The 142,065-nt window shown below is 49.2% G+C and overlaps 1 protein-coding gene and 1 long non-coding RNA gene across 5 annotated transcripts; one reads left to right on the top strand and one right to left on the bottom strand.

Annotated features, from left to right (window-relative positions):
• Positions 1-35,319: 35,319 nt before the first annotated feature.
• Positions 35,320-139,542, top strand: ZNF831 (zinc finger protein 831). 4 transcript variants are annotated; one of them, XM_059132541.1, is made up of 8 exons: positions 49,840-50,244; positions 66,861-67,060; positions 69,220-69,343; positions 73,280-77,005; positions 78,059-78,195; positions 94,621-94,772; positions 137,750-137,910; positions 138,630-139,542. In XM_059132541.1, the coding sequence occupies exons 4-8, from the start codon at positions 73,316-73,318 to the stop codon at positions 139,470-139,472; spliced, it is 4,983 nt and encodes a 1,660-aa protein (XP_058988524.1). In that variant the 5' UTR covers positions 49,840-50,244; positions 66,861-67,060; positions 69,220-69,343; positions 73,280-73,315; the 3' UTR covers positions 139,473-139,542. The 4 variants fall into 4 exon arrangements, with proteins under 4 accessions (XP_058988527.1, XP_058988524.1, XP_058988525.1 ...); XM_059132544.1 differs by lacking the exons at positions 49,840-50,244; positions 66,861-67,060; positions 69,220-69,343 and adding an exon at positions 35,320-35,458; XM_059132542.1 differs by lacking the exons at positions 66,861-67,060; positions 69,220-69,343.
• LOC131807318 (uncharacterized) lies at positions 102,957-107,856 on the bottom strand. Its single transcript, XR_009344392.1, has 3 exons — positions 107,518-107,856; positions 106,670-107,120; positions 102,957-103,920 (listed from the first exon to the last, which is right to left on the bottom strand). It is a non-coding gene; the product is annotated as an uncharacterized LOC131807318 (long non-coding RNA).
• Positions 139,543-142,065: the final 2,523 nt, after the last annotated feature.

Here is a 142,065-nt window from a genome sequence, read left to right as displayed (position 1 = left end):
GAAACTGTCCCCCTTGTAAAGAACTAATGGTGACAGTAGAGTGCACGGTGCATTTTCGGGGGGCCTATATTTGGCAAAATAAAAGTTGGGAACTCTATACCATGTCCCCTAAATAAAGTTGGGTTCATTGAGTCTGAGAACCCCTGGTCGGGAGCGTGAGATGGTCTCTGAACAAGCAGCCCAGACCACGGGGGCATCAGACAGAGCTCACCGAATCTCCACTATCTGTTCAGAGCCCAGCTAAATGGGCTGTCATTCAGGACAAGGTGGCCCCCAGGGATGGACAGGCTGCTCCTCTCTCTGTTCCTAGAGCTCTAGCCTGCATCATTTAACATCATGCTCTGAGTTTCTATCCGCAGTCTCTAGGTTTAGAAGGGGCCATTTTCCGAGAAACCATTCTCAAAAATACCATCAGTTGGGCTGTTCTTTGCCCCTTATTCAGAGCCTTTGAGATAAAAGTCTCCTTACAGTGAGGACTTAGACAAAATTTGCTTTTCTTGGCAAACATATCTATTTTTTCTTCTTTAGACAATGAGAGCCCCAGGACAATGAGAGTTGTTTCTCTTTTTGCCCTGGTTTCCAGGAAGCTTAGAGAAAGTTCTCTGCATTTAACTGGTCCGGTTTCCCAGAGCTCTGGTTGTCCTTGACCTGCCGCACGCCTCTGCTCATTACTCTTCCGGCTTCTCTCAGTCTTACGGGCGGGTGCTAGCTGCGTCCCCAAGCCTACGTCCATCAGGTCTTCCGGGGAGCGTCTGGGGGTAAATGGCAGGCGAGCTTCTTCTCCTGTAAGGACTGAGGAGGTTGTGTACATGAGAACGTTCCATAAACTGTGGCTGTGGGGCACCTGGGTGGCTCAGTGGGTTAAAGCCTCTACCTTCGGCTCAGGTCATGGTCTCAGGGTCCTGGGATCGAGCCCCACATTGGGCTCTCTGCTCAGTGGGGAGCCTGCTTCCCCCTCTCTCTTTGCCTGTTTCTCTGCCTACTTGTTATCTCTCTCTCTGTCAAATGAATAAATAAAATCTTTTAAAAAACCACAAAACAGTGCTGTGAACACACACACACACACACACACACACACACACACACCCTGATGTCCAGTGTGTATAGCGGCCAAATAGGGGCTTAAATGGAACAGGGCCTTGTGAATTTCCGAGGTGGGACTTACCAGGTTTTCATCAGTTTTAATCTGTGGTTCTCAGCAGGTCTTGTCATCCACATGGACACATCCTTCCTCTCTGAGTGGACATCAGATTATCCACGATCTCCGTGATGCTCTAGCTTCTTATCCAGGTTTGGGTTCCTCCACAAGTCAAGCCCAAGGTGAGGGTTCTGGTGTTAAGCAGCCTCATTGGGAGGTGATGGAGGGAGGGAAAAGGGGGTTGAATCATGTCCCCCAAAAGGACATATCCCCATCCCAATACCCAGTTCCTGTGAGTGTGACCTTATTTCCAAAATAATTAACTGCAGATGTAATTAAGTTAGGCATCTTGAGATGAGATCATCCTGGATTTAGAGTGGGCCCTAAATCCAATGGCAGGTGTCCCTAGGGGAGGGAAGGAGATTTGACACGGGGGACACATGGCAGAGGGCCATGTGACCCTAGAGGCAGAGACTAGAGATGTCGCTGTGAACCAAGGAGCCTGGAAGATCCCCGAACCTGGAAGGAGCCGGAGGGACCTCCCCGAGGCCTTCAGGGGGAGCGTAGCCCTGCCGACACCCAGACTCTGGGTTCTGGCCTCCAGGGCTGGGAGAAAGTGGATTTCTGTTGTTTGAAGTTACCCCTTTGCGGACCATTTTAGCGGCAGACGCAGGACATGCCCAAGGGCGTGTGGTGGCCTATTCCCACTGTGGGGTCGGGCCAGGGGACACGGTGCTTGGAGCTGTCCCCGCCTAGGGTTGAGGGCTCTGGGTGCTGGTACACCCCATCCCATCAGGCCTGGCCTGAGAGTGGCTCCTGAGGTCTGTGGGGGACTGGAATTTCGGGCCTGGGGCTGGGGGCTGAGTGCGCTTCCGCAGGCCAGACAAAGCCGGGGACAGAGGACTGTGCAGGGTGGAGCTGGGACGGGCTGGCGCACACCCAGTGCCCGGGGGGTGGTAGGAGGCTGGGGGGAGGGGCAGGGCATTGCGGGGAGGCTGGGGACGACTCCCCGCCTCCAGCCTCTAGCGTCCGACCCCGCTGGCCTCTCTGGCCTCTGCCGAGCCAGGTGCTCTGTGAACCTGGGGCTCACGGCCCCTTCCCCTGCTGTGCCATCCACCGACCCCGATGGCTTGGAGGTGCCAGTGAGGGTGGGAGCTGACCTCAGGTGACGGAACGTCCACCCAGGCACAGCCTGAACCCGGCAGGGGCCGACTCGCTTCTGCCGGGAGAACCCAGGGGTTTCTGGTGCCCTGGCTGCTCAAAGACGGGAGGCCCAAGGTCAGGGCAGAGCTCCTGACCTTTGCTCCGAGGGTGTCCGAGATGCCCCGGCAGCAGACCTCTCGCAGCCTCTACTTCCGGCAGTAAGTAGGGGAAAGCCAACCGAGCAAAAGCCCAGGGACCGGTTTCTTCCAGGGGGTGGTGGTGGGGGGGGTCCCTGGAAATCCAACAGCGGCCCCTGTTTGATCTGTGGGCCAGAACCTGCTCCTAGGACGGCCTCTTGCTTGTGTTTCCGACGGGCCCACGGTCTTCGTGCCTCGTCTCCCCCAGATGCTGACACTGTCGTGGGACAACGGAGGGGGCTGAGGGCGGCCATTGCAGATGCCACAGTTGTGGGGCTGACACAGCAGACCTTGACTCTCTCACCATTCTGGGGCCACAAGTCCCAAAGCAAGATGCCCAGGGGGCCCGCTCACCACCCCCCGCCCCCCAACCAGGGCCCTGGGCAGGGATGTGCTCTATCCTGTCTCCGACCCTCGGGGGCAGCGGCCGGCAACATTGGTGCTCCTTGGCTCCGGGCAGCTTCACCCCCATCTCCGCCCCCACTGTCGCGTGGCCTTCCTCCCCGCCCGCGGGTCTCCTTCTCTGCGTCTCTTCCCCTCCTCCTGGGAGGACACCAGTCACGGGGGGTTCCGGGCCCAGCCTGCTCCCGCGTGACCCCCGGCTCCCCTCTGTGCCTGCAGTGACCCTCCTGCCCAGTAAGGTCACGGTCTCCGGTTCAGGGAAGGACATGAAGTTTGGAAGGATGCGATCCAACCAAGCCCAGGGATCAAGGCTCAGCCTAGGGAATCGGCAGTGTCCTCACCAGGTCTTGGCTGAGCTCTGACCCCTCCTCCGGGAACCTCCTCTGACCTCCCCAAAGCCAAGGGAGCTGCCCCTCTCAGGAGCCCTCCGAGCACTCCGTCCTCCCCGGCACGGTGGCGGGTGGTAACGGTCCACCTGCCGGTCTAGACCCCCAGCGCCAGAGGGCAGAGGCTCCATTCGGCCCTCTCCCTGGCCCTACCCCTCGGGGCTAGGCCTCCGTGAGTGCTGCTTGCCTCTGACTTTAAGTGACAGAAAAGCCAGACTCTCCAGTGGGCGAACACAGCAGCAGACGGACTTTCTTGCCCGAGGGGAAGCCCAGGGCCGGGTCGCCTCCAGGCTCAGGAAGTCAGGGCTTGGCTCTGCCTGGGCCCTCCTCCCGGGTTCCCTGCAGTTTGAGACGAGGAGTGAGATGGCGGCCTCGGTTCCAGAGGGGCATGTCCCAGACTCTCCTGCTGTGCCAGGACGGGTCACACGTCCTCTGGTCGACCAGTCGCTGGCAAGGCCCGGCTTGGATCCTTCCGGGCTATGAAGAAAAGATTTGTTCCAGGCCCCTGTCCTGGGCTTGCTGACGGTCATTTTCATTTCACAGGACATTGTCCCCATCTACCTACCGGGGCTCAGATTTCTCTCCTTTATAAAGATACCAGTCGCGTGGATGAGGAGCCCACCGTACCCCAGCATACCTCATCGTAACTGATAGCAACTGCAGCGACCCTATCTCCAAACAAGGTCACATTCTAAGGTACTGAGGGTAGGATTTCAACACATGACTTTGTGGGACACAATTCAATCCGTGACCCCAACTTTGACACTTCAGGGAGGGGAATGGCTGCTCAGTGGGCTCTGACCACGTGCCAGGCAGTGGGCCGAACCCTCGACAACATCCATTGTCCCATGTCCCTTTACAGAGAAACAACTGAGGCCACGTCACTTCCCTAATTGTCATACGACACATGTGAACCCCAAGACCGTGAAATTCTGACTTCGGGGCATGAAAAGCTGGCTGAGGCTCCAGATAACGTGGGATACACCATGACAGGATAGAAAGGCCAAAATGTTCCTGGAGAGAGACGGGTTCAAGAGAAGGTAGCCAGGGGAGGCTTCACAGAGGAGGTGAGATCTGAGTCAGGCCTTAGAGAAAAGCAAAGCAAAGTGTTTGTGCCCCAGAACCAAACCAAGGAAATAGAAAAAAGAGCAGCCATTTTTTGAATTATAGAATAAAAGACTTTCTTTCCTTTTTTTAACTTTTATTATGGAAATGACAAAGCATATCTCCAAGTTGGGAGACTAATAAACCAAATCCCCATGCACCCACCATCCAGATTCTGTAATTTTCAATAGTTTGTCCATCTGTTTTATCTACTCCCTTTTTCTGGAAGCTCCAGTACCTTTTTTTAAGGGAAAAACAATCATGAGCTCACACTGATACTTCCAACTCTGGTTTTAAGGTGACAGAGTCTTACTTTGGGATGTATATCTCGTTACTTTTAAACGGAAAGTCTGAGTTCCTGAAGATACGAATATAAGCCTTTGCTTTAACCCACGTTATCGCTGGAAGAGTCTCCAAGTAGCCATACCAATATTGTGACTGAAAATAAGACTTTTGAAGACGACTGAAGATTTATTTGCAGTTCCTTTTATCCTTAGGACGTACTCCACTAGGGATAGAGAGTGCAAAGACTGTGTTTTAAAATCATCTGAAATCAGTCTTTCGGCGGGTGTGGTTGGGCCCCAATTCGATATTCCCTCAGATTCGTTTCTTTCAGTTTGCTGTCAATTTTTAAGGGTTTATTTCCATTTTTATTTTAATTCTGTAAAGCAGGTGTAAGGTCCAGAAATCAGTTCTGTGAGGTCAAGTAGGTCCCCACAAGCCTGGCGCCCACTCCTGACCCCCCAGCTCCTCCCTTCTCACCCGAACTCCCACATTAAGTAGTCGCTGACTTACCTTTCCATTTTTTCTTTTGTTCTTTTTGAAAAACATAAGCATATACACATCTGTTCTCCCCTTTTCTGCACAGAAAGCAGAATGCTATCAGTGCTCTTCTGCACCTTGAGGTTTTCCCCACTCGATACACACGAGAAGTCACTCCACACCAATACGTCAAATGTTCATTTTTTTTTTTTACAGCCGCATTGTCCTCTGCCATCTGGCCTTACCAGTGTGTTCTGCAAGTCCCCGATCGGCGTCCGTCACCACCTTTTTGCTCTCACGACTCGCACATCAAGAACTGTTGTGTCTCATGAGAAAAAACATACAATTTCATCACTACTTCGTGGTGCAACTAACTGAAGGATGCTAGCGGGGAGAACTCCTCCGATGTTCCCCATTCACATGCGACAGTTTGGACAAATTTGAGAGCAGCTCAGTGACAAGCTTCTTGGTTTCGAGAAACGGAACAGGGGCGGTCTAGCTCAGACGCTGCCCTCCCCACGACCCCGCCGAGGGGCTCTGGGCAAACGCCCTGCCTTGGTGAGCCTCGAGTCCCGCACCTGTAGCTGGGGGTGAGAGGGCTGTGCCCTCCTACGGGTGCGTCTCCTCTCGCGGTGACACGAGATGTCCCCCCACGGAGCCTGCGACACGGCCCTGTGAGCTCGGCAGATCTACATATTACTGCCGCCGCCATTTCTCCCTCCTTTCAAACATTTCATCACAAAACGAGGAGGCTGCAAGGGAAGGGGACGATCTCCCAAGCAGAGGAAGGGCAGGCACCCTGGGGTGCTGTCCGGCTCCGTGCTCCTGGAAGAGGACTCCTCTGCTCTCCCTTCGGAAGCAGAAACACTACCGACCCTGGACCCTGGTGGGAGCACATCTAAATAAAGATTGACTTCGCCCTGTGATTTCTTGGCCTTCAAAAGTCACCGGACACCTCCTCTCCCCTTTGCCTTCTTTTGATGACCGGTCAGAGCCCAAGTCCTGACTTAATGAGGGCAGCCGTCGGTCCCCGGACCAGCATCCAGGCCAAGCCACACTCATTCGGACTCTCGGTGAAGTTCACCCACAGCCCTGCCCTCAGCCCTGCCCTCAGAGCAGCCTGGAAGCTCTGGCCCAGGAACATGACACTTGCCAAGAAAAAAGCTGATTCCTGCCAAGAGACAACATCCAGTCATCACCTCGGCTGACCTCGATAAGAGCTGGCACGAAGGAGCCGTCATCAGGAGAGGCCGAGACAGAGGAGGCAGGTTTCAGCCGGCTCTCCAGATCCTGCAACATGCCTCTTGGGCTTTCAGCTGGGTCTTTGACGTTTTCAAAGGCAGCATGTAATCAAAAGGCCACTTCGAGCAGAACAGCGTCCCAGGCCCAAAGCAAAGATAGCAAAGCAACAAGAACAAGTGTGCTCGTTAAATACAGAGAAGTGGTCGGGTCTGTTGAATCCCCAGCATCTGCCCAGCCCTAACTGACGAGCCCAAGCCAGGCCTTGCCGGCGACTGGTCGACCAGAGGACGTGTGACCCGTCCTGGCACAGCAGGAGAGTCTGGGACATGCCCCTCTGGAACCGAGGCCGCCATCTCACTCCTCGTCTCAAACTGCAGGGAACCCGGGAGGAGGGCCCAGGCAGAGCCAAGCCCTGACTTCCTGAGCCTGGAGGCGACCCGGCCCTGGGCTTCCCCTCGGGCAAGAAAGTCCGTCTGCTGCTGTGTTCGCCCACTGGAGAGTCTGGCTTTTCTGTCACTTAAAGTCAGAGGCAAGCAGCACTCACGGAGGCCTAGCCCCGAGGGGTAGGGCCAGGGAGAGGGCCGAATGGAGCCTCTGCCCTCTGGCGCTGGGGGTCTAGACCGGCAGGTGGACCGTTACCACCCGCCACCGTGCCGGGGAGGACGGAGTGCTCGGAGGGCTCCTGAGAGGGGCAGCTCCCTTGGCTTTGGGGAGGTCAGAGGAGGTTCCCGGAGGAGGGGTCAGAGCTCAGCCGAGACCTGGTGAGGACACCGCCAATTCCCTAGGCTGAGCCTTGATCCCTGGGCTTGGTTGGATCGCATCCTTCCAAACTTCATGTCCTTCCCTGAACCGGAGACCGTGACCTTACTGGGCAGGAGGGTCACTGCAGGCACAGAGGGGAGCCGGGGGTCACGCGGGAGCAGGCTGGGCCCGGAACCCCCCGTGACTGGTGTCCTCCCAGGAGGAGGGGAAGAGACGCAGAGAAGGAGACCCGCGGGCGGGGAGGAAGGCCACGCGACAGTGGGGGCGGAGATGGGGGTGAAGCTGCCCGGAGCCAAGGAGCACCAATGTTGCCGGCCGCTGCCCCCGAGGGTCGGAGACAGGATAGAGCACATCCCTGCCCAGGGCCCTGGTTGGGGGGCGGGGGGTGGTGAGCGGGCCCCCTGGGCATCTTGCTTTGGGACTTGTGGCCCCAGAATGGTGAGAGAGTCAAGGTCTGCTGTGTCAGCCCCACAGCTGAGGCATCAGTGATGGCCATCATGGTAAACGAACACAGGGGTTCCCGTCTTTGTGTCCCCTATGTCACTCTGCCAGGTGGCTGCTTCAGAGGCAGGGGAGGAAGGCAACAAGCCATCCGTAAAGATGTTGATGGTGTTGACAAGGAAGAGTTTCATCGTCGGGCTCTTTTGCCCAGTGCAGGGTTCCTCTCTGGGTCTCTGAACTTGGCCACATCACGCTCTCTGACAGTGTGACTGATTCATTACATTTGGTCCCTCCCACTCCCTCCCACGCACACTCCCACATGCGCACACCCACTCCCACACGCCATTTTACTTCTCAGACTCTGATCAGCAGTTCCCAACTATTTGCCAGAATATTCCTGAGAGAATAAAACCTTGGGAAAGGCCAAAAATGCTGCAGAGTGATGTAAAGAGGTGATTTATCAATCCAGTGGCTTAGACAAAACACCGGGAACTCAGTCATAGAAACATCCGGAAGGTCAGGTCCAGGTGAGTTAATCCCCAAGAAACACTGAATCCTGGGTCCTGGGAGCTGGTGTTGCAGAGTCTGGGGCGAGGTGCTTCTCGGCTCCAGCCATTTCGGTTCCTCCAGTTTCCCTGTCCTCAGGCCACTGTTGTGTTCAGTCCTGAAGGGTAACCCGTCCTCTGCCGGTGGTGGGCTGTAACAAAGTCTCTCTGGTGCTTTGAGGGCGCTCCCTTTCCGGAGTCCACTCTGACTTTTAACTTCTCAGATTCCTGCCGTGACCCAAGAGGTCACAGAGGAACCTGCTCCTAGGTGCACGGGGCAGGAGAGCAGGGAAGAGTGCGGAGCCCCAGCCCCTGGGGCAGGGTGAGTGGGTGGACATAGGCGCTTCCAGTATCATGGCACGGTTTTGCCACTAGCCACGATCCCCACCCTGAAAGTTTTGGTGGGCCGGTTCGTGTTACCTTGAAGACCTAGGGGTTTCCTGTGGCTATGGAAACATATATCTAGGCATGAAGCAGCCAGGGGGAGAACTGCTAGTGTTGCCTTGACAACAGATAAAAACCCAAGTCTTTGTTGTTAGTAGAGATAATGCACCTGCAATCTTTTAAATTCATTTGCTTGCGGGAAAGAGAAGCTGGAGTGGGCTTGAGAACCTTCCGGAAGCAGATGACTGGTGAAAGCCTTGACGGGGGAGGGGGCATCTTTTCAAGGTTTCTCCTGCTGAGTGGCCGGGGGTCAAGTTCTTTGTAGGAATGGCTGATTTGTACAGACGGCTGGCGTCCTCCTGCGCTAATACCCTGACCCCACGGCCTTCCTTCACTCTGGGGGTTATCACAGTGGTGACCTCCGCTCCTGTCCGGTTGTCTGAATCCGTCCCAGCGGATTCGGAGGGGACGTGACTTCTTGCCAAGGAGCTGAGAGCCCATTGTTAGCAGGATACTCAAGGGCCCATTTCCCCTCCAAAATCTTGCCCCCCAGCACTTGTAAGAGAGGGTGTGGAAGGTCAAGATATGCCACTTCCGGTGACACGAGCCACTCCGAAGTCATCCCAGGGCTTCTGAAACCCCTGAAAGATCATCCTCAAGTCCTCTGCTAAGTGCCCGTAAAGCACAGCTCTGGGCCACGTGCCACTGAGAGGTCACTTGCCTTCCGTGATGTCCTGAGAGGATGCTGGATGTCCCGGTGGCAGGAGGCTTCCTGAGTTGGTACTCAGATGAAATCTGCGTGGAGAGGGTCCTCGAGCCGACTTTAGGGGACTGGTAAGAGGCTTCCTGTTCTACCCAGAAGAACAATGACGTTGGATGTTCTTGAAGCTGGAGTGCCTTCTCTCTGTGGGGGCAGACACACCAATGGATGAGAGAAGAGGAGCCCAGACTCGTGGAGAGTCCTTATGTTGCCAAGTGTGGGATTTGGACCCCAATTCAGTCTAGAGAACATTGAGTAAAACAAGAAAGAGGCACACACCAAAATATTTATGACCTGGGCGATGAGAAGGGCACCTGAGGTGGCTTCCCAGCTGGCCAGCCCTGACCCTAGCCCTGTCGCCAAAAGCGATGCCTTCCAATGATTATTTTAACCCAGTATGTTGACATATGGAGACCAATATGCTGAGAAATACAGAGAAGGTGACTGGGTGATTGATGGCAGCACTTTATTTATTTATTTATTTAATGTGCCAAGGGTCTGTCTTCTGGCTCAAGCTTTGTCCCTGTAGCCTGAGAAGCAGGCTGACCTCTTTTGGGATGCTTCACGAAAACTCAGCCTGGAGAATTTAGGATTACCCAGATTTATCAATTCAAGGACTACTTATTAGGATAGTGAAGGAGCATTTTTAAGTAGATTTCATTCATTCGGCAGCTATCGACAGCCTGCTCTGGGTCGCAGACACTTCCTTGGGGATGCAGTAGGGAACCAGGTAGGAACGTGGAGATACATCTCTGGGCTGTTCTAAGGTCACGATGTCATTCACAAATGTGGAGATTTTGCAACCCTGTTATAAAAGGTGAAGGATATCTATAGCAGGAAACAAATAGAAACAAACAGAAACAAAAGAACAAAGCCCCCAGGGAAGAAGAGCTTGGAGCTGGATTAAAAGTAACCATTTGCTGAAATAGCCAATAATACCCTCCCGGACCCAGGAGGCCCCCCAGCCTCAGGCTTTCTTTCATCAGCCCAATTTCCTCTTATTAAATTTAGACAAAAACGGAACATCGTCACCGAAAATCAGTGCATTCGTGAATTAGAAAATGATATGAAAGCATTAGGAACACAGGAGATAAATCAATTTTGAAACCCAGCTTTTTGGTTGACTTTATGGTTGTTGAACTTGCTGGGCTAAAGTACATTTCATAAGAAACTGCTTTATTAACAAAGATCAGACAGAATTCTCAGTGTGTCTGGGACAGGAATCGATGCCGGGGCCGGGGTTGTTTTGGGTGACGATTTCCAGCCACTGCTTTCCCCACACGAGCAAGATAATATAAATTCAACGTCACTGCCCCTAGATGCACCGTGCAAGTTCCCTCAAAAAATAATAAAAAGAACGCGTCCAGAAAGGCCCATCAATCATGTGTGTCTGACTTCTTCCCTCTGCAGATGGTCACGACTATACCCTGTGATATTCTTTCTCGCTTCTGTTGAAAGCAACCACCCTGTAAAGAAGAGGTTTTCAAACCGGAGATTAGGGAACACGCAGCTCCTGACATTTCATGGAGTGGGGGAAGGCGGGAATTTTGAAGTGGATGAATCACCGGGGGATTCAAGCTGGGACACATGGCTTATTTGGAAATGCGACCCTGCGCCTCTCCTTTTTTGAAGGATCAATGGTGGAGAAGAACTTATTTTGGTGACTCATCGAGAGCAGGGAGCAGGAGATGGGGAGATGGGTGACTGAGCAGCAGATCCAGGCTCTCAGAAGAGGGTTAACTCTCTCCCGGCCTCTGAAGAGCTCTAATCCCTCCCCAACAGGAGCCGTGGGTGGACAGGATGTCCTCAAGTTGCCCGTGGAAAAGAGCGCATTGCCCAAGAAGTTCTGAGGCACAAGAACTTTCTTTTTCCCGTCTTTTGGCCATGGGTTCCCTTTGTAAATATCTGCTTGGTCTCCGGGGCAGTGAGAGATGTTGGGGTTCTTACACTGGGGCCCAGATGTCTCAAGAATCAAGTGGTATTTGAAAGGATCTTGTCCCCGATCAGAGAGACAGACAGACAAGAGATGCGGCTGCTGATGTCCCTTGAACCCCCAGCCTGGTCACAACTGAGCTCACCTGCTTAAGCCTGACCTTACTCCCCGGCTTGATGAATTCCTTTGGAAGGAAGCCCGTCTGGGGGCCTTTGGTCACTTACTACCAAGAGAATCTTGAGGAACAGGAAGCTAATGTTCGTTAAGTGAGGGCAGCCCTGGGTACATAGTGAGCACTCATTAGAAGGGGATTTTCACCTCCCCTGTCGAGCTGTCGGTGAACCCCTCGTGCGCTGTGACCCTTCACATTGGACACTCTGGGGCACAGCCTCTGCGCTGCAGCAAAGATGTCTGTGAGCAGGGGGCATCTGAGGTGGCTTCTAGAGGGCCCAGCGGACTTGGGAATTCCAAGGGATGCATTCCCTCCATGCCAAGGCTACATCTTTTGTCTGAATCTCTCCACAGGAAATGTGGAGGGACATGTAGTAGATTGTTTGCAAAAATGGTCACCCACCCAATTCTTTGTGGCTTTTCAGTCCCTCCCATCAAAAGAAAAAGTCTGTTGCTTTACCCCTTGAGTCTGGCCTGGGCTAAGACTTGCTTTGACTGATGGAAGTGATCACGTATCAGCTCTAAGCTTAAGCCTCGAGAGTCCTCCCTACCTGGTTTTCTCCCTCCATACCGCCCTCTACCTCCAAAACCTGCTACCTCCATATGAAAACACCTAGGCTCACTGTAGAAGGGAGAACCCTGAAGAGGGGAGCCTGACTGTCCTATGCAAGGCTGTCCTGACCCAGTCTATGGCCAGAGGACCCCCAGATAAGTTCGAGAACTCAGCTAAGACAAGTAGGCTGTATACCCCCCCCCCCCCCCGCAGCTTCCTGCAGAAAGGAGATCGAGCCCACTGAGACAAAGATAGCCCCCAGCTGGCCTTCAGAGCAATGACAAATGCCTGTTGCTTTAAGTCAGCATGACGCAGGGGTGTTTGTTACACAGTGAAAGCTAACCGCTACAGACGTCACTGGTTAGGCGTGCTCGGCACTAAATTGGTTGCTGTGGTGAAAAGTGGTCTGCACATGATTTACCTCCACAAATCCCACGAAGCGTTGGGAGGTCACTGACTTTGAAAACACAAGGTATTCTTGTTGCTATGGATACCTCCATTGAGACATCAGAGTGCAAAGAGAGAAACCTAGTGTTGCCTTGACAACAGGTTTGAAAATCTGAGTCTGGAGAGGCAAAGACTAGGAGGGAAAAACGGGAAAAAAATAGGAAGAAGCAGGAGGTGACAGGGAAACGAGCCTGGCCAAGCTCTCCCCGCAGACAACAACCTGCCTCCGTGTAGTTGTCCGTCTCGTAGAGGCGAGGGCTGCCCGAGTCAGGGGCTACCAAGTGAGCAACATGAAGCTTTTCTCTTTTCATGGCCTGCCCTGCCACGGGAGGGAACTGCACAGCCAGGAGCAGTGTGGAGGACGGGCACCGGGTGCCGCCCTTCAGGAATCAGCAGTGGCTCTCTGCCAAGTTTTGTTCCAGGAACTAGATTTTCCCCGAGCTGGGAGGGGCCTTGGAGTGTCCACTCCCTTGCTCCTGCTGTCCTTCTTCAGAGAGAGAAACTGAGGCCCAGAGAGGGTGGGCCCGCTCAGAGTCTCCCAGGATGCTAGGATTTGGGTCCTGGCGCAGCGGGGGGACAGCTCCGGCCTGGAGTCAGTCAGCCCTGCCTCCAAGTCCTCCTGACACCGTTGACTAGCTCGTGATGGCGCACACACCAGCCGACCTCCTAGACCCTTTCTGTGAGAGGGGTTCCTCATGAGGTTGACCTCAAAAAGTGAGGACCACCGTGAGCTCATACACCCAAAGCCTGGCACCCAGCCTAGAGTGAGTTTGCAATAAACGGCTCCTTCTTATTTTCACGACAGTTGTGTTACTCTGTCTCTACCCTTCGGAGTCATGTGAGGAACGCTGGGGAGGGCCAACAGGACCCCGAATCTTTCCCAGGAGGCTTGCTGGTGCCTGTGATGATGCCCACTGTCATTTCCTATCTCCAGTCATTGGGTGTCACAGCTGGTACTCTTCAAAGCAGCTTTCGTGTCTTCTTCCCAGGCAGGCTCACGGTCTCACTCTGTCAGGAGGACGTCACCTGAAGTCCCCAGGCTGTGTGCCCAAGGGCTGAAGCCTGGCTCCCCTGGTGCATCTCCATCCCCCACATACACAGTTGCCCTGTAGAATGGCATAGCCACACAGATGGCCCAGACGTGGAGTTTAACACAGAACAAGAGGCAGGAAGTTTGGGGGCATCTGTTAATGAGAGAAAAATCACCAGCCATGTGTGGAAGTCTTATGAATGGCAAATAAATGATGCACAAATACCACTTGCCTATTCCGACCTGAACGCCCTGTCCCTCCTAAGCAGCCCCAGCTGAGTCAGAACTTTTGTTAAGGGAGGAGAAGGGTCTCTGTGCACGGCCCGGTGTGCTGACGGAGAGGAGGGGCCCACGGAGGTCCAAGGAGATCGTCGCCGGCCGGCGGGCAGGCTGAGCTGGTGTGGAAGGGAGGCTGCCTGGCGGGCGGGATCGGGGGCTTGCAGAGGGCATCAGCAGCCCTTGGGTCCGAGGGAGAGGTTAGAAAGCTGGGACGGAGATTCAGGGACGGGGCCAACGCAGGGGAGGGGTCGGCGAGCAGCAGAGGGATCTGGCTCTCCCGCCCGCGTCTCTGCTCGGGCGTGTGCTCCCCAGAACACTTCTGGGGGCTGATCGGGCTTGTCATTCACAGAACACAAACCAGGTCAAGGGTTTGAAGCGGGGGCCGGCTGAAAGGCTGTGGAAGTCGGACTTCTCAGCAGCTTAGCAAGGGCACGTAAGAGCAGGTGACACAGACCTCCCCTCTGCTGGGAAGGCACGCGTCTGCCCACGGGGGTCGGCGCCGGTGGTCCGGGTGTGGGGAGTGCGGAGGGAGGGCGTCTGCCACGAAATGATCTGTGCTGGTGGCAACGGTAGGTGATCACCCGACTGCTCAGGAATAAGAAACTTTCTTCCTCTGGCTGTTCCTTTTCCTCGGGCGCTGAGCGGGAGACGGACCCCGGGCCGGGCCCGTCAGTGTTCTGGAACGCCGTCCTCCGCGGTCACTGCTCGGGCCCCATCGGAAGAGAGAAGTCGCTGCTGTGTGGGTGGCCTTGTCTGCCCTCAAGTTCAAGCTCGTATAGATGGGCTGGAAGCACAGCTGGGGACAGATTCTGATTTTGAATATAAGCGTCACCGCTTTTGTCCCTCGGCCACATGCCCCAGTGCCAGGGAGGGTTCGTTGCTGTGTCCGTGACTCGCCGTCTGTCTCACAATCACTGGGCCTCTGCAGCCATGACAGGCGCTCGATCAGACTTCTCTTGACTCGAAACCCATGGCTGGGGGGTGGGTGCCGCTGGGCACGTGCTGCCGTGTGGCCGGTCAGAAGCCTCCTGGGGGACGGCATGTAGGGGAGCAGCCTCTTCCTCCATGGGCTCCCTCCCAACCTGCGAGGAGCTTCCACAAGGCGGCAATGAGCTTCCAGTTGGCCGACGGGGCGCAGGCCAAGGCACCTCCCTCGGAACGTCAGCTTCTCCTCAGAGGAAGGGGCGGCCCTTGTGGGAGGCTCGGTCGGGTCGTCCTGGCTGTGCCCACAGCTGGTGGTCTCCCTCCCACGCCTCACCCTTGCTGGCAGAAGCTCTGTCTGGTGGGGGCGCCCATCGTCCTCCAAGCTGGGCACGTGTTTCCCTCCTCAGGCAGGGGGTCAGCTCCGACCAGACTCAGTCAGCCTTGGCAATCCCCCTCCTCCGACCGGGGCTGGCTTTGGGCTGGGCGAGCATCTCAGGCCGGCCCGATGAGGCACTAGGTGACATCTGCCAGGGGCTTCCAGAAAAAGCTCCTCTTAAAAGCAGATACAGGCCGAGATGGTTCTGCTCTTTGGCTGGACATTCACCGTTGGGACTGGGCGGGATGCCCGCCTGGGACGGCACCAGCCGTCTTGGGACAGTGACGGCCCGAGGACAAGGCGTGGGCTCCCGGAACGCAAGATGGGAGGGACGGAAGGAACGCGGGTCCCGGCTGGGAGCTGTGGGGGCCCCCGGCCTCACCGTCCCTGGCCCTGCCCGGCTGTCGGGCCCACAGAACCCTGACTTATGGTTTCAGCCGGTGTAAGTGCTGACGGCTGTTCTTGCAGGTCAGTGCTCCCTAAATATCCTGCTTGTGTGGGAGCCACCGCAGGAGATCACGCTCACCACCCTGAAATCTGAGGAGCCCCTCCCTAACGGGTTTGCTTGTCGTTCGACAAGCCCGACTGAGGACGGCTTTGCACCCCCCACCCTGAGACAAAGGAAGACGGGTCCGTCTGTGTGGGCTGATGCGCCGGTCCCAGGTGCGCCACGGAGCGGGGGAGACGGCCGGGAAGATGGAGAGCTTCAGCTGGCGTCTCCCGGGAAAATGTGACTGAGTTGTTTATTAGTTTCTGCTTTCCCTAACTATTTTTCATCGACTTGCATTTGGGTATAGCATTGATTTTAATCTAAAGCCGTGAGTGCAGGAAAATCTCATTAATTCAGGCCTCACCGATTTTGAAGTGATAATTTAAATTGGGGCCGGGCTGAGGGCTGGCTGGAGTGGGAGCAAGATGGAAAGCAAACTGTTTTTAAGGACTTTGGCTCACTAGGTAGATGCAACGAGATGCTTCCAATTATAAATGAACCTTGTGTGTTCAAGTTCAGCGGGAACCGTGCTTGAAAATCAATCCATCAACAAATATTTATTGAGTGTCCCTTATGCACACGGCCCCAGCTGGCTAACACACTCTGTGAGAAGTTACTTCCAACCATTAGCTATGCTGGAAAGTAATGAATGTCTTCAGGAAATGCAGTTTCTTCAGGGGTCTGTGTTCCCAGGGAAGCCGACTGCCCCACGGATGCATGCGCACTCGACGGCTGCGGTGTCCCCTTTCCAGTGACATTGGCCCCCTTCCCCGACAAGCTGTGTGTAATCCGCTGCTACTTCTGCCGTCTTGACAAAAGGGCTATTCCTGACCTGCATCTCCCTTCACCGCCACCCCATCTCTCTGCTCCCTGTGCCCACGTCTCCCACGAGCGGACTCTCCCCCTTCCCGCCTGTCTGCCATCTTCCTTCAGGCCCGGCGAGGTTGGCCTTCACGCCACACCCTGAGGACACAGCTCCTCTCACGCTCACTAGGGGCCTCAGACAGCCCAGCTCCCCGGTCTGCCCTCGGCCAGCAGCAGGACACGGTCTAGCCCTCTCTTTTCCTGGAAATCTTTTCTTCTTTGTCCTCTAGGGCCAGCTCTTTCTTGGCAGTCTACCAATGGCATTGGTGGCCCTGTCTCCGTCTTCTTGGGTGGATTCTTCTTGTCTTCTGGTCTCCGGTGTTGGTGTCCCTCTCTCCTCGGTGAGGCACTGAACGTATATACAACCCACATCTGCCATGTGTCTGCGTGCCCCGAGTTCACAGCGCTGCTCGCACCCTTGCCTGTGGCCGCCAGCCCGACGGCCGCCTCCATGGCTGGCTGTTCCTCCCTTCCTGATTCCCCGCCTGAGGCTGCTGCCCCCCCCCCCCCCCGCCCCGTGGGCTGAGTTTCAGTTATTCTTAGGTAAATGTCAACTCTTCTTGTTGTCCCGGGCAGAGCTCTTGATACTGTGACTCCTCTCTCTAGCTTGTGCCCCCAGAATCTGTCCTGTGGTTGCTCCAGTTGAAGGACAGTTGGCGTCTTTTTTTTTTTTTTTTTTAAGATTTTATTTATTTATTTGACACAGAAAGAGAGAGATCACAAGTAGGCAGAGAAGGGGTAGTAGGCTCCCCGCCGAGCAGAGAGCCCTGGGGCTCCATCCCAGCACCCTGAGATCATGACCGAGCCGAAGGCGGAGACTTGAACCCACTGAGCCACCCAGGCGCCCTGACAGTTGGGGTCTTACCACCTTCACGCTGCCTACTAGGTCCCAGGTGCCCTCTCGCTTCCTCTGGGAGGTGACCCCCACTTTGCCTTCCCCCTACCCTACCCTTGTGTCCCTGTGGTCTTCCCTCTTCCGGGCTGTCCACAGGGCCCTCTTAGAACCGCAGTCCGATCAGAGCACTATTTGGTCGAACCTTCCCATGCTTTTCTCTTACTCATAGTACTACCCCAAGTCCTCATTACGGCCCCGAGGCCTGACATCTTTCTGTCCCCACAGAACAGGGACTCCTTGTTCTGCCTGGGTTGTCCCAATCGTGCCTCAGCTGAGACCACCAATACTTGTTTTCCTCTGTTTTTGGAACTTGCTTCCCTCAGGTGTGTGTCTGGGTCGTTTGTCCTTTTATGGGCTCGCTACCCGGATGCATTCCTTTTTATTTACCTGCTGGGCAGTTTCATCTCCTGGCTTGTGAGACGGCAAGGTGTCTGTCACCCTTCCGAACGGAAGACACTCAAGGGCTGGGCTCTGCCTGTTTGGGTCACTGCCATGCACACAGTGCTCCGTAAGCATTCGTCCAATGAGCCGGTCAGCCTGTCAGCTGAAGCTTCCTGAAATGGGACTGGTCTGGCCCAGACACAGGAACAGGATTTTGCGGAGGGTCTGAGGGAGACAGATCTGAGACCCTCGCTGGTGAGCTCTCTGTGCCGCGTGCCCGTAGGGTGGTGAGCCTGGCAGGCGTTTGCTCACTGACCCTCTGCTGCACCTCAGTGGAGGGTTGCTGACCCGTGTGGCTGTGCAGTGTGTGCAAGTGTGCATGTGTGTGTCAGGAAACAGGCAGCACACAAGGAAACACAGAAGAAAAGATGATGACAGACAATGACATGTGCCATGAGGAAGAGAGAGAGCAGGATCGAACAGTCGCAATAGGCAGGGGTCTTCGACACTGTGACCGCATTTTTTAAATCACGTGTAATCACATGAGGTACAGATCTGATCTACACGACTCCTCCACGATCCCTTGGGCGAGCTTTGGCAAGTGTGTGCACCCATACCACCAACACCCCCACCAGGACACACTTCCACCCCTCTAGAAAGTTCTGTGTCCCTCCCGTCAGGCCCGGAAGGGGTCCTGTAGACGAGGGCTCCCAACAGTCCTCTCTGAAGAGGTGGTCTCTGGGACCCGAAGGGGGAGAGGCAGTGGGTGCAGGAGATCCAGGCACGAGCGTGGCTTGATGCCGGGAGTGTACGGGGGCCACGCGGCTCCTGGGGAGCAGAGGAGGGGCAGTGAAGGCGAGGAGACCACACAAGGCCTGTGGCCATGGATGCACCCGGCCCTCGGCCCACCTGAGAGGCTGGTGGCCCCTGGGGAGAGCCACAGCGGGACCAGCTAAGCGATGGGGCAGCTCAGACCGGGAAGTGGGAAGAAGTGGTCAGGTTCTGGAAGTATTTTCGAAAACTTTTTATTGTGGAATAATTTTAGACTCCCAAGAAGTTATGGAGGTAGTACAGAGAGTCCCTGGGGACCCTTTGCCCAGCTTCCACCAACGAAGGCACCTTGTGGAGCCGCGGTGCGTGTGGAAACCAGGAAAGTGACCTTTGTGCCATGCCGTCTGCGCACCGAAGACCTCACTGAGGAATCGCCTGTGTGTGCAAGCACACGCATGCATGCGTGCGCGTGTGTGTGTAGTTCTACGTGCTTTCATCCTCCGCGGTTTCATGCGACTCCACCACCACCCGGGTACGGAGCGGCCCGCCTCCCTGCGCCCAGCATTTGCCGTGATGGAAGAGGGAGGCCGTTGGAATGCCAGGCCGTGTCGTGAGCTCCTTCCCGCCTTGTATTTTTTCCAACAGGACGTGAACCATTATAGCTGTTGGGCGATGTGTGGGTTTTGAAGGGTGAAAGGGCCCCTCAGTTTCCAGGATGCCCTGAACTGCTGAACTGTTCTGGTCCTGGCACGCCGGGCAGTCACCCGATGCGTCGCCTTCCAGCCTCCCCATCAGCAGGGGTGTGCCAGGAAATCGGTTTGGGGCCTCTGGCTCCTTTCCTCTGCTAACGTAGGAGACGGCCTTTATAAAGGTGCCCGTGCGTGTTTATGCCCTTGAGCCCCACCAAACGGACAAGAGCACCTTTGAAATGCAAGGTGCTTTCACGGGGAGCTTGTCTGTGGTGTTGGAAACTACTGGTAGCACAATTAACCCACAGATGATAAACGCCCCCAATTCCATGAGTGCAGAAATATGCACGACTGTGGCGTTTTAGAGTTACAGGTGGTTCCTAGCCGGAGGTCCAGGAATTTGGGGGTGGTTTTCCCAATCTCTACTTTCGAGACTTGGGACACAGTGTCCCATGTCTGACACTTATTTTCGGTGGGACAGAGGCCGTCACACGGGTCCAGATGCCATGACTTCCTCCTCCGGCATGAGGGCTGGTGATACTGTCATCAGGTGGTTGCCGGGCCCTAAGATGTGCGTGTGAAAGGGTGTGGTGCACAGTAGTGTCAGGACGTGTGAGCTGCTTCCGAGCGGGCCTCCCTTTAAAACACTCTTCTGCGTGGCGAGAGGGTCCAGAGACGCTCTCCTCCCAGTGCTAACCTGCCCGCAGCTCTGGGCGTTTCCCAGTCTGAGGTCACTGGTGGAGGCCTCCCTCCGCATGACCAGCGATCTGACCACTGAGGCCCAAGGTCACCAGGCACTTCAAGTGCACCTCTCGTCAGAGTCTTGGTTTCTTCGGAGGGCAGGAACCACACTTCCAATAACAAGGGGGATGCATACGGCTGGTTCTCTCTGTGAAGTCCAGGCGGTGTGGAGCCCGGGCTCGGCCCCCGCTTGCCTTAGCTCCGCATGAGGCACGGCCCATTGCATCTCCCTGCACGGAAGAGGAGGTGGGGTCCGCTGCTCCCTGACACACAGCCGGCCGGTTTACCTGGCTCCTGAAGCCTTGCCCCCCACGCCCCCTTCCCCGGGCTTCCTGCTGCCCGCCCTAGCCCTGCACCCTGGACAGGGTGCTGGCCGCCCACTCCCAGCCCTATGCATGTGCCCCTCTGGGCATCGGCGTCCTCACGGGGCCCTGAGGGGGGTGTGCTCCCTGGCACGGGCGGGAATTCGCCGGCAGGGTGTGGGGCAGCCGAGGTCCGAGGCCGCAAGGACCCCTGTGGCAGGGACGGCCTGGCAGACGCCCTGCTCTCTGGGGCGCGAGGCAGACTTACCTCCCACCCAGGCCTGGCAAGGGCCTTCGGAATCTTATCTTCTTCATGCCTCATTGAATTCGCTCGCTTCTTCAAATGGAAACCGTTTTTATTGTACTTTTTTCTGATTATAAAAATGATGCATGATCATTGTAAAGGACTCCAACCACACAGGAAAGCAGAAAGATGAAAATTAAAATCCCTCCGGTTCCCTCCGAGGAGGGGTAACGCTGGGGTCGGTCTTCGGCGGCGTCTCCCGGCACTCTGCACACAAACGCCCCATCCCATGAGCAATTCTGCCCACATGGGAAGACCACAGTGCGCTGCTCTGTAACCGGCTGTTCTCCCCCCAAGAAAGCGATAAAGACATCTTTCTAAGTAAAAATATGTAAAGTTATATCAGCATTTAAAATGACTGCACTGCATTTCATTGTGTGAATGTCCCTTAAGTTAGCTGGCCAAGGGTCTTTTTTGGGGGATTTAAGTATTTTGTTTTGTTACAGTTGGGAGCATTTTCTGGCTTGGACAAACCACCTCATACACACGTGCTGTGAATTTGTCTGATCATGCTGTTGGGCAGAAAATTCCTCGATGATTAATCACTGCGCCAATTGTGCCCAGCGGGACTCCCCTAAAAAGCTGACCTTTGGAGGAGGAGTCAGCAGGGTAGGAGATGACCTGTCTCCGTCACCCTTGGCAACCCACGTTCGCAGTATTTGACCTTGTTGTGAGCTCATTTTTACAAGCTTTTCTCTTGATGCTTTTCTCCAGGTGAAGCATCTTTTCATCTGCTCTGTGGACATTTGCATACTTTCTGGAACTATCTTTGCCAACTTTGGACTCTTGGTTCCTTTCATACTTATTGGTAAGCCACTGGACTGCTAAACTGGTGAATTCACTCAAATCCTCGGCAAATGCTCCACTTCACCTCAAGTGTGCCTCGACTGGAGGAAGGTGAGCCCCTTGGGGGGGCCAGGCTACTTCCCCCGCCTTGTGGGCCCCGGCGATCCAGGCGAAAACCCTGCTGGGTGGCGGTTCTACTCTGCTGAGGTTCCCCGGGCCTGACGGGGCCCCTTATGCTGCTGACCGCAGCTGGGAACTTCTCAACTGATGTGTTAGGGCCTATTCAACCTCTGCCTCCACATGACTTCTGTGGGGTCGCTTTGGGCTGTTGCTGTGTTTGTTTTTCCAGTAGGAAAACACACCTCGCTTGTCAAGCTCTTGCCCAAAGTCAATTTTTAAGATGATTTAAAGCAACGTATACTACCACAGATCTGCACAGGAGCCTCCGTGCGGAACCAGACAGCCCTGCCCATGGGCTGTCCAGGTGGCCCTATGTGTGGCTCCGTTTGACGGCTGCCAAGCAGGAAGAGGGAACTGAAAGCATCAATTTATAGCTATGAATGCAGGGCTGGGTGCACAGCAGGGGCAGACCAAGGCTGGGCGAGTGAGGGAGGGAGGCTGGCAGCTGGAGACTTGAGGGCTCATCTCGCTTTGCTCTTTCATCGAGAGCTTGGAAAATGAGGCTCAGAGAGGGGAGGCAGACCAGTGCCCAGGGCTGCCCCTGGGTGGAGACCTCATGCCTCCTCCTCCTCCTTTAGGCTCTGCTTGACTTCCACTGTGCTTGTTCTTGGTCTGAAGTTTAGAGAGTCAATTCCACGACGTGTGGCTCACTGGCAGTCAGCAAGGACGATCAGGGCCCTGATACGGGGACAGGTCGAAGCCCAGAATCTCCTCCTTGGTTCCCAGAGATGCCTTGGGCATGTCTCTGACTTAGCTCTATGCCAGCTTCTCGGTGGTACTGGGGACCACCCCAGACTCCTCCAACATGAACCGTGCCGCCCAGCATTTTACCATACAGTGGACAGAGGGTAGTGGTACCAGGAGCCAACAGACCCAAGCCTGAAGGGCTTCCCTCTGTTCCCACAACGCTCAGATTTGTTCATTTGGTTATTTACTTGTTTTTTGTCCTAACCGCCTTATAGGGACTGTGCCCAGTTTGCTCAGTGAGGTAGCCCAGTGCCAAGAACAGTGCCTGGCATCCAGAAGGAGCCCAGTGATTGTTGAATAATGGAGGAACACTCTTAGGCTTTTAGTCTACCTTTCTCTCTGTTGGCCTTTAAATGGATGAAAGTTGTGACCCTTTTCTTCAGGCAGCCTGCTCTTGGAAGCTGGACAGCAAGAACCTAGGCTTCCCTGTAATCCAGGAAGGATGAGCGAAAAACCACTAGCTCCACCGTGGGCCATGCCTGGAAGGCAGGTGGTCAGCTGTGTTTGAACCCGAGCCCTGCTGTTCTTGTGGATCCCGACTCCCTACAGACCGGCTCCCAGCTTGTCTTTGCTCACCCGTGCAGTGGGGCTGAGATGGGAGCACCTGGCTCCCTCGTCTCTGAGCTCTAGAACTCTGTGGCTTGGGTGGGGTCTCCGCTTTGTTTCTTACTGGCTGGGTCACCTTGACACTTTGTGCTTAGTTTCCTCTTCTGCAAATGGGACCAATCAAAGTCACCGCCTTATGGGTTAGTGGTAGGTATTGAGTAAGACTGTGTGTGTTAAGTGCCTGCCTCCCTCTGTGTCTCTGTGGCCTTGGGATCTCCGAGGTGAAAATAACAACCACCCCATGGTGTAGCAGGAGCGTGTCTTGAGTGTCTCTTCCATCAAAGGTCTGTACGGCCTTCTTCTAGCCTCCTATCGGCTCTCAGGAATGACTGCTATTCTTCTTGTGGACCCATGAGGAAAACAAGCTTTAGGGAAGGGACTTGCCCAAGGTCACTGGCTTTGTTTCCTATTGCTGCCATAGCGAATGACCACATGCTGCACTTAAAGCTTAAAGCTGCAAGCGGTTAACGTCTCACGGTCTGTTGGGCTCAGCTGGTCCTCTGCACCAAGTCCCAGGATGCTGAAATCCAGGGTTCGGCAGGGCTGTGTTCTTGTCTGGGGGGTCTGGGGAAGATCCCACTTTTGGGCTCATTTCAGGTGGTTGGCAGAATTTAGTTCCACATGGGTGTAGGACTGAGGTCCTGTTCTTACTCACTGGGGCTTGGGGGACATCCTCAGCTTCTGGAGGCCACCCACGCGCTCTGGCTCAAGGCCTCCTTGATGCCAGGTCCGGTGGTTGAGCCCCTCTCCTGTTTCAGACCGCTTTTTCCCTCCCTGCTGCTTTATCGCCCATCTTCTTCCCCTGAACCTCCGCCTGCCTTTTCTGCCTTGAAGGGCTTATGTGATTACATTGGTTTCACCTAGATAATCCAGAATACGATTATTATTTTATTAATTAAAAAAAATTTTACTTGAGAGTGTGTGCGCGCACAAGAGAGCTCAAGCACGAGCAGGGGAGAGGGCTGGGGGCAGGGGGCCAAGCAGACTCCTGGGTAGACTGGGGAGCCCGACACCAGGCTGGATCCCAAGACTCTGAGATCATGACCTGAGTCAAAAATCAAGAATTGGACGCTTAACCGACTGAGCCACCCAGGTGCCCCCAGAATCCTTTTAGAGTCTCAGCTGATTTAGCAATCTTCATGCCATCTGCCAACGTTGTCTGCAACTGTACCTAGCTCATGTTTGATTGAATAACGGAAGCTGGGACTCTTGGGAGAGAGCTTTAGAATTCTGCCTTCACCGTCACCAAGGAACTAAGTGGTGGGGCAGGCTCTATTGTGTGACCCCGGAACCCAGACCACCTTCTACCACCCTGCCTTGCTCCGCACTCCTGAGCTGATGCTAAGCCCGTTAACTATCATTTGCGGTAGATACTGTAGCTCCCTCTTGAGTTTGGTCCCCAAACCACCCTGTCCTGTGAGCTTCCATCTCAATAGGTGTTTGGCCCATTCTGGGATGAAATGTTGGAATCTGACCATATGCTTTTCTTCCTCCAGCAGCCTCCAAACTCCTGGAGGGCGACACGCCAGGGCTTACAAGCTGTCCCCTTTCATCTCTTTTCCTTTCTGTCTCATAGCTGAACACCTGGTCGCCCAGATAAAAATGAAACTTTCTATCATCTCTTGCAGCTAGAAATGACCTTATGACTAACTTCTGGCCAAAGAACCGCAAAGGGAAATGAGTTATACACTTTCCATGTCGAGCTCTTACAGGGGAGGGGTGTACCCACCTCCACCCCTTGGTCCATCAAGAAAAGAGGTGGTGAGCCATCTTGGATTGTGTGGGCAGGACATCTGCCAGGGAGGCGGACCATCCAGTTAGAAGAAGCCTGTGTCTTTGACTCTGTGCATCTGCCATTCATCCCTGGACTGCCTGTGTCAGGACTGTTACACAGCAGAAAAACAAACATCTATCTTGCTTATGCCACTGTAATTTTTGGATCTCTATTATCAAAGTGCAAACTTCTTTTTTTTTTTTTTTAAAGATTTTATTTATTTATTCGACAGAGATCACAAGTAGGCAGAGAGGCAGGCAGAGAGAGAGGAAGGGAAGCAGGCTCCCTCCTGAACAGAGAGCCAGATGCAGGGCTCGATCCCAGGACCCTGGGATCATGACCTGAGCTGAAGGCAGAGGCTTTAACCCACTGAGCCACCCAGGCGTCCCCAAAGTGCAAACTTTCATTCCAAGATGGTAATATCCAGATTGTTGACATGTCATACATGCTAATATGCCTTTCATATGCTCCCAATAAATCCTTTTTTGGAGTGAATCAATGAAGCATAGTATACAAGATAAAAATATCTTGTGTTTTCCACTACATTTTTCTATTAGATGGGATGATTCCCTCTTTATTTTTGTTCACTGGCAAAGCTGAAATGGAGAACTGGGAGTGAAGAGATGCTACCTAGTATTGCTGGGCTGTAAGGAGTGGTCAACCTCAAACTCAGCCTTTTTAGGTTCTCTTGGTTCCTCAGACTTTATGCAGATGCCAAAGCTGCTATTCCCATCAGCTACCCACCCCCTTGATGTTTCCTTTAGTTCCTAGTAGTCAGGCAGAGGCTGGGCAGGTATTCCTGTGTTGAGTTGGGTTGTGAGGATACAGTCCATCTGTGGTTTGCAACCTTTGGTTTTCAGTAGCATCGCCAACATGGCCACATCCTGGCGAAGTCTCCAGACAGATAGGAACAGTGCTCATGGAGCATCTGCAGTCACCCAATACTGGGTGGAGCGGCCTGCCCATAGGTGCCCCTGGTTGCGGCTGTGTTATTCTAAGATAGGCTCTGACACTGCACCAAGCCCCAGGCCACTTGTTTTTATGCTTGCTTCATCTCTGCACACACCCCCAGTTCTGAGAGCCAGGCCCCTCCATCCCCAGGCATCCCAAATAAAACTGTTGAGGCCCGTTGGACATTACGCCTTGGCTACCTGCTTTCACAAATGTGTTATTTTCAAAATTCCAAGTGCCAGGTGTTTAATATGTATCAATTACTCAACATATTTAATTGGAGGATTAATGCTGAGACTCAATAAAGTATTTAAGGACACACTACCTGTATTATTTTAAAACTGTGATTAACCGATTTTGGAGCATTTTGGAAGACTAATTAAATGACTGAAAACCACATTCTGGCGTTACAGTGTTTGCTCAACCAAAGCATTTGTGGAAATTAGGTGTAACTGAACCACCTCATTATACAATTAGTTGCTTAGTTCTGTCTACAGGCATTTGAGGCCATAGGATGAAGCTGCGATTTCCAGAGCATGGCTGGGCTCTAGGACAAGTCTCTCCACTCTTCATGGTGGGTGCTGTCTTCTTCTGCCCCTTGTCCCCCCTTCCACCCTTCTCCAGTCACACTGACCTTCTTCCTTTCTCGCCTCCATCCCCACCACCATGTTCTCTGCGCTTGCCCTTCTCTGCTCGTGTGCTCATCATCGTTGCTGTTCCCTAAATCTGACTGGCTCTTCTCACAGACACACGGTAGACTGTGCTCTACTCCCTGTCCCCTGGAAGCTAAAGAGTCCTAGTCATTTGATTTCACTAAAGCAACGTGGGCAGATGGACATGTGTCGGTTGTGGGTAGCAGATTTCACAACCTGTGTGGAATTTACCCCCTTCCTTTCTCTTTGCCATGGCAACTGGAGAATTCCAGACAGTGGCTTCTCCATCAACCTTGGGTCTTAAAATGAGAAAGATGACTTCAGTCTACCGCATACACACAAGAAGTATGGATTAGAAACAAACCGTTATTGTTTTTTGTAATGAGACCTGGGGGCTCTTTTGTTTTGCAGCATAATCTAACTTCTCATGTTGATACAGTCTGGGACACTTCCTCCTGATTTTCCTTTGGTCCATGGCTTCTTATTTTTCAAACTCTTTTCAGATATCCTGGCCTCAGAAAGGTTCTCTTTGGCCAGCTCCCTCACAGCCATTCTTGATATTTTCCTGCTTCATTTTCTTCATCACAGTTAAGGCCATTCGACATTATTTTATTTATCCACTTACTGCTTTTCATTATTTCTAAGATGAACATTTTTTACAGGAACGCTGTTTCTGAAATTAGAATGGATCTTACGGTCCAGAGTGTGCCATGAAGGTCATGACACTGTCAAGTTGTCTGTGCGTGGCACAAACCTGAAGAAGCCCAGCACCCAAGCCTGACACTCCCTTCTGCAGCAAACACATGTAACTGATACAGACCTGAGCAGTGTCAGTATATCAGAAGATCCTGATTTGGACCGTGAGCCCTCTTGTAACCTCTATGAATGTCGTAGTTATAGGGATGGAGTGAAGGATTTGAGCAAATCATTCCTGTTTAGTGACATTGCTGAAGTGGGAAGCGAGGCAGAAAAAATGTATAAAACTTTAGAGTCTGCTGAAGCCCCATGCTTATGACTTTTAATCCCCTTTTAAAACCTTTTATGCGACATCATCAGTGCTACGGATGAACGCACCGAGGAGGAAAGAGTGTGGAAAAAACCCAGACATTGATGAGTCTGAGTTGAAAAGTGATTCAGAAGAGTTGGACTCAGTATAAAGAAGTTTGAGGAATAACAACCAATTTATTTCCCTTGTATTTTCATTTTTATGTATGCACAATAGTAATATGTGATAAAAATCTGTCTAATTAAGTCTCAAAGAACTCTTTCAATAAGTAAAATTAAAAATTCTAAGCGATAAGAAAGCATTGTGTCATGGTTTAATTGGCAGCTTATTTTTCTTTCATAGCGGAACAAAAAATAATGGTGCTTCTTGCAATTGTGTGTCTTAGAGTTGATGAAATGTGGTATTTCTGTCTGAGGCTGCTCTTATCACAAAGACATCTGCTGTGTCATTCAATTCAATTTCAGTTGGGTTTAAAGAAGGCCTCTGGCCATTTAGAAAGTTGGCTCATTTGGACTTAGAGGCCACTGTCATTTTAAATTTGCCCAGCCCTGAATGGAGATGAGCTAGAGCCCTGCTTCTGACCTCCACTGGATGTCTGCCTGTGGGTGGGACCAGGGCCGCTGGCACCAGAGGAAGGTCCATCCCCGAACCTTGGGTGTGTCTGTGTTGATACCTCAATTTTCCTGCTGAATTCATGAATTACTTATACTAGAATGTAATTAGTAATTTTTTTCTTTTGAAACCTTTTTTTCAATAATTACAGACTCAAAAATAGTGGAGAGAGGTGCTGTTGACTTTTCATCATTTCAATGGCAAGATCTTAATAACTCTGGTACGATATCACAGTTAGGAAAGGGACATCGTACAATGCAATTAATTATGTTGTAGACCTCATTCAGACTTTACCAGTGTTCATGTGCACTCGTGTATGTGTGTGTGCGTGTGCGCCTGTGTGTAGGTTTGTGCAATTTTAACCTGTGTGGATGTTACTAAGATACAGCTGCCTGTGCTGCCCCTTCACGATCTCACTTCATTGTCTGTCCCTAAGCCCCCAGCAACCACTGATAAGTTCTCCATCTCCATGATTTTGTCATTTTGAGAGCATTTACATAAGTTAATCATATAGTGCATAAGACTGACTTTTTTCCACCTTGGCACAATGCCTTTGAGATTTATCCCAGTTGTGTGTATCAGTAGTTTTTTCTTTTTTCTTAATAGTATCCCATGGTGTAGATGCATGAGTTTATTAAAGGACATTTGGGTAGTTCCCAGTTGTTGGCTATTGCTAACAAAGCACCTATAAACATGCATAGGCAGATATGTGAAAATGAGTTTTCATTTCTCAGGGAGAAACACCCAAACATGCAATCGCCAAGCTGTCTAATAAGCGTATATTGAATTTCATTAGAAACAGCCAGGATATTTTTCAGAGTGTCCAATTTCTTACATGGGTGATCAGATGGGGGTGATCTAGTTTACTTAAATCTTTTCCAGTATTTGGTACTGTTGGTGTTTTTTATTTTAGCTATTGGGGTAGGTATGCAGTGATGGTTTTAGTCTGCATTCCCAGACGGTGTTGAGCATCTTCTCATGTGCTTTTTGACCATCTGCTTGTCCTCTTGGTGGAGTGTCTGTTCATGTTGGATGCCCATTTTTTACATTGATCTTTTTTTTACCATTCAGTTTTGAGAGTTATTTACATTTACATTTGAAAGTTCTTTACTACATCTAGATACTGGTCTTTTAACCAACATATGATTTGCAAATACTTTTTCCATGTTTTAAAAACAAAGACAATTTTTTAAGAGTGGTTTAAGGTTCAGATGAACCATCTTTGATACAGCATCATCACTTAAAGTATATAACTTACAATAAGGTCATTCTTGGTGTTGTGCATTTTACTGGCTTGGACAAATGTATAATAAAATGCATCCATCAGTATAGCATCAAGAGTATTTTCATGGGGTGCCTGGGTGGCTCAGTGGGTTAAAGCCTCTGCCTTCGGCTCAGGTCATGATCCCAGGGTCCTGGGATAGAGCCCCACGTTGGGCTCTCTGCTCAGTGGGGAGCCTGCTTCCTCCTCTCTCTCTCTGCCTGCCTCTCTGCCTACTTGTAATCTCTGTCAAATAAATAAATAAAATCTTTTTTAAAAAAGAAAAGGAGTATTTTCACTGTCCTAAAGTCCTCTGTGCTCCACCTACTCACCCCTGCCCTCTCATCTGTGGCAGCCTCTATAGTTTTTCATTGTCTTTATAGTTTTGCCATTTCCAGAGTATCATATCACTGGAATCAAACAGTGGATAGCCTTTTCATAGCTTGAAGCTCATTTCTTGTTAGCACGGAATATTCCATTGTTTGGATATAATCGTTGTCTGGATATACCATGGTTCATTTATTCATTCACTTACTGAAGGACATTTTGGTTGCTGCCAAATTTTAGCAATCATGAATAAAGCTGCTATAAACATCTGTGTGCAGATTTTTTTGCATGCATAAAGTTTTCAACTCCTTTGGATAAATACCAAGGAGTGTGATTACTGGATTATTTGTAAGAGTATGTTTAATTTCATAAGAAACTGCCAAACTGTCTTGCAGAGTGGCCGTACCATTTTGCATTCCCACCAGCAATGTACAAGAGTTCCTGTTGCTCCACACCCTCATCAGCATTTGGAGTTGTCAGTGTTCCAGGTTTCAGGCATTCTAAGGCTTACATGGTAGCATCTTGCTTTTAATTTTCAATTACCTATTGACATATGATGTTAGGCATCTCTTAATATGCATACTTGCTGCCTATGGATCTTCTTTGGTGAGGTGTGTATTAAGGTCTTTAGATCACTTTTTAACTGGGCTCTTTTCTTTTCTTCTTCTTCAAGGTAAGCTCTACATCTCGCAAGGAGCCCAACCCAGGGACTTGAACTTACGACCCTGAAATCAAGACCTGAGCTGAGATCAAGAGTTGGACACCTAACTGACTGAGCCACCCAGGCACTTGGGGTGTTTCCTTATTATTGAGTTTTAAGAACTCTTTATGTTTTGGATGTCTATTTTCTCCCCAGGTGTAGCTTGTTTTCTCATTCCCTTGACATTGTCTTTCGGAGAGCAAAAGTTTTTAATTAAAAATAAGTTTTAATTTTAATGAATTGTAGCTGATTGGTTTTTTCATTCATGGATGGTGACTTTGGTATTGTATCTACAAGATTATTGCTAAACTCAAGGTCACCTAGTTGTTCTCCGAGGTTATCTTCCTGGAGTTTTATAGTTTTGTATTTTGCATTTAGGTCAGTGATTTATTTTGAGTTAATTTTTGTGAAGAGTGTAAGGTCTGTGTCTAGATTCTTTTTTTTTTTTTTTAATTTATTTTTATTATTTGAGAGAGAGAGGGAGACACAAAGAGAGGGAACAGGGAGAAGGAGAAGGAGATGCAGACTCTTTGTTGAGCAGGGAGCCCAATGTGGGGCTCAATCCCAGGACCCCAGGATCATGATCTGAGCCAAAGGCAGATGCTTAGCTGACTGAGCCACCCCGGGTCCCCAGATTCTTTTTTTTGCATTTGGATGTCTAGTTATTTCAATACCGTTTGTTCAAAAAAACTTTTTTTTATCATTCAGAGTCTTCTGAAGAGCAGAAGATTTAATTTTTTCAGAAGATTTCATTTTAATTAAAAAAACATATTTTTTTCTTTGTGGGTTGCATTTTTGGTGTCAAATCTAAGAACTTTTTGCCTTAACCTGAGGTCCAAAGGCTTTTCTCCCATATATTCTTCTGGAAATTTCATGGCTCTACTTTTAGTATTTAAATCTACTATCCATTCCAAGTTACTTTTTGTATAAGATGTGAGATTTAGCATAGATTTTTTTCTTTTCTTTTTGCCTAAGACGTCCAATTGCCCCAGCATCATTTGTTGAAAAGATCATCCTTCCTTCATTAAATTGCTTTTGCACCTTTGCCAGAATCAGTCGAGCATATTTGTGTGGGTCTATTTCTGGGTTTTTAATTCTGTTCTATTGATCTATGTGTTTATCTCTGTCAATACCACAGTCTTGATTAGTGTAGCTATATAATAAGTCTTAAAATTAGATAGTGTGATTCCTCTGACTTTCTTCATCTTTTTCAAAATCAATTATCTACTCTAGTTCATCTAGATTTACATATAACTCTTTCAATAAAATTGATATTTTAAAAATTGGCTATTAAAATTTATTGAAAAAGGAAACACACGAGTTTGATCTTTTGTACTGTTACATTAGAATAAAAATATAACTATGACAATTTAAAATATTCATCTGTAAGTCTCGTGAAATGACCTCGTGGACCACCAGACTGGTCCAGACCCTCATCTCCTAACACCACTGTATTGGGAGGGAGGCCTCCATAGAACGCTGGCTTTGCCCTTTGGAGAAACTCAGTCCCTTGTCTAGGTCTGGCTCAGAGGTAGCTGGTTCACTCCATAGCAGTCATCTGTAAGGTGGCTTGTGACTCCTGGGTAAACCCAAAGGGCAAGCTCTGATCAGCTGTGTGGCCCTGTATAAACAAAGTGAACCAGGTCCCTTCTTGGCACATTTGAGTGTCAGGTGGAAAGAGTCAGGAATTGGCAGTGGGAATAGGACAGAAGCTATGAAAAAGTAGAGACATGAGGGAGCGAGGAATACAAAAAACAGTAGACACTGAAGTGTAGAGAAACTTTTTCCCATGGTGGGAAGCACTGGTGTGCCTCCTCTGGCCTGGCAGCACCTAGGGAAAGGTGGAGAACTGGACAGCCAGGCATTCCAGAGCTGTCCTAGGTTCTGAACCTCCCTTAGTTAAGACCTCAAGTCCATGATTGGGATGGTTTGGGTCCCCTTCTTCTTCAACAATGCCTCCACATTTAAGGGACATTTTGTTGATCCAAAGCTTACAGTTCACAGAAATTGTGGAGTGTGAGATGGCTTTGGATAGCACAGAATCTGGAGTTGTCTAATGATGCATCACCAAACAGGAAGTTACTCCTTTTCCAGCTAACCCAGCCTAGATCGGTAGGTCTTTAACACCTGGTCCCTCCCATCCCTTTTTGACAAAGAGAGGTGGCCTCAGCTTTAGAGCTCCTGATAAGCATCAGTCTTCACACAGAGTTTCATAAAATTGTTGTTTTCATTGTTAATAATAATTTGCTTGCACAATTTTTTCCTCCTTGAATTGTGCTTAGTATAAAGTAGAGGTTCCAATTCTCAGCCAATGACTAAGTGAATGAATTGGATGTGCCTTTTTCATAATTTTTTGATTTTTGTCTTTTTACTCCATCTGACTATGAACACTATGAAGGCAAGGGCTGTCCTTTGCTTTTTCTTCACCATTTTGTTCCTAGGGCCAAGTGAAATGTGGGCACAGGAAGTTCTCAGATGTGCAGCTATTGCTTGGCCTGGCTAGAGTGGATAGGTGAATGAGGAAGGCACAGGAAAGTCAAACCTAACAGCCAGGCCTTGCTGTTTTGGCTCCTAAAGGAAGCTGATGTAACTGGCTAGTGTGGGCCCCGTGCACTGTCCACGTCAGAAACTTGGCTTGTCATTCCTTCCTCGAAAGCCTCTTTGCAAGAGTGCTGGTCTCTGCACTGATTGCACACACAGCCTGTCTTCCTTTGCTTCCATCATAGCAGGCCTGGCCCTACCTGCCTCTCCTGAGTTCACACCCACGTGGGTCTTCACTACTGGCCACGAGAAAATCATTTCTAAGGCCTCAGGTTCCCACTGAATGGGGGTGCATAGTGAGGAACGGTCAGCTTTTCTTTCTGAGGCTGGGACGTGAGCTGGAACAGGAGCCTGAACTTTAATTTCACTTTCTCTTTTTGTTGATCTCTAATAATCTGCCATGTACTGTAAGCTTGGCGGAGGATTTCTTTAAAACAAAACTTCCAACCAGGCTGGACACATTAGTGCTGTCAGCAAGCCTGTTACCCTCCTTCAGAGGGAAGGTCAACAAATAATTTCAGCTTTGTTTAAAGCCTCTTTAATGGATTCTATAAAATGCTCTAATTGTCAATGATTATCCTTCGAAGTGCTTGCAAGCTTTTTAAAGCTTTTCTACACTCATTTCACTTTGTTCACACAGAGTTCAAGTTCTCTGATGTACTTAAGCAAGAGGAGGCATTTCTTATTTATTCATTTTTTTTTAAAAACGTGCAATTTGGAGTGTTTGCAAGGCAGGCAGCCCTTCTCTCATCTTGGCCTGAAGCAGAGAGCTTTTACTCGACTTTCCATCTGTTTCCATCTTGTTGCTCAATAAGAAATTAAATGCCGTCTAAAGGATATGGAAGTCTCCTTCTCACCGAACCTACTGTAATTGCCTTCTGGTTTAGTCAGAACCCCATGTGGTATCTCATTTGAGCCCCATCGAGGGGGCCTGGAGGGTCCACCTGGACTGGGTTCCCAGTTTCCGCTGCCCCGTTGACACCGGGGCTCGATCATTCTCCTTTGGGGACCTCGCCGTGCATCTCTGGATGTTCAGCCCTACCCTGGATGCTACCTACTGGATGCCGAGGGCACTCACCCCTCGTTCTGACAACCCAAAATGTCCCCAGACATTGCCAAATGTCCCCCAGTGGTCAAAATCCCCCTTGGTTAAGAACGGTTCTTAGATGAGGAGGCTGGGGCTCCAAGGCCTTGCCCAGATCCCCACGATGGGGGGCCACGGGGCTGGCAGCTCCTGGCACTGATGGGCCCCAGCAGCCCCCCCGTGCAGCGGAGCGCACCATCTTCTCTTCTCCTGTGCCGTCCTCCACGCCCCGGCCTGCCCCACCGGCCATTTCCAACAAGAAAGCCTCTGTCCGGCACCTGTACCTTCTGGAGACGACGCGTTTCCCGCTCCGTTCTTCCGCCAGCCAAGCATCGTGCAGCCGAGGAGAGCACCGCCCGGCCGCTTTCTGCACGGCGCGGCAGGGGCAGGGGCAGGGGCAGCGGGCAGGGGCAGGGGCAGGGGCAGCGGGCAGGGGCAGGGGCAGCGGGCAGGGGGCTCTCAGGCTGCTGCTGGCGGCGCCCCACGGCGCCCGTGATCTCCCAGGCGGGCGGCCGGGGGCTGTGCCTCTGGGAGGAAGGAGCCAGGAGCGGACCCCTCGGGCTGGGCGCCCGCAGCCCCAGGGAGTCGTCCGCGCCGCTGCGTTTCCCGTCCCGCCGGAACCGGAACCGCGGCCTCAGCCTCACCGCGTGGGGCAGCCCTGGGAGTGCCCGCGGAGGATCCTGGGAGGAAGTGAGCGGGCGCGAGGGCACGTGCGTGCGTGGCGTGCGCAGCCTGCGTGCGCCTGCGTGGTGGGAGCCACGGCGGCGCTGCTCAGGCCCTCGGCGATCTGTGGGCTGAGGTCTCGCACGCCGTGGAAACGCCGGGTTAAACGAGAGAAACGCAGGACTTCTCAGAGCCTTGCCTGGCTGATGCGCCGTGTGACTCTCTGAGAGCGATGCCGGATACAGCGGTTACCAAAGTCACTTGACCAGGGCAGCCGCTGTGTGTTCGCGGGCTCCGTCGCGCCGCGCGTTCTCGGGACCTTCCGCGAGGAGGGGTGACCCAGCTGGCAGCAGCGTCGCCGTCCCCGTCTGCGGCTCTCACGTGGCTTGGACACTGGCAGGGGCGGGAGGCGGCCGAAGCCCCGCGCCGCCTCGTTTGACGGCTCCGGGGCCGGGGTCCGGACGAGGCGGTGCGGAAGGGAGACTCTCCCGGGCACCCGGGCGCCCCCGGGGCGGTGGGGTGTCCGTGGTCCGACGCCCCCGCGCACGCCGGCGGCCGCGGGCGCGGGTGGGGTGGCGGCGGGGCCCGGGGCCGGGGGGGGGGGCGGGGGGCGCAGGGCCGTGCGCCCCCGGGGCGCCCTCCGACGCCCGACCCGTGCGCGCGGCGAGGGCCAGCGCGCAGGCAGGGGGGCGGACGGCAGTTTCCACGGGCGCCGGGTGGTTTGTTTTTTTATCTGTTTGCAAATGTTCAGTGTAATGGTTGGAAACCCAGCCGCGGAGCTGCCGCCGCCCACACGCGGAGCTGCAGTGGCACCGAGCCTCGGCAGGCGAGCCTATCCCCCGCGTCGGCCATTGCACCCGAACCCACGCCAGGGCAGGCTGCACACCTTCCCCGGCGCCCCTCCGCCCCGGCACCCCGGCACCCCGGCACCCCGGCACCCCGGCACCCACCACCCTCCACACACACCACCTTTTTTTTTTTTTTTTTTTTTTTTTTTTTTAATTTCCAGCACTCGGTTTTCTCTAGAGAAGGCACAAAGAGAAGCAAGGCAGAGATAGGACGAGCCGGGAGAATGCTCCTGCCTCATCGGAGCCACCGGCTTTCGGGAGAGCGCGGCGGCCCCCACCTGCCTGCGGACTGAGCGCGTGAAGGTGAGAGAGGTCTTTGTGATTTCCTTATGCACCTGGAGGTCTGGGATGCAAGGCCGGATGACGGGACCGTCATCATTGAGCCTTGTCGGTTGCCTCCCGAGTGATTCTCTCAGGCAAGCGTGATGGATGCTTCCTTCCAAGCACACGTCGTTCTCTCCGACACGAGCCCCCACGCAGGTCCCCGCGAGAGCTTCTGAGCCAGGGGCTTCGGATCCCCCTCCTCCACCTTCCAGCACAGCCTCCCAAGCCCGAGATGACCTGTTGATTTCCACCGGGGGCTGCTGACCCTTCCTCCCTGAAGGGAGCGCCGACCTGTTCTCTTGGGGCTGTATGGAACGGGGCTCCATCCGAGGGGCTTCGGGAAACCTGTTTCCCCGGTGGCCCCGTGCCCAGTCATCAGAAGCAATCAGACCCAGCTGTCCAGCTAATCTGTAGGAAATAGGCTTCCTTCCCAGTAGAAATCAACAAAGTTTAAAATAGAAGGGACCGTAATCGGAAACGCAGCTATAGAGTTGTGTGTGTGATGCAACAGGCAGAAACATCCGCATGGAAAATATTAAGTACAAATTACATAGCTCCCAACCATGTGAGCCAGGAAAAGAAATGACTTCCTTGCTTATTAAGCATGTTTGTGGGTCGGAGGGTAGCCAAGTGGGCACATCTCTTCTGGAAGGTTTAAACCTCTCAACAAGAAGGAGAGCCAAAAAAGAAGAACAACAAAGATGGAGGGAGAGAAAAGAGGCCATAATCTAACGTACATGCAGAAGAGAAACAGATACAGAAACCTCCGAATTCTGTGCAGTCAGGGGATGAATCAGTTGGAATAGGTCTATTTTTAGTTTCCAAGATCTGCTGTTACATTCTGCCTGGCATTAATTAGTGTCACAGGCATGTTTCATCCACTGGTTTGGAAGGGCCTTCGCATGTCATTCAAACTGGGAGGGGCTGGCCCTCGTGTAGGGGTGCTCTGCGGTCCTACAAGTCTGTCCCTGACACACACGTGTCCAAGATGTTCTGCTCTCTGACCTTGCCCTCTCTGGGTGTATCCGTTAATCTCCTGGCTCCAGCCCTTGGATAGCTGGCCACTGGCCAAGAGAGAATTGTGATTGCTATGCTTTGTTTTTCAAAAAGGAAAGGCTGTACAAGCTGAAATTGGAAAAAAAAAAAAAAGATGTTGGATCATGGCTTGGATAAACAAAAATGGCTTTGGGGGCAACTCTACCACCACGAAGAAGAAGAGTGAGGCCCTCAATCTCCAAACGAGGCTAATTTTGACAAAGTAGATTTCACAACTGAGGAACGTATTCCAATGTAATTTAGACAAAGTGTAATATTTTAGCAGGAACTAATTATGGGGCTAGGTTGATCACATGTTGGCTGAAATAGTGTGTGAGGCTAATTACCCTGAGAAAGCCTGTTCGTGTTTCAGAGCCGAGGATGTAAATCTGAAGAGTGGTTTAAATGTAGGAGTTACCATGAGCATGGCACCTTGCCTTCCGAGGTGGCAACAGGACAGCAGCCAGCTTGAGCACGAGCAAGAAGGAGAAGTGGAAGGCAAAGGTAGTCGAGCTGTTGGGACTACTGTTCTATACAGTTGCGACAATTATTAAGTTAGTTAAAAAAGCGTGAATACATTGTGGCCCCTAAAAAGACGTGCCTTTTACTCTCATACGTTATTCACAGTATTCTCTTGCTGTCCTAGAGTCCGATTGAGTCACTGCTAATTGTCAGTGCTGTTTCTCAAGAACTATGTATGGTCCTCCTTTAGTTTACAAATCGCTTCTGCTTGGCCCGTCCAAGTCGGGCGCGCGGACAGTCTTCATAGCAGGCTGGGAGAGTTCCCAGGGCCATGGCTGGCCTCTCTGTTGAGTGGAGAACCAGAATGTAGATGAGCACTGGCCAGACTGGTCTTCAGTCCTGAAGAAGCAATGCCACCCCTGAGTTTCTGAACTTCTTGAGAAGAAGGGTCAGAGGGTATGAATAAGCACTAACCTTGGGTCATGCCGTGAGGCCCCACCCATTCCATCCACCCAGACAGCTGATTCAAGGGTCCTGAGCCCACCTGTCTCAGTTATGTGCATCTGCCCTCCTCACTACACCATGCTCTTTGAACACTGCTGACCATGTCTTTCACCTGGGCGCCTCTGGCCTGGCACCTCAGCAGGCACAGTTGGATTATTATGGGCTGGGAACACCTGTGTTCAGCCATGGCAAGAGGTCACAGAAGAGGAGCCAGTGAATGGTCTCTCTATTGGTAATGAGGATCTCTGGCCCATTTTCGGCCGGCCACGTCTGTGGCCGCAGATGTAGAACATAAGTGCCTGTCTTAGGCGGTGGCCTTCAGACTTTTGCCCTGAGACCTGACCAGAGGCTGCCGTTAGAAAATCAAATGAAATCTTCCTCTGGTGCCCAAAGCCCAGAGAGTTCTTTGTTTTACTTCATGATTCCTTTATGCACAGGGAGGTCTCATATACACGATCAGATGAAGAGATCTTAATCCTTGTGTCCAGTCTCAGCAGTGATCAGAGTCCCAGGTAGAAAAGGGCCTACTTTTGCCTGGCTCTGTTCCGGGGAGAGGCTTTACCTGCATTTCTTTATTCAGTCCTTGCAGTGGCCCTGTGTCTCTGAGGATGGCCTGCTTTCCATCACTGCTTTAAGAAGGAGGAAGCTGAAAGTTTCAAATTTTATTTTTAGTGTTTTATTTAAAAATATGAAAAATTGTCATGGCACTCTATAGTATTTCTATTGATCTGACTGTAAATTAACACTTTCCTCTAAAAAAAATATCTCGAAAATTGCCACTCCCGTGTGCGGCACATGCTGATTGTAGTGTCACTAGGTGGTACTTCCGTGGCACTCTGCCCATTCTAAAAGAACAGGAAAAGCTCGAGCTCAGCACGTTAGAGGGTCAGACTGCGACATCCTGAGTACAGGGACCATGTTCTCCATGCACATTTCGTGCTCAGGCCTTCTGCATTTGATGGCAAATCCCGTGAAAGATGGGACTCCCTCAGCACTGTCCCTTCCTGCTAAGGTGAACTCCTGAGTGGAAGTTAGGTACTGGATCACCTCTGTGTCTGCAGAGGGTCCTCGTCCACTGGCGTGTGGTGGGGAAGTTGGGCAAAGGGCTAGGGGAAGGAGACTTTTATCCCATGGGGGGGCAGGTTCTCTCAAGGGAGCTCCCAGAGTAAGAGCCTCCCCCCCAAGCAGCCCCTGCCCACAGGCCCTCCCTCTTCCTCTGCGACCTGCCATGGGCCTCACATCCTGAGAGGAGCCCTAGAAACGGGCCCTGTTGATGCAAACACATGTACCCTTCACCACAGGAAATGTGGCCTCATGTTCACAGTGATAACCACCGGGCTCCTCACAGAGACCAAAGAGGAACAGATTGTAGATTTTTAACTAGATTAGGAAATACATGTCCCTCCCCTCTCTTTTCCCACCTCCCGTCAGCAGTTCTCAGTTCACCTCCCATGTAACCTCTGTTCTCCCTGCCTTCGGGAGCTGGACATTTAGGAAACAAAGTCCATGTTCTCTGGGTGTAGGTAAACGCAGTGAGTGGACAGATAATTAGTAACCTCGAGTCCCAGGTAGGGTTGTCAGATAAAATACAGGACCCCCAGTTAAAATGAAAATTCCAGGGGCCCCTGGGTTGCTCAGTGGATTAAGCCTCTGCCTTCGGCTCAGGTCATGATCCCAGGGTCCTGGGATCGAGCCCCACATCGGGCTTTCTGCTTCGCAAAAAGCCTGCTTCCCACCGCCCCCTGCCTGCCTCTCTGTCTACTTGTCATCTCTGTCTGTCAAATAAATCAAAAATCTTAAAGAAAATTCCAGGTGTGCAACAGATGCGTTTTTGGTATGTGTCCCAAATGTTACACAGGCCATGCTTATGCTAACATTTTGTTGAGATTTAACTAGGTGTTCTGCATTTTTACGTATTTGCTGCAACTGGTAGCCACAGCACAGGGAATCCACCATTTGAGGCTCAGAAAACATCTTGGCAGAGTGTTGGACCATCTACTCCACCCAGACTTGCTTTCTGGTTCCAAGAGCAGGAAAGTGGCCAGCTACGGGCACACGCCGACACTTCCTGTGCAGGAAGGCCTTCTTGGGTCGGCCCGGTGGAGGTGTAGGCTGTTATTTGTTGTTCAGGGGAGAAACTGAGGCCCGGGGTGGCTTGCCCAGTGCTCAGAGTCAGCTCTTGGCCCGTCTCACTGCATAGTACTTTCTGGCAGTGGGTGGTAAGCAGCACGAGTGCTGAGAAAAACCAGGCTTTGGAGGAGCGGTAATAACAGGTTAGCTTGGAAGTGCTCTGTGCAGAGATGGGAAGGCTGTGTCAGTGGATGCAAATTATATGCAAATACACCTTGCCCCCTCACAGGCTCACCTATCTGATGGGACCCCCGTGAGCACAGCTCCTGCCAGCCTGGCTTTCCGGTAGGGCAGGTGTACCTGGCTGAGCCCTGTTGGACCCCTGGCGAGGTCCACGTTCCCAGGGTGCACGTGGGCTGGGACAGGAGGTGTGTGTGTGTGCGCGTGAGCAAGTGCATACACACGTGCTCTCTCAGCATGGCTCAGGATGTGAGGGGGCTGGCGTGGAGGTGGACGTGTGAGGCTGGAGGAGCATGTTGACGTGTGTGTGACTTGCCACCTCGAGCTGTGCACACCTGGCAGGCCGCATGGCTCCTGTCTCCTGGCATGACCTCCCGAGACAGGAGAAAGCCCCTTTCCCTGGGCACCCCCCTGCTGAGGTGGCCGGCCCCAGAGATGACTGATGAGAAGGGTCCCGACGGTGATGCTGCTGTTGACGTTGGCTGAGGCTTGGAGGTCTACCTGTCCTCTGGTGAGCACCTTGTACCTCATTCTCCTGAAGGTGCCTGTGTGGTGATTGTCCCTGCCTGACCGACAGGTGGACACACAGAGGCTTTGGAAGGTAAAGTAGCTTGCCCACAGTGGCCGAGACACCCAGCCGAGCTCAGCCCCGGGTGCCACTGGCTCTCAGGCTCTGCTGCCCGGTCAGGTGAACCTCTGCTTGCTGAATACAAGGCAGTCTCTGGACCTGCGTCCTGCGCATGAACTCTCTGATGGGGGAGCACTGTCTTGAAAAACTCTTTATGGAGATCTGCACCGGTAGAACTGAGGTAGTTTGGGATCGGTGCTGGCAGTGTCGGTGTGGTTGGCCTCAGACGTTGGTGCCGTCTGAACACCTCATGCTGGGCAGTGTTCTCCAAGTTGGGCTCTGAGCGCAGGGGTCCTGATGGGGAGTGCATTGCCTCTTGCTGTCTCTTGTGGGCTGAGCGAGGGGAGCTTGGTTTCAGGGCTACACATGGGTGGTACCGGTAGTCTGGGTCTAAAGGGTGTCTTTGCTGATGCCTGGCTGAGTATTTGGTCAAGTTGCCTCACCTGTGTGAGCCTCCTTTTCCTCACCTGTGAAATGGTGTGCATGAGGGCTGCCTACCTCACACCATGGCTTGGAGGCATGGCTGGTCTCTCGCCCAAGAAGTTTCTGCTGTTATGAGTCATTGCTGGGGCCCCCCCCAGGTGCCACTGGGGTGCAGTAGTATGGAATGTGTCGCTCTCACCTTTGATGGTCCTAGAACTCAGGAAACCAAGCTAAATTCATTACAGTGTGGGGTGGTAAAGATACCCCCCAGAGTGCCACAGAGTATGGCACCGTTTCCAGCTGTGGACCCTGAGGCCATTGTCGGGGAGGCAGCATTTGGATCTACGTTGATGAGCAGTAAGTTGTGGGAGCGCCAGGCTGAGGGAGGTGTGTGAGCAGGAGTGCGGGGTGGGGGCTGGTCTGAGCTGTCCAGTTTGAGTGGGTGATTTGTCCGTTGACTCACTTGTGCAGGGCAACAGCCTTGCAACTGGTGACAAAGCAGAAGGGTCCCGGCCTGTGGGGTTTGCGTCATTTAGCATGTGATGTTTTGCTATAACTGTGCTGAACGCGGTGTTCTGGCTTGGTTAGGGAGCGGGCATCCCAGCAGCCCCTGCCCCCCACCCCCACCCCAAGGAGCCGGGAACTGGCTGAGAGCTGAAGGGTTAGCAGGGGCAGTGACATGGGCTGGACTGTGAGGGGCTGCGTGGCCAGCAGGGCTGGGACGCAGAGGTCAGATGAGAGGCTCGGGGAGGAGCTAGGGAGGTGGTGGAGGCCGGTGCCTGTGGATCATGAAGGCAGAGCCGATCGCTGAAGTTTCGAGAACAGTGGGCACTAAGGGCTTGTCACCAGTGTGAGGTGGTGGATGTAACTGTGTTTGGGAACCATCCCTCTGGCTGTGGCTTGTCGGGGTGTGGATCTGTCAGAAGCCAGGGTGAAGGTAGGGAATGGCTTTCACTGACTGAAGCCAGTCTGACCCAAATCCTGCTTGGCCACCATTGTCATCCCCAACCTGCTGAGCGGCTCACAGCTTGCCCCGGGAGCAGCGTGTCATGCAGACCCTGTTCCTGAGTCCCCCCTCCCCTGGCCTCCCCACCACCTTCCTGGGGAGAACACGTGTGTTGGCTGCTAGCCCACACACTCTCAGTTCTTCCCCTTGGAGCCAAATTCTGTGCAGTCGGACCCAAGGAGAACAGGAAGGAGCCCACAAGATATCAAGCATGCTCCAGACCCGCTGCCGACTCTGGAGGAGGTCAGGGCGGATTTCTGTGTGGCGCTCCTCGCCGGGCCGGTCACGTCTGCAAGGGCTGGACTTCCCAGGGAGCAGAAGGCTTGGCAGGAGGAGCGGATTGCTCCACTGAGAGAGGCCCCCAAGGTGAAGAGCTTAATTGTGCTGGATGCGACCCAGACAGCTTGGGTCTCCCAAGGGCCAAGACCTGATCGGGAGACTGGACGGACATGTTTGGTGGTCCCAAGGGCCCACCAGCATGCCCCGTGAAGGGCAAGTCAGAGGTGGGGTGTCCCTGCAGAGGGATGGGGACTCTGTGGGAAGATGCCTGGGCCAGCGCAGCCTCAGAGAGGGATGTCCTGCCCTGCTGCTTCGTGCTGCAGCGAGCTCCTTTGAAAAAGCCACGGGCCGCACCGGGTCTCCCCTCACAGCTGGGGGGGTCTTGCTCAACAGTTGCTTACCAAACACCTACTTGGGGGCTAGGCTGACAGAGTTAAACTCTTGTCCCTGTTGTCGAGGAATGCGTCATCTCATGAGAGAGAGTGATGTGTAAACTGATCATGATAGCACGCCATGCTGAGTGTGCAAGGAAGGACGTGCCCGCTGCCATGGGACCCTGGAGGGGTGGGGGTCCCCGCAGCCTGAGCCAGTTGGGTCATGTCTCATAGAGGAAGGAACATTTGAATAGCCTGGACCCATTCTTCCCACTCAGGGATAGGGAAACAGGTGTCCAGCGTGGAGACTTCTTTAAAGATGCACACACGCATAGTCACACCTCTTGCTTGATCCCACAGGATGCACGGCTGATGCCTTTAGAGTGGACACTTGTGTGGTCTCTTGTCAGAGCAATTCCATGAGCATCAGGTCCGGGGCAGAAAACAGTAAATGATTGGATAGTGCATGCTTCTTTGGATTTTTTCAGCCCCGGGAGGTCGAACCATGACCCACAGCAGCACTTGTAAAATGTCTTCTTTCTTTTCCCATTTACTTACTCTCATGTGGAGTCTATGGAAAATTCCTACCTTTGTTCTGACCCTGCTGTTTCTGTCAGTTGCTCTCTCAAGCTCCACACCTTGTCTGATGCTTCTTAAGAGTACAGTTTCTCCTGTGGTCTAAAAAGCTCTGCATCGTCAGTCGTCTGCCCGCCCTGTCGCCTGACTCCCAGTGCTCTCCTCTTTGCTGTTGCCCTGCATGCCCTTAGCTTTCTGCTGGTCTTAACCTGCTAAGGGGGTGCTTGCCCCGGGGCCTCCCTCTGTCTGGAACCCAGTGCCCTCATGTTTCCTCATGGCTGAATCCTCCTTCTGTTTCGGGCCCCTTCCCAGGCGTGTTCCTCCTTCCCTTTCCCTCACTCCTCGTCAAACCACTCCTCGTCAAAGTTTTCTGCTGTCATCACACTCATTTCTGTCTGAGCTTACTCCGCTCATTGATGTGTTTTCGTAGTTATGATGATGTCTCTCACTAGAATGACAGCCTCGTGAGGGCAAGGACTTTGTCTGTCTTATTCTTCCTGATGCTTTGACCTAGAGTTTGGAACCTGGTTGGTACTCAAGCAGCATTTGGTGAATGTGTACCTATTGAATGCAAGTTCCCAGACATCTGGGAGGGGTAATGTCTTCTTTTTTCATTGCTTTTTCCGGGGTTAGTGTCTGCCTATTTGGACATTGTCCTTAATTTCTTTCAATTATCTTGATTATGTATCACATGAAAGAGTAAAGAGTTGTTTAGTGAAGACAGAATCCTCTCAAGCCAGTGGGAAGTGAAGGGACAGCCTGGACCAAGCAGGTTAGGAAAACAGGCATACCTGGACGTGTGTCTGCAGCCACATGTATGTGCGGGTAACACGATGACAAAAAATAGTGGCAGCCGTCGTTTGGTGTTGCGGGGAATGGCGTGGGCTCTGGTGAGAGGTGGGTTCTGGTCCCCCTTCTGTGATCTTTACAATGCGGAGGTGGCTGATTGGTTTTAGCTCAAGTACAGAATCTCACTGGGGATGTTTCCTAGAGGTCCAGATAAAGAGGCTTCCGATGCCTAGCTCTGTGGGGAAGAGTGCTGTGACCAAGTAGCCGTGGGTGCCAGGAGGGGCGGGGACATGTGTACCTGCACTTGACATTGCTGGGTTACATGGTCCTTGGAGCAGCTTTCTCTCTAAATTCCAGGCAGTGCTCATCCACTGGGAATGCTAAGAGATGTGTTGGGGACCCTGAGTGAAGGGGCAAAGTCTCCCACATCAGGAGACTTCATCTGCGGAGGCTGATCTTGAGAGATGTGCTGAGAAAGCTCTCCTGGGGGTAGGGAGTGATGGGCAGTCTGAGGAAGGTATGGATGAGCTGTGTGTTTTCCCTGCTGCTCAGCCAAAGCCCCTGAAATTCCCAGCACCTAAGTGCAACTCCTGCTGGGGGCTGGAGGTCTCTGTGCTGCTGGAAGCATGCTTTTGAGGTCACGCCAGCTCTTTCCTCTGGTTGTGGATGGGACTCTGGATTTTGGCTTTGGAGGGAAATTGGGTGGCTTACAACTCGAGCCTTACTTCCTTCCAAAAATGCTTCGGGGGAACTTACAGTAAGAACACACCCAGAGGCTAGGACAGTGGGAAATAAAGCCAGAACATGAGATCAGAGGCCCCCAAAAGGAAGAGAAGACCGAATCTCCAGGAAGGTCCAGGGTCTCTCAGGCCAGGCCTTGGATTCGAGGAATAATCATCATTTGGTTTCATAAGGACAAAAGGATTCTTGGCTTGGAAAGGCAGCTGGCAGAGGCTAATATACAAATCTGTGTTTTAATCTGTTTATTGAAATGTTTAAACATATTGTTTTTGTGAATACATGCAAAAGACACTGATTGACCAGTCTCCCAAGTGGTGGGGTGTGGTGGGGTCTTAACCCTGCCATTTTGTTCCCCATCTGGACCTTTAAAAAAAGTAAAAATAAAAAATAAAGTCCTTACATAAGGAACTTTTTGAAGTGTTGGGGGGTAGAGAAACCAGTTTTTCTTGTTACAGCTGATATGTAAGGGTTTGATTTCTGCTCTAAAAAATTAATCTACAAAAACAGTGGGTGACGCCAGCAAGATCACTTCAGGTGCTGGAAATGATTTCATTTATACACTCTGTGATTAAAAGTCTGATAGCCGAGTGCTCAAGAGCCATATCACATCTTCCTAAACAGGGATACAGCTTGTAGGAACAAACGCCCTGCCTTTCCGTCGCTTTTCGTCTGTCACTCAGGCAGCCAGGGGCGATGGTCTGGGGAAATGAGTGGCAGCTGGCAATTACGGCAGGAGAACATCGGGTGTAATGGGCGCTGTGAGGCTTTGTACCTTTCCCCGCCGCCGCAGTCACAGCCGGTGTGAGGCGGGAGTCAGCCTGATGGAGCCCTCTGCATCAGCGTGATGGGAGCTGTTCCGGAACCGGTCAGGGAAGGGAGGCATTTATTCCCAAATAGCCTCCGCTGCATCAGGACAGTTTGGGGGAAGCTGGCATGTGAGTCACAAGGACATCATCTGAGAGATGTTCCGCCTGGTATCTTTCAAAAGACTCTTTTTAAAAAAGCATAATGCTTAGGGAGTTATTTTAATGGACATAACAAAAATAATTTGAGGCCCACGTCCATTAGTATTATTACAGTAATGATACTGTTTGGGACACATTAAGTGGTGGTAAAAGCAAGTCAGTTTGAAGAAATCTGTCGTAACTATGAATAAAGGTGCCACACAGCTTGGTGCTGAGGGACGCTGTGGTCCAGCCCCTTCCCGTCACAACCCCCCTGAAGGGAAGGGCGTTGGTCCACGTCCCCCAGAAAGCCAGTCACAAAGTCCTGGCCAGGGCTGGGATGCGGCCGCCAGCCCAGCGCCCCTTCCACAGTCCCACAGCGCCTCTCTCCTCTGCGGAAGGAAGGAAGGAGGTGGGGGAGAGGGAAACTCTCGGTGGGAATCAAGTTTCCATTTCAATTATTCAGCTGATCCTTGACCCCCATTACCATGGATAATCAAAAACTGGCTGGATGCATCATGTTTTAAATAAAAACATTGTTTAAGTGGCCCCAAGGACGTGCAGACAGATAATTGCATGGGGGCACTCGCGCAATTACCCTTCGGGGGGGGCCCTTTTCTATCTGCACAGAAATGAGAACAGCAGCCGCACGAGGTCGCACATCTGTGGAGTGCTCCTTTCTGAAGGGCTCGACAGGTACACCTCATTTCCCAGCCCACATGGATTGTGATTACAAACCGCTTCTGACAGTGAGGACAGCGTGTGGAGGATGTGGAGGGGAGAGACTACTGGGCTTGAATGCAAATCCGAGTATGCATGTCCCCAAGGCAACTCGTTGTAGAGCCCAGAGCTGGCTGTCCCACCGCCCCCTGCCCCCTGGAGAGGCCAGCCTCTGGTTTCCACGTCAAGCAGGTCCCGCCTGGTTTGTATGTTTTTGTAAGGAAGGCTCTTGGTGCAAGGTCTGGGTTTGTCCCAGGGAGCAAGGGTTTTGATAGGGCTCGTCCTTCAGCAGACGCTGCTTGAGGGCTGCCTCTGCCATGTGGGCTGTGCAGCTGGGCATGTGCAAGGGCCTGGCAGAGAGGAAGTGCTGGCGACACACGGGGCACGCGGCCCAAGAAGGGCAGCATGCGCAGAACAGGAGATGGGCTGTGTGTGTCCATCTTGGGAGAGTCTGCAGAGAAGAAGGGTTGGTATTTGTCTTGCTTGGCTTTGTGTGGCCTCGGTTCTTCATGTACTGGCTTCAGACAAACAAATGCTCATTTATTTGGTCCATACTTTTGGGACTGTGACACGGTGCTAGGTAGGCACTGTTCAGTGTCCATTCAGTGCTTGGCAGAGGGCCAGCGGAGGTGGGGCAGGGAAAGGCAGGTGGCACGTGTTGAGATAGAAGGGCAGCACTGGAGGACCAGTCTGGCAGCTGCTCTTGACTTGACCCAGGCAGCAGTGGGAATGACTTCTTTGTGCCCTGCTTGCCGGTGAGGCTGGGCGAGTCCCCAAGCAGTCTGAGGTGGCGGGGCAGGGGGGGGAAGGCGACTACAGCCAGTGCCTCTCCCTTCTTCTTTCAGCTGTGGGATGGCACACTCGGGGACTGGGGAAGGTCCTGAAACCAAACCCCAGAGGCAGGGGGGCATTCTGCTTCTAGCTGCGGGTTCTCAGTAGGAATGTGTGTGTGTGATTCTTCCTGCCTGGGCTCAATGGGACCCCCGGGGTGTCTGGTGTCTCTCCTGGTTCTGTTGCTGCTGCTGCTGCTTGTTAGCTGCCAAGCTAGCGTTGTCCCAAGAACAGTCCTGGAAGACTGTGGTGTTGCCAGATAAAACTTGCTCCTGGCAAAGGAGTGATCTTTTCTGTTTGTTTCCTTGGGGGTAAAACGCTGGGGAGAGCAAGTTCACCATTCTTTGGAAATTACGTTTCTTTTCTTTTTTTGGTGACTATTGTCAATGCCAAGCTCACCGGCTGTCTACACCCACTCTGGAGAGTTGGGTCATTCTGCTCAAGAACTCGACCCAGGAGTGATTATTGTTACATTGCGGTAGGAATTGCACACAATGAAACCCATCCCCTGAAAGTGTGCAGTTGAGTGGTTTTTAATATATTCACACAGTTGTGCAGTCACCACTATGATCTAGTTCCAGAACATTTTCAGCACCCCCAAATAAACCTTGAACCCATTAGCAGCCCTTCCCCCAACTCTCCCCGCCCATGGCGACCGCAAATCCACTTTCTGCCCTGTGGGGTTGTCTGTTCTGGACACTTACTAGAGATGGAAGGCCACAACATGAGTCCTTGTGTGTCTGACTTCTCTCACTTAGTGTGACGTTTTCAAGGGTTGTCTGTGTGATAGCAGGGGTCAGGACTTCATTTCCTTTCTGTTGCCTAATGATGGTCTGTCCATCGTATGGATGTTTGGATGTTTATCTGTTCATTGTTGACATACTTATTTTCGATCAACTCCAAAAGGTGGTTTTTTTTCCCATTACTGTTTTTAATCAATGTTTTAGCTCTTGTACAGGAAAATTTGTTAATTTATCTTAATGAGGAGTGTTCAGACTGTAACTTTGGAGAAAAAAGGCAAATCAAAGTCCTTTTAGGACATAGAGACGAATTTGTTCTTGAGGACCTTCTTGGCTAAGCCTAGGGATACATCTGAGTCAGGCCCCTCAGAGAATGGGGGGGCAGTGCCCCAGGGACCCTCACCCCTTTCTGCTTTGGTCCCTCCTTTCCAAAGCACTCAAGCTGCTAGGGCTCTACCTCATGGCTGGCAAGGCCCTTGTCTTCACCATGATGTCTTGTTGACTCGTGCTGGCTTGTGTTTCCAATAACCCCCATGCCCCTGTCGCCCAGTTGCCTGTGGCCCGCTCCCTGTTGGGGCAGTGGAACATGTGAAAGTCTTTGGCCTTCATGAACTTTCCGGCCTTCCCAGCTTGCCTCTTGCTGCCACTCCTGCCCATCAAACTCCTCCACATGTGGCAGTACCCAGCTCATCTGTCATTTCCTCCAGGAGCTTCCAGGCTCCTGAAACCTTCTTCCTCTGGGCTCTGGCAAAGTTTTGTTTGTATGTCTGTTGTGGCCAGGGTGTTTCTGACAATATTTAACGACAGAAGAGGTACAGGCCCCAATAAACCAGACCAGACTAGTCAGAGCCAGGCAGGTATTTACTCCTGGCTGCTGGGTTCGGGAGATATCGGGGCCCGAGTTGGGGGTTTGGGGGAGGGGAGGGGACACTGAGGTGTGGCTGTACCACACATGCCAACTGGGTTCCATCTCGCTCACACGGACTGGTCGAATCAGAGCTGGTTCTGCATCAGTCACTTTCCTGTCTTCAGCTGCGCGCTCCCTGTGGCCTCTGGAGCCAGTGAGGTGCCTGCTTCCTAATGCCAGGAGGCGGGGAGTGGAAGCCACATTGATCTGCACCATTTGGTTCTTCCAAAGCCCAGATCACTCAGCCAGATGAAATCCGCCCCCAAACCCAACCTAGCTGAACACGAGTCTTAGATACTTGACCAGCTGGGCATGACTGATGGCAAAGTGAGGCGAGGAAGCTTCAGTCTCCCAGTGAGAATTGCTGCATTCAGAGCAACGGGACGCCAGCCTACAGGAGGGCACATGCCCCAGTGCACCTGTCCAGAGCACTTCTGGCCAGCCTGGTCCCTCTCTTGAGTGCACTTCTTTCCAGCAGCGTGCCCATTTTGCTCTCGGCCTCCACCTCTTGGAACAGCTGTGTTTTTCATCCTCTATCGCTGTCATGTTTGCTCCTTTCAAAGTTGTGGGGAGAGAGGAGGACTCAGCATGGGTGCACAGCTTAAGGGATGCCCAAAATGCAGTCACTGGGATCATAGTTCACTGCACTGTGTCACAAGTAAAAATGAACGCAGACAGTTCCAGGTTGAACAAAATATCAAGTTGTAAGTGGAGACAGCACCGCAGAGATCCTTGTGAGGTCTCCCGCCATCGTCACCTGCAGTGGAAATGCTCATTCTCGGCCCTTGGGAAGCTCCAGGTGTGCATGTGGAGGCTGTGCAGTTGCTTTTTCCAACCCCACAGCCAGGAGGAGGACCACACTGGCTCTGCTTCTTACCAACCTGCCCGGAAAAATCTCCCCTGTGATGCACGGGACCACACACCCTCATTTCCAGGGGGCAGCCTCTGTTTATGGGTCGTTAGATCAATAATCACAATTACTAGATATGAGCTGTGGCTTTGTTTTTTTTTTTTTTCCCCCATCTGTGTCGGTCTCTTCCTGTTTTCTAAGGGCTGCTACTGTGACATTAAGTAATGTATAGAAAATCAGGTACTTCCTATTTCGGAGCCAGCCCGGGTTTCGTCTCTGGTTGAGTCTCCTCCATGCTGCTCAGAATGGTGCTTTTCTAGTTCAACATGGAGTTGACTCAAAGGCCAAGCAATGGGGAAGCCATCCTCTTTTGTTTTATTTTCTAAGATGCAGGGAACATCTCTCTATGCTTTGAGATTCTGCCTGCGGAGTTGGGATGGTGGAAGATGCCTCAGACACCTTCTCGGGGAGGAGTCGCAGACTCCCTACACAGAGGAGCAGAAGGGCGCATGAGCCCCCTCGTCCTGAGGGAGGGGGGCAGCCCACAGGTTTCTTCGGGAACTATGGCTGTCTTCTCAGTTTCTGGCCAGGTCATTTGTATTTGAGTTGGAGCATCATTGACTGAAAATCATCAAGCTTCATAAAGGTATGTAACATGTCCCCTGAGATAAGCATGTAGAAGATGTCAGTTTAAAAAAAAAAACAAGCTTTCTTTAAGCCTGTGTTCTTAATGATATATTTATCTTTAAGCATGCAGTTGAAAAGAAATATCGCATAAAACTGGGTCTGACCCAGTTCAGTAATTCTCTTGTGTGCTTAACAGCACTGTTGCTTTTGTCAAAATATTTACTGCACTTCATAATGGCTGTCAGAAACCAGGTCTACAATCCACGTTTGACTAAACATGAAAACAAGCTATAGGAAATCTGTGGCTTTGTAAGCAGTTTTTTCTAGTGATAGACCTAATTAAAATGAAGGTGTGAATTGTTTAGAAATACTAGTTATGTTAGCCTGAGAGTGTGCAAAACTAAATGTACAGTAGATTCTAAAAAGCTATTTGATACAGAGCCTATTTATAGTGCTTCTGCTGATCACCCAAGGGTAGCATTTTTCAATGAGATTTACAAGGGACCATGGACCCTGGTCCACGTATTTACACACATACTTGGCTTCCCAGTGTCCAAAATAGCTGAGAGCTGCAGGGTCTGTCAGATAAGCCATGGAGCCGTGCTCTGAGAGGTAACATGCCTCTCTGTTCCCGTAGCAAATCTTTCTGTGAGAATGAAACCAGAGATGTTATCTGCCAAAATGCAGCGAGGGACAGGATGCGAGCTAGAAAAAGGATAGCGTCGGCTGGCTGGGAAAAGCAGAATCAACGTCAGGGCCAGTTTAAAATAATGTGCCTAATTCTACTGCCCCAGATAAGAGCAGGCATTTTGGACCACAAGGCTAATGTCAGTTCGAGGGAGCGTGGAGGTTCTGCAGCCATCTTGGGGACTGTGGGAAGATCCTGAGGACACAAAGGATGAAGACGGGCTTCCTCAGTTGCACTTCAGCTGAGAAATTGAGGGAGGGTTGTGGTCACGGAGGAGGGGGCCCATGTGATCCGGGTCATCCAGAAGAACCTAAATGATCACTGCGGGGTGGCCTGTGGGAAATGAGGCCACGACAAAAGGCAAACGGATACCGGCCAGAGACTTCTTTCCTTGTAGAAATTGTGAACATGTATGCAGAGAACCGAGCTTGCAGAAGGGAGCTGGGGGAGTTCTGTTTGATTAAGAGGGAAGATCCCAACACGTGGGGCACCTGCTCTGCACACACCAATCACATCCACTCTGTTTCCAGTTCTTTGAAAAAGTGGACATGAGCCCCCCTCCTCATATCCGAAGTGCTCGGTGCGGAGTAGTTGGGTGGCTTAGTCAAAGTCACAGAGCTTGTCAGGGGCAGCAGACTCGAAGACAGCGGTTGTCTCTGGAGTCTGGGAATTCCAGCACCCACGCGGCCCTTCAGGGTGTGGTGCTGTGATGGTGGCTGAGTGGCCCTGGGATGACCGCACTGGGGGGGAGTTTCTGCAGGGCCCGATTGGGGCATTGGGAGGTAGCCTTTTTTCTGCTTTGGCTGGCAACCAAGTGAGCGTGGCCTTTGCAGACCTTCATTGCTTTAGCTGTGGTTTCATGATGACCACTCGGTAGTCATAGCCATGGCCGAGCTTTCCTTATATGGTGGTGATGTCCTGTGGGCTTCGAACATAGGAATACATAAGGAAAAGGGGTTGGTACAAAGAAGACCATGTCAAGGAAAATGATGCCCATTGAGGCCGTTTCTCTAAGGGGAGCCTTGTGGAACTCCAGGCTAGGGACATGGTTTTAGTTTAGGGAAACTATGGGCGCTGCATTAAATCCATTGATTCACACACTGGCAGGGTGGTTCCTATTTCAGTTATTTATTTATTTACTGTTTATTATTTTAATAAATCAGCCTTTTGTTTTACGATAATTGTAGATTTGCATGTGGTTGTAAGAAATATTCAGAAAGATCCCTTGTAGCTTTTATCCAGTCCCCCCTCCCCCACCCGTGGTAACGTTTTGCAGATCACAATTAGGATATTGACGTTGGGAAGGTCAAACTGCAGATCATTTCCATCATCAGAAGTGTCCCTCCCTCATGGTCTCGCTCACTTTTCTCCTGCCCTCCTCCTCCTAACTCCTAGTAACCACCAGTATATCCTCCAGTTCTAGAATTTGTCACTTCAGGAATGTTATATGGGTAGGACCACACAGCGTGTAGTCTTTAGGATTAACTTTCCTTGCGCAGCATAATTCTCTGGAAAGTCATCCCAGTTCTACGTATTAGTAATTTAGCCCTTCCTCCCCCCCCCCCCCCGAGTTTAGCCCTTCTTATTGCCAATTAGTGTTCTATGATGTGGATGTACCACAGTTGGTTTAAACATTGGTCTGTTGAAGGACATCTGGGCTGATTCTAGGTTTTGGTTCTTATAAAGCTGCTAAGAACATTTGTGTACAGGCTTTTGTGTGGACGGAACCTATCCTTTCTCTGGGGTAAATGCCCAGAAGTGCAGTCCCTGGATTGAGCGGTAGTTGTATCTTTAATTTTTTTTTTTTTTTGAAACTGCCCAGTTCTTTTCCAGAATGACTGTACTTTTCCAGACTCACACCACCAATGTGTCTGGTGAATGCACATCCGCCCCTGTGTCTGGTGGTGTCACTGTGCTTTGTTTTTGCCATTCTGATAGGTGTGCAGTGATATCTCACTATGGTTTTAGTTGGCATTTCCCTGATGGCTGACAGTGTTGAGCATCTCAGGAGCCCGTGAGTCTGCAGGACTCTATTCACTGTCTTCTGAATAGGGGCTTTCACACAGCAGCGATTTTTCATCTTTAGCTCAGGTCTGAAAACTTTTTTTTTCTTTTTTTTTTTTTTTTTTTAGACAGAAAGAACACAAACAGGAGGAGGGACAGAGAGAGAGGAAGAAGCAGACTCCCTGCTCTGCAGGGAGTCTGATGTGGGATGTGGGGTCTGATCCCAGGACTCTGGTATCATGACCCAAACCGAAGGCAGACACTTAACCAACGGAGCCACCCAGGGGCCCCTGAAAACTCTCTCCTGTGCCCTAGAGCCTGAAGATTTTCTCCAGTGTTTTTTCCTAGAGCTTTCTGGTTTTACATTTTATATTCAAGCCCGTTTCACATTTTGAGTTAATTTTTGTCTACAAAAGGGGTGAGGTTGAGGCTGAGTTTATTTTTTGTACCTATACATGTCCGTTGTTGAAAAAGTTACATACTCCCTCCGCTGAATTGCCTTTGAACATTTGTTCACAATCAGTTGGGTATGTTCATGTGGGTCTAATTCTGTTTTTTTAAGAAAATTCTGTTCTGTTGATCTGCGTGTCTGTTCCTTTGCGAATACAGCACAGTCTTGGTTCTGTGGCTGTGTAATACATTTTCTTTCTTTTTTTTTTTTTTAAGAAAAATTTTTTAAAGATTTTATTCATTTATCTGAGAGAGAATGAGTGAGAGGGAGCATGAGAGAGAAGAAGGTCAGAGGGAGAAGCCGACTCCCCAAGGAGCTGGGAGCCTGATGCGGGACTTGATCCTGGAAGTCTGGGATCACTACCTAAGCCCAAGGCTCAACCAATGGAGCCATGCAGGCGCCATGTGTAATCCATTTTCAAATCATGTAGACTGATTTGATCATTTCCGTTTTATTATCCATTTTCAAAACTGAGTTATTCCAGTTCTTTTACCTTTCTATATAAATTTTAGAATAGTCTTGTCTATGCCCATAAAAAGTCTTACTGGGATTTTGATAGGAACGGACTTGAGCCTGCATGTCAGTCTGGTGAGAACGAACATCTTCACTAAGGTCAGTTTTCCACTCTGTGGACACAGTGCCTCCTTCTGCATTTACACCTTCTTGCAGTTCTTCCATTAGTGCCGCGTACTTTTCAGCAGATAGGTCCTGCACAGGTTTCATTAGATGTATTCCTAAGTATTTCTATTTTTGAGTGATTTTAAGTGGCATTGTATTTTAAGCTTTGGCTTCCAGTTCGTTAGTTATGAAAGTAGAATTAACTTTTATATGTTGAACTTGTATCATGTGACTTTGATGAATTTATTAGTTCTAGGAATTTTTTTTTTGTAGATTTCTTGAAATTTTCTACATAGACAATCGCGTCATCTGCAAAAAGGGGCAGTTTTGTTTCTTCCTTTCCTATCCATAGGTCTTTGATTCCCTTTCTTGCTTTATCGTACTGGCTGGAACTTCCAGTACTGTGTTGAATGAGAGTGATTAGAGAGACGTCTTTGTTTTGTTCCTGATCTTAAGGAGAAAGTATTTCAGCTTTTTGCCATTAAGTGTAGTATCAGCTATAGATTTTTTTTTAAGATTTTATTTATTTGACAGACGGAGATCACTAGTAGGCAGAGAAGCAGGCAGAGAGAGAGGAGGAAGCAGGCTCCCTGCTGAGCAGAAAGCGCGATGCAGGTCTGGATCCCAGGACCCCGGGATCACTACCTGAGCTGAAGGCCCCCACTGAGCCACCTAGGCACCCCTCAGCTATAGATGTTTTGTAGATGCTCCTCATCACGTTGAGAAACTTTCCCTCTATTTTCTGTGTTCTGAGAGATTTTATCACGTGTAGGTTTTGACTTGCACTGAAAGCTTTTTCTACATCAGTTGGTGTGATCATATGATTTTCCTCCTTTACTGTGTTAATGTGGTGGATCCCATTAGTACATCCTTGGAACTCTTGGCCGTGAAGAACTATACTGTAGAGTCTGTTAATATTTTTGTGAAGGACTCTGCCTCGGTATCCATGCAGGATGTTGCTCTGTAGTTTTCTGTTTTGTGCTGTTGCTTTGGTGTCAGGATAACGTGTAGATTCATAAAATTAGTTAGGAAGTCTTCCCTCCTCTTCTGTTTTCTGCAAGAGGTTGGTGTTGATTCTTTTCTTTCTTTCTTTCTTTCTATAAAGATTTTATTTATTTGGCAGGGACAGACAGAGCAAGAGAGGGAACACAAGCAGGGGAAGTGGGAGAGGGAGAATCAGGTTTCCCAATGAGCAGGGAGCCGGATACGGGACTTGATCCAGGACCCTGGGATCATGACCTGAGCCGAAGGCAGATGCTTAACCCACTGAGCCACCCAGGCACCCCAATGTGTTGATTCTTTTTTAAACATTATGTAGAATTCTTCAGTGAAACCATCAGGGTCTGGAGATTTCTTTTTTGGGAGCTTTAAAATTACAAATTCTGTCTATTTAATAGAGTGGTATACAAATGATCTCTTTCATATTTGGCAACTTGTGGTAGTTTGTGCTTTTTTGAGGAATTTGTCCATTTTATCTAGGTTATCAGATTTATCTGAGTATCATGTTTATTCACAGAATTCCCTTTTTATCCATTTGGTATCCACAGGGTCTGTAGTGCTATCCCTGCTTCTTTCCTATCTGATACTACTAATGGGCGTCTTCCCTCATTTTTCCTGTCTCAGTATTCACAGAGATTTTGAAGATCAATTTTATTGATCTTCTGAAAGAACAAGCTTTTTCTTTCATTGACTTTATTATTTTTCTCTTCCAACTTTATTGATTGCTTTCCTTTTTTTATTATCTCTTTCTTTCTGCTTGCTGTGGGCTTATGATGCTTTTCTTTCACTAGGTACTTGAAGTAGGAGCTTAGATTTTTGCTTTGTGGTTCTCTTAATGAAAGCCTTTAGTGCTCTCCATTTCCCTCTGAGCACTGTGCTAGCTGCTCCCCACAAATTCTGAGAGGCACCACTCATTCGGTGGTGGTGCTATTGTTGCTACCCTTGATGCTTCGTCTTTAAACACCTGGGTTGCTTAGTGGTATGCTGATTCTTTCCAAGTGTTGGGAGATTTTCCTGTTACCTTTCTGTTATTGACGTCCAGTTTGATTTTATTCTGGGCAGAAAACACTCTCTGTATGATTTCAGTTCTTACTAAGGTTTGTGTTACAGTCTGGGAGATGGTCTCTCCGGGTATGGCATCTGGGTCCTGGCAGGAAGTAGAAATTACACAGGTTATACAAGAGAAAGTTAAAACAAGAAGTAATATCCTTTGTTGAGAGTGACTATAATATGTAAGGAAAATTTGTAGGGTACTTTAGGATTGAGAGGAAAGACAGACTTGGAAGAGGTTCCTACCTCATCGGAGAGGCTATGGCTTGGATCTCGAAGAGCAAAGAAGCTGGCTGATATAGCCAGACTGGAGCTTGCCTGGAGTTGCTGGGTGAACAATAGGCCACATTCCGGATTGTAGGCTGTCAGCAGGTGACGGACAATAGGAGACATGGGTGTACATTGGGCATCTGGACACCAGTGGGGACAGAGGCCTTTGGAGCTAATGGGCTGCATGGGTGGGAGGTGGAGTGGTTGTCTGTGGACACCGCAGCCACTGGAGGGCTGCGCACAGGATACAGAAGGAGCTGCACAACCGTGTGACTCTCCAGCCATAGGCAGGCTTTGATTTCTGCGCGTGGGGATGTGGACAGCTCAGTGTCAGGCTGAGGCTGCAGGATCGCAGGGGCGTGTGTGTGGGGACCGGCAGGGCGGGCTCTGGCAGATGTCCTTGCACCCCACCACTGAGCCTCTCCTTGGCCCCTGCTAAAAATTGTAGGAAGCCTCTTCTTCCTGGAATGTCCCTTAACATTGTGCCCTCTTTAAAATCTTAAAGGAATTGCACTGTTTATCGTATAGCATATGTCGAAGGGTGCATTTGGTACTGACAGGCAATAAATTCATAACTGACATGGCCTGCCCCTGGGGCCACTCAGCTTCCATGTACATATTGGGACTTCCTTAACACAATGAAACAACACTGTATTTCTGCCTAACGAGATACATCTTTCCTTCCTGCAATTGAAGAAGTTTTAACTCTTTCAAAATAAGAGTAAATAGTCATTATATCCATCACAGGATATATTAATTACTACCCGGAGTAAGTCAAGGGCTTCCTGAATATTCTCTTCCCTAAAGACCAAGTTTACAACTTTTACAAAGTTAACCTCCAATAATAACTCATGCATAAAATCTAAAAGTATGAAGGAGAAGAAAGAAGTAGAGGATGATTACTCTATGTAGACAGACCCTTCGGTACTGCATGCATAGAGACCCCACAGAAAGCTCCTCTTGCTGTCCTTTCTGCAGGTGGCCATGAGGTTGTGGTCCATTCCAGAGTTTTCTTGCCCTCAGGGCAGGACCTCAGCTGCTATGTGTTCTTTACCCTTGGATTAGGTAGTATTCCCTAAAAAGTTTGAGTATTTAGTTTTTCCTCTAGTTACTGTCACTCTAGTATGTGGCTAAAGGTCCCTCTGGGGAAGACTAGAAGGAAGATCGAGTGTGTCTTTGTGGCAAAAGCAGGGGCTCCTCTTTCAGGGACCTGGCACTCCTGTCCTTCAGGGACCTCTGACCTGTGAACTGACTTAGATCTGAAAACTGGATACAAGGTCATGATTGTCCATTTGGTGACTTGAGTCAGGTTGTTTACTACCACAGAGTGTTTCTTGCCATGTAGACCAAGCAATGTCCTAGCAGGCTGACTATCTTTTTCACTTTTTTTTTTAAAAAAAGATTTTATTTATTTATCTGACAGAGAGAGAGCAAGGGAGCACAAGCAGGGGGAGCGGCAGGCAAAGGAAGAAGGAGAAGCTGGCTCTCTGCTGAGCAGGGAGCCCAATACAGGGCTTGATCCCAGGACCCTGGGATCATGACCTGAGCCGAAGGCAGGTGCTTAACTGACTGAGCCACCCAGGCGCCTCCACCTTTTTCGCTCTTAAGGACACAGGATCAGGCAACCACTTCTAAAGATCTCTGAGGCCCAAAGAATTCTGACTACTGACATGTCCCCCTGCTGTGTGGTTGACATGCCTACTTTGCCTTTGACAATTAAGTTCTGCCACTTGGCCTTTGCTATACTGGGATTCAGACATCACATTGAAATCAAGGAGCCTATCCCAAGGGTGGCATCCCCTACAGTCATGCTTGGCTTATAAAAATAGCAACCACAAAGGTTTTCAGAGACCCAAGTGGCCCCTCACTAATGTATTTCTCAATGTCCTGAGAATCCATTCCCACATATATATTCCCCATGTTTCTGTGACTATGTATTGGCAAAGGCCTCCAGCTCTTTTGGTAGATAAGCTGTTTCCTCCAGGGTCACAGTGTATACCTGTCCACCCAGTCATGCTGAGACATGGTTCTTGTTAGGGGTCTTCTGGCAACAGGGGTTGGTAGGCTGGGTTCAGAGAAGAAGGGACATCCCTTTTCAAGGTGTCTGCCCCAAGTGAGGGTATCACAAGGCTTTTTAAACTGACGGAGACAGGTCTTGGACATCGGAGGGAAATCTATTGCTGCTGCTAAGAGGGACTCAGGATGACCCAGATGTCAACATTGTCAATTTCTTGAGGTCCAGTAAGATTTCCTTATTCCACGTTTCAAGAATCTTCTTTCTCCCCCATTAATGGCCTAATTTTCACATGAGAAACTTGGCAAGACTGTGAATTCAGCTGCCATTTTAATTCAGCAACTTACACCATTATGTTTTGTGTTTGATTTTCAGCAATGCCAGCCCTGTGGCTATGAGAAAGAAGGGATTTTTTTAGGGCTGTCATGGAGGCTGTCTGCTTTTCAGACCATGACTTGAGGTAGGAGTTAACAGACCTGAGCTTGTCGTTTTCTCTCCATAAGCACTTAGAAACGTTCATCCCACACCACAGCCTTTGTAGTCCTCATTACCACCATGTGGCAAGAGCAGAAGGCACTCGAGCTTCCGAGGAACGTGCTCCAGTTGGCACTTAATCACAGTCAACCACAGATGATAGCTTGATTAATTGTAACGCCACTGCATGTCAGGGGTTACCAGCAGCACATTTCTTATTGGCAAGGAACTTACCATCACACTCAAGTCCAGGGGCATGACCAGATCAGTCCCTAGATCCCATCTTTAGGGATCTGTGTCCTGGGACCACTCCTGGAATTCTGTAGTAATCTATGTCTAATCAGGAGACAGAAACCACAGTAGTTGACACTCCAGAAGTTTAACATAAGAACAATGAACTGTCATAAAAGACCAACTCTAAGATATAAGAAACTCTCTGTGGTACCGTAGGGTAGAGAGATTATCCAAGAAAGGGCACACTTGGAAGTGATTTGGACCTTAATGGGGAAGCTGTGGTTTTGCCATTGAACAGCAGAGGAGTTAACTAGGTTAACCAGATTAGAGCTTGTCTGGTGTTGCTGGGTAAACAGTAGGTAAATACCCTGGAGGGCAGGCAGGAAGCAGGAGATGTGTTTGTATACTGGGAGTTTGGACACCGGTAGGGACAGAGCTCTTCAGAGCTCATGGGCTGTGTGGTGGGAAGTAGGTCTTGCTGAGGGAGCAGCCCCTTGTATAGACCCCCAGCCACAGATGGGTGGTGCTCTGACTCCTGGGGCCCTAGTTTCTCTGTCAAGAAGGCTACAGACACATCATCTCTGGTCTTAGGCTGTACAGTTTCAGAGAGACCACGTTTGTGGCCTGTGGCCTGTGGCCTGACTCCATCGGATATCCCCATATTGAGTATGAGGTTGCTGTCTGTATGACATCGTAGACATGTAGTTCATCAGAGTCCCCTCATGTCATTATTTTACCATTGGGAATGAAGTGTAACAACTTTTTCTCCATTTACCCTTCCCCATTTATGGTTATCTTAAATATTCTGCTTGTGTTTAGAGCCGCATCAGGCTGCTCTTCCTGTTTCAACCATCAGTCATCATTTAAAGAATTCTAAAGGAAATTGAGAATTTTCGTATATTTTTATAAGTATAAAAATAGGTATTTTTGGGGCGCCTGGGTGGCTCAGTGGGTTAAAGCCTCTGCCTTCGGCTCAGGTCATGATCTCAGGGTCCTGGGATTGAGTCCCACATCAGGCTCTCTGCTCAGCGGGGAGCCTGCTTCCCCCTCTCTCTCTCTGCCTGCCTCTCTGCCTACTTGTGATCTCTCTCTGTCAAATAAATAAATAAAATCTATAAAAAAAAAGTATTTTTATAGGTATACTAATATTACCTGTATTTACCTGTATTTTTACTCTGTTACTGTTTTTCCTTCTTGATGTTCCAAGTTTCCTACTTTATTATTTCCTTTCTGTTTGGAGAACTTCCTTCGGCTCTTCCTCTAGAGTAGGTCTGCTGGCGACAAATTCTCTTGGTTCTCTTTTATTTGATAATGTTTTGATTTCACCTTTATTCAAGGAGGATTTTTTTTTTCTGGATATAGAATTTGGGTTGACAGCTCCTTTATTTCAGCCCTTTCAAAATGTACCATTTCCTTCTGGCCTTCCAAGTTTCTGATGAGAAATTTGCTGTCATTAGAATGGTTTTTCCCCTTTAGGTAAGGTGTCATTTCTTTCTCATTGTTTTCAAGACTTTTTTTCTTTGTCTTTAGAGTTTAGAAGTTTGACTCTGATGTATGTTGGTGAGGGTTTTGGTTTTATCTAGTTTGGGGTTCACTATCTTCTTGAATCTGTAAGTTTTAGGTCTTTTGCGAAATTGAAGTTTTCAGCATTATTTAAATACTGTTTGAGCTCAGTCACCTTTTATTTTCCCTGCCAGGACTCTGATGACATGAATGTTACACTTTTTGTTAGTTCCACAGGTTCCTGAGGCTCTGTTCATTTTTTAAGCCTGTTTTCTTTCTATAGTTCAGACAAGGAATTTCTATTACTTTATCTTCAAATACATTGATTCTTTTTTCGGTTCTTTCCATCCTGCTCTGGAGCCCATCCATTGAGTTTTTAAAATTTTTGTTAGAGAGCTTTTCAGTTTTAAGATTTCCATTAGGTTCTTTTCCTCCTCCTCCTCTTCTTCTTTGTTGAAACTTTCTATTTTTTTTTTTAAAGATTTTATTTATTTATTTGACAGAGATCACAAGTAGGCAGAGAGGCAGGCAGATACAGAGAGGAGGAAGCAGGCTTCCTGCTGAGCAGAGAGCCCAATGCGGAGCTCGATCCCAAGACCCTGGGATCATGACCTGAGCCAAGGGCAGAGGCTTTAACCCACTGAGCCACCCAGGTGCCCCAAAACTTTCTATTTTTTTAATTTGTTTCAAGCATATTCATAAGTGTTCATTGAAACATTTTTATGATAGCTGATCTAAAAATCTGTGTCAGGTAATTCCAACATTTTTTACATCTTGGTGTTAGCATCTGTGGATTTTTTTTTTTTTTTCCAGTCACTTTCTTCCTGTTTCTTGGTATGACAAATGAGTTTTGGTTGAAATGTGGACTTTTTTGGTGCTGTGTTATATGAGCCTGGATGATTCAACCTTCAGTTTTAGCTGGCTTTCTTGGATACTGCTCAGCAGGAGAAGCGGGTGGAGAGAAGGCCAGGTTGATCACCCCGTCTCAACCCCCAAGGAGGAGCTTCTCGTTGGTCCTTGGGGAGGGGGTGGTTTCGCTCCCCACTGGGCCATCACTGATATCTTCCTGGGAGATAGCCGTGCCTGGAAAACATACGATGCCCTGTTAGTGCTCCCCATATGGCTTCCACTGCCACCATGGGCAGGGATGGTCTCCTTGCTGTTAGACAGTGGTGAATGTCCTGACCCCGCAACCTTGGGTTTCCTCAGACCCCACCCAACAGGTGGGGAAAGTAAACAAACTGTGGCGCACCCACATATTGGAATACTACCCGGCAATAACCAGGATGAACTAATGAAACATGCAACCACTTGGGTGCATCTCAGAGGCATTATGGTGAGTGAAAGAAGTCCAACTAGAAAAGTTACTAGAAAAATATAAATTCCATTTTTATCCCATCTGGAAAAGGTAAACCAATAGGGCCAGAAATAGATCTGTGGTTGCCAGGCTAGGGGAAGGGAAGGGTCTGATCAGAAGAGATGTGGGGTAATTGGGAGGAGGAGGATGTATTCTGTATCTCCGTTCTGTTGGTGGCTACACAGCTGTATCTACTTATCACAATTCATAAAGCCGTATACTAAAAAGGTAAATAGTACCGTATGTAAATTGTAGCTTAATTGAAAAAGTTTGGTGCAGGCTGGAATTGCCAAAAGATGGAGAAGTTTGAGGAATACCATTGCCTGTCAGCCAGAGATCATCTTTGTGCCTTTAATGAGTAGAGCCCACAGCCCCCTGTAAGGTGGATCTGTGCATTGCATGTAGTTGTGCATTGCACGCAGTGCACACAAGGTGTGTATGTACAGAGAATGCCTGCCTGTATGGGACATTCCCAAAGTGGCCAGTTGAATAGGTAGGGGTTAACTCTTGTAATCTTCTGAATCTGATCAACATTTGGAACCCTCTTTCCTATTCTGCTTTGAATTCAGCACTACATCTGTTCGCAGTTTTCCTGCCTAATTAATATAATTATAGAAAACAGTAACTATCTCCAATACCATATTCTGAATTATGTTTCATACCATAAACACACAAATCTATTTATAGCCTGCCAGGTGATCATGAATTGTGTTAATGTACCATTTATTTTATGGGTTCTGAGCTGCAGGGGGTCATGATAAGCCTCCAGTGTCATCAGGCCCGTGATACAGAGAACTGGTGTTGGGATGCACGACATCTAACAAACTCGTGTTCTGTGGATAAAGGGAGGTGGTCCTGGAGGACAGTTCTCCCCATCTCTTGGCCAGTGAGACAGCTCTAAGCTGTGCTTTCTCCATCTGCCTTAGAGGAAAGTAATAGTGACAGGGGTGATAGGGACAAGCCTCTTGTCATTGAACTGAGAAGGGTCAGTCTATACCTACAGTTGTAGGTCACTTTGTACCTAGACTTTTTTCTTCCCGCTTGGCAGCTGAGGAAACAAAGATTCAGGGTAATGGACTGTCCCTGAGAAAATCACAAAATAAAGTTGGGCAGGTTGGTATCTGTGAATGAATTTTCCTTTTCGTTTAGGGTATCGTGTCTCAAGCATGCCAAATACATTCCCACCTCAGTGCCTTGGTACTGCTATTCCTGCTGTCTGAAACCTTCTTCCCCCAGATACCCCTGTGGCTCACTCCATCAGTAGCTTCCTATGTTTGTTTAGACCTCACCTTCTAGGTGAGGCTTAGCTGACCCATCCCATTTCAAATGGTAGCCCTTCCTCCTTGCCTGCCTCTTCCCCCGCCTCACTCCTACCTTTCCTTACCATGCTCTACCTTTTTCTGTAATACTTATTTTCTGATGCATTATATAATTTATTTAAAAAAATTCTCTCAGCTCTCTGTGTACTGCTGTATCATAAGGGAAGTCAACACATGAAATAGCACCTGACCCAGAGTAAATGCTCCATAAACACTTGAATGGATCAAAAAATGAATTTTTAATACGTGAAAACTAAGCTGGACTCCTCTATTTGATGTCATCCTGAGCAGTGCTAATAGAGTCTACCGCTTTTTGTTTGAAATATTTTACTAAATAAACCGAGTTTGTGAATGAGAACACCCCCATCATTTTGGCACAACGTCCAGCTGATGAGACCAAGTGGGGCAGAACATATAGTATTTTCTAAGCCGAAGAGAGTGGGATATCCCTGCCGTCAGCTCTCTCAGCCAGGAGAACTGTCCTTTGTGTCCTGTGGCCTCTCTCCTAGCTGTTTCTTTTGCATTCCAACAACCAGTGTTGATCTCAAATGGATGTCGAAAAGCATGCAAGTACTTGCCTTAACCAGTGGAAGATAATCTTGCTGTAGGTTAAAATGCTAATTTATGAGCTGTGGGGGCCCTTCAGAGAAGTGGGTGAAAAAACAGAGAGCAAAGATCAGACACAGAGGCCATCATCAAAGCTCAGTTGGCCTGGGAGGGTGACCAATGGTGGGAAAAGGGAAACTGAAGAAACTCTATGTCAAGACCTTTCGATATTTGAAGACAAAGTACTGTGCCACTGCCAGAGGAACTAATTAGTTCTGACCCCTTTCACCGCTGATGCAGTTGTCTGTCCCAGCAGCGAATCCCAGGGAAAGTGGCTTATTGTGGAGCCACAGCCTGTGAGGGTTGTGGTAAGGCAAAAATCACCGCTGGTCAATATTACCCTCAGAATTCCTCAGGTGGGCACCATGTTGCTATCATACTATTCAGTTAGCTCTTGCTACCTGACAAACATCCCCAAACATAGTGGCTTAAAAGGACAACTGTTTGCTGAGCTTATGATGCTGTGGGTCAGAATCTGAGGCCGGGCTCATTTGAGTGGGTCTTATCCTGGCTGGGATCACTCAGGTGTCTGTGGGCAGCAACTAGCTCTGTTGGGGCCTGGCAGGACTGAGGCGGCCTCCCTGGGAAGGCTTGTCTTGGCTCCACGTGGGCTCTTGTCCCCCAGGCGGCTCACTGGGGCTTGTTCTCATGGCTGAACCAGAGCGGAGGCAGATGGAGGGTTTTGAGTGCCAGGCTTGGAACCAGCTCATGATCATAAATGCCACTCTGTTACCCAGAGTCGAGGGGTAGAGAAGTCGTCTCCGGATCTTAATGGGAAGAGCAGCAAAGACCTCTTGCAAAGGCTGTGGAAACAGTGAGGAGTGAGGGATTGAGCCGGTTTTTGCAACCTGCCAACAGTATTTCTCAGTACCTCAGACTCGGTCAGTTTTTCCTTTGGTGTTAAAGCTTATCTTGTTTCCTTGTTTGAGCACCCCGTGCGGCCGGGGACTTGTCTATTCAGGGCATGGAGCGTTAAACATACCGCCGGCACCGCGGTCGCGCTCAGCGGTGAGGTGCTCATGGAGTGAGAACCAGGCGGGCTTCAGGTCCGCTTCTTTTACCCTGCTCTTTGCTTGTGGAGTTGACGAGGGGCACTGCCAAGAGATTGAAATGATTAGTTTTACTGTTGCTCAACCTCCCCGCTGTATGAACCTTTGTTTTGAGAGGTGAGAGACGGGGGCAGCATGGTTTGGTTCGTGTCAGGTGAGGACTCTCTTTACACTGGAGTGTCTGGGCACGAGCCTCACCTCCCCCTCACTCCTGATTCTGTGGGGACACGGGACCTGGGAGTGTCCTCTGCTTTCATTCGGCCCTGATTCTGGTTGACTTCTTTCTTAAGGGGAGAGGGTGGGCAGTCACTGGATGGGGCACTGAATCTGCCACAGCTCCCCATCCAAGCTAAGCCATTTCTTTTTCCTCTTCTCCAGCGCTGCACTCATTCAGCAGTTTATTTATTGAATACCTACTATGTGCCGGGCCGTCCAGACCAATGCTTAATAATATACAGCCATTAAGTGTAATGATTCTGAGAACTGCATGGCACGGAGAAAGAGCACTCACTCTGCGGCTCGGACACACATAGAGCAGAGCGCTCCTGTCCTTTGCCTGTGGCTAAGTGGCTCTTCTCTAAGGCCCTGTTCCTGGCTAGCAGGAGGCAAGAGGAAAGTTAGTACGTGTTTACTGACTTTCTTGAGCTGGCACTTTAGGCCAGGCTCACTTCCAAGCCACATAACTCTCACCACCCTGTGGGGTGGTATTACTGTATAACAGTATTACTGTTTCCCCATTTTATAGTGAGGAAACTGAGTCACAGGGAGGTTGTGCAGGTCATCCGAGGTCACAGCACGAATAAGTGCGGAGTGAGGTTTGCAGCCTGCCTCCCAAGCCCCTCTCTCTAACTTCTCTGCAGAGTGAACTAGAAGAAATGTCCTGGGCCTCCTCATCTCACATCCTTTGGCTGCTCCTTCACCCACAGCGTCTCCAAGATGGCATCTGGTGGTCTACTCGGCCTGTTCTGGGGTTTTGTTAACAGAGCTCTTCTTCCTACCACGTAGCCCCCTTCCCAGCACCATGTGAGCCTCAAGCCAAACCCTGTTCAGCCTCCAGGAGGACTTGTGGCAGCTCCGGATGGCTTAGCCCCAGAGGTCTCCCTCTGCCCAGCCTTGCCTGGCTCTGGCCATCTCCTTATAGAGGGCTTCAACAGAGTGGGGACAGCCCGGGATTGCCCAGCCTTACACCTTCTCCTGTCCTGCTTGCCTTCCTCTTCTGGGCCCGTGACCCCTTCATCATCTTCCAGAGCCAGCAATTGGAACATTTTCTTCTGTTTCCCACATGAGTGTCCTGGGGCTGCTATAACCAAGTCCCCCTGCAACACTGGGAGGTTTGAAACAATTTCGGTGTGGTCTCCCACGGTCTGGAGGTTGTAAGTCTGAAATCCAGGTGTGGGCAGGACGGGGCTTGCTCTGCAGGCTTTTGGGAGGCTCCTTCCCATCTCTTGCCTCTTCTGGTGGCTCCAGGGGCCCCTTGGCTTGCGGCCGCACCCCTCTGTCTCTGTCTGGTTGCATGGTCTTCACGTTGCCTGTCTGTGTATGCCTCTGTGTCCTCCTCTGCCTTACACAGACACAGGGACCACTTCCTTCCAGGTGCAGGTCCCCTTGTCTTGGAACTCAAAACGTCAAATGAAGAGAGAAAGTAATTGGGAAAAACCTTTCGCCCTCAACAATAGTATCTGCTCTCAAGATTAATGTCTGACCAGAAATCTATTGTGCAAGTGGGAAGCTGAAGCTTACTTACGGGTTTCTCTGTCCATCTCCCTTCTTCATGAGGGAGCACGCTCCCCAGCAGCTTGCCCTTGGGCAAGTCTCTCCTTCCTGCAGCCTCCCGCTCCCCTGGAAGCCCAGTGGTGCCTTCCGAAGCGGGAGCCTGGTGTGTACGGGGTGACTCGCCCCTGGAAGGCACTGGGGCTGCTGACTGACACGTGGCAGGCACTGGGTAAGGCCCAGCTATGCCTGCTGCCAGCCTGTAGAAATCCTCTCTTTTGGCTGCTAGATGCCTCGGGCTGACCAAAGTGAAAGTGATTAACTTGGAAAAGGAAAAAAGAAATGTCAGTAACCGTCAGCAGATTGTTCCCCGTTGGTGCTTACGCTGTCTTAGGAGCCTGTGGGGCGTCTCTCTCTCATCCTTGTTCAGCCTCATTTTACCAACGAGAAGCCTAACGGGAAAGGAACTTGCTGCAGCCACACAGCCGGGTAAGTGTCGGAACTGGAATTTGAGTCTGCGAGATGGGTCTTCAACCAGGGCCCGTGGGCCCCAAGGATAGCTGACCAGAGATGCTGCCTGACGAGCGTTGGGCTTTCAGCAGAGGGAAGGCGCTCCCTCGGAACCAGCCCCGTCCCGGCTCTCTGCCCTCCCGCTCTGACCTGCCAGTCTTCGCCAGAGGCCCAGGGAGCCATGGCTAGCCCTGAGGGAAGGCACAGGGAAGAGCCTCTGATTGATCTGGAGGGTCTAGCTGAAGGTGGCCCAGGTCAAGATCTTAAATTGGAGATGATTCCCCACAGCATGGGACCATACCACTCAGTTGTGCTAGATCATCTGAGGTCCCCACAGATACACGTATATAAAGACGGTTACATATTTTAATATTAGTTCTAAGGAAAAATAATCTCTTTTTTCCTCCAATTATTACAAGAATATATTCTTTAATTTACTCTGATAGGCAAAACAGGGCATCATATATATACACCTTGCGGTTCTTGACTTTAAGGATAAGCGTCTTTTCATGTGTCTTTTAAAACATTGTTCTGATTTTTTTTAATTTTAAAAATTAATAGACTTCGTTTTTTAAGGATGGTTTTAGGTTTATGGAGAAATGAAGGGAGGGTACGGAGAGCTCCCAGGTCGCGCTCACCCGAGCCTCCGTCTGCTTTGGCCTGTGTTTAACATCTTGCATTAGTGTGGAATGTTGTGACAGTTGACGAGCCAGTATTAATACGTCATTATTTTTATTTTTTTAAAGCTTTTATTTATTTATTTGACAGAGAGAGAGAGAGACCGCAAGTAGGCAGAGAGGCAGGCAGAGGGAGAAGGGGAAGCAGGCTCCCCACCGAGGCGAGAGCCCAGTGCAGAGCTCGATCCCTGGACCCTCAGATCATGACCTGAGCCAAATGACTGAGCCACCCAGGTGCCCCTTAATACGTAATTATTAACTGAAGTTCAGAGTTGACATTAGGATTCCTCTTGGTGTTCTGCATTGTGTGGGTTTGGACAATGTATAATGGCACGTGTCTGCCACGACAGTATTAGACAGAATCGCTCACTGCCCTGAGCTTCCTCTGCGTCCCACCTGCTCATGCCTTCTTCCCTCCCATCAAACCCTGCAGCCACTCATCTTGGAATTACCTCCTAGTTTTGCCTTTTCCAGAAAGTCATGTAGTAGGAATCATACAGGATGTAGTCTTTTCAGCCATGCTTCTTCCACTTAGTCGTATGCACTGAAGGTTCTTCCAGGCCTTCTCACGGCTTCATGGCTCATTTGGTTCTAGTGCTGGGTGATACTGAGCTGTCTGGACGGACCACAGCTTCTCCGTCCACCTGCTGAAGGCCATTTTGGTTGCTCCCAAGTTTTAGCAATTAATGATGAAAGCTGCTACAAACGTCCCTGGGCAGGTTTTTGTGTGAGTGTAAGGTTTTGGCTTATTGGGTAATGATACAGCAACCCATCCATCCCATACCTTTTTTTTTTTTCCTACGTTTTGAAAGTTGTAAGATACGCACAACATACAGTTTATCATTGTAACAGTTTTTAAGTGTGCAGTTTAGTTGCACCGAGCCCATTCACACTCTCGTGCACACAGCTCCCTTTTAAAGTGACCATATTCCAGGGGCACCTGGCTGGCTCAGTTGGAAGAGCATGCAGCCCTTGATCTCAGGGTCATGAGTTCAAGCCCTACATGGGGTGTAAAGATTACTCAAATAAATAAACAAACTTAAAAAAAAAAAAAAAAAGGAGCGAGAGAGAAAAACTTAAAAAAAGAAAAAAGTAAGTATTGCAGCAAACCCCAGTTACCCAAGGATGGGGAGGAAGTAAAGGTCTGAGAGGTCCCCACACGGCACAGCAGGTGACAGACGGTGGCTTGGGAAACTTGTAGCTAAAACAGTGGACTCAGCACCAGATTCTTCCTGAAAAGTTCAATGTGTTTAACACCTTGGGTACGTTTCTCCAAAGCCTTCTCTTTCATGGCCGCAAACATGCATTTTTAGAACCTATTTGTGGCATTTCCATGCTCTTTCTTTCCCTAGGCCCCTTTATGGGTTGTTTTTGAAAAAAAAAAGAAAAAAAAAAGGGAGCTTTGGAAATAGTCACTTTCCTATAACTTTCTGATGCCTCTCCATTTACCTGCCTGTAAAGCTGCACACTCATCCCAACGAGTATTAGGAGCTTGGGGAGCTCAGAGGAGGTGCGGGTCTGCAGAATGGAGGAGGCGAGGGGTGCTTCACGCTCTCCGCACGTGGACCCTCAGGATGGCAAGGAGGTGAGTGCCTCGAGTGAGTCTTGCCAACCACGTGGTCTTCCCCGAGCCTTGCCTGACATGCCTGCCTTCTCCACCTTGTGCTTCAGTTTCCCCATTAGGCCAGTGGGGATAATAGGACCTGCTACTGCCTCGATTCAGAGTGAGAAAAATTAGTGGCGGCCCTTTGATTTCTCCCTGAGAAAAGTGCCATCCCCCTGGAGGAAGGTGTTAGTCGGCTCGTTATCTTGCCGGCAGGGATCAGCTGCTCCTAAAGGGCGTCGGTTTTGCTGTGATCACAGAACAGGCTTCAGGGAGAGCAAAATAATCATCATGGCAGGTGTGTCAGAAATGTAGCACTCTTTCTGGAATTTCTGCTTTGAAGCCCCTTGCTTCCCTGAGGCACTCTGGGCTGCTTTTCTCCTTCCCCCAAGGGTGGGCTGATTTCAGGGGGCATGTGCTCAGTCCTTAGCTCCCCAAGCAGGACCCCCAGGACCAACTGGAGTTTCTCTGGGACTCTGGTATTCACTTGGGGGCGTGGGAGCCCTGTAGGCTTCCTCAGTCCTGCTTGCCTGGATGTGCACAGTGGGCTGTTTTTGCTCTGTCCTGGCCCCTCACCTGATTCCCCCAGCGACTGGGGTCCAGGTCACCCCTCCACCCAACTCCCCCTGAAGCCAACTGACAGGTCTCCTCCTTGGCCTGCCACTTCTCCTCTTTCTGCTGTCTCCCACCTCAGGGACCATCATAACTGAGGACTGGGAAATGGCTTTCCTCCTTGGGGTTTAGGCTCTGGAATCCGGAAACTTTACTCTGTTTCTGCCGTAGCAACTCCAGTGGGAGGCCTGCCCATCTCTCCCTGCACTTGTAGGAGCCAGCTTCGGGCAACACTTTGGGCCTGATGGGATCGCCAGAGCTGCCTGCTGTGTGCCCGTGGCCAGCTGCATCTCCAACATCGCACTGCTCTCAGGAGGGCTCTTGGCGTATGACAGCTCCTTTCCTGGGTGGGGTCAGTGAGATGCGTGTTCTGTGTGGTCTCTCATCATTCCCCCTCGGGCTCAATTTCTACCTGCCCCACGACACACACTTTGTAGCTTCCCTCCTCTCATCTCTCTCTCCCCCTTATGAGTGTTTTCTGGGATCACCTCCCAAATAGAATCCTTGTGATGACATCATTTTTGGGGGAGCCCAGCATGAGACAGCATCTCTTCCCAGAAACAATAACTGGGGTCTGCAGACTGATGGGGGAAGCAGCAGGGTAGGAGAGAAGAGAGGGCGGGGGAGAATTCACTAGTGAGTAGTTCAAAATATCACGGTGTACTTTGGAAACCCAAATAAGTGGAGCGCTTGCTCCATGTCTGGTGCCATGCTCAGTGTTCCCACAGACTGTGTCAGGAGGGCTCCCTGTAGCTCTGCCCAAGTGACCTGCTCTCAGAGAGGAGGGATCTGGATCTGAGGGATTTCCACCAGCAGTGAGCAGGGACAGGAACTCAGTCCGATGGCTCCTCTGGAAAGCATCTCGAAATTCTTTAGCTAGTAGGACACAGTGCCTTGGGATAAGTCGTTGTCTTTCCTCGATGTCAGTCAGCTCTGAGGAATTCCAGTACTCTCTTCTGATCTCTAAATATTTTTGTCTTTAAATCTTCCCTTAAAAAATTATAACCCGTCCAATGTTTTGAGGCAGGTGGCATGGCGGCACGAGATCCATAATGTTGGTTAGATCTGTGAGGGACAGAGACTGGGAGAGCTGGTTTCAGGATTTAAAAAGGACTGGCTTGTGGCATTTGCTGATTTCTGTGATGTGATACCCCCCACCGTGGCCAGTCCCAGGCTATGAGTGTGCCATCACTGAACCCGAAGTCAGGACGATATTGGGATGCGGAGTGCCGCACCATCACATGGCATTTCCATCATGCCGACGCGGTCAGCAGCAAGGGCCCCCAGAGCACCGGTAATGGGAAGATGAAATAGAATAATTAGCAAGTGATGAGCTCTGAGTATTTAGAACCTTTGTTATTGAGGTAAAATTCACATAGCATCAAACTCAACATTTTAACTCTTTTAAAGTGGACATCTTGGCAGCATTCAGGTACATTCGTGTTGTGCCAGTACCTTCAGCTCAGGTTATGATCCCAGGGTCCTGGGATCCAGCCCCGTATCAGGCTCCTTCCTCAGTGGGGAGTCTGCTTCTCCCTCTGCCTGCCGCTCTCCCTTCTCTTGTCTTTCAAATAATAAATAAGTAAGTAAGTAAGTAAATAAATAAATAAATAAAATCTTCAAAAAAATAAAAGTTGGTATTAAATTAGATTTAAAAAGTTAGTATAAAATCACACAAAATGCTATTTATATAGTTATTTTTCTTAAAGATACATTTAAATGTGTTAACAGTGCCAGGTTTTTATTTTAATTTTTTAGGCTTTCAGTATAAAAATTTCACTTCAGAGGTACACATTTAACATTGTAACCTTTGGTTATATTTTCTTTCTACTTTTTAAAAATTATTTTTATTATGTTAGTCATCTTACAGTATGTCATTAGTTTTCGATGTAAAAAATTTTTAAAAATTGCTTGTGCTTTTGATGTCATATCTAAGAATTCATTAACAAACCCAAGGTCATGAAGATTTACTTCTATATTTTCTTCTAAGAGTTTTGTAGTTTTAGCTCTTACATTTAGGTCTTTGATCACTTTTGAGTTAGTTTTTGTATATGAAGTGAGATAGGGATTTCAACTTCATTCTTTTGCATGTGAATATCCAGTTGTATACTTTTGTTTTTAATATAACTTATAAGTTTATATAATTAAACTCTTAATTATGGCTATGTTTAACAACTGGCTTGCAAAATTCTGGAAAATCAGCTCTCATGAGCCAGCGTGAGCTGGTATGAACCAATAGGAGCTGGTTCCCTCCTGCCATTACTCCTACCTTACCCAGCTTGCAGTAAAAAGCTGCTGTATGTATTGGTTTTCTGAAGGAGCTGAGCTGGGGGACAATCAAAGCGTGCTTATGGACTCTTAGGGAATGGGTATCTGAGCAGGAAGCACCTGGAGACCCCCATTCCTGCAACCATGGGCCTGTCCTGTCTCTTGCTGTTGTATTTGTCTTTCCCTCCCATGGTTTGAGGAACATGGCTAGGTCTCTCTTGCTGCTTTGTCCAGCTCTTCCCTCTGGCTGGGAGGGAATTGGTTGTGTCCCAGTTGGCTCTGGAGGGGTTTTGGAAGCCCCACCTTTGAGCAGAGACCCAAGTGTGATCCTGAGTTTCAGGAAGTGCTCCTTGTCCTAGTGGGTTAACCAGATAAAATACAGGCTGCCATTACATGTGGATTTCAGGTAAATAGTACATAATTTTCAGTATAAGCATGACCTGTGCAAGATTGGGATGTGTGTATACTAAAGAATGCTGAATCTGTTAGGCTTCCCTTCAGGTCAGTTTTCTTCCTTATTGCCTTCATCCAACAGCAGAAGCTAAGAACTCCAAGTGAAAAGGTCCTAGGAAGGTGCTGATTGCCCATTTTACAGATATGGAAACCGAGTCCCAGCATGGAATCACATTGAGGACCTTGCTAGGCTACACGACTTTTCTTTTTCATGAAGGCAGCACACTTTCTAAGTGTCCCCTCTGCACAGACCATTGTGCTGGGTGTTGGGGGATGACAGTAGCAAGCCTACAGTGTGTAGAGGGCAAGCGTTAAGAGTTCCTGTAAGGCATGTGGAAGAAGAGGCAGGATTCAGACAGACCTGGGTCCAGACCCTGCTTTGCTGTGTATTAGCTGCATGTCATGTCAGTTCTCTTCTCTCTGAGCCTCTGTCTCCCCTTTAATAATGTGAGGATAACCCCTTCTGTGGGGGGATTGTTACCAGGCTCCAGTGGGGTGATAAAATGCCAGATGGGGGCCGGGAAGGGTTTACTACATGAGGAGAGAAGAGAGGTGCCCGCGGTAAAGTGTGGTTGTTGCCCGCAGGTCGCCAGGCATCCTGAACCACCCAGATGACGCAGGATGGAGGTGCCAGGACTCACTTCCCCTGCCTCGCCTGCCAGGGACCAGCCAGCGACAGCTCCTGGACATGCAGGAGCCCCCAGTGGGCAGGTCTCACCTCACCTGACCCTGAGTCCTGTCATTCTGCCCCCGGAGCAGGGTCTGGCCCCTACAGTGTTCCTGAAGGCCTTGCCCCTCCCATTGTACCACACAGTGCCTCCGGGGGGCCTCCAGCCACGTGCCCCCCTAGCCACACGCAGCTTGGATGGGGGCGGCGCACCCTTTCTTCTCAGCCCCCTGCTGCGGCCTGAAGGACCTGGCCCTGCCCGGGTGGGGAAGCCGGCACTCGTGTGCCCGGCTCTCACCGTGAACATCGTGGGCACTCTGCCTGTCCTGTCGCCAGGACTGGGGCCCACGCTGGGGAGCCCGGGCAAGGTACGGAATGCCGGCAAGTACCTTTGCCCACACTGTGGCCGGGATTGCCTGAAGCCCAGTGTTTTAGAGAAGCACATCCGGTCCCACACGGGTGAGAGGCCCTTTCCATGTGCCACCTGTGGCATTGCCTTTAAGACCCAGAGCAACCTGTATAAGCACAGACGCACCCAGACCCACCTCAACCACTCTCGACTGTCCTCAGAGTCTGACGGAGGTGGGGGCAGCCTCCTGGAGGAGGGGGACAAGGCTGGAGAGAGCTCCAGAGCAGAAGGCCTGGGGGACGGCAGCAGCCAGAGAGTGGGTGATGGGGCCCAATCAGAGAGACCCCTTTCTCCAGGCACCCAGGGTGCTGGGCACTGCCCGGTGCCTGCCATGCGCCTGTCTTCTGTTGCCAAGACCCTGGGTCTGAAGTTGGAAGCTGTTCCCTGTCCAGGGTCCACATTTGATGACAGAGAGACCCCTGTGATCTCTGCCCACGCAGCCTCCCCTGGGCTCGCCCTGCCTGGCTCCCAACCAAGGTGGAAGCTGCCAGAGCAGACGTCCCCGACCGCCGGTCGGCTGTGCTCCCTACAGCAGCAGCAGGCGGCCACGTCTTCAGAGAAGCCCTGGGACACTAAGGCCTCAGAGGGCCGGCTGCGGAAGTGTGAGAGCACTGACTCGGGCTACCTTTCCCGCTCGGATAGTGCAGAGCAGCCGCCGGCCCCTGGCAGCCCCCCGCGCGGCCTGTTGGAGCATAGGGCTGAGTCCGAGGGGGAGGTGGCACTGGGGTCTGGGGGGCCCGGCCTGCAGCTGGAGAAGAAGAAGCTAGAGGAGCGCATCTCCTGGCTCATCTCCCACAATCAGGCTGTGGTGGACGATTCCCAGCTGGACAACGTGCGGCCCCGCAAGACAGTCCTGTGCAAGCAAGGCAGTATCGACCTGCCCATGCCCTACACCTACAAAGATTCCTTCCACTTTGACATCCGGGCGCTGCAGCCTGGCCGGAGGAAGCCTGCTGCCCTCAGCTCGGCCCATTCTGCCTTCACCCCCCCAGACAAGGTGCGGCCGCTCTTCTTTCACTCTGTCCCCACTCAGCTCTCCACCACTGTGGCTTGTGTGCCCGTCACCAGGAGCAACTCACTGCCTTTTGTCGAGGGCACCAGGACATGGCAGGAGCCCCCGGACCACCAGGATGCCTGCCCCTGGAGGCAGAAGCCTCTGAGCCCCAGGCCTGCCCCCTCCCGACTGGTGGATGTCCCCAGTGGCCACCCCCGGGCCCTGGTGAGACAGGCTGCCGTGGAGGACCTGCCATGTCCCCCTTCTGGAGACAGCCTGGTGCCTGCAGAGGACCCGGATGGAAACAGAGCTGCTGCTGGGGAGGGGGCAACCAGCAAGGGCAGAGCAGCCAGTAAGAAATGCAGCCAGAGGAAGCTGAAGATGTTCTCCCAGGACAAGTGGCAGGTGTATGGGAATGAGACGTTCAAGAAAATCTACCAGAAAATGAAAACCAGCTGCCATGGAGGCAAGAAGGCCAGGGAGATGACCGTGGGTAGTGGGACAGAGCTGGACCTTCCGCTCCAGGAAGAGGTAGCAGGGAAAGAGGGCACAGTACCATCCCAGGACGGGAGGAGCCCTGGTCATGGAGACACATCTGCGGGGGCCAGACCAGGGCCTTGCCAAAATCCACTGGCCCCGGAGGGCTTCTTAGTGATGGAACCCCCCAAGCAGAGGGCGATGGTAGCCCAAGCGGGAAGCAGTGACCAGCCTTGGGTGAACAGGGCCATGTCTCCTCCCACCGTCCGCTGCACAGAAGCCTCCTGTTCAGGCAGCAAGAGCCCCCTCCTTTCTCCAAGCAGGAGGCTGGAGCTGGGGTGTCAGCTGCCCCCAGTACCTGGTCCCCTCAGGGGAGGTGATAGAGAGACTCCCAAGCTGGTTTTGCCAGACCCTAAGCTGGAAGGAGGCATCCTTCGTGGTGGGGACAAGAAGGAGCCCTGTCAGTGGACCCAAACTGTGCCGAGGCGGCCCAGTGGTAGCTCTGGGGAACCCCAGCCCTCAGAGGACAAGCTCCCCTCAGAGAGGAAGAAGCTGAAGGTGGAGAAGCTGAGCTGCCAGGAGCATTCAGAGCCTCTGGGAACAGAAAGAGAGGCCCCGGGTGGCCCCATGCAGGCCGCCTCCCCACCGACTCAGAACCAGGACAGGAACCCTGGGGATAAGCCAGGGGAGCTATGTGAGAGTGCTGATGGCATGGCGAGGGCCAGGGCTGGGCAGCCAGGTAGGCCCTTGGAGCTTTCTGGCGCCGCCTCTGCTACTCCTTCTGTGGCCCAGAGGCAGGCGGAGCTGGGGGAAGAGATCTTGCCGTGTCCTGTAGCCACGTCCTTTGGGCATCATTCCCACGCGGCACCTGGTGTCCTCACTGCTCTGGCAGACACTGCCTTCCCTCCCAAGTACCTCCTCAAGTTGCCTCAGGGAGAGACCTGCCCACCACCTTCTGTCACCGCGAGGCTGGGAGAAGGCCAGGACCCCGCGTGCAGGAGCAGGCGGCCTGAGGAACTGGTGTCCTTTGTTGGGTCAGGGCTGGGGACCCGCCTGCCTTCCCGCCCAACTTCAGTCATGGCCACCAGTGGGGCACACAGCTTCAAGGAGGACCCCAACTGCTCTAGGCCATGGGGCAGGAGAAAAGGGGAACAGGGAGAGGAGAAAGGAGACTTGGACACCGGCACCCCAGCAGGGGGCCAGTCCCCGGGCTCATCCGCAGGCACCCCCAGGGAGACCGCCTCCTTTCTGCCCACCCCAGTGTGTGCCACTCGGCAGAGTGGGCCCCCTGACACCCGTCACCTCTGCATGGGCAGCACCGCAGTGGGCGCCAGGCCATCTGGGGGTGTCCCGAGTCCCTGCGCACTCAGGGAGTTGGGGGGACCTACAGAGAATGTCCCGGAAGACCCTCCTTCAGGACCCCTGGCTGGGCTCAGTTCCTGCTGCTCCTTCCTCGCGGCCTCCACACCCCCCAGCTGGCCAGAGCTGGCCTCGTGTACCCACTCAGAGACCCAGTGGAGTTTCAGGGCCCACGGCCCTTTCCCGTCATTGAGGGCCGAGCCCCGACTCACATGGTGTTGCTTGAGCCGAAGCCTGCCTCTGCCCACAGAGCAGAAGGAAAAGGCTGCTTCTGTGTACTTGGCACTGCACTTCCTTGGTGGCAGCACCCCGGCCAAGGGTCCAGACACCCGGCCCGTGAGCAGGACAGTGGGAGGACGGATGAAGACAGGCCTGGGAGAAGGAGGGCAGGTCCAGACGTCAAAGGTAACATCCTCTTTTGCCTGGGGGCCCAGGGCTGGGGGAATGTGCTTGGCACACAGAACTCGAATGATGGAGAGGAGGCATGAAGCCACCCTGGGAACACCTGCTCTTTGTGATACGGTCTTCTCAGCCTGCTCCTGAGGGAAGGTGGGGCTGCCACGTTCATGGCAGGGTGGGATAAAGGCCAAAAATGTAACACAAAACAAAATAATGAAAAGACGCATTTCAAATGAGAGAATTATTGTACCGAGATCCAAGATGAGATACTTTTCATCATTAGACATTAAATTTAACTCTGAGCATCCTGGTAACAGCAGCGAAGAGTGAAATGAAACACTGCCCAGGATTATAAGCTGGAAATTGTTACGGAGAGATACACTGCAGGTAGAACACCATCTCTTAAAAGGAGAGAATTATTGAGGTGCCTGGCTGGCTCAGGTGGTACAGCATGGGACCCTTGATCTCAGGTTGTGAGTTCAAGCCCCACATCAGGTGTAGAGATTACTTAAAAATAAAGTTAAAAAAGAGAGAGTGAGCAACAGAGAGAGAGAGAAAGAGAGCTATTATATCAAGAATTTGGGAAACAATTACTATGGTCAGATTCAACTTAATGTCCAAGTTCCCTGGGAGTGGCTAACAGGAAAGGGGCCGAGTGCTCTGGAGCTATCACTTGGTGACTAGTGTTAAGTTTGTGGTCCCACTTCGAGCACAAATCTATGTGTCTGGACTATGCTGCTCTGGGAAGTCTCAGGCCAGGGCAGCTGAAGAGGTTCTGTTCTGATGTAACCGTGGGCAACACTGGCAGGTCCAGGATTCCAGAGCCTCGCAGGCACTTCCTCATTCCGAGAGTGGTGCTTAATAAAGATGTGCTGAGGCTCAGATGAGGGGGTAGGGTGGGCTGAGACCCAGTTGGGCCCTCCTTCCTCCAAAAGGCAGGGGTTCCTAGAGAGGTGGGATTGGGGGCTGGGGGGAGACCTGGCCATGGTGTTCCCTGGGCCTCCAGTTCACACTACAGGGCTTTGAGCAATATGATGCCAACATGTCTGGTGTTTTCAGCTCTCCTGCCCGGTGGCCTCAGGGATAGTGTCCCAGGAGCGGGTGTCTGAGCCTGAAGGGAAGAAAGGACCGCTGTGGAGGAAGGCGAAGATGTTTCGGAGAAACGGCAAACGGAAGCTGAGCGTCTGCTCCAGAAGGTAGGGGGCGTGGCAAGCTCTGTCTGTCCGGAGCTATCGGGGTGATTTGCTAACCCAGGGAAGCCTTCACAGGGGTTCCAGAAACGTCTGTGTGGCAGTGAGGGTCTGGAGGCTCATGAGGAAAGGAGGTTCATGGAGGTTCCCCATCAGTCCGTCCGCACAGCAGACCCCCGGCCTGACTGTGTGCTTTCTGGGGGTGCCTCTCCAAGGCCAGGGATCCAGTAGATTTTGGAAATAACGGAGTCGAAACACACCCACCCACCCATTTAAGTCCTGAGGAGAGAGTGCGTTAGTTATTTACAGCTTGTACTGCTTTTTTATTTATGCGAGCGGTACGTGTCCTTTGCAGAGGAGTTTGGAAAGAGAGGCCAGCGAGGAGGAGATGCTAAAGCACCCTGGTACTGCCTCTGCCCTGGGGGTGCTGCTGGTGTGCAGGGCACTCTCTTGCAGACTTCTCTCTGTGACAAGTGCACGCGCAGCATGTCCAGACAACAGATGGGACGCACAGGTTTTACTGACCCCACTCTTTAATCACGGACGGTCTTGCCCCTAGGGATGAAGGGGGAAGGCCACTTTTTCATGAGGCCCCACTCCTCTGTGCCACCAGAGAAGCTGTTGGATCTGGTGTTCCTGTGGCCTCCGGGCCTGCTCAGGGTGACTTCGTGCTGCCTCCGCATCTCCTGTTTTTGAATTTGCACTCTGAGCCCAGAGCCCTAATGCTTTCCTGAATTCCCCCTCCACATCTCAGCCTCCTACTCTCTTCTTCCTGGAACCTGCCTGCCTTCTTCCCTCATTGTTGGTATTTGACCCAAAGCTGAGATATTTTTCAAGAAGCAGTGCAGATTCCTGATTCTTCCCTACAGCTGCTCAGAACCTTCATGGCTAGAGATGATGTGCCGTCTGGACAGGCTTTGAGATGAGGTCTCTGCCTGTTTCAGTTGTCTGCAGGACCGCATGTCCAGAGCTGGTATCACTGAGGGCTTGCTATGTGCTGGGCACTGTGTGACCATGATCACCGCCCCCGCCCCCGCTGCCATTTTTCCCCTGAGGATCTTGAGACACAGACAGATCGGGCGGCCTCTCCAAGCACCCTGATGTGAATCAGCAGGTCTTTTATTTTATTTTATTTTTAAAAGATTTTATTTTATTTATTCCAGAGAGAGCGAGCGAGAGCATGAGCATATACAAGCAGGGGGAAGCAGCAGAGGGAGAGGGAGAAGGAGGCTCCTTGCTGAGCAGGGAGCCCGATAGGAGGCTCCATCCCAGGACCCTGGGATCGTGACCTGAGCCAAAGACAGATGCTTAACCAACTGAGCCACCCACTGCCCCTGAATCAGCAAGTCTTACCTCAGAGCCCCTATGGCAGATAGCAGCTTGCTATCTTGCTATCTGTGCTCTGCGCTCCCCAGTCTGCAACAGGCACAAGCGTCACCTGGGTTTTCTTTTGATGCTGAGACACGTCCCTCAGGTCTGAGATGGGGCCCGAGACCCTGCATTTCTAACAGGCTCCCAGGTGGTGCTCAGGGTGCCGGCCCCTAGGGAACACTCTTGCAGGAGCTGTTCTTTGTGCTGCCCCACATTGCATCCTTCCCAAAAGGAGCCCAGCTGTTCAAAGCTGAGCGAAAGAAGGGTCACTGCCTGTGTGACAGGGATATCCAACCCTACCACAAACCCCTGAGCCATGTAGAGTAGGGGAGGGATGGCTCCTCAGATGGAATGGATGCTAGCCAGAGTAGCTGCTCATGGATTCAGGGAGTACAGGGACGTTGGCAGGTGACCTTGTGCCCCGTCAGTATCTCACACATTGGACCGATGTGGAAGAAGCACTAAATTGCATGGAGTGACAGCTGCCAAGCCTGCTTCTGGGCCTCAGTCATGGTCCCAGGAGATGTGGGGTGAGGGACTAATGTTGACTGCCTCATTGATTCCTTCCATCTTCCCAAGGCTTCAGTTTAGCTAATACAACAGATTGTTGCCATGCACCTGCTAGGTGCCAGGTGCCACATATGGAGGCCACAGGGAAAGCGTCCCCATACCAAGCTGGTGGCGCCAGGTTGATTCTCTGGGAGGCCTGGAGAGATGTCTGCAACACCTCCTGGACCAAGCGCAGCCTGGGTGAGAATTTCGTTATGGTTGGCCATACTTAAAAGTTTTGACTCTTAGTAGCCAAATAAATACCAAGAGATTTCACATAAAAACCTGAATTTCTAGCTTGTCTTGAAGTATTTGGAGCTCTGTAGAGGCTTGTCCTGTCTTCTTGCATGGAGGCAGCTAGCGGGAACTGAGTAGTGGCCGCCCCCACTGAGCGTGCCTGTGCTCTGCACCTTGCTCGGTTCCCACCTCTTCCTGTTGTGTTACATTTGAGTTTGCAAATCATAGTCTTTTTTTTTTTTTTTTAAAGATTTTATTTATTTATTTGACAGACAGATATCACAAGTAGGCAGAGAGGCAGGCAAAGAGAGAGGAGGAAGCAGGCTCCCGTGGAGCAGAGAGCCCGATGCGGGACTCAATCCCAGGACCCTGAGATCATGACCTGAGCCGAAGGCAGCGGCTTAACCCTCTGAGCCACCCAGGCGCCCGCAAATCATAGTCTTCACATCTGGTTTTGTGGGAGCCAAAAAACTGGCTCCTCCATCAGCGAGCTTCTAGGTAAGGGCACGGGTGGGAAGGTCGGAGAGGGCACAGGGGAGGAAAAGGAGAAGCCGGAGTCCTGGATGAGGACGAGGCTGTTGAGGTGTTTATGTCTATCAAGCATTTATTGGGCGACCACGAATGAGCCATCATTCGTGCCTTTACCGGCCTGTGACTGTCCTTGGAGTTCTTTCCAGCTTGCTGGAGCTTCCAGCTCCAGTATTGGCACGTGCAGATCCTGGGCCTCCTCCTGCACAGCTCCCCTCTGGCTGGCCTTCCCTTGTCTCAGCAAAGACAGCACTATCATGGTAGGACCTCTCTGACCCCTGAACCTCAGTGCTCTCCCTCCCACTATCTGGTTTCATTACATTCTCAGCGTTTTGGCAGAGTTTGTTTTTTTGAGGCATGGTAGCTTGCTTCATCAGCACCAACAATGGAGACAGAATGTGCCTCTGCTGCCTTAAGTCTGAGCTCCAGATCTTCCTCTGAAGGGCTTACCTGATTAGGTCAGGCCCACCTAAGATAATCTCTCTGTTGATTAGAAACTTTAATTGCATCAGCAAAAATACCTTTCCCTTTGCCATATTTTGTTAGGAGCAAGTCATACCACACTCGAGAGGATTACACAAAGGTAATTCTAGGGTATGTCTGCCAGAAATGGCTTTCCCTGGCTCAGCCAGCTAATGGGTGAGAAGGCCTTCACTTAGGGTTGCAGTCTGAGTTTTCTGACCTGGTGTCTTCCATCATACCACTCATGGTGAGTGGTTGCTAAGACTTCTCCTTTTAATGAAGGATACACCTCTCTGGAGAGGTGTTCAGAAGGGAATGTGATGCTGGGCTTAAAAGAGTTCCCTTTAATGGCAAATTTCTTACTAAGCCTTCTATCAAACTATCACTGGTTTGATAGCCTTTGGGATGCAAAGGTTTGATAAAGGAGATGACCGATTTTTTTTGACTCACACGAGGTCTCAAACTCAGTTCATTTTCTGGTTGGATGATAGAGCTTCTTGGAGAAGTGCCCTCTCCGTTTCTGTCATATTTTAGTCCATCTTCAGAAACAGGGGTTTGATGCCCAGTCTGAGGGGCAATATCGGGAAAATGCTGAGAGGTAGTGCCTGGTCTAAAGGAGTTTTGAGTTCACTGTTCAGGAGGCCATTTGCACAACTTATTTTTCCTCCTTAGTATGTTGAAATCCGTCCATTTCTCACATAGTAACTTCTGGCTAGTTTATAACAGACATTAATAGTAACAGGATTTGTTTACCGTGTACTTATTTTGCAGATAACCGAACAGGAAAACTTTTTTTTTTTTTTTAAAGATTTTTTCTTTATTTATCTGACAGAGATCACAAGTAGGCAGAGAGGCAGGCAGAGAGAAGGAAGCAGGCTACCTGCAGAGCAGAAAGCCCGATGTGGGGCTCGATCCCAGGACCCCGGGATCATGACCCGAGCCGAAGGCAGAGGCTTAACCCACTGAGCCACCCAGGTGCCCCAGGAAAACTTTTGATGAAGGGTCTCTCATCTACCCTCCCTCCTCTTCATGTGTATCTACTCTCCCATCTACATGTGGACCATCCCATTAATTAGTTTTCTATTGTAACAGAGTAACTGCTGCTTTAACAAATTACTAGTTTCGTGTAAATTTTGTTTTGAACACTAGTTTATTATTTTATAATTCTGTAGATCAGAATTCAGTATTGGTCTCACCTGACAAAATCAGAGTGTTGGCAGGGCTGCATTCCCTCTGGAGGCCCCAGTGGGGAATCCGTTTCCTGCTCATTTGGGTGGTTGGCAGGATTCTGTTCCTGGCCATCAGCTGCGCTTCCGTGTCACAGACCACCAAGGGCAGGCTGGGTCCCCTTCGCACTTGAGGTCTGCTCCTTCTTGTTCAGTCTCACTTTTCAGACCCTATCTTCTGCCTCTTCTTTCATTTTGAAGGACTCGTGTGGTTAGTTTAGGTTTACCTGGATAATCCAGGATACCTTATCATCTTGGGGACTGTGTCCTTAGTCACATGCACGAAGTCCCTTTTGCCAGGCACGTCACATAGTCACAGCTCTGGGGATTAGCACACAGACATCTTTGAGGGTGGGGCATTATTCCACGCCATCTACCTGTCCGTCTGTCTCCCCACATGTGTATGATGTATATGCACTTGTACACATCAATTTATCTGTCTCCGCACTCCCGTGTGTACGGTGTATGCGTGCATCTCTCTGTCATTTATCCATCCGTGTGTTCTCGATAAAGAGGCCTGTTTTCTTACTCACGTTCCCATTTCACTTCAGTTGTCTTCACATTCACCAGAAAATGAAATACTGCAGCAGAGATTCTCTGCAGGCCTTAGCTCTAGCACATGTGCTGAAACCCGTGTTGCTGAGTATCTGTTGTTTTACTTCTTGTTTTGAGAAACGTTTAAAAATGCAGAACAGTTCAGAAAATATGCAACAGACTCCTGGGTAATGATCCAGAATTAGTAAATATTAACATTTTGTTTTATTTGTTTCTGAGCCTTTAAAAAAATGAAATAAAATATTACTTTATATTTTATAGTTGAAGTATATATTTATATTATACATATAGCATATATATATATACACGTATACATAAATGTTAGGTAGTTTTACATATTTGGCATGGATTCAATCTGTGTTTTCATAATTTGCAATTCGGTGTACACACTAATAACATCTACAATTGTTTTGAGTCCTTAAAGCACATGTATAAATATCATACGGAATTAATCATTCTTCAGTTTGACTTTTAAATTCAGTATCATGTTTTTGAAGATCGAGGCATGTTGGTCAAATTCATTGATTATAGGTGCCCTAGCGGTCTCCTTCCCATGAGTATAACACATTTTATTGTCCATTCTCCTATTTATGGGCATTGAAATTGTCTCCAATTTCTTTCTTTCTTTCTTTTTCTTTTTCTTTTTTTTTTTTTTTTTTTTTGCTGATTTGCAGTGAATGAATGTATATACATATATGCCTCCTTAGGCTCAATGCAAGAGGTTTTCTCAGTGCTAGACCCGAAAGTGGAATTGCTGGGTTACAAGGTAATCACATCTTCAACTTTACATGTCATTTCTGAATGGCTCTTGGGAGCTGACGGGTCACTTTTTGTTTTCCTCCAGCTGTGAGTGAGAATTCGTCCTGCTCCCGTATTTCTACTAAGGTTTGATATTAGCATATTTGTATGCTGTGCCCATCCAGAATTTGTAGGTTTCAGTATATGTTCTAGGTTTGTGTAGGTGCTTTGCCATTACACACACTGTAGATATTTTCCCAAATCTGTTCTTTTCTCTTTTTAAGCCCATTTCTGTATGTTTTTTACCCACATAATTGCAAATGTGTTATCTCTTCATTCTTTTTTAATATCAGATCTTACTTCTGAGATTGTTTTTTTCTGTCTGAAGCATATTTTTTTTAAGAACTTCTGTAAAAGAAGAAAAATCTCCACTCTCATTAGTCTGAAAATACACTGATTTCTTCCTTGTTGTTGAAAAATGTTTTGCTGGGTATACGACCTTAGGCTGACAGTTACTTTCTCTCCACACATCAAAGCTATTACCACACTGTCATTTGGCTTCTATTTTGTGGTGGAAAATTCGGCTATTAGTGTACTCATCTGTCTTTTGAAGGTCTCTTATCTCTGGCTAGTTTTAAGATATTCTTTTAATCTTTGGTGTTCCATAGTTTTACTTTGATGTGTCCAGGTGTATGTTGCCATTATTTATTCCATTAGGAATCCATGGGGCTTTTACGATTTGTGGATTGATTTCTACCTAGAAAATTCTCAGCCATCATTCTTCAAACATTGTCTGTATCCCATTCTCGGTCTTCTCTTTCTGGAACACTGAAGTAATGTACCTTAGATCTTCTCTTTTATGTGTCTTAACCTCTATTTTCAATAACTTTGTCTTTCTCTGTTAAAATCTAGATACTTTGTTCAGGTCTATCTTTAAAATTTTACTAATTTTCTCAACCTCCTGAGTTATTTTTAAAGCACTGTTAAGGTATACTGAATTATAGTGTTATGCATATTTAAAGTATACCATTTAATAGGTTTGGATGTATGTACACACCTGTGAACCAATAACAGCATCAAGGTCATGTGTCAAAAATCCCTCAGATTTCCATGTGTCCTCCCTCCTGCCATCCCCAGGTAGCCTCTCATGTGCTTTCTGTAACTATAGAGTAGTTCCCTTTTTCTAGAATTTTATAGAAGTGGAATCACACAATATATACTCTTTTTTGGGGTGGGGCATTCTGGCTTTTTTTTCACTCAGCATGGTTATTTTGAGGTTCATCATGTTGCATGTATCAATAATTCATTCCCCCCCCCCTTTTTTTAAGACTTATTTATTTATTTTAGAGAGTATGCGAGTGTGAGGAGGGGCAGAAGGAGAGGGAGGAAGAGAGAAGCCGACTTCCCGGTGAGTGTAGAGCGTAACACCAGGCTCGATCTTAACCACCCTGAGATGATGAACTGAGCCAATATTGAGAGTCAGATGCTGAACTAACTGAGCCAGCCAGGCGCCCCAGTCATTCATTCCTTTTTGTTGCTCAGTAGTAAGCCATTGGGTGGATATGTCATAATTTGTTTATACATTGACTTGTTGGCAGACATTAATGGTTTGTTTCAGATTGGGGCTGTTGTAAGTAAAAACTACTATAAATATCCATATGCAAGTCTTTGCATGAATATATCCTTTATTTTCTAAACTTCTGAGTTGGTTTTTTTGGTTGCTGTTCAAGTATAATTAACATACAGTGTTATATTAGCATCAGGTGTCCATACAGTGATTCAGCCATTCTGTACGTTTCTCGGGGCTCATGACGAGAAGTGCGCTCTCTCCTGCTTCACCTGCTTCACCCATCCCCCACCCAAAATGAACAGACAGAAGAAAAGAGACAAAGGAGCCAACTCTGAAATGTACGGGTATATACTTTAAATTCTCTTGAGCAAATAAGAGTGCAGCGTCCGGACAGTGTAGTGGATGCCAGACTCTTTCCCAGGCGGCAGTAGCATCTCACACTCCTGCGAGCTCTGCGTGAGGCTCTCGGCCTCTCTGCAGCCTTGCCGAGACTTGGCGTGGCTGTTCTTTTTCCTTCAGGCATCCTCGTAGGTGGGTAGTGGTGTCCCGCAGGCTGGAATCCGTACTTCCTTCATGACTCACGGGACGGCGCGGCTCTTCATGTGCTTATTTCCCTTTCCTGTATCGCTTCGGTGAAGTACTGTCTCGGCTCTTTTGGCCATTATAAAAATGGGCTGTTTTCTTATTTTGGAGTTTTGAGGATTCCTTATACATTGTGTTTTTTTGTTATTTTTTTTTATGATCCCATTTATTTATTTGACAGAGATCACAAGTAGGCAGAGAGGCAGGCAGAGAGAGGGGGATAGGAAGCAGGCTCCCCACCCAGCAGAGAGCCCGATGTGGGGCTGGATCCCAGGACTCTGGGATCATGACCTGAGACGAAAGCAGAGGCTTTAACCCACTGAGCCACCCAGGCGCCCCAAAGAACATATATTCTTAATTTTGGTGAAGTCCAGTCATTATTCTTTTCTTTGGATTGTGCTTTTGGTGTCATCGCCACAACATCTTTGCCTAACTCGTGGCCACAAAGGTTTCTCTCCTAGGTTTTCTTCTGAAGTTTTATACTCTTAGGTTTAACATTCCAGCCTATGATACATTTTCACCTAATTTTTCTGTATCGAGTGGTATAGATGGAAGTTCCCGTGTTTGTGTGTGGACCTATAATTGTGTCTGTGCCCTTTGTCCATGTCTTGGTTTTGATGCAAACACCACACCATCTTGGTTACACAGCCTGACTTTAAGACTTACTATAAAGCTAAAATATCAAAGACAGAATGGTATTTGCATCAAAGTAGACGAATAGGTCCATGGCACAGAATGGACAGTACAGAAATAGGCCCCTTGTATTTGGTCAGTTGATTTGCCCCGAAGGTTCAAAGGAGAGTATAGTCTTATCCACGGATGGTGATGGACCTGGGAAATCCCTTCACCAGGAAGCTGAGCAATTACAGGATCTGCCTCATCCATTTCTTTACTCTCAAGGGATCATTGCTTTCATTACATGATGTCTCCTGTCCTGAAAACCATTGTTTTATATATTTGCCTCGTTTTTTCTTTGGGAGAATAAATGCAGTTACTGTTAAACTGTCTTGCTCAGGAGAAAAAGACCCTGGACAGTGGCAGTGGCTTCTTTTTTTTTTTTTTTAATTTATTTATTTGACAGACGGAGATCACAAGTAGGCAGAGAAGCAGGCAGAAAGAGAGGAGGAAGCAGGTTCTCCGCTGAGCAGAGAGCCCATTGTGGGGCTCGATCTCAGGACCCTGGGATCATGATCTGAGCCGAAGGCAGAGGCTTTAACCCACTGAGCCCCCCAGGCGCCCCGGCAGTGGCTTCTTAATTGCACCCTCCCCCAGTTACCCTCCTATTACTGATTTATCGAGTGTTAAATCTGATTGTTTATGTATATTGTGCTTTATTTCCAAAAAGTTCCACTTAATTATTTTTCAGATCTGCTTCATCATTTTTATAGTCTCTTGCTCTTTAGTCTTCTTTTCTTTATTGAGTTATGATTGACGTACACAAAAGCTCTACAAGTTTAATGTATACATCTTGATGAGTTTGAAGATATGAAAACATCCATGAAACCATCCTCACATATAATGTCCTAAACTTACCTTAATTTCTAGAAGCTTCTTCCTTTTTTTAAAATCAGAAAAATGACAGAAGATCTACCCTCTTGAATTTGTAAGTACACAATACAGCATTGTTAACTATGTGCACTATGGTGTCCAGTAGTTCTCTAGGATTCATTCATTTTGCACAAGTGAAACCTTGTACCCTTTGATCAACACCTCCCGATTCCCCCTTCCTCTGGTCCCTGGCAACCACCATTCTCCTTATGTTTTTATGAGTTTGACTGTGTCAGATCTCTGCTATCACTGGGGTCATGTAGTCTTTGTTTTTCTGTAGCTGGCTTATTCTATTCCAAAGTTATCTGTGTTGCAGCAAATGGCAAGATTTCCTTTTTTTTTTTTTTTTTTTTTTAAAGGCTGAGTAACATTCTGTTGTATATATACCGTATCTTCTTTAACCATCCATTCATTGACTGATGGACATTTGGGTTGATTCCATATCTTGGCTATTGTAAACAATGCTGCATTGAATATGGGTGTGCAGTTATCTCTTTGATATCCTAATTTCAGTTTGTTAGGGTATGTACCCAACAGTGTGATTGCTGGATCATAAGGTAGTTCAATTTTTAATTTTTTGAGGAACCTCCATACTGTTTTCCATAGAGGAAATACTAATAGAGGACATACTAATGTACATTCCCACCAACACATGACAAGGATTCCTTTTTCACATTCTTGTCAATACTATTATCTTTTATTTTTATTTTTTGATAATAGCCATCCTCACAGGTGTGAGGTGATCTTTCACTGTGGTTTTGTTGTGCATTTCCCTGATGATCAGTGATGTCAAGTACCTTTTCATGTATCTGTTGGCCATTTCTATGACTTCTATGGAGGAAGTTCTACTCAGGTCTTTTCCCCATTTTTTTAAAGTTGGTTTTTTTGTTTGTTTGTTTCTTCCCTACCTGCCCCCCCCCCCCCACTGTTTAGTTACATGAGTTCCTCTGACACTTTGGGCATTAACCTCTTATCAGATAAATGATTTGCAGGTATTTTCTCTCAGTCTGTGGGCTGCCTTTTCATTTTGTTGATGGTTTCCTTCACCATGCAGAAGCTTTTTGGTTTGATGTGGTCCCAGCTGTTTATTTTTGCTTTTGTTGCCTTTGGTGTCATATTCAAGAAATCACCGCCAAGGCCAATACTGAGAAGCTTTCCCCCTGTGTTTTCTTTTAAGAATTTTACAGTTTCATGTCTTATGTTTAAGTCTTTAAACGATTTTGATTTGATTTTTGTGTGTAGTCTAAAATAAGGGTCCAGTTTCATTGTTTTGCATGTGGATATCCAGTTTTCTCAATGTTTTCTCATTGTGTATTCTTGTTTCTCTTGTTGAAAATCAGTTTATAGTAAATGAGTGGGTTTATTTCTGGCTTCTGTTGCTCTCTTTTCTGTCACATTAGTTGATACGTCTGTTTTTATGCCAGTGCCATAATATTTTTATTACTATAGTATTGAAACATATTTTAAAATCAGTAAATATAATCCGGCCTGCTCTGTTGCTCTTGCTCAGGATTGCCTTGGTTTATTAGAGTTTCTTGTGGTTGCGTATGAATTTTGGGATTGTTTTTCAAAGTTTCTGTAATCTTTACTCTTATTCTCAACGTTTTCTAAAAATACACTTAATATTTTACATCTGATAATACCAACATAGGGAGTCATGGCACATCTGACTCTGTTTTATGTATCATTAGCTCTCACTTTGTAGTAACTCATTTCCTTGTTTGTTTTTGGATTTTTGATGGTGAGCTGAGATTTTTGGACTTTGAGACTTAGGGTGGAGGTGGGTTTCTCCAGTAATGATTTGTTTTGCTTCTACTAGGTGCCCGAGCGCATGCACTGGGCACTACTTTAAATAAAATTTGTTACTTTTTGGCTTTTTCATGTTATGTGCAGTGTGAATTCAGATTACAAACCTATGAGAAGACTGTCTTATTGTTATAAAATTAACAGAAGAGACTTTTGCCCTCTTTACTTAGTGATAAGATTGGAGTTTTTCAGGGTTCCCTGGGAAGGCGGTGAGGGTCGGGTGTAGTATTTCTAATTCACCTATCTATTGAGGGTCCCTCTGAGGTCTCAGCTTTTGCAGGATTAGAGGTTGGGTCTTCCACTTGATTTGCACCTAGGGTGGATTCTGGGTTTGAATCCTGCTCCTCACACCCCACCAGACCATAGAAGTGGAAGATCAAGCTCACTTGATTTGGGAAATCCTTTCAAAATGAAAACTCTCTTACCTTTTCAGGTTTCAGTTTTCACTTGGTTTTTGATGTTAAATATATTTCACTTTCTAATCAGAACATCAATAGATTTATGTAGAAGTATTGAACATTTTTATGTTTTAATCTGCGTTTTTAGTTGTTTTTAATATAGGAGTATAGTGGTAGACAACCAGAGTAACTGGTCAGCTGTACTGTTGGAAGTGGACTTCTTTACATCATCAAGAAGGTGTATATTCAGTTGTATTCTAGTGGAGCTGCCTTTTCCTTTATGATTATTACTTTTTGGTCTTGTCTAAGAGATCTTTCATCATTCCTAGTCTCCCAGTGTCAAAAACACAAAAATGTATTCCCTTATGTTGTGTGTATATTAATGTAAGGAAGGATTTAGTTTTACCTTTGTCCATATGGAAAACTATGGGCTGTGAGTCAGATTTGACTTTTGATCTGTTTTATATACCCTTGTGAGCTAGACAGGTTGTGACATTTTAAAAAGCGCATGCGCACGTGCGCACACACACGTGTGTGTGTGTGTGTGTGTGTGTGTATAAATAAAAGAATATGGGGTAGAGATGGTGTGTGGCCTGAAAAATATTTATTTCTGGACCTTTATACAGAGAACTTGGCAGAGCTCTGGATTAATTTACCTTTTTTTCTTTCTTATTTGCTGTATTTTACATTCCCATTTATACCTGGAGTTTATTTCTGGGCCCTCCACTTGATTTTATTTGTCTTTTCATTTGTTGCCAACTCTAAATACCACACTGTAATGAAAATGGCTGTTTTCATTAGTGAAAGTACATGAGCTAAAGGAGAGGGATTAGAAAATGCAGGATCCATTTTTAGAGGGGAAATGGAAAAACGTAGAAAATTCATACTTGGATGCTTAATTGCCCTGACATAAACTAGAGGCAGAGAGATTTAGAGCGCCCACAGACTACGGCTCTGCTGTGCCCAGAGCAAGCGCTGGACCATGGAATTGGATTTTATTGATGAATTTGTAACTGTGCAGCGTGCTGTACGAAGCATGCGACGCTTATTTGGGGACGCTTCTGACAAACGGAACAATGGGTTGTGAGGTCCCTAGTGGGCCAGAATGAGTGAGGAAGAGGTTGGGGGTCACATGGAGAAGTGCGCGCTGGAAACCCTAAAGTATATGTTTGTCATTGAAAGTGGGGGAGAGAGAGAAAACCGGGCCCTGAGAATAAAATCTTACCCTCTAGAGTGGATGTTTGTCTGTCTGAGGTACGTGTCCGCTCACTTCAGTCGTGACTCAAGTGATGATGCGCTTGTCCTTCTGTAGCGGGCTTATTCTATCCGGAGTTCATCTGTATGCAGCAAATGGCAAGATTTCCTTTTCTTTTCCTTTTTATAATTTAAAAAAATTTTTTTTTATTTTTTTAAAAGGCTGAGCAGTATTCTGTTGTATATGTACTGTATCTTCTGTATCCCCTGCAGTTGCTGCTCATGTCACGTCATGACACAGTTTACCTGTTCAGGGAAGTAGCGCTCTCAGGGGCGACGGCACAGTCTCTGAGGTGAGGTGAAGATATGCGTAAGAGATATGGTGGTGGCCGCCCACCACGCCTGGCTGAGACGTTTGTCACATTCACCACGGCGCCAGAGGCTTTGGCCACAGTCCTGCGACCTGCTTAGCGGCATGCAGAAGGTCTTCAGGCCTCCACTCTGCTTCCTTTTGCTTTCTTATTTCCTGTAGGATCCAACGGGAGGAACGGTATGACAGCACACGTTCTTTTCCCCCCAGAGCGAGCATGTGTGAAGGGACCTCACTCTCTCCTTGGATCCACCTTCCTTCCCGAAGACTTGGCTGATGAAAGGAGCAGGGAAAGTGTGTGGGGTGGGGAGGAGCGGCTGGAGGAGGCAGGGTGGCCGGTGGCTTCTGTCGGCCTCAAGATACAGGACAAAAACTTCACTCTGCCTCCTTTTGAGAGCTCCTCACTGAACTCTAGTTAAAACCAGTGTCTCCTGAGTTCTTGACCGTGGCCAGCCAGTCACCGGTATCTGCTGGAGCTTATGTGGGGTAAGAAGGCTATTTTTCTGATCAGTTTCTCATGAGGCTTATCAACAAAACGATTGTGCTGGTCTTACGTAAGTGTCAGCAATGCAGGCTCTTCAAGCAAGAGCTCTGGAGAGAGCCCGAGAGCACAGGGGGTACTCCGAGTGTAGGAGTTACATTTAAAATCTGGACTGTAAGTGGCAGTTTATTAAAGATCCTGGGAGCCACTCTGTAGATCAGCTCACAGTTCAGTAGACACAAACACAGAAACCTAGGTGGACTGGAACGGTAACCTCCGGTAAAACCACAGTGAGAGGAAGAATGGCTCTGTAGGACTACGTCCCGCACAAAAGCGACACCATGTATTTATAAGGATCCTTGCATATTTAAGGATGTTTGTCAACATATTTGAGCGAGAGTCTCTGGGGAAGATAGGCCAAAGGACTCAGAGGAGAGGGGAAACACTTGAATCATGTGTCTAGGGTCAGGCTCCCCAGAAGCAGAGCCTGAGACAGGCATTCCCGGGCAGGCGACCTGAGAGGGCGGGCTCTCGGGAGCGAGGGAAACACACCGGGGTTTGGCAGTCCTACCCGATCCTGTGGAAAGGTCTGGAGTATGAGGTGCACCAGACATTGTCCTGCTCAGAGAGAAAGTGGCTGAGCTGTCACCTTCTGCAGCTGCTGGTCAGGGGCTAAGGGCCCTTCCTGGGGTGAGTGCACGCTTCCCCAGGCCTCTTCAGGCAAGATGGCTCCCATCAGCCAAGGGCAGTCCTCTTGGGAAGGGGGTAGATGTGAATCACTAGCAGCTAACCCTTGAGCCTCTGGGATACAACGTGTAGCCGGGTGAAGGCTGTTGAGAGGGGTCTTCATGACATCTGCCAGAGTACCGGAGGCCTTGTTCGTCTCGTGGTGGTGACAAGCTGGCCTCCTCTGCCACACCTGTGTGTTCCTGCCCAGAGGAAGGGGTGGTGTACAGGATGCTCTGAGAGAACCCAGGAGAGAGAGCAACAGGCCCTGCCCATGACTCAACAGAATGCTGCTTTGAAGCTAGGTTAGGATCCTCTAGGGCTCCCTCAAGGGCTAAAGGGCCCAGATTCCACCTTCCTGAGACCTGAGTTCAGAGGCTGGGGCTCTCCCGCAGTCTCCTGGTGGTTTTCATTGAGCAGAGTCCCTCACTAGGCCATTTTCCAAAAGCAAAACCTCCCAGCAGTTCAAACTGTGCCATTCTTAACACCTGCAAGCTTGTGGCAGTCACCCACTGACTCGGAGTAAAGGTGACCTGGCAGCACAGAGAGAAGAATTCTCCCTGTAACCCCCACCCCCTACCCTCCCTCCTTCCTCCCTCTGTCTCCACACTTCCAAATCACTCTCCGCCCAGGCCCAGCAGGAGCCCTGACTGGTTCCGGGCTTGTGATTAGCTCCCTACCCAGGCGCAGATAACTCTTTCAGGAACCTGTGGACTTGACAAGCAGGGACGACTGCTTCAAAGAATAAGGCAGGCACCCCTGGGGAATGACAGCTCCTGCCCAAGGCCAGGGAGGCAGCTGGGTCATGTGACTGGAGCCTCTCCGGAACACGGACTCCAGAAAAGATGAACAAAAAATCACTTTCTCATTGTTTTGATGCTGTAAAAACCAGCACCTAAGAGAATACAGCATCCTGCAGATCTTATTTAAAATTCTGTGAGCAGCCCTGGTGATTAGGGGCCTGCAGCTAGAGGCTGGCGGTGGCTCAGACAAATGAGAAGGGAAAATGGCCGAGCAGGTGGCCTCACCTTCCCCCGCAGGCTGAAGAGTGTCTGGGAGTAGAACTCGTGTAAGCTGAGGCTTGGAAAAAAAAGGGCGTCCCGGTGGCTTCATGGGGCATAGAGAAGCAGCGCGAAGGTCTTTTCCAAGAGCTGATGGTGGCCTGTCACAAACCAGTACAGAGCGCTGGACCCAGGGTCCTAGCTCCAGTTGGTGAAGGGGTCTTAATTGTTTCAGGGCTCACAGGCCCTGCTCTGCGGCGGCCCTGGAGCAGCGTGTGGGTCTGTTTCTGGTTATATGTCTCGTTGCACATCCTAATACATGCATAATTGCTTACTCAAATTATACACACGTTCTACTCTACTGATGTGTTATGTATATTATAAAGGGCATACAGCAATAGATTCAAGAAAGTCTGGAAGAAAACAAATATAAATATAAGCTCCAGTATTTTCTTTCTCAACTTCGCCGTGCCTTCCCACCGGGACGGGAGTACATTTCAGAGATTAGATCAAATGGTCTGATCCGGAAGGTCCTCTTCAGATGGAAAGTGTACAATGCCCATTTTTTCAAAGGCCCTCTAAGCCTGCAGTGTCCAGTACAGTAGTCAACGGGCACATGTGGCTATTTAAATTCATTAAAATGAAATAAAGTAAAACTCACTTCCTCTGCATTTCAAACACTGCATTTCAAATGCTCAACAGCCGCACGTGGTCAGTGCAGATCATAGAACATTCCTGTCATTGTCGGAAGTTGTACAGAGCCACGTGTTTGTATGTAGTCAGGACCGTATGGCTCAGGATTTCATTATAGCCACTGGCCTTTAGTAAGCACGCGCTCTGCGCAAGGCGGCTCGGAAAGCCCTTCCTATGCATCGTCTCCTGTCGTCCCTCCAGCGGCCTCTCGAGTTAGGTGCTGCTGTTGTCTCCATGTCCTAGAGGGGAAAGGAGAATAGAAAGGATAAGGAGTTTCTAGGCTCACCTGAGGGTTTATTGTCCGAGTGTTGCCTTTGTAAATGTTTGTGTGTATGGGCTTCTGGGCACATGTGCTCAGGGAAGGCTATACAGCACACGTGCTTCTCTGTCCCACAGGTACAAAGGCAGTTTTTTACAGAGCCGTGTTCAGCTGAGAGGGAGTGGACTGCGCAGGCCACCCAGGGTGCTGAGAAGAGACGGCCACCCCTCCCCACTCGAGGGGCTGGACCCACGTGGGACCTGCAGGCAGCCTTCTTCAGAAATGGCAGGTAATGTTCTCTTTGGAGGTAAATCCAAACTGGGCACAGGCTCCTTGCAGAGGGCCGGGCTCCTTGCAGAGGCTGGGTGTGCAGGACGGGTAGGAGCCGGCTGTTCTGGCTCCAGGAGCCTGAAGGTATGCTGGCAAAGATGGGACATCTGTGGGACAGTCAGTGTGACCCCAAACTGGGGGGGGGGGGGGCATACTGGGCAAGAATATGGAGAAGTCAGGGTATGTCTTTCAGTCCTGGCCACGTGTGCTGGGCCCGGTGCTAGGTACAGAGCTCCTCCAGGACCTCAGGAACGTGAGTCAGAACTCTAGGTGCCTCCATGTTCCCCTGTCTTTAAAAAGGAAGTTCACTTGATTCTTTCCATAGGGCCATTTCGAGGCTGCAGTGGGTCAGTGGGGGGCTTGAGAGTCAGTGTTGGAATAGAAAGAGGAGCAGCCAGCGCGTGTGGGAGCTGCAGGGAACATTGCTTACATGGAAGGTGTCAGAGGTGCACGTTTTGTCATGCTCAGAAATAAATCAAGGATGAACTAATGCAGAGTGCTTCCTGGAAAAAGGACTATTTTCAGCTGTAATCACTGGGCAACCAGGGCAAATCACTGCACTTCTCCGGACCTTTGTTCTCTGCTCCGGTTCTCCTCCGCCCCAGCAGCCATGGGCCCAGTTTTAGCCTCCTTTGCAAGGTGTTGATGGGGGGAAAAATGGAGAGCTTCTGTGGAAAGGCTACAGGGTCCCATCTGGCCAGCTGTGACTGAATTACCATCCTTTTGTGGCTGATTATTGTCTGTTTGGCTCCAGGGCTTACCCTGGGCTGTGTCTGATGGCTGAGGTTTGGGTCCCTGGGGACAGTTGGCTGGGGGCACCTCCCCCTCCAGCTTTGTGTAGCTCCAGTGCCCCCTGCTGGCAGATGGCTCTTCCTCGCTCCCCCTCTCCACCATCCCCCAAACCCTCTCCCTTAGGCAAGGACAGGGGTTTGTCTTTTGTTTCTCAGTGAGAATTTAAATCAAGGTAAGTATTTGCTCTGGAGGTTGGCCAGGAAGAGCATCGCTCGGACCACGGAGGTTTAGACGGTGGGGTGGGGGGTAGCGCGAAGGCCCCGCAGAGCCCCGCTGGTCCTTCCTTCGCTTCTGGGCCACATTCTCAACTTCAGGACTACTCTTCTCAGATGGGTACAGCCGAGGGAACTGCCCAAGGGCTTGCTTGGGTGACCCCCGCCCCCTCCAACAGAACCCAGTGGCACGCTGCCGCTTGTCCCAAGTGGCAGAACCTTCCCAGCGGCTCTCTTCCCAGCGCCTCAAAGGGGGCTAAGTCAGGCTGCTGCTGGAAGCTCGTGGCAGCTGCCATGCCTGTATTCTGAAGGCTGTGCTGTGCGCTGAGGAGGAGAAAGATGATCCTCTGGGCTGCAGGGAGAAGCCCGATGGGCTGGTGGACCTGCTCGTCCCCTTTCGTTCAGCCACATGGGGGATAACACGGCAGGTCATTTAGCTGCCCCCTGGGATCTGTGTCCGCACAGCGAGGCTGTTGGTAAAGGTTGTACCTACCCAGTGGCTCAGTGTGCGTGTCGGGCGCGCGGCTATATGCAGTAGGTGCCGTGCGACTCCACAGCAGATGATGGATGCTGATTGTGGTGATCTGCTGAGCACGATAAGCACACCTGCATAAAGACAGGCAGGTGCCACGTGCCAAACGAGTGTGGGGTACACGGCATAGATGTGTTTCTGTTGTTGGCAGAGATTGAGGTCAGTGTTGGGGGAGGGACCGGAAGGGGGGGTTTTCTCGAGAGATATAGGGCTTCTTCTATAAATGCAGATGTAGGGAGAACAGAACAGAGGCTTGCTGGATGGGGAGTGGTGAGTAGGGGCTCAGGGGCAAGAATGCAGACTCTGGATAGGGCGGCTGGAGCCCAGATGTGCCAGTGTGCCGGGGCCGGTGGGACAGGGGACAGCCACTGAAGCCGGTGCCCCACCTGGCTACCACCTGTACTAGTTCCTACAGCTGTGGGAGAAATTGCTACCAACTCGTTGGTTTAAAACAACAAAAATTAGTTTTCTCACAGTTACGGAGGCCAGTTGTCTCACACTCTCTCCAGAGGCTTTAGGGAAGGAGCCTTCCAGCCACTTCCAGCTTTTGGCAGCTCCGGCTGTCCCCTGGCTCATGGCTGCATTTCTCCAGCGTCTGCCTCCTTCTGCACGTGGACTTCTCTGTGTATTTCTGTGGATCAAATCTCCTCCTCCTTTTTCCTTGTAAGTATACTTGTCATTGGACTTAGGGCTGATCCCAAATCCAGGCTGCTCTCACTTCCAGTCTCAATGTAATGACACCTGCGAAGACTCTTTGTCCAAGTAAGGCCACAGCCACAGGTGATGCAAACTGGGATTTGGACATACCATTTTGGGGTCACAGTTCAATCACTGTACCACTCTTACGATTTCCCCCCACTGCGAACCAACAGAAGTGACCTAAAAACACGTTTCCAAGTGAGAAAAGCCACAGCACATGTGGACATTCAGGGTTTGATGAGGCACGTTGTGCTCTTACTGAGTATACGCAGTTTGGGTAGGAAAGTTCTGTTCGAACCAAACCAATACACAGTCATTAAGAGTCACCCGGCCCACCACCAGCAGGACATGTTCCAGATTTGGGGGAAGAGTTTAGGAGTAGCTTCAGCACCAGGACCATTGTGTTGGGGTAGAGAACCCATTAGCTTCTCTTTAGGGAGAAGCCCAGGGACAGACGGGGTAGGGCGCAGGCGAGCCCTGCAGGTCTGCCTGTGTGGATTGTGCCCCCGGGGCCTGCAGTTTAGTTCCCACTGGTGTGTCCGGCCTTGCCCTCTGACTATGGGGATGTCAGCCCTGGCTTCTCTCTCCTCTTCTTCCTAATGTGGACAAGTGCCCCGTGTGCTCATGGACCGGGGACCCCCACGTAAGCAGAGACACCAAGCGGGAAGCCTCTGACCTGTCACGATCCTTTGCACCCCCTTCTTCCCTCTGAAAGTTTCTCTCAGCCTCGGGGGTGGTCCTGCCCCCACCCATGTGGACTGATGGAGGGCACCTGGAGACCCCTTCCACGTTGGGAGAAATCCCTCTTCTATCTACCTCCCATCTCAATGGCAGCTTTTCCTACCAAAGCCTCACAGCAAACTGGGGCACGGTGAATGTGGATGAAAAATAGACCCAAACAAACAAACAAACAAACAAGTCAGAAACACAGTCTGAACGTGGAGCTGAGAAAGGAGAGGCCATCCATAGTTCAAACGTCCCCTGGGATGTCGCCCCACACGGGGGTATTATAATGCCCCAGCAATAGCCCAAGTGGTGACAAATATCTCTGCTTTTGTGTTTATTATTTGAGAAGCGGATTGAGCCAGAGGTCTGGGTCACTGGTGCCCATTTTGAAAGGGCTCCCTCCCCTGTAATTAGGAAGAACATGGAGGATGTCCATTAAGAGCAGGTGTGAGCCTGCAGGATGTGGGCTGAGCATTGGCCCGTGGAGTATTAATCACTCCCTGTCCCTTATTGAAGTGTCCGAGTGGGAATAGGGCTGGCTGGTTTACCCAACCGGCCAGCCCAGGGTGGACAGGTCATGATGGACACCAAGTCAGAGGGTGGTAGAGTGCATTAAAATAAATACCTCCTGGAAATCAAAGGGGCTGGGGAGTTTATTGCCACTGCTTGCCCCTACCAGTACTTCACATTTGAGTGACAGGCACTCTGAGAGCTGGGTGTTCGAAGACAGAGTGCCGCTACTTCAGAGGAACCGAACAGCGGGCCTTGGTCACCCACCATCTACAAACAACTTTCTTTTATCCTTTGACCTGGCAGGTCCTGCATGGAGAGATCAGTGCTGGCTTCTGAGTGAGGGAGCTGGCCTCGCCGAGTCCGTGTATGTGTATGTGTGTGTGTGCGCGTGCCTGTGCAGGGATGTGCCTGTGAGTGCATGTGGCTGTGGATATGTTTTTGCGGGGTGTGTGTACGGCAGGAGGTCCTGTTTCCCACGGCGGGACAACGATAGAATCATCTATTTTGGGTGACCTGAGGGGCTGTAAGTTTGAGGGAACTTGACGAAATGCCGCAAAGAAATTGAGAATGGTCTTTGGGGGGAACTTCCCAATTAAAAGATAGGGAAAACCTTTAGCCCTGATCCTTGTAAGTCAACTAGAATCAGAAACATCTCTTCAAATAAGTAGGCATGAATACTTGTGTCGGGGACTGAAAGAAACTGTCATAACCGATTCTTCGTCTTCTTCAGTGTCGGTGACTCTTCCTGTCAACGGTGCATAAAGACGAGAGGCAGAGGATGCTTCTGAGAAATGTTCTTTGACAGGATGCTTGATTTCCCTTCTCTTTAAACTGTTCTGATAGCTGGGTACCGATCACTGCAGTTGACAGATGGCTTGGCAGTGAAGTCATCTGCAAGCAGAAGGCCAGAGAACTTAGGAAGGATAAAGGCCTAATCTATAAGATTTTAGAGTGATTGGAGTCTTTGAGACTTTCCTGAGAACTGAGTCTGTTTTTAAACCTGAATCCAGTGGTCCTTGCCGTCCATGTTTCCAGCAGGAGGGCCAGGGAAGCTGGAAATCTCTCTTGAAATAACAAGTAGCAATGAATTCCTAGCAGCAATGGTGACTGTCCATTGTCAGGGGTGTTGCTGTTTCGGAGCACTGCCTTCCTCGTTCCTGTGCGCCTCAGGATCGCCGGAGAGGCATGGCATTAGGTGGTTTTAATCTCAGAAGCTCAAGGTTCCTCATCAAAGGAATTCATAAAAAGATGCTTTTTAAGATACTAAGTAGTTGGGCGCCTGGGTGTCTCAGTGGGTTAAAGCCTCTGTCTTCGGCTCAGGTCATGATCCCAGGGTCCTGGGATCGAGTCCCGCATCGGGCTCTCTGCTCAGCGGGGAGCCTGCTTTCTCCTCTCTCTCTGCCTGCCTCTCTGCCTACTTGTGATCTCTGTCTGTCAAATACATAAATAAAATCTTTTAAAAAAAAAATAAAAAAAAAAATAAAAAAAAAAAAAAAAAAAAAAAAAAAAAAGATACTAAGTAGTTGCATATCCCAAGAAGAGCATACAGCGATTTGAGGGAAAACATTATAATCCAAACTTTCTTTATGGGACGCCCCAGTCACAGGCTGCCTGGGGAGGCGATGATTGTCAGAGGATGAGAACATTCTCCAGTAAACTGACTGCTTATAAATTCAGACTCCTTTAAAGTACCACTTTCTCTGTGTCTCTCTCTCTTAGCATAGCTTTCATTCCTGCCCTTCAGATTAATTTTCATGATATAAATTGATTGCCAAGTGAAACCATAAATCATGCTCAGGCCATAGAATTTCATGAAGTTAATGGAAGTGACCACTGCCTTGATGGAAACTCAGTGACAGAATCTGACTAGTTGACAAATGGACAGGAGAACTCCAAGGAGGCTAATTCCAAGAGAGTGAGGTACATGTTGGAGAGTTAGGAGAAGCCCCTTGGGAGAATTGAGGAGGCCATATAATATTGGGGAGGGGAGGTCCCTCTTAATCTTCCTGTGAGCGTAAATGTAGATTGAAGAACAGCTCGTAAAACTGCTCTATGGTTTTGTCCCCATCAGCACTGGATTAACCTTCATTGATATCAACAATTAGCTCACAGTTTGCCGTGAGGGCTTATTTTTATTTTATCTTTGTTGGTTTATCAGCTTACTTTCACAACTTTTGATTTCAAGATAAATTCTCAGAGTCCTTAATAGAGTTCCCACTATTTACTGTGTGAGTTTTGGTCCCCGTGGTGAATGGATTCCTTTTAGGTGGCCTTTCCCCAGTGGCCTTTCCCGGCTGCCACTGGGGAAGCTTACTCATCTTGGTGAATAAGGGCCCGATTTGCCGAGCTGATGGGTCATCTTTGCCTATGCACCCATGCCTAGCACGTTGTCAGGTTCTTAGCAAGCATTTATGGAATGAGCAACTGAACAAACAGAAGGGAGTTGCCCTGAACCTCAGCCCAGTTGAAAGGATGAGCAAAATCAACTCCCAAGGCTTATTGGAGAATGAAAGAAGGGTCAGGCAGCTGGTAGTCTTCATCTCTGGTTGTATTTTGGAGCATTGTCAGCAACAGGAGTCCAGTGGGTGTGTGGTTTGGATGGCAGGGAGCGAAGCAGCATAAAAGAAACTTTATCTTTATTTTCTTCATAAAAGAAACTTTTTCATCTAAAATGAAACTTCCATGTTCTCCTACCTTTGCTGGGCTCAGTTTTGTGGCACTACCGTCTTCAACCTTAAGGATCGTCTGTCTGTCTAATGCCACCTCAGGTATACCGATGGAAGCCCCGGAGAGGTACATACGGTGACTTTGAACCTGAGGATGCTCACTCTGATGTCTCTTAACCTGGGGTCCTCTCTTACACAATGGTGGGACTAAACCTTGAGTGGGGCATTTGCCAAAGCCCGCACTTCAGTCGAAACAATCTGTGGGCAGTGCTATCTTCAAAAATCCTGTAACTTGGTTGCAAGAGTGCGCTCAGTGTTTGTAGCTCTGAGCAGAAATTCTCATGCAGAAGATGTTTGAGGACCACTGAGTAAAAGAAGTAAGGAAAAGAGGCATTCTGTCTGTCCCAGCTGTTTGAAGATCAACAACAAACGCTCCCTCTAAGGAGGGGAATGAGGAACTTTCCAGTGTCCTTGCTTTGCTGCACAGTGCGTGCCATTTGGATTTAGCATTAAGCCTCTCAAACCGCTCCAGCATCTTGAGGGACTGGCTTGTTGTGGTGGGATTAAGATACTGGAGTTGTGTCTTCTAGGTGGTGTGGGGAGCAGCGTCTCAAGAGTTCAGAGTGTTGGAATGTGCGGTGGGATGCTGGTGTTTCTCATCTGGTGCTGGCTTAGTGCTTGGGGGCGGTTCTCTGGTTGGCAGCTGCTCCGCACCAGTGTGAACCAGCTGGTGTAGGTCAGCCAGAGACCATCTCTTCTGCTGTAAGGGGCAGTTCGCCACCAACCGTTGTCATGACAGTGGTTTCTTTATTGTTTACTTCACAAGTTGGGGTCTCATCTAAGAAGAGGATTTGTGCAGATGTGTGTGTGTGCAGGTGCACGTGTGTGTGTGCGCGTGTGCATGTGTGTGCACATGTGTGTGCACAGCTCGCACTGGAAGGTTATTTTTCCATTAGAAAAGCAATAGAAAAACCCACACATCCATATAAAGTAGATGACACCACCTGAGCGAAAGCAGCTACTGATTCTCTTTTGTTGTGGTTACTCAGTTCCCAGTGTGTTTCTCCTGATGAGGTCACTGCTCTGAAATGAATACTTTTCTTTTCAAAATGGGGGGCGCAGTGGAGATGAACACAAGATTATTGAATTCTCTTTGCATTTCAAGTGGGACTTTCTGGTCTCCGGGAGCTTAAAACCCATGAGCATGCAACCCTATTAGCAGTTTCCTAATATCACTGTTATTGACCCTGGGCTGCAAAAAAGAATCTCATTAGGTTTGCCCTGTTTTCATGTTTATATGCACATCCCTTTCTCTCTAGTCGATGACATACCAGTTTTTATTTTTTTATTTTTGAAACCCTTTGTGTTAAAAGGACCTGCTCCATTAATTGAGACCTGTTCTATTTACTCTGATGCTGGGATACATTAAAACATTCCATGGTATAAAGAGCGCGCTTATGTATTTCCTTAGAAATGCGTTTTGCAGAGCTGAATGGGGAACATGGATGTGGCTGAGGTTAATTATTCGGGTTTCGTCAGGCACATTGGCAGCCGTACACTTGTGCTGGTGCACAGACTAAACCTGGAACACTGAGGGGAGCCGAGCATGGCCCTCTGCCCGGATGACATGTCTGAAGTCCTACCGATTGAGGGGGATGTTTTATTGAACCATAAGAACTATACCATGTTTATGGTTTTGCAATTTCCTGCAGCCAGTATGGCTTGAAACACTGAACATGATGAAGTTCAGGGCTGTGTTTCACAGTGAGATTTTAGAAACTCTCCCAGCAAGCTAGTGATAAGGGACTCTTTATGTCCTTTGCAACTGGAGAAACAGAGATCCAGGGAGGCGTCAGCAGCTTGCCTGGGGCCCTGGCGTGATAAAGCTGGTGGTCAGCAGTGTTCTCTGCATTCACATAATTCACGTGTCACCTCTAGAAATGTTGCGTCTGCATGTCACTTGTGTGAATGTTTGCTCATCTTATCCTTTAAACTCATTCACCAAAAACGCAAATACATTTATTTTAAAGAGAAACTATTTCTGCACACGGATAATGGAAAGCCAACATCACCTGGCATTAAGAGAGTGCCACAGGATAAAAACACTCTAATGTTTGATGGTAAATGGATTCCCACTGCAGTCTGCTGTGGGCAGAAGGCCAGGAGCCCTTGGAAGGCCCCCCTCTGCTGGCAAGAGAGTGTGAAGTCTTGAGGGGCATTAGAGGTCCATTAGCACCCAGTTGAGACTTTCTTCTTTCCCTTGATGAGAGGGATTCCAAGGGCATGGCTCTCTCACTGTGTGATGCAGTTTTATTTAACTTTAAGCTGGGAATCTCCTCTCCCTGGGACTTTGGTGGCTGCCACACCCTTTCCTTGACCAAAGGAAGGACCTCCCTCAGCTTGTGTTGTCCTAACCTAATGTTTCCTTAACTTTTATAAGGCCTTGCTTGACCTGTATAGATTTAAACTCTGCATTCACCAGAGTCAGCTGCCGAGGCCATGGAATGACCTGCACGGACCCTCCTGGAAGTCCGTACCTTCTCTGCCTCCTTAGGGGTGGGCAGGGCCTGCCAGGGGCCTCCCAGGCAACTTCAGACTCTGTATATCTGATTCCCACACAGCGCCCCAGAGGCTTCTGCTGAGGAAGGGGGTGGTGAGAAAGGCCTGAGGGCCCAGGTGCCATCAGAGGATGCAGGAGAGGCCGGGTACTCTTTGGGCCTTTGCAGACATTCAGGTGGGGCGTTGATCTTGCTTCTGAGGAAGACGGAGACCTGCTGAAGGGTTTGGGTACAAGGAGGAGGGCAGCGGGGAGACTGTCACTGGAGGCGTTGAAAAGATCACTCCGGGCGCAGAGTGGAGCAGGGATTGTGGCAGATGGCGTGGTCCCCAGGAGACTGATTGGAAGGCCCTGGAGACAGGCTGGGCACATTTGTGTTTAAAAAGATCTTGGGAAAATTGATGCTCCACCTAGAGGTATAAAATAGTGAATCATTAATTTTTAATTATGTGTGTAAGCATGAATGATACTTCCTTTAACGCATCAGAGTACAGTAGATAAGGCTAATGCTCGCTTTGACCACCCCCCTCCCCCCGCCATTCCCAGCACCCCCTCAGATAAAACGGCTGTTTGGAGTGCATCTGCCAGATGGTTATCTGTGCGTGTGCGTGCGTGTGTGCTTAACAGCCACGTGCATGTGTGCTTAACAGCCACATGTATGTCTCATTGTGCAACTCGCTGCTTGTTTTACTCAACCACATTTCATAGTTTTCCACACTGTTAATAAATACACAGAGACCTATCTCAACCTTGCAGATAGGGACAGAGCCTCTCTGTGTGGGAGGGCTCTGAGTTATGGAGCCGTGCTAATCAGGGGGAGTCTGGCATTGCCAGCCTTTCACTGTTGCATCCTGCTCCTGGGACCGGCTGTTCAAACTTCTTGGCCTGAGCGGGGGGTTTTCTATAGGGAGACCCAAGTAGAGGGATGGCTGAGTCTCTGGGTGCTGGGTTGCACATTTCTGATAGATCTCTCCAGATTGCTTCTCTGTTTACATTCCCAGCTGTAGCATTTCAAAGTACATCTTCTTTTCCTTGATCTTCTCCAACTTTTTAAAAAAGTTCCTCTGATGGCTAAAAGATACTGCCTCCGGTGCCCGTGGACAGCGTGGCCTTCCTGCCTCACCCGGCAGCTCACTTGGGACCACTCCCCAGATGGACCATGTGGAAGGCTGGCCTTACCCAGTAGGGAAAAAACTTGGAGGAATCACAAGACTGTTTTTGTTCTTGTTTTCTTTTCTTTTAAATCGCAGGGAAGTGAGTCTCTCTTGACCAGACTTTAGGTCCACCAGTACAGTTTGATGTTCTCTCCCAATATTAATAGATTTGTTCCTCAGTCAAGGCACGACGTCTTAGTCTGCTTTGAGAGAGCTCTGTCACTGTGGAGGACACAGAGCCACGCAGGCCTTCTCTGTGCCTAGCCAATTCATTAGACCCGGTGAGCAGTTTGCAGGAGGGATGAATCGATCTGCCGGCTGCTGAGCCCTGAGTGTCGCCCAGCTCCCTCCCAGAGAGCTCAGGCCGCCCGGGAGCTCAGGAGAGCAAATAGTCATATGTGAGGGCTTTAGAGAGAGGCTGAGCAGCATCTTTTCTCTGCATTATAAACAGAAGGCAGAGAGATGGATTTCTCAGTCCTTTTTGGTTTAGTGTGGGATTTGGGGCCACAGCCCAGACTCCCAGGATAAAATGAGAAGGCTCACAGAACTGCGTCTGCCAATATGATAGCAATGTTTCTCTCTGCAAGCTTTTATTATCCCCAAACAGACACCCTGGCTGTCTTATTCGGAAATGTTGCCACTGGAGGTGGAGCTCTCCACTCTGCATGTGGTGGCAGGAAGGGCTCTGGGTGTAGGGAAAAGGGACTCCATTGAAACTGGCCTGAGCAAAACCCTTCTCGTGTAAGACGATGGCTGTAGGCTTGGCCAGGTTCAGAGGTTTGGGTGATGCCATCAGGACGATGTTTCTCTCCATCGCTTGGCCCCTCTGTCCTCTTAGTTGTCAGCTGTAGCTCCCCTGGGACCTCCCAGCCCGTTCACACTCTGCCCAGCTCCTTGCCCAAGTTCCCAGGCTGAATTTTGCTGGCCCGAATGGGGCCATGTGTCTCTCCTGAGTTAGTCACTAGGGATTTGAGTGGCCAGGTCTGGATCGCGTACCTGACCTTGTTTGGAGGGACTGGCAGGGGCCTCCTTTGCCACGGCAGTTAAGGGTCAAGGAGAGCTGGTCTCCCCAAAGAAGAGGGGACAAGGCAGGTAAAGAGCACGGATGTCCAGATTACCTCTTACTCCTGGGCTCATGCAGTTCAGCACACACATGTGATGAGTTGAGTCCCCTTTTGCCCCTTGAGAGCGCCGAGGGGGAAGATTACGTGGGCCCTCTTCTCAAGGAGTTTAGGGACTGTTTGGTGGACGGGGACGCCTTTGTGGCACAGACTAGAGTCACACAGCCTGAGGTTCACATGCAATTACTGGGGCCTGCTCTGTGCCAGGCAGTGTGTGGGAGCAGGAAGAGAGGCATAGAAGAACATGACGCGGCCCTTGTCCTTAGGGAGAGCCCAGTCTGGCAGAGGGAGCCGGCACAGACTGGTAAACAAGTCATTACAGATGCAGTGCGGTAAGCGCGCTGATATGATTAAGCTGCCAAATGAGGGACTCTGACAAGGCCGGCTGGAGCGAGAAGGGAGAGTAGGCTAGCATAAACAGGAACATAATGAGGGGGGGCCGCCACGCTTCTGACCCCCCCCTCGAAGGCCCCTCCACCTGGGCCCCCACCGCGAGTGGAGTGATGGCAGCACGCGGCCGGCCCGAAGGCAGCCCTTCTCTGTCATCCGTCTTTTCCTCGTTGGATCATAAAGAAATTTTGCCATATACACTAAACTGCTGGAAATGGAGGCGCACAGCACTTAACTACTATTTACTTATTTATCTAAAATGCTAAGTGTTTCCCTTGGCAGTCACTAATAGATTCCTGTAGGAACGGAGCGATACATTCTGAATTCTGATTTCTGTGCCAACGGAAGGTGAGAACGTGCACTCATGGCTGGTTCAGTTGAGGAAGTGGGAGGGCAGGATGATACAGTCATTTAAGGAGAAGTTGAAATACGGGCATTTGAAAGATAGACGTATGTTTATCTTGAGAGTTTGAGAGAGAGAAAGAAAGACATACCTTCAATCCCAAACCTGAAATGAAAACTGTCCTGCTTTTGAAGGACCTTCTGGAAACCATTCTCAACCTTGAGTTGGAAGAGCCCCTTCTTAGCAGATCCCACAAAAGAAGATCTGAGTCTTGTTCTAGAATTTTCTGTGTGAAATGCTGAAGCCAGTAGGCAGATAGAGTCAGAGGATGAGACAGAATGAGAAGTGACGATCTCTGGCATTATGTTCAGCAGACCTCCAGCTGGCATGCAGAATTACCAAGGATTCAGAGCTCACCTCGCTGGGTCTTTCTCTTCCCACTTCCACATCATACCTTCTCTTCAGGAGGGGGTAGGTTTGGAGACAGGTGATCCTCTAGGAGGATTACTCCTCTAGGAGTAATTCTAACTAAGGTGTTAGTGGTAAGTTGAGGCAGAACGGTGGCATCAGCACCTCTAGGTGAGCCTAGAGGAGGAGTGATCCTGTAATACATACAGTAACATTAAAATACATCAGTCATAATGAGAAGGTAATTCTCTTCTTAATTCCCCTCTAAGTCTCTTGATTATATCACAGAGAATGTCTTGTTTTGATGCTACTACTTAATGCCTGCTAACCAACTCTTTATTAATCTCCCTGTTAAACAGAGAGAGGTTAGGTTGCAAATCCAGCTAGAATTTGAGAGCACAGTTCTGTTTTTATTACATTTATATTTACAGGTATCCTTGTATGCTGGACATCTCACCTTACCCAGCTGATTTGTACAAAAGACCTTAGATAGCCAATAATCCCAGTACCCTCCTCTTAGCCTTTTTTAGGACAAGACTGGTGTAGGGAAGAAATTTTGGTTTTGGAGTCAGAAGAATTTGTTCCTCTTACTGCATTCTTGGGCGAGGGCCATCCCTTCTCTTTGCTTCAGTTCCTCATCTGTCAAAATGGGGGTGTTAGATAGATCTCAGAGGTGTTCACCTGCACTGATTCGTTTCACCTGACCCCTGAAAACCCCATGAAACTGGTCTGGGAATCTGCCCAGGGGGCTGTTGAGAGGCTCAAGCTATGTGTGTTGGTGAGTAGAAGGGTGTTTTGTCAACCATAGAGGACTCTGTCAGTGTGGCTTTCATGGCTGACAATGGGAGGCTGTGTGCTGAATTTCCACCCCAGGTCTGGAGAAGACCTCTACAAGTCCCATGAGTCCATGGCTGGTGAATTTCATTGTTATTGGGGAGCTATTTGGGGGCACTTTATGACACATGGTTGCATAGGTGCTCTCCCTGTCTCAGGTGAGACCCTTTGAAGGATCAGAATAACCCTCTGTGGCCCAGCCCCACCCCATCTCCCTGGCAACCCCCAGCTCTGCTTAGGGGCCCTGCCTTCCTCTGAAGATGTGCATTCACACTGGCCCTCACCCCAACATTGGATGCTGGCAGGGAGCACAGGAAATCTGCTCCAGCAACAAGCATTGCCCTCTGCCTGAGCATTTGGAGAGTTTCCTCCAAGGGTTTTTCCTCATCTCATTTTCACTATGACCCTGTGGGGTCGGGAGGGGGGTATTGTGGCCATCCTCCATCCCAGTTAGGAGGCCTGCCTGAATTCAAACATTGAGGACAAGAAATGCAAGTTGAGGTCCAAGGTTTTTCCTTTGCTAAAACTCTAAAAATTTTGGCTTGTTTATTTCCTTAACTTCAGAGACACGAAAAAGTAATTGTTGTACCCTCCACGTAGACATTAGTGATCATTTCCAGTCATTGTCAGCTCTCCCATTTCTGCTACAAGGCACCTGGCGTGCCGGGAATGGACAAAAACCATTTTTCTAAGTACTTGCATTTGAAATTATTAAGTGTTCATTAAGCACCCCCGGGTGCAAAGCACTCTCGGAGATGTTTGTTTCTCAATTTTCTATAATTTCCTTATATTTTTCCCCCTAGCTAAAGGCAGATTGAAAAATGAACTCAGAGCATTGAGTCTGTGAATCATAGTTAATGTGCGACGCCCCCTCCCTTAACTGCGCTGTTTTCCTTCCTCCTCCTCATCTCTCTTGATTTCTTATGAATCCTATAAAGTTCTCGTTCTTTTTAACCCCTACTCAGGGACTGGAACTTTTGCTTTACTCCTGACTACCCGGCAGGAAGAAATGGGTGCAAAAGCCCCGACCAGCCCTTTGCCCCAGCGTGTGGGTGAGAGCAGTGGAAAAATCAGGAAGGCAGCACAGACAGCCTTGGATAGGCAGTCTGGGCTGCAGGGGCTCGCGGCAGTCTGAGAGCCCTGGTGCGGGATGAGCTCATCTCATCTCCTGTCTCTGCTTCCCCCCAGCCCCCCATTGGCATTAGGGGGCGGTGGGCACCACGTCTTTGCGTGGACCCTTCTAGAAGGAACAAGAAAGCCCAAAGCCCCCCTCCTGTCCGCCCTCTCGGGCTCTGTCATTTGGGTTCTTACATGAGCAGAGAGAAAGGCTGTGTTTTTTCTTTTTCTTTCTTTTTTTTTTTTTTTTTTTTTTTTCCCTTTGGCAACAACCTCGTATAACCTCCAAAGTTACCCATGAATTTACCAAAACTTTTTATGAAACTGTTTTAACCTCTGGTGGGGGTTAAAAAACAAGCTCTGCGAATTTATTACCCGGAAGAAGCGAAGCACGACTCTTTATTTGATGTGAAACTGTCTTCCAAACTTCAAGGGAGCCCCCTAGCGCCGGTCTGTGAATACAGGCTGACACAGCATACGTTTGCAGCCTGCTTCTGCCCGGGTGCCCGATCTCGGCCAGGCCTGGGTCTGGATGTGCATTGGACCTGGCTTTACCCGGGGTGGGGGCGGGGGGGGGGGTGCTGGGCACATGGGGGGCTGCTCTGTATACCAGGGGGCCCCTCACCACAGATTTGTCTCATGCTCCTAGGAATTTACGTGGCTGAACTAATGTGTAAGGCTGCAGCCAGAGAAAGGGAGAGGAGGGTTTTAGAGACAGGGAGTCCTGGTGCTTCTGGAAACAGGCTGGACCCCTGCTGGAGAAGGACTTCCGCCATTGTCAGAGCAGGAAGACCCTGGCTCTTCTGTGTGATTCTGTTGCTTGTACTTAAATGCTGCCTGCGTGTGCAAGAACAAACATGATTGCCAGACGAGAGGAGGCAGAAGCCCCAGCTGAGAACAGGAGAGTCGGAGAGGGGAGGAAAGGAGGAGCCAGAGAAGATGGATAAGAGTCGGGAAGGACTGCACGGGGCGCTCAAGCACCTTTTCGGGGTTTGAGGACTGTCCTGAGGCATGTGATGTGGAATCCAGGATTCCGCCACGAACTTAAGCTGCCTGTCTTTGTGTATTGAGCAGGACCTCTGAAGCTCTCTGTGCCAAGTAGGAGACGTTTCTATCCTCCCCAACTAGGAAACACACCGGCTCTCTTTCAGAGTTGGCCATGTTTTTTTAAAAAGCACATGAAAAATGTTAATAGCAAACCTTTTAAAACAGAGATGCAGGAGAGGAGAGAGGCTGCAGCAGCCTGCCCAGCGGGGGCCATGGTGCCTCTCCTTGGTGCCAGAGTCATTGGGAGGCAACGTGGGGGCGGGGGTGGAGACAACCTGGCTTGCATCTGGTGGTCCCCAGCCTCCCTTGTCTGGTCTCTGGGGAGAGTCTTTGCTTCTCCCCATCTTGGTTTACCATCCGTAACATGAGGCTTATAATAGCAGTAACTGCTTGCTGTTGAGTTACCATTTATATCATATATATATAATTTAAAATTTAATAATTATAATTTATAATTTAATCAGATATGATTTAAAATGGAGCTGCGTGGTGAGCTTGCCAGCTCATTGTTACTAATCTGTCTTTATAGAGAAGCCAGAGACACAGAATTTTCCATTAAAGAAACTCTCCCAATTTTTACACGATGGTGATGAATTTGCACTCAAACACACACGTACCCACGGATCCGGACCCACGCGCACTCAGGTAGTTTCCGGCCTTCACCTCAGAGGCGGCCTCAGGAGGAGCAGGGAGCCGGGAGGAGGGGAGGGCGCCGGCCGCCGTCTCGCACCCGGAGCACCTGGGGCACTCGAGCCAAACGCCGAACCCAGTGTGCTCACGCTACTGTGGGGCAAATGATTTTTGGGGAAGTGGGCCCACTCCGCTCCCCCTGGGAGGGTACAGACAGCACCCACTGTGAGTTCAAGAGCACGAGGAATTCCTCCGTGGCCGCTGTGGAAGCGCGATGCAGTGCTCTCATCTTTGTCCCTGGAGACTTCTCTCTCTCCTTACAACGGGTGCGCGCTTTTTGCCGGCCCACACATCTGTTGCTTGGCTTCCGTCAGTGGCATCTGTTCCCAGGCTGGCTTCTCCCAAGTTCAAGGGGGTGACACTCCCCTGCACCATGAGAAGAGAACATAGGGGCTGCCCCTTCTGGCTTTCCTATGGCCCTTCCCGATTCCATGCCCTTCCGCCCCGAGGACGGCGCTTGTTGCCCACGCACACTTGCTGCCCTGTCGTCGCGACAAGTCTGACTGCGCTCATACCTGGCCCGGTCCTGGCTGAGGCATCTCTCTCAACTTGGGCATCCACACGCTTGGGGCTGTTTACTGAGCAGCTACTGCGCATTTGACATTGTTTCTTGAAGGGCATATCAAGCATACTTCACTGTGTTCCCGCTGTCTCGTAAAGTGTTGAGATTTTCAAGCTTTTCCAAGTTGAACAGAGAAAACCACAGAAATTGCATGCTAACGGCGATTCCAAAAAGCATTCTCATGAACACTACTGAGAAGCAAGGACAAGCGTTCCCATTCATCTTCATTCAACTGGATTAAATGTAATATGTTATTGATTCTCAAAAATCCACACATTAGTGGTTCAAAAGAAATCGGTTTTATATGTTTTAATATGAAAACAATTATTTTCCTTTTGAAACTGCTTCCTGTGTCTGCAGGGCTCCCTGTGCTTTCTACTCTGTAGACCACCGCGCACGGCTCAGGGGAGAGGGCACATGTATTTTCACTTAATAATCTTGATCCCTTCTGCCTTTTGAAGTCTGTGTTGTCTTTAATTTCAACTAATTTGGATTCATTTAAGTAACATTTCATTCTGAATCAATGCATAATTTTTTTTTTTTTAATTAAGAAATGGGGAACGTTTTTAGTGAGTTCTAAGTAACTCTGCATTAATGCTAAAAAGACCTGCTTAGCCTGATTTGCTCCAGAGCCTCCTGGAGGAAGAAGAGGCTCTTCCTGATGTGTTTGCCTGTCCCTGCCTCTGCTTGGATGTGCATCCACTGGCGTCACCCTGCTTGCTTTGGTCCTGACATCTTGAGGTTCTCGATGCTTCTGAGGACACAGGACATATTTCTTCTTTGCTTCCAGTTTTGCCACTCAATAAATTTGAGGAGTCACGAAGCAGTCATCTGTGTAGTTAGATAAGGAAGAAAATGATGATTTCTCTATTATTTTGCTTAGAAGAATGGGAAACTAGATTAATCAATGTCTGTTGGAAATGTCTCCTTATAAAAAAGACTGGCTTCTTTCATCAAAGTCATGATTGCAGCTCTTAGGCAAACACATTAGATGGTTTTCCAGGGGCTGGTAGCAGACAATCAAGGTCTGAATTTTAGATCTGTCATTAGGTAACGAGAAGGAACTCTGTAATCCCACCTTTAATGTGGTTAAGAGGGTGTTCAGGGTCAGTGGGTATCATGGCATCTGCCCCTCTCATCCTCTGGTGCACAAGGAAGGGGGAAGGAAGTCTACGAGTCAGAGGACGTTTGGGGATGGGTCGAGATTCTTGGTAATAACTGAAATCCCAACTCAGGAAGGTTTTAAGCACCAGGAAGATGTGGCTCGCTCACGTAATGCAGAGCCCTCAGCGGTCCTGACTGGGACTCCAGCAATGTCACCTGGGCTCTGATTCTCCCATCTTCCTATTGGAGTTGGCTTTCCTCTGGGTTGCTTTTATCCCATTTCATTCCATTTGCGACTCCCAGGGGCCTTAGCTTTTATCCTCCCCACTTAGCGCCTGTGGTAGAAAAAGAGCACTCGGGCTGAAACCCCAGCATTGACTCTGATTCAGTGAGGTTGGGGTCGTGCGCCTGGCCCGGAAGCTTCTGTTTGGGCAGATGGGCAGAACATGCCCGTAGCTGGAGATAGAGAGGTGATCATGAGCCAGCTGACTTCTTTTGGAAAAGGATGTTCCCAAAGGACGGTGAAGATGGACGAACCCGCTGCTGAATTCAGAACGAACTCAGATGTTTATCGTAGCTTCTCTCGCTTCCTTGGTGTGGGAGGTCAAAGCTGAGAGGTTAGCTTTGTTCTCCATGCAGGGTGCTGCAAGTTACTGTGGGCGGCGGTGGCGGCAGGTGCTGTTGGTGGCCTGCCCAGGTTCCCCTTCAGGCCAGGCACCCGCCCATCGCCGCATGCTGCTTCCTGCTCTTCTCTGGGCCCTTCTGCAAAGGATTGCCCTTGGCCGATGGGACCATCTTACCGTCCGCAAGCACAGGGCGTTGCCTGAGTGGGTGTCGGGCTGCGCAGCCCTTGCTCCCTCAACTGGGACACACTGCAGACCTCCCTGTGGGCTCAGGCAGAGGCTAGACTTCTCAGAAGTCACACTGCTGTCTGACTTCTTGTTTCTCCAGCTCCTGTCGGGTTTCTCCCAGGAGCACCCTCTCCAGAAATCACTTTCACAAGAACCCAAGATAGCAGTCACCTGCACACCGTGTGTTGCGGCTCCCCACCATTCACATCCTAATGTCGGGCCTCCCTGTTTTCTCAACACAAAGATTGAAAGGTGTTTGGGAGCTAACCTGAAATATAATAAGTAAAGATGTAGATGAAGCAGGCAATTTCTCCTTCTCATACTCAATACGGACATAAACCATCCGTGACATAAACTATTAACTTAGCCGTCTTGTGTCTCCTGCTCCCAACGCATGAGCCATCATTCTAGCCAGGATTGTGGCGTGCATCTTTGTGTGGCCTCTTGTCACCACAAGGGCCACCTGCCAGAGTCAGACAGGAGTTTCCAGAGCGCAACACCTGCACTTTCATCTGGGCCACTTGAGACTCAGTGCTTCTGGAATTGGAGCTCCATGCTGTCACAGCGCTGGGGCTGCTTTAGTTTCTCCTGGTCCATGCGCATATGCGGCTTCCATGGGTCAACAGGGCCTGTTTTGCTTTTTAAGGCAATCTTCAAGAGATTTATCTGCAACAATATCCAGTGCTTATAACCAAGTCCTAAGTGCCCAAGCATAACTAGGTTTATGTTAACGTTTCGCCCTCCTGTGGCCTTTTTCAGCACCAGTTTTATTAGTGCTCCTGTCAGTGAGCCGGCCCACTAGGGGCCGGCAAGGTGTGAGGCCAGTGCACCTTCCTAAACTGTATTTTGTAACTCAACATGAAGTAACTGGGGAATTCCTCATACAGTAGGAGATTTTGTAAGGATGTGATCATAAAGTGGCTCCATCTTTTCTGAAGGACGAGCTGGGGCAACCTCTGCTAGTCAGGCCTGAGCAATCTTCCACGTACCATGCCTTCTACACGCTCAGCAGTGGCTGAGGTGGGACCAGCGGGTCTTGCCTGACTTGGACGTGACCTTCTGAAAGCACAGTATTTCAGTATAAACAGGTACAGAAGAAGACCCAGCATCTGAGTGATGAGTCAGTCAGAGAGGGACATTCGCGGAAACTCTAGCTTCCCACGCGCCATTGTGAAGAACCACTCACTTTTTAGGATTCTTTAGTGTGAACATCTCTATTCCCAGACTCTGGTTCTGCCCAGTGCTTGGTCCCATTGTGATTTGCTCGTAGAATCTTACGTTATCTGATAATCACCACAGGAATAATCGTAGCTTGTATCATTGGGGCACTTATCATTGGACTAGTCATTATTCTGAGCCATTTTATCATCTCCTGGAAGCTTCTGGACAGAAACACAGGTGCTGTAATTATCCTCATCTCGCAGATGAGGAAATCGACCCAGAGGTAGTAACTGACGTGGAGGTGGTGGTAACGAGGAACAGCAGGAAAGTAGGCGGTCCAACCCCTTGTTCCAGGTCATGAACTACTGTGCTGCTCTTTCCAGACCTCACTAGCTGTCACTGGAAGCCCTGACATGTAGTGTGTTGACCTCTGTGATTTATAAAGACCTATTCTGAAAGAATTCTAGTTATCAAAAAATATGCCTGTCAATCATAAATATACACATGCATCTTATTTTTTTTTCACTTGATTACACATCTTTAAAAAAAAAACTTTTAATTTTACTTAATTAACATACAGTGCAATATTGGTTTCTGGAGTGGAATTCAGCGATTTGGCACTCACAACACCCGGTGCTCATCCCGACAGGTGCCCATCACCATCTAGCTCACCCCCCAGCCACCTCCCTCCAGCAGCCCTCGGTTTGTTCTCTGTCATGAAGCGTCTCTTACAGTTCATTTCCCTCTCTTTTTTTCCCTCCTTTTCCCCCTTCCCAATGTTTGTCTGGTTGCTTAAATTCCACATATGAGTGAACTCATATGTGATTTTCTTGCTCTGACTTATTTCACTTAGCATAATATACTCTTGCTCCATCCCCATCATTGTAAGTGGCGAGATTTCATTCTTTTTGATGGCCAAGTAATAGTCTGCTATGTATATATGTACATACACATCGCACAACTTCTTTATCTGTTCTTCAGTTGATGGACATTTGGGTTCTCTCTCTTATTTGGTTATTGTAGATGCTGCTGCTGTAAACATCACGGTGCTTGTGCCCCTTTGAATCTGTATTTTTGTATCCTTTGGGTAAGTACCCAAGAGTGCAATGGCTAGATCATAGAGTACTTCTGTATATAGCTTACACCAGAGGTGACCATATATATATCTGCTGTACAGCAGTAGCTAACTTACATCAAATATATGTTTAGCCATGACTGAAGTTTGCTACTGCTGTGTAACAGAAGACCCCAAATTCAGTGGCTCCTAGCAGTAAGTGTTTTAGTCTTGTCCGTGAGGTTTTGGGTTAACTGGGCATTCTGCTGACCTGATCCTGCCTGGTCCAGCCTTGCCAGATTCGCTCACACGTCTGTGGGGGTGAGCTGGGGCAACGGCTGGGAGATTGGCTTCACTTGCATCCCTGAAAATTGGTTGGGCTTCAGCCTGGGGAATGAGAGTGAAGAAAAGAATATGTCTCCTGACCTGCACTGATTTCCAAGGGAGTGAGAGTGAGAGAAATAGAGCGAGGAGATTCACACCAATCTCTGGGGGCCTAGGTTTAGGACTGCATATTATCTCTGTTGTAGACTACTGGCCAAGGAGAATCACGAGACCAGCCTAGATTTAAGGGTGAAGAAATTGACCCCACCTCACATTGCAGAGGGTGTGGGCATAGGAGATGGTGAATAATTAGGCTGGTTTTGTGTGTGTTGTGTTATCCGCCAACCCTACCTTCTATTTAGAGCACGTGTAGCAATTTAGAACACAATTGTCAGGAGCTTTGGAAAAAAATGGTTCATTTTTTTCATACAACAAGTAGGCTAAGGACAGGAGGTCTGAGCTAGTCTAGCTGGCCGGGGAGCCTCCAGTGACTCAGGATCCTTCTGTTTTTCTGCCACCCTGTGCCTTTATTCTGTGGGTAGCGTGACCTCTGCAGTGCCCGCAGACCTTAAGACTGTGCTGCAGGCAGGGAAAGGGCCTAAAGCCCAAAGGGAATGCCTCCGGAACGTTCTTGAGGGCTGCCAGCAGTGCTTACTTGTGTCTCGTCGTCTGCGGGTGTCTGGGTCACAAGGCCACCCGTGGCTGCAAGGAGTCCAGGAAAAGAGTGTTGTAGAGGTGCCCCAAACAGCTTTGGTGTCCCGTGGGTAAGAGAGCATGGAGAATAATAGTGGAGAGACAGCCCGCAGTGCCTGTCCGAGTGATACCAGCATCCCACCCTGAGGCAGTAATATAGTTTTTTTTTTTTTAATTTAGTTTAAGTGGAAAAGGGTGTTAATTATACCTTTTTATGTAATTAATAGTATAGATGGGAGTCTGCAAACTTTTCTCTATAGAAGGCCAGTTAAGGTTTTTTTTGTATTTTAAAAAAATTTTGCTAGCCATGCAGGCCCTGTTGCAACTGCACAACTCTGGCGTGATAGGACAGAAGGAGCCCTGGACACAAGGTAGATGTGTGGGCGTGACTGTGTTCCCATCACACTTTATTTATAAAAATAAGTGGTGGGCCAAATTGGCCTACAGGCTATAGTTTGCTCATCCCTGGTTCAGATAATTTGCAGATGTGGCAAAATGATGGAGGCTTAACACTTCCTGCAGTCAGCAGACATGGCAGATTCACCAACGTTGTATGTGGACAAAGTTTAGACTTTTGCACTGTAGTGTTTTTCATTACCATGGTATTAGCACAATAAAGCCTTAGCTTCTCTCACCACTACTGAAAGTAACAATGATTTTAAAAGATATATAGTTTATTTCTCCCAGAGACAACCATCTGTGTAGGTAGTCTGGTCTAGTCTGGTGGCTCCATGGTGCTGTGGAGACCCAGGTTCCTTCTGTCTTGTTGCTCTACTCTCCTTGCCATAGGTTTTCCTTCTGCTGTGGTATAGGATGGCTGCTCCAGCTCCTGCCATTAGGTCTGCATTCCAGCTAACAGAAAAGGGAAAAGAGAAAGGAGAAGGTATCTACCCCTCCCTTAAGGGCATGCCTTGCAAATTCTATGGATCATGTCCTCTCATATCTCTTTGGCCAGAACTTAATTACCTGGTCATGTTTGCAAGAAAAACTGAGAAATGTAGTTTTTAAGCAGAGTAACAGTGCACCTCACCTAGAAAGTAGGTTCTTGTTACTAAGAAAAGAGATCAGGAATAAGGAGGCATCTCACATGCTCTGCCCCATGAGCTAGAGATACAGACAGGCTGAACGTCCAAAACTCTTTTCCATGTAAAGAGAAGTTTCAGTTAACATTCATGCAGTAATGCCATTTTCCATGTTCTGTTTCCTTGGTTAGATTTCCCTCCGTACCCTGACCATGTGCCTCCCTAAGCAGGAGTAAAATCTTGTTCGTGATTGCATTCTCTATCACAGTAACAAGTCGAGTTAAAAGAAAAAAAATTACAGCTAGAACTTTGAAATGCTCGTTAGAGAAGAGCATGTTTTTGTCTGTTTATCTGCAGAACGCGAGCGATCCCGCTCAAGAGTCTTGTTACTAAACAGCCATGTGCATGTTTACAAGCTTGGGGACGTGCCTTTCTTTCCTGAGCATATACTTTCGGATGCTTCTGTTTCGAAACCTTTTTGCATGGTCTCCCCCCAGCCCCCGATCATAAAACAGGGAACACGTTTTCCTCCTTTGTCCCCAAGGTTCTAGGCACTGTACCCAATGGTGGCTGGTTTCCTCCCTGTCACTTCGATTCAGTCCTTGCTCTTTCCCACCGTCGCCCCCTGAAGAAATCTCAAATTATATGGTGAGCGTCAGTAGCAGCTCGCAGTAGTGGAAACACCTTTGTTACTGACACAGAACAAGGTGTGAGCCCGTCATCACTGCAGAAGCGCATCGCATCGTCTGTACATAGTCCCTTCTTCCTTCTCTGTGCCCCTCACCAACCGCCCAGGGTCTGCTCACGGGTACACCCATATACCCGCTCGAAGAAGGTTAATACCACGTGTCACTGGGAGGAGAGATGCTCGAGCTGGCTCATAACCCAGGATGCAGAACCTTCCCGCGTGGTGAGGCCCATTGTGGGAACATGGCTGAAAAACACGGGCACCTTTCATCTTCTTCAAACTCCCTTCACACTTTGGACCTGTCACCTTCAAAATTCAGATTTAGCCGTTAAAGAGCACTACCCCTTTAAAGAAAAACCCTTGATGAATGCAAATTGACACTAAATGGAGTTTAAGAAAATGATCAGGGTTTTTAAATATGATTATAATCAGTGAGAATAGTAGAGCAGAGTCAAATCATTATTGATCTCACTTGTGGGGGTGGGAGGGAAGAACTGCTGTGAATTAATCAGACGAGATTTTCTGGAAAGCCTGTCCAACTGTGAGTCCTCCCTGGGGTCTGCCTCCACTGTAGGACCTCTCCCCCTCGCCCCAGGCTGCTAGACACCTCGTTAACCCTTGGCGAGCCTCCCCAGGATCTGCCGTCACAATAGAGGGGGAAGTCTCTATGCAAATTTGTATTTGCGATCTCAAGGAATGAAGTGGAAAAGCAGGGTGTGGTTTGAGTTTGGAGTCAAGACTAGTTTTCACTCGGTGAGTTCATGTAACAGGTTGTTTTATGGAGTACCTGTTATGTGCCACTCACAGTCTTTTAGGTGCTGGAAAAACCTACGATCAGGACCAGGTCCTGTCACTATGCCAGAGGGAGATGGGCCTAAGCCACAAAGCCATGAGTCAGATGATACAAAAATGTCACAGAGGTGACGGTATTGGCAGCGCTAAGGCCGTAGCAGCCCCACACGTTTGAGGCACAACATCCCAGGCCTGAGCGTGGCGCATGTGCTATCGGCTCATTGAATTCTCTCCACCACCCTTGTAGGAAGGGCTTGAATCGTCCCATCACATAGTTGAGGACACTGAGGCACAGACCGGAGGTGGGAGCCAACGACTTTCTTTACAGCTCTGAGGTGCCAGGATCACTCACTGGCTGTCACCTCCTTCCTCCCTCGGCATGGGCTGTGGGTGTCTCAGTGAGCTGCCATGGGCCCAGGGTCTCCCCCCGACATTTGCCTTTGAGCCCCTCAGCTGTGGTGGGGGACATGCATGTAGCAAGGACACGTTAACTCAGGGGGAGTCTGGCGCACACTGGACAACAGGAGAGCCAAACAACCAAAACAAAAACCAAACCAAACCAAAAACCCACAAATCTGATCAGGAAACAGCCATGAAGGTCAATTCTACCAAAGCCAAGGCTTCAAAACCAATCCATTCAGAGGAAGAAGAGCACCCCCCTCCCCGCCTGTCCCTACCCAGATCCCTCTGGTTCAGTAATCCCTGAAGTACCGTGTGGTCCTGGGGTTGGATGAAAGGTTTATTTATCAGACCTAAGCCACTCTTATGCTTTATCCCCAAAACATGACAGGAATCAGGGTGATAGCTTGAGGGATTCTCCGAAGCCCCTTTCCAATGTTCCTGAGGATCCAAATTGACAACGATAGCCCTTGTGTGCCAGCTCTTGAGGAGTTAATCCCTCTCTCAGGAGGAGAGAGAGAGTGAGAGTGTGTGTGTGTGTGTGTGTGTGTGTGTGTGTGCACGTGCATGCGTGCCCGCCCCTAAAGCCAACAGTCCCCCTTTTCCACTCCACTCCCACCTTCTGGGAAAGAATAGGAGAGAAAACAACCCAGATCACCATCCCGCCCTCACAACCACCTCTGGTCGTGAGCGGCTTTTCCCACTGCGGGCTGTCCGGTTCCTCCAGCTGGAGGGGGCACTCGGGGTTCCTCGGGAGTTAGAGGGCACAGAGGTGTAGCTCCTCCAGCTGGCACCCCTCACTTCCATGCATGTCAGGCTTTAATGAGATTCCATTCTTCCCTTCTTCTGCCCTCCAGGTGCTGTTCTGTGGGTTGTCCGTGCTGGTACTAACAGCTTCATGGCAAGCTGTGAACGCCTCCTACCACAGCCCTCACAGTGTGTGACCCATGTGAGCACTCAGAGGGCCCCACACTGGGGCCTGGGCTCTGTTGGGAGGCTTGAAAAGCTCAGTCCTTTGGAACAAGAGCCTGCATTTTCCTTTCCATGAGGTCTGCAGATGAGGCTGTGTGTCTGGACAGCACAGTACCCGGAATTCTGCTGAGGAAGGTGGTTGGACAGAAGAGTGGGGGCAAGGTGTCTGTTTGCTTCAGGTCTCTTCCGGGAGGAAGGAGGCCCTCATGGTCACATGTCAGAAGAGCCGCGTCAAGTTGTACAAGCCGTGGAGAGTAAGGGAGAGGATGTGGGCTTCCAGGGGAACCTCAGATTTTTGTCTAAGTCTTGAGACCTCTAGAGCAATGGAAGGGGAAGACCACTCCCTACACCACAGAGCTCTGGCCCCAGGAGACAGCACCTGGCGCACTGGCCTTTCCTTTTTTCCCCAGTCAACCTTTTATTTTAGAATAGTTTCAGACTTACAGAAAAGTTGTAAAGATCATTCAGAGAATGCCCATATAGCCTACCCCCAGTTCCCCATTTTTAACACCTTACATTAGTATGGCATGTTTGTTATAATTAGTGATATATTAGCTATGGGTAAAGAATTATTAACTAAGTTATATAGTTGATTCAGATTTCCCTACTTTTTTTTTCTTGTGTTCTTTTTCCAGCCCAGGATCCCACCCAGGCACCACGTGGCTTTTATCATCATGTCTCCTTAGGCTCCCCTTGGCTGTAACAATGTCCCAGACCCTCCTTGTATTTGATGACCATGACAGTTTAGAGAAGGACTGGCTAGGTATATTGTCAGATGTCCCTCTGTTGGGGTTTGTCTGGTGTTTTCACCATGATTAGGTTGGGGTGATGGTTTGGTGAGCAAGACTCCAGGGGTGAAGTGACCTTCTCGACCCATCGTATCAAGGGTGCATGCTCTTGGCATGACTCACCGCAGTTGATGTTGACCTTGACCAAGGGGCTGAGGTCTGTCATGCTCTCCCCTGCAAGGTCACCTGGCCCCTATGCCCACCCTTAACTTTTTACCTGCAGGAAGTTGGCTTCCCTCTCCCATTCCCCCATTTTTCCATGGGTTTCCTTTGGTTGCAGACTCTGCCCTCTGCCCTCAAGAGTCTCCCCATTCACCAGATTCTGTCTCCTATGATGCATGGTGTAATTAGGATTTCTGGAATAGGGATAACCCGGAGCTGCTCTGTGAGACACAAGTTCACATAGTCTTTACCTGAACCCAGACATTATTGGAAAAGTAAATTACTTTTATTTTCCTTGAAAATATTGGATAGGAACTGCATTAGAATCCTCACTGAGAAAACATACGTAAGACCTATAGTCAGAGGAGAGAGATTAGCTAGAAAATAACCATAAGGTACATTTCCACACTGAAACCTGATTTAAGTTTTACTATTTACCCTGTGCTATTTCATGGGCTCCCACTTCTGTTCTCTGAGTTTATTAGCAGGTGGGCAGAGCATTCTCGGCTTCAGTGACCTTCATGATCCTGGAGTGCGCACATGCGATTCTCTTCTGGGGAGCGTGAGGCACTCAAGTAGAGTGATGTTCAGTGAGAAAAATGGATAGCCTTGGGTCCTCAGATATTGGGGAGAAATATTTCTGAGGTAAACAGACGAATAGTTTTTAAAAACAGAATTTTTGATGGCTGTTTTTGCATAGTGAGGTTAAAAATGCCTTGAACTGACTGGAAGGGAATGGGATCCTGATTTTCCAGCCTGGCCATTGGTCAGTCCCGTACTTTCTGTCTGTGTGTTGTGGCCTTCCGGGTCCATTTGAAATCCTCGTAAATTCATTCCTCCTTCCAGGCCTGCCCAGATCCCTGCAGCGTCAAGAAGCTTTCATGAAGCAGCTCACGCCTTTCTCTGCTGTAACCATGTGATGAACCCAAAAGCGAACACTTGGATCAGACATTCCATTGGGTCCTTTTGCTTCCTTCTCCCTCCTCTAGCAGGTGTAGGAGGGAAACGAATACCCAAGTGTCTCTCTGCGGTGCTCGGTTTGTCCCTTCAGGGAGCCCTCCTTGAGGACAGAGTCCCTTCCTCTGGATGGGGCTTGTTTTCCTATGAGCCTTTTGCCCTTGGGGAAAAAGATGTTCCTGGCAGGAAAGACCTTCTGCTCTTTTCTGAAGTAGATGCCATTGGCTGGTTTACTACTAAGAGCCAAAGTTTGTACTCCCCACCCCCCACCCCCCGCCGCTTCTGGCTTAAAAAGAAGAAAAAGAAGTTTGCTCTTTCTCTCTCCCCTTCCTCTGGGTTAAAGCTCTTGCTGGAGAAGTTATGAGCACAAGACTCTTGTCTTGAAAGTGTCGTCGTGCCTGCCAGTCCTGGGTACTGGCTGGGAACTCTAGAATGCCTTTCTGCCGAATGTGCCTTCCGGTGCCGTTACCTGCGTCATGCCATTTCTGCTCTGCTTGTCTTTCCCTCTGGCATTTGTTAGAGGCCAGCCATGGTCTGTCACCCAGAAAACCTGATAACCAACTCTACTCGATGGCTTTTCTAGTGAGTGTGGGTTAGGGGAACTTCTCGGGAGGAAAATGAATGGCTTGGGATCCTTGGATACACAGGAGTGGGAGAAATCATGAGATTAGAGAGACTAATAATTTTCCCCAATAGACTGAAGGTTGTTTTCTCGTGGTGGTGAAAAAATTCTGAAAATTGGGAGAAGGGCTGGGATGTTGGCTCTCTCCCCACGCCAGACCGGGCTTTGGCCTTTGCCTGTGGGCTTGGCTCCTGAGCGTTTCGGATGCATAAGCCGTTTCTCCATCAAGAGCCGTTGGGGCCGAGGTGCCTGAATCAGTTGGTTAAGCATCTGCCTTCAGCTTAGATCATGATCCCTGGGTCTTGGGATCAACCTCCACATTGGGCTTCCTACTCAACGAGAAGTCTGCTTCTCCCTCTGCCTCTTACCCCCTCCCCACCCCCCCCCACTCATGTGACTCATGTGCATGTGCTGTCTCTCAAATAAATAAATAAATAATATCTTAAAAGAGCAGTTGGGTGGGGCCCTCGGACTGTCAGCATGTTTGTGGTGTGCCCTGTCACAAGATCTCTTGCTCGGTAATAATTGCCCGATCCAGAGCCTGCAGCCATCCCCGGAGTAACAGCGTGTGGTGCTTGGAGCTGCTCAGGAGAAGAGGCTCCATGTGGCTCATGGCCAGAGTCGCCAAATGGAAACACAGGGCACCCAGTTAAAGTTACATTTCAGACCGTGAGTATATTTTTTCAGCATAAGTACGTCCCAAACATGGCATAAGACATACTTATGCTAAAAATGATCCTTTGCTGACCGGAGATTCAGATTTAAGTGGTCATCCCCATTTTATCTGGCCACGCTTCCCCGAGATCCTCAGAGCACTCTTTCTGGCTGAGGCCACCCGGGGGGTCTCCATGTGATTCAAAATTTACCTTCAACTTTTCCTTCAAATCTGATTTCACTTCTGAATCGTCATCAATTTGGAGGTTCCTGCCCTTCCTGCCCCATCTGCCTGGAAGCCTGGTGGCTGCGTTGATTTCGGGGTGGAGGAACTCTTACTGGAGTTCCTCGTCAGAGGAGTGGAAGGCCGGCTCCATCCTGGCTGTCCAGACCCTCTGGAGCCTCCTGTCGTCAATCATTTTGATCCTTCTAGGTCTCTTCGCTTCTCTGAATGTCTGTCGCTCTCGCTTCTGAGTCCTTGGCTCAAATATACAGGGTTTCCTCCTCCTTCTCAGGGTCCGAGGCCTCCCAGCTGCGTACCCCAACCAGAGGACAGACAGGAGGACAGTGACGGGCCTTCCCCATTACTTTGCCACCTTCACTTCCTTTTTTGCAAAGCTAAATCATGGAAGGAAAGGGGTTAATTTTCTCTTCTCTTTGAAATTCGTGAGGCAGAAAGCATCAAAGCTGCACCATCCTGGCTCAGAAGATGTACTGGGAAGCCCTAGTAATAGGTGGCAGCGAACTCCGAGCTTGTGTACAGGGTAACATTTCTACACTAGAACCTATTTTAAATTTGATTATCTACCTCATGCTATTTCACCTCTTCTTGTCCTCTCCCCCTTGAATTTATTAGAGGCTGGGTATGGATTTCTCTCCCTGAGAGAACCTTCATAATAATGAAGAGTACTTGGCCACCGCTCACGGTGAATACAAGATTGGAGGGTATTTTGCAAGGAAAATGGATAGCCTTGTTTTCCTCTGTATGAGAGAAATATTTGAGGTGAAAATAGACTAATAATTTCTCGAGATAGAAGTTTTGAAGGCTGCTCTTGCACAGAGAAGTTGGCAACTCCTTGAAGTGATAGGATGCGCGTGGAACATCATAATCCACGCATCTCTTTCTCCCTGGCAGGCTGCCATGGGCTCTCTGTCTCTGGATACCAGCGTCCTTTGGGGCTGGAGCCCACTTGCCATTTGTCTTCTGCCTTCTTCTCACTGACTTTTTTCAATTTTCATGAGGGGCCTGAGTGAGCAAATCTACCAGAACCCGCTCCTGGTGCTTCTAGCCTGCATTCTTTGATGGATGTTCATGCAATTTTCTCATTATTTTCCTGTCAGCATTCACAGAAACAATGTAAACTACTTTATTTCAAAATCATTATGTTAGTTTACTCCATGATAATTTAGGCTGTGTATTCTTTCTCTGATTTGAGTTTAGTAATAACATATTTTTAAAGACGAGTCAAGAGGATTTCTTGAATGATTGTTCAGTGACAATACCACCCCCCCCCCCACACACACACCCAAGGCTACTTTCCTCGGACCCTCGTTTTCCATGCTTAAGTGAATTTTCATTTCATTCTGTGCACATTCTAAACAGACCCTGTGCCTTCTATGTGGAGAAGATTCTGGAGAGCAAATCTTACCAGTCCTAGCTGTCTTTACATCAGGAAAAGGAGCAGGTGGACAGCTATATGGTGAGGGGTGCCAATGCCCCCACCCTGTGCCTGCCCAGGGCCACTGTCGGGGAGCATTCTGGGAGCTGCTCCGAGGCAGAAGCTCCCCCCGACTGTCCCCTCTCCCTCTAGCGGGTTCAAGTGTTTTACATTCCATTCTTGCCGCACCCCCTCAGCTCCTTTTGGTCATTACACAGAACTGTGTATCCGCCTCAAGATTCAGCTCCCACTCCACTCTCCCTCCACCCCTTCTCCGGGTGGAATTTCTGGATCCACGATGCTGTTTACAGTCTCTTCCAGACAAAAGTTGAAGGGCACCTCCCATTTTCTCTCAGACCATGGGTTTCCTTCCCTTATTTTGCTTTAGAACTGCAAAACAGACGTACATTTTTTGGAGGGGGGGAACGGTGGAGTAGAAGTCTTCAGGAAGGGTGTAAAGTTTTTTAAAATGCCTCAAAGTTTGGACTTTCTAGATGGTTCCACTATATCAATGTCTATTTAAAAAAGAAATCTGGAAATTTGATTTCTTGATTAGTTGGGATTAAAAATGATTTTTGGGGCAGTATTCTCTCTTTTGTATTCTCTTTCTTTCCTTCCTGTTGCATTGGTGGTCTTACCCATATTTCCAGGTAGGCTTTCAGTTGCACACGTACCTGAGCTTTTGTTAAGTTCAGAGGAGGCCAGAGGCGCTATTCTGAACGTGGGAGAGAATTTCTGAAGTTAAAAAAAAAAAAGTTTGGTACTTCAAGTTTCACATCATAAAAGGGAGGATTTCTAAAACTGGTGTGAGGACAAAAGAGTGACTTCATAGAGTCCTGTGAGAATTTGGCCCCTGTCTTCCTATTGTTCTTCCTTTCTGCTTTGTTGCCCGTGTCTCAGCTTCTGAGGCACAGGGAACCTGTGAGTCCCAAGTGTCCATGGTCTTCCCAAGCAGAGCACAGGTGACTCTTTTTTTTTTTTTTTTTTAAAGATTTTATTTATTTGACAGAGATCACAAGTAGGCAGAGAGACAGGCAGAGAGAGAGAGGAGGAAGCAGGCTCCCCGCTGAGCAGAGAGCCTGATGCGGGGCTCGATGCCAAGACCCGAGCCGAAGGCAGAGGCTTTAACCCACTGAGCCACCCAGGCGCCCCTACTTGACATTTCATTACCCACTGGGGTCTGAAAGAACTTGGGACCATCCCCCTGTTTTTTCGTGTCAGGATCCATAGAAACTATGCCAAGGCTTTTCCTCCAAAACCAGTGCTCGCCGTGTTGCTGCAGGGTTGCAGGGGCAGGAGTTCTGTTTCTCTCAAGTCTTGAGAAAAGATGAAGCCGAGTTGCAAGTATTTCAATGACTGGCATAGTTGACCCAGCCGGGGTTCTGCCATTATTAAGAAAACCACACATTCTTGAGTGAACGTTGGTATGAAAGTTTTTCAAGAGCAGGGGTCACCTCTCTTCTTTCCCTTTATCCCGGTCCCCTTGCTCTCAGATAGTATGTGAGAAATGCTATTGAATTCTGTCCGTGTACAGGACTTCACATTACTGGAATATTTTAAACAGACTCTTCCACTAATGTTGTTTAGAAAAAGTATCTGAGTGGAAGAGGGTTTCCAGCTTTCCAAACACTTGCCTTTCCTCAAGAAAGCAAAGAGCACCGCACCGGCAGGTGTTCTGAAGTAAGAAATGACCTTTGTGCCACACAAGGTAGCGTACCCAAACATGCCATGGAAACAGAAGAGTGTTCCCTCCTCCTCTTTCCCTGGTTTTGTCATCAAATTTGGTTTTATTAGTCTGTGATTTAGAATTGAGGGAAGAGCTAGATTCTCTGTGACCATTTATCTTTTCACAGAGACTGGGCTGGGAATGTTTTCTTTCCTAAGGTATATTGGAAAACCAGAATTGATGAGGCCAACTCCAATATTTTCTTTCTTGTCTTTGTTTCTAGTTTGAAATTAGTCCATTTTTCCCCCTTATCAGGATTAATGAAGTAGAAAAGGAAAGATCTTTCTTCCCAGTTATTATCCTTGAAATGGATCAATTTCTTCTTTTTAAGGATGCAAATCTTGAGGAAAAATGAGCTCTCTCAAATACCTCCATTATATTTTGAGAAATGGACTATCTTTCATAGACTCATTTAGTAATGAGTAACATTGAAAATAATAATTCAAAGAGTAGATACTCTTGATTTCAGTCTTGGCATTATAGATTTCAAATGGTATTTCCAGTAATTGTATTTTTTGCCTCCTCACCTCATTGTCTGCATTTGCTCTGTAAATTTTAAGTACATGATTATGGTCTGGGTATAAACTTCTAACTTAAGAATTGATTTTAAACATGACTTTCCACTAAACATCTTTTAGGGAAAGAAAAACTCTCCAAGAGGAAAATCTGAAATTGATTGCCCTTTATCAAAGAAACGAAAAAGAAATGAGTACTACTAGGAAAAGTAGTTTCTGAAACAAAATATGTGATTACTTGGAAGAGACAAACTTTCAGAAAATTGCATTAGGAGAGGGAAATACCCAGGCATGTGGTGAGGTTTTCAGTAAATGTATTTTCCTGTCCCTCTGATGGGTCCTTCAGCCATGTTCTCTCTGAAGAACCAGGCTGAGCCTTCTTCATCATGTTGGCTCCTTGGATGGTTTTGTGAAGTGACATTTTAGTGGGTCTGTAGGCTGGTTGCTCCTGAGTCTCAAGCGAGACTAGATGTCCTTGTGGTATGATTCATAACTCATGTTCTTTGTGGTATTTATCACAATACCAGTCATTGTGTAATTATGTCCTAATTTTCTTCTCTTCAGCTACATGCATGCTGCATCAACTAGGTAGAATTGAGCTACTTCAATCATTGACCATAAACCTGTATTTAATTCCAGGGTGAGGGAGCCACTCTATTCTTTCTCTTTGTCTCATTTACTTTCTTTCTCACTGGAATCTCTTCCTTTGAATTATGCACATAACTAAACTTTTAAGTGACTGAAATGTTTTAACTAGTTTTTTTTTCCCCCCACGAATATAGTTTAGGGAAGATGCTTCCGAGGCTAATGTTATCAAAGCAGCTGTCTTTCATTGAAAAAACAGAAAAGTTAAAGAGAACTTCTCTGACAGGTACTTTCTGAGATAAAAGGTTTACCTAATTGTGTTAAGAGGTAGAATAGCTAAATATTATGTGAGCATAGTGATGTAGTTCTCTGAAATTAAGTATCTTCATTTTTTTTTTTCCCCTTTTAGCCTTTAAACTTCTGTTAGTCTGCCATGAGTGGAATGGGGGTGGTAGGGCTCCCTCGGTGTTGGTCGTGCCCTGCTCCCTCTGTCACAAATCACCTCCAAGTGTTTTCCTAAGAGAAACACGAATGGCAGCCTGAGCTCCAGGGTTCCAAATCCACGAACTCCCTCCCTGCCTCTCTGACGAGAGCTAATGGCTCTGTACCATTATTTTTCCTGTCAGAATTAATGGGGAGATATTCTTTTCCTAAAGCCATTAGTTAAGTAATATTGCTTACAGAATTGCTGAAACAGGATAACACCTCCTTCTCCAGGGTGTAAATCTTAAGAAATGATGAGACAATTGCTTAAACACATCAATTATATTCTAAAGCCTGAACTTTTTTTCTCTACAGTTTCATTTAGAGTTAAGAAACTTTGAAAGTAATGGTCCATAAAGTGGATTCTCTTGACTCAATTTTGGCACTAAATAATTCAAATAATATTAGCTATTTTTTGTTCTCCATTTAGTTTTCTTTCTTCCCCACAATTTGTCCTCTCTTCATTTTAGAGCGTTCTCTTATTGTCTGAGTGTGATTAAAGTTTCAACCTACCAAAAGATTTTAAGCGTACTTTTTCCACTAAATGTGTTTTTTTTTGGAGAAAATGGTAAGTGAAGTGTTCTCAAACTGATTGCCTTTCATCAGAGAAAGAGAAGAGAAATTCGAACCATAGAGAAAAGTGGTTTCTGAAAAAAAGAGATTGAAAAATGATTACTCAGAAGAGGCGAAATTAAAAAAAAAAAAAAATTAGGGTAGTTCAGAAATGCTCCAGATTTGGTTAGATATGGAAAAATGTATTTTTCTCTTCTTTGGTGAGTCTCCCCTGCTCTCTGCCCGAGAAGCAGAACTTCATGACACACCAGAGTGTGAGTCTTTCGAGCCCTCTGTCAGCAGGTGTTTTGCGTTCTGACTGAATTGGCCTGAGCGGTAGCTTTGCCCAAACATGCCGGGCACACCCCGGGGGCTTTTCCTTATTCCATTCAGTGTGAATTTTAGGGCCAGTGCCTCTTATTTTTCTTTCAAATGAATAAAGCAATACCATGCTTGTTGCAGCTAAGAAAGCAGTATTGACATATCTGAGGAGAGCTTGATGGTCCCCAGGCTAGGGCCCTCTGCAGCTGCCAGGGTTCCGCTCGTGTTCTCGCACACCTTCCTCTGCGTGCGGAAAACTCAGAACAGACACTTCGGGCTCCTTGCTTTTTCACAACTAGAGCCATCCCATCTGTAGAAGTGTGCGACTCTTCTTCGTCCGTCTTGTATAAAATTCTGGGCCTAGGTTAGAGATTGATTGATCATTTTAATCATGGCATAAAAATCCCTTGACATAGCTGTACCACAGTTTTTTAATTCAACCCTGCCCGTTTCCATGGGTGTTTTGGTCGGTTGCTGTTGTTTTGCTACCACAACTATTGCTGCAGGAAATGTTTTGGCTCCGTTTGGTAGTTTCTCGTTACGTACTTCCCTGCATAAGGTACTCCCAAAGTACTTCTCCAAGACCATGTTTACTCCTCCGTAGTTTTCAGCAGCATTTGTAAAAAAAAATTTTTTTTATAAACATATAATGTATTTTTAGCCCCAGGGGTACAGGTCTGTGAATCGCCAGGTTTACACACTTCACAGCACTCACCACAGCGCACTCAGCAGCATTTTTTTTTTTTTAAAGATTTTATTTATTTATTTGACAGACAGAGATCACAAGTAGGCAGAGAGGCAGGCAGAGAGAGAGAGAGAGAGAAGCAGGCTTCCTGCGGAGCAGAGAGCCCGATGCGGGACTCGATCCCAGGACCCTGAGATCATGACCAGAGCCGAAGGCAGCAGCCCAAACCACTGAGCCACCCAGGCGCCCCTCAGCAGCATTTTTTAAAAGAAACTTTGCTCCCGTTAAGCATGAGGCCCGGGTGAGGCGTACAGCCTCTCCACTGCTGTCAGCGCTCCAGAGCTTTGTGACCGGCGAGCGCCCCAGACTGACCCCCGTTGGCCGAATTCGGACCGCGGGCACATTGGTTAGCACAGCGTTGCTGTGTGAAAATTCATCATCGGTGCTGACAAACACATGGAATCCAGTGTTTTGGTTTCTCTTGGAAAATGGTCAGATGTGGCGAACTGGTCCTTGCCAGTGGCAGTTGGTGGCCCTGGGGGTCTCCTGTGGCCTCGAGCCTGGGCATGCCTTCCCTTCGCCACAGTCCCTAGCCCCAGGCAGCCTCCCTCATTTATGTTCTTTGCCTGGGCCCTACAGCGTTTGAGTTGGTGACTTGGTTTCAGGCGGGCCGTCTGTTCTGCGACTCAGCAGCCGGGGGTCGGGCCCTGTCCTGGGCACTGGCTCCCTGGCTGCCTCCTCTTCGTATGACATGCCAGGGGCCTGCCCCGCTCGAGTCAGGATGACCATGGGAAGTCTCGACCCATCACCCCCGGTTAAGAACCACTGCCGCAGACGGATCACAAAACCCTTGTCCTCGGCCGGGTTTGAGGTAAAGCCGTCTTCATTATGTCCCGATTCCGTGGGCCTGGGTTTCACTCTATGAAGGCGCGTTGAATTCCGTACACGGCTGAGCTCTGAAACCCCTGAGGTGTTTCAAACCAGCCCCATGCACTGAGTTGGGAGAAAATATCTGAGAGGAGAAAGTGATCAAAATGCATCCCTTTCATCTCAGGAACAGAAATGTGGAGACGCCACGATTACAGGTGGTTTCGGAAGTAAAAGCTTTACCTAATTACACATACATAAAAGGTACAATTTCTAACTAGTGTATGAAGAGGCTGAATAAGTCCCTGGAATAAAGGTGGCTTCTGCCTTTGTTCACCGGTCGCTTGGCGGTGCTTTCCTTTTGTGAGTTCATGGTGGCAGCTCGGGAGCTAACCGGGTGCCCCCTGGAATGTAGTCCGAGTGTCAGGAAGACACAGGAGGGTTTGGAGAGGGGTCTCTGCAGTGCCCACTCCCCCGTGCCTTCGCTCTCCCTCTCTGACAGGAGGTAATGACTTCTCCACGTCTTCTCTGATTAGAATTAATAGAGAAGTATTAATTCTTTCCCGAAAGCTATTAGTTAAGTCTTAGTGCTCCGAAATTGCTGAAACAGAATAATTCCTTCTTCGTTCTAGGGTGTAAATCTTGAGAAAAGATGAGAGGATGTTGCGGGTGTATCAGTCGTGTCCTAGGGAAGAGGATTGCGTAGACAGTTCTCATTCAGCGACAAGAAAATTCTGGAATGACGATACAGGAAGTAGATCGGCGAGGTGCAGCCTCGGCATTTATGATGTTCCAAATGGCCTTTCTTTTGTGATCTTTTTTCCTTATGTGATTCTTTAATCCTATTTTTGCTGTGTGCCTTAAAGTCACACTTCTGTCTGGACATGATAAAACTTATAACTGAAAGGAGGGTTTTTTTTTTTTTTTAAAGATTTTATTTATTTATTCATGAGAGACAGAGAGACAGAGGGAGAAGCAGCCTCTCTGCTGAGCAGGAAGCCTGATGTGGGACCCGATCCCAGGACCCCAGGATCATGACCTGAGCCAAACGTAGACACTTAACTGTGAGCCACCCAGATGCCCTGTGAAAGCAAGATTTTAAACCACCCTTTGCACTAAACACCATTTAGTGAAGAGTTTCCAGGTGAGAAGGATTCTTGTCCTGACTGATTGCCTTTCATCAGATATATGGACAAGAGGGTGCCTGGGTGGCTCAGTTGGTTACGTGTCCGACTCTTGATTTCAGCTCAGGTCATGGTCGCAGGGTCCTTGTGTTGAGCCCTACGTTGGGTTCTGTGCTGGGTGTGGAGTCTGCTTAAAGTTCATCCCTCCCTCTCCTTCTGCCCCTCTACCCTCCCCCCACGAAAAAAAATAGTTGAAAACTGCAAGGAAATGCAGTTTCCGAAGTAAAAGATTCGTTTGTGATTACTTAGAGGCAAACTCTCACGAGACTGCATTAGGGTGGCACAGAGACACTGAGACTGTCCCCGATGAAAGTGTTCTTGTGGTCCTCCCTCCCATGGCCCTGGTCTATGGAACTCGGGTCTCAGGCTGCCTCCTGCTGGCTCATGATCACCTTCTGATTAGGATCGACATCCCCCAGACTCTCCCTGAGAAGAGGAAGTCCTGTCTTCCATCACCCTTCCACAGAGTCCCTACCAATGAAGCTTGCAGTGTGATTGAGGAAGGGGATGAATCTACTTGCAAAAATATTTTAGTACAATGTCTGGCATGAAACAGAGCCTAAAAATTTTTTGCTGAATAATAACATGAATGAATGCTGAGACTTGGTGAAGAGAGAAGCAGCCTGCACAGGTGCAGCGTCCACACACATTCTTGCAGTGTGTAGGCTTCTGCTGTCCTCTACAGGTCTAGGTAGGGTCAGGGCCCCATTTTCACCATCTCATGGCTCCTTCCACTTTTCCCTTCAGGCTGTTTACCATGTTTGCTTGGTGCATTTTCTGCGTCCTACTGTGGTGGCTGCATCTCTCCCCCGTTAGACGGTAATTTGCATGAGGGTGTCTGCCTTGACTGCCATTGAATGCATTGCCTGTGCTCGGCGTGGTTCTGGACACGAGTATTGGCTGGACTCTGTGCTCGGTAAACCTGGGCTCACTGGATAGTTAGGCTTACAGATATGGGTTTGTGTATGGGCCCAACAAATAGGGACTCAGAAAAATGGGTTCAGTGAACATCTGAATAAGTGAGCAAACATCTGCCAATATAGTGGCAGAACTTGAAAAGTTCTGCCTGGCCTTTCTTAAGTCACTGCACATTTTTCTCACCAACACACTGTGCGTCCTTCTGTGATAGCGATGCTCTTAAACAGTTCAATCTCAGATCAGTTCAGAGTCGTGGAGATCACGCCTGTGTTTTTGTTGATGCTTGTACCTTGCTTAGAAGCCCAACACAGTGGACTCTTTTGACCCCTTCCTCATACACAATTCAGAGTCTGGTCTCCAGATTAATGGAGTTTTTGGTGTATTGGGGCAACTGAAGGAGATATATCCGTTTACTTGCATTATCATTGATAATGATGTTTGAGTAATATGTTTATTAGCTTTTCCATAATGCTAATAAACATATTAGCCCAGGGATTGAGACAGTGGGAGGAGGCGTGGCTCTGAAGAGGTCGATAGTTCTGTGAGTTTCATCAGCCTGCTTCACTCCATTTTCTCTCTAATTATTTTACAGTTTCTGGTAGCCTTTTCAAGATGGCTAAATTTAAATTTGCTACAACGTTTTAAGCAGTCTCTTTCTCTCAACGTGGCTTGGCAATTATTTCTGAGGGAAATGATTAAAAGCACAGCCTCTCATCAGGGGGAGAACAGAACGGCACGCGGAGCTCAGATGACAGGTGCTTTCTTAAGAAGATTCACGTAATTGTGTGAGAGCGGTTAAATTTCTGAAGACTGTGTGAAGAAGGCAGACTCCGTCATTTCTGAAGATGTAGGAAGTGATTCACGGAGTGATGCTGTGCCCCAAACAGGACCACATTCTGTGCTTTACCATTTGGCCAGGGCGCCACTTACTTTTTGAAAAGGGCCATTCATTTAAAAGTGAGTTAGCATCCTTCTTCAATAATCCAAATTAGTTTAACACACTTCAGTGACATTATTTGGGCATTTTTCACAATTATTAAAGATAACTCACTTTTCTCTGTAGACTGTAGGTCAAAAGCAAATTAAATCAATGGATTTTCTCCCTTCACGCTCTCAGATGAGTCAGAAAGTATTGGTCAAATGTGCACATGGCCTTTCCGTTAAGCTTCAAAACCCAAACAGCCTGCTGAGAAGACATTTGGCCAATCTGATTATTTTCTTTATACTAATTGGTTTTCCTTCTTCACTGAATTGAATGAATTGCCTGGTTGTTTTGTCACTGTGGGGACCCAGCTTAATCCACTTAGGCTGAGGTGCTTGCGCTTGGTGAGCAGGGGGGCTGGAGAAACGTTTATCATCATTATTATCTTTTGGTGATTTTTCATGGTGGGGGAGTGAAAATATAGCTGGAATCCACGTGTTTTCTCCATTTCAACATCCACTGCCTTTGCTAACTGTCTCATCTGGCCACTGGACTGCCCTGGGAAGCCCTGGTGGCTGGGCAGCAGGCGAGTATGCATCTTGAGAAGATGGGGACCCCCCCCACTGGAAACTGGTTTCTTCACAGTGACTGCAAGATAAGTCTAAGCCCCTTTCCACAGCTGCCCGCATCCAACAACGTCTGGGTCCCTGCTGGCTGCCCCACCTTCATCTCGTCTCCTGTCGCTCCTGCTCACTGCCCTCCTCCACGATGGCCTCCCACTGGTTCCCCACCCCAGGCTCCTTCCCCCCTCAGGGTCTCTGCATTTGTTCCTCTGTCACCTGGAATGGCCATCCTGGGCTGGTTCTTTCTCACCTGGAAGTTTCATTCCAGATACTGGTTTTTCAGAGACACCTTCTTCGGTCATGGGCAGCAGTGACCCGCCTACCACTCCTGTCCTGCGCCCCCCACTGACTGCAGCTCTCGGTGAGAGCCCTGCTACGGTGATGGGGATGTGCTCCCCTCCCTGTTCACCATCAGTCTCCTTCAGAGCCCCCCTGCGATCGCCCCGCCGTGTGCGGGTGATCGTCTCCTCCTCCACCCCTGGCACAACTGGAAATGATATGATCAGTTGACCGGCCTTCGTCTGTCTTCCCCCACTGAAGCAGAGGCTCTCGGGGGCCGGGACTCCTTCACCCTGTTGTCCAGTGCTTCGGGGCTGAGCAGCATGGCGCCTGCTTCACTGAACAGGTCCAAGACATGTTTGATGAGCAGATGAACGGAATACCAAGAGTCGGGTTCTATGTTGATGCACAGGTGCTCAAGTGAAAATTGTATTAAAGGAAAAATGACTACTTCCTTCCCCAAACCGTTGTACTTTCCTATAGATTTTCAGACTTGATTTGTTCAGGATTAATGCACTTGCTAATCTGGTAACCTACCCCTCGAGATATAGGAAGTAGATCGTACTTTCCAGGCAGAAGGTTGGAGGACTCCTCACACAGAAGCCATCCAGTCCTTGTGGAAGGCCCAGAGAATTATTTCAGGGCTTCCCAATGAAATGTGGCAAGCAGGTTGCCCCCCGCAGGGTGGCCCCAGTGGACCAAGTGCCCCTGTAAAGAGCTCACAGTCTGTTGTGCAGTGCCTGTTTGCTAGATGTGGGTGGAAATTTGAGGTTGCTTGATGGATACCTCAAGGCAGGCTTTACTCTGAAAGGTAAAGGTGAAAACAAATGAGAACAAAAGGAACTTGGAAGACAGACCATGTAGGGAGAGGCAAACTTCAGCCAGAACTTCAGCCAAACTTCAGCAGTGGCAACAAAACATTATCAATATTGCCAGAGACAGAATGGAAGATACTAGAGCCATGAGGTAACAACAGGGTGCTCTAAGGAAGGAAATAATAATACGCTCTTAGGAATTAAAAAACCTAATAGCAGAAATAGGAAATGAAGAGTTGGAATAGAAAATTCCAGAAGTAAAATAAAAAGACAAGTAGGATATAAGAGAGAAAAGACAAGAAAAAGAGGATTAGACAAGGAAGCCCAGTAACTTACCAAGAGCGGTTCTAGAAAGAGAGGAAAGAGAAAACCGGAGAATAAATATCAAAGAAACAGCACCATGTTTTCCCAAAACTGAAGGACATGATTCAGTTTGAAAGGGCACACTGAATGCCCAGACAATGAATGAAAATAGACGCAGGACCATGGAGACACTGAACAAAGAAGAGTCTAGGAGTTTCCAGAGAGACAAAACGCAAAAAGGTTTTGCCCAAAGGTTCGTGAATCATAAATCATGTTGGCTCCAGACTTCTTAACAACTAGAACTCAACAGAATGGTGTCTTTGATTCTGAAAGCAAATGAATTCTAATTCAGAATGTTATACCCCAACAAGTGGCAGACTGAAGTCTGAACAATTGTATTTAATGCACCCTTTCTCGCGAAGCCGCGGGAAGCAAGGAAACAAGTGGGGGGCTCCAGGAGCCAACTAGGTGAGGAGAATCGCCACAGTGGGGTGAAGGAGATCTGGGGGCACAGCCACACAGTGGGCCCAGGGAGCAGTGGGCCTCTGGAGGCAGGTCAGAGAATTTGAAGAGATCTTTCTAATGAAAAGAGATTTTTTCATTTCTAAGGAAATGAAAGAAAACCTCAGACAATTGCGAAAGAGGCGGGAGGATGGTTTTAGTAGTAGACCTATGGACAACCAAGCAAAATTTAAAAACAAGGTAGCTGTTCACTTGAGGAGAAACAGTGTTGGCCAGAAAGACCGTGTAGTCACGCCACATTCCATGGCTCAGCAGTGAGAGACATGGTCCTGATATGTAAGCACTGAATATTCTCCTAAACGACATTATGACATCATAGTTACGTAACTGTGATAGGAGATGGAGTGGGCAGTGTGCATACGTGGCAGGTCGTGGTGGGGGAATGAAGGTTCTGGATCCAGGAGTGCTGGAGAAAGAGGTGAACGCTTGCCTTCCCTCGTGGGAAGCCATAGACTCTCCTCCAAACTGAAAAAAAAGTAATCAAGAAGTACTGCAGTAAGCATATTATTAAAGTGAAGTAAGTTAAATATCAAAAGAATCCAAAGTGGGTAAAGGTGAGTGGGTGGGCAAGCACTGTTATTTTTCTTAATAAGTAGAAAGATTGGACTTTTTGAAAGTCTGTGCATATGTAATTTTAATCAAAAGGAAAGCAAATTTGAAAGGGGATCTAATGCTTTTCTCTGGTGGTGCAGCCATTCTAGAATATTTTCTGATCTCATCTCATGATGGAATCCATCCTTTCTGCAGTTCCGTGGTCCTTCTGACCCATATCCCAGGCCCCTGTGACAGAAGGAGAGTGCGTGCGGGGCAGACAGGAGGGGAAGCAGCTGCTCCCTGTAGAGGACGCTGCTGTGTGGCAGATGCTGTCAAGGTCTCCTCTTCGGCGCCCTCTGCCCACCCAGGTCACAGTAACTGCCACCAAACTACAGCAACACCAAAACCCACCTGGCTTCCTGCTGCCCCATGCTCCAGTGGAGACAAAATCCCATTTCCATGGAGACGGAAATTTCCACTCTCCATCCTGGTTGCGTGACCAGAGAATTCCCGCCAACCTGAAATGAACCTAACCTGACCTAAACGTGGCCAGGAAGATAGTGCTGCTGAAAAACATCCATGTGACTTTTTTTTTTTTTTTTAATGTATGTGATTTAGGGATTTTTCCGCCTAGGGAATTGGTCTTACCATTTCTTAGCCAAAGTGGAAATGTTTCATTAGGCTGTGTGAAGTGGTTCAAAGTAAGCTGTGTTCCCGCGCACATTGTGGAGGACTCTGGTAAACGAGCCCCGAGCTGCGCAGGAAGCCAGAGTCCTAGGGAACCCCTGTTTGCTGATGTTATCAGTTTCGGTGTGTGTAAGTGTGCCTCCCCATTTTAGGTCTGAATCTGCAGGAGGAGCCATCTCGTGCCTCTTCAGGATCGCCTGCTGGTTGTGGGCACAGAGAGGAGGAGGAGAATGGCTCCAGACAAACGTCGGGAAGCTTCTCTCCCAGCACAAGTTCACGGGCTGGCAGTGGAGTAGACCATGTAACCATGAAGGTGGGGACCACGTTCTGAGCTCTCTGCCCGTGGGTTGTCTGGATTAATGGGTCTCGCTTGCTGTCGTTGGTGTCCTGGGAGGCAGAGAGCCCCCTCCACCACCCGGCACACAAACACACAAACGCCAGGAGTGCACAAACACCTGCAGACACGGTGCGCGGAAGAATGGGATGATCGCTTCAAATCCTGACTACGCTTTTAATTAGTCCCTGAGTAGGACAGAGATGCTGTCATGTGCCGACATCACTGTGACATGGCTTCACCGCCAGGCAGGATTGGGGGTGGAGGGGTTGGGTGTGGGTTGAAAAGCACAAAAATGCTAATCCAGACCACACTTCGAAGCTGCTTCTCTGGAAAAACTTAAGTTTGAGGTAACGTCTACCGCACGAGCATGGTAATCTAGCATCAGATGCTTGGAACTAGGGGGATAATTGAGCGATTGGGTTTTTCATAAAGCCAGATAAAAACACCTGGCAATCTCAGTGACTGATTTTTGTCTCAACAAGGGGTTCTTCTCGAGTTAATGCATTGGTTAGTCGCTAATGGGAACTGATGGAGGGCATCCTGTTGAAGTTCATGCTTGGTAAAGAATCATTAAGAACTCAAGACCTAGTTTCATTGAGAACCACGTTTCTGACCACAAGGTTTTTGTTTGCTTGTCTGTTTTATACCATTAACCTTTCTTCCCCCGTTTATTTTCCTTTGCACGTTTTCTGCAGGCGATTTCTCCAGCTGCCGGTGGGCACGGTGACCGCTGCCCTCGGAACACTGCTGCTGGGTCACGACGGTCAGAGCACTCCAAGTCCTGTGTGGCCCCGGCTAAGAATGACAGCCTCCTGTCTCGAGGCGGAGGTCTCGGCCCGGGCTTGCTGGAGCCCCAGCCTCTGCCCTCCCAGGAGCAAGTCTCTGTGGATCTGAAACCATACGTTTTCTCAGATGCTCAAGAACCTTCTTCCCCTGAGTCCAAAGGAACCTCCCCCCGCAAGGATGTTGCTCCCTCTGTGGGTGCCATGTGTGCTCTGGGGGAGAGAGCAGCTCACACAGCCCTGGGGATTCACAGTGCAGAGCCACAAGACCACAGGGCTGCAGGGGAGGCCCTGACACGAAGCTCCCCAGACAGAAAAGCTAGAGCGGAGAGCATGTCGCCACCAGTACTGCCAGGGAGACCTTCATCTGGGCAAAGAATTTCAGGTTTGGTTTTGCTGGGGTCAGCTGGAAAAACTCATCTTGAAATACCAGCTTTAGGACCAGGCTTGGCTAGTTCATACGAAGAGGAAGGGGAACACAAGATGTTTTTTCCTACCGGGGGACAGTACAGGTGTGGGGAGAGGAAAGCCCCCTGCCCTCCCTTAGGAAAAGACGGTGGGAAATGTCGAGGCCCTGGATTAACTGCTCTAAAGGACCGTGTGGTTACTTCTAACCCAGGGCAGCCCAGAGAAGCTCCCGAAGTCCCTTCAAAGACTGTCAAGAGGAGGGGTCTAGAAGGATTGAGAAAGCAGACTCGAGTGGAGGTCAGTGACAGCAGCAGTGACGACGAGGACCGGTTAGTGATAGAGATGTGAAGCTTCTGAGCCTGGGGTCGGAGCCCAGATGCTATCAGGCTGGCAGGACAGCCGAACACTCTTTCACCAAGCATCTTTCACCACTCTTTCCAAGGCATCCCCAGCCAACTGCAGCCCGCATCCTCCCGGCCCCCTTGCGATAATCCAGGTGCCAGGAAGGGCAAAGGGATCAACGGAGCCCAGTGCGGGATGCTTGGTGCACAAAGACCGCACTCGCCTCCCAGCCGCGTCCTCTGTGTCGTGCCCACTGCCTCGTCCATGACGCGTTAACCAGGACAGCCGGTCTGCATGTGATGTGCAAGTGAACCTGTAGAGTCCAGTGGACCGACTTCCTCCGTCAGTGAGCTGAGGGTTTGCTTCAGAGGTGGTAAGCGCACGTGGGTGATCGGGGTTGCTCGCAGAGGAAATGGGTATGAATGGGGCATCAAGATACATCTGTTCATTCTGGAAACAAAATCCAGATTCATTCAAACTGCAGTTTGGTTAGAATAACTTGTGTCCTTAGTGGAAGTTGTAAATATACTCCAAAACGCCTATGATCTGGTGAAATGCTGATTATCTTAAATGTTCCGCCAGTGGTCAAAGCTTATATGTGATCCAGCGACACAAGCATGCACTGCTCTTGGGCCCGGTGCTTTTTCTGTTGAGACCTCTCAAACCCTTGGTTTTTTAGCTCTTGCAAAGGAACGCTGTGTTAAAAGTTAATAGAACAGTTTCTGTAATGAGTCATTTTTTGAGGGGGAAAAATTCAGTTATTTTTCTCTGATTCTTTCTGTCATATTGTGCTCTGAGCAATTTCAATTAGAGGGTTACATTTTAGTAATCTCTTCAGCTTAAATTGATGCCTGCTCATCGTGACGGGAGCCTTTTAGATTTCCTCCAGAAGCTTCAAGGATACAAAACTAATTGGAGTTTTGACGCTGTTTTACATCTCAGTAATTTTATTTTGGGGGCTTGGTGTTACTTTGCTGTCAAATTAAATCAGCCTCTGTATTGTGCAAGTCAGAACAGTACAGATAAAATTCCCCCGTATTCCAAGCCAGTGCGCCCCTGTGCAGAAGAAAATAGTTGATCAACGTCAGCCAACTCAGTGAGCGAAGAGTTCTTCTCCTTCTCCTTAAATGGGAGAGGAAAAACTTAAAGAGATTTACACTGCTGCATTTCAAAAAAAAATTTTATACTTGCTTTTGGTATGATTTTGTACAATTTGAAATTTATAGCCAAGCTCTTTTGGCTTAGCTTTTGATGTGATGAAGTATATGTGACATCTTGAACCTTCAGGAGCAGCAGCAATGCACAGTATCTCACACACGTGAACACGCTTAACGTGTCCTTGTCTGGGACTAAGGATGGGCAAGTTTCAAGTATTGTCAACATGAGTTTTCTGATTTTGGAGTTATTCATAGGAAACTTCAATACAAGACCAGCTTCCCCTGGTGACTTAGCGTATTTGAGACGCACTCATAAATATTCAAGTGATTTCAAGCCCAGCCAAGGAAAACGTGAGAAGGGAAGGAAAGGATGCTAGGTACTCACTTTGTGTACGTTTTGTTCTTTGTGTACTTCTTAAACCAAACAAAAGCGATGTGGTGATTATCTACCTTTGAATGTTCCATGCTCCTGTAATGAGAGAGGAGGTCTAGGAAAGTGGCTGAGTCTTGGAGGGAGAGTAAAAAGCCTACCCGTGTCCTTACTGAGCTGGGAAATCATGGGTAAGACACAAGCCTTCTGCACCTCAGTTTCTCCAGCTGAGAATCAGAGTTGGACCAGATGAGCTGGATGTGTCTCCAGGCTCCAGTCCTTGTCAGATGAACTCCCTCTCCTTTACCTACAGAGGTTTGGGGGCTCTGAGGTGGCCTCCATGGGGAGGGCCCCCCACAAGACATTTCAGGGGGGACCATGGAGAGCTGAAGCATGAACATCTTCAGCCAAGTATTGCCATGAAGAACATGAGCTAAGAGAAGCTCCATATGATTTCTTTTTCCTTAGAGTTCCAGATTTTGGGGGTACAGTCATCCAGTTTATACATTTGGCTCGTAATTCAAAACTTGAAAGCAAACCCAGAACACTGCCATGTGAGGGGAAGACAGCAGTATGGGCTGAATTGACTACTCTGTCTGGAGATGCCATGGTTAGGGGAAGAAAATTATCTTCCAGATATTTTTTTCCTGGTGGCTGCTAAGCTGTCAGTGAGATTGCTGATCTATATCAGTAAGTCACAGTTCCAAATAGCACTGGCCTTCAGATGGTGGTGGAAGTTCTGTCCTTCTGAGAGCCACCACTGCTGGCTGCCACATCCAGCCTGGATCCAGTATGGTAGAACATTGATTCCATCTCTCTGACTCCTTGTATGTGTGTCTTATCAGGGCGAGCAGGTTGCTAAGCCATCCTGTCAGCTAGTCATTTGCAATGGGTGGCCGTGTTTACAAGGGTGCCTCACTTTATATCAGCATGTATTGTGAAAAGCTATATTCCAATGGATTTAAAAAAAAAATATTTTGAGTGACTCTAGGGAAATTGGCTATTGGAAATCATCCTAAGGTATAATTTTTCTTTTTTAAAAAAGAATCCTTTTATAAAGCAACAAATACTC

Source organism: Mustela lutreola, chromosome 9 (genome assembly GCF_030435805.1).
Source record: "Mustela lutreola isolate mMusLut2 chromosome 9, mMusLut2.pri, whole genome shotgun sequence".
NCBI classification, from domain to species: domain Eukaryota; kingdom Metazoa; phylum Chordata; class Mammalia; order Carnivora; family Mustelidae; genus Mustela; species Mustela lutreola.
This window is presented reverse-complemented; position numbering and strand designations above follow the sequence as displayed.

Bases quoted from the DNA above. Each gene is read 5' to 3' on its own strand.
- ZNF831 (XM_059132544.1), top strand. From the start codon at position 73,316: ATGGAGGTGCCAGGACTCACTTCCCCTGCCTCGCCTGCCAGGGACCAG. The intron at 94,773-137,749 runs GTAATGTTCTCT...TCCCCATTTTAG, and splicing joins GCCTTCTTCAGAAATGGCAG to GTCTGAATCTGCAGGAGGAG. The intron at 137,911-138,629 runs GTGGGGACCACG...CGTTTTCTGCAG, and splicing joins TAGACCATGTAACCATGAAG to GCGATTTCTCCAGCTGCCGG.